Genomic DNA, 144,179 nt, shown 5'->3' on the forward strand with positions numbered 1-144,179 from the left:
ACATCATTGCAGATTGGCTTACCCCAATTGGACTCTCTTGGGGATTTGTGATATCGTACAACGCCACCAATATTGTGCGTGCATTACATGTGGGTAAATTCCAGCACGTCCCATGTTTTGCACATACAATGAATTTGGTGGTGCAGAATTTTTTTTAAAAACGACAGGGACGTGCAAGAGATGCTGTCGGTGGCCCGAAGAATTGCGGGCCACTTTCGGCATTCAGCCACCGCGTGCCGAAGACTGGAGCACCAGCAAACACTCCTGAACCTGCCCCGCCATCAGCTGAAGCAAGAGGTGGTAACGAGGTGGAATTCAACCCTCTATATGCTTCAGAGGATGGAGGAGCAGCAAAAGGCCATTCAAGCCAATACATCTGCCTACGATATAGGCAAAGGAGGGTGAATGCACCTGACTCAAGCGCAGTGGAGAATGATTTCAACGTAGTGCAAGGTTCTGCAACCCTTTGAACTTGCCACACGTGATGTCAGTTCAGACACTGCCAGCCTGAGTCAGGTCATTTCCCTCATCAGGCTTTTGCAGAAGCAGCTGGAGAGATTGAAGGAGGAGCTAAAACGGAGCAAATCCGCTAGGCATGTGGGACTTGTGGATGGAGCCCTTCATTCGCTTAACCAGGATTCACGGGTGGTCAATCTGTTGAAATCAGAGCACTACATTTTGGCCACCGTGCTCGATCCTAGGTTTAAAGCCTACGTTGTATCTCTCTTTACGGCAGACACAAGTCTGCAGATGTTTAAAGACCTGCTGGTGAGACACTTGTAAAGTCAAGCGGAACGTGACCCGCCAACGCTCCTCCTTCATTTTCTACCGCCACTGGAGCTGCCAGGAAAAGGATCAGATTTCCAAAACCACCCGCTGGCGGTGATGCAGGGCAGTCAGGAGCGAAAGCTGACATCAGGTCCAGACTGAAGGACCTGCCAATGATTACTGACATGTCGTCTACTGTCACTGCATATGATTCTGTCACCATTGAAAGAATGGTGGAGGATTATATGAGTGACAGCATCCAAGTAGGCACGTCAGACAGTCCGTACGTATACTGGCAGGAAAAAGAGGCAATTTGGAGGCCCTTGCACAAACTGGCTTTATTTTACCTAAGTTGCCCCCCCTCCAGTGTATACTCTGAAAGAGTGTTTAGTGCAGCCGCTCACCTTGTCAGCGATCGGCGTACGAGGTTACTTCCACAAAATGTGGAGAAGATGATGTTCATCAAAATGAATTATAATCAATTCCTCCGTGGAGACATTTACCAGCAATTGCCTCCAGAAAGTACACAGGGACCTGTGATGGTGGATTCCAGTGGGGACAAATGAATACTCTGTGAGGAGGGTGATGTACACAGTGAAAGGGGTGAGGAATCGGAGGATGATGATGAGGTCGACATCTTGCCTCTGTAGAGCCAGTTTGAGCAAGGAGTGATTGATTGCTTCTTTTTTTGGTGGGGGCCCAAACCAGCCAGTCATTTCAGCCACAGTCATGTGGCAAACCCTGTCGCTGAAATGACGGGTTTGTTAAAGTGTGCATGTCCTGTTTATACAACATAAGGGTGGGTGGGAGGGCCCAAGGACAATTCCATCTTGCACCTCTTTTTTTTATTTATTTTTTTATCTTTGCATCATGTGATGTCTGACACTGCAGTGCCACTCCTACATGGGCCAGGTGTTTGGACCTCGGTGCAAATTTTAGGACTAAAAATAATATTGTGAGGTGTGAGGTGTTCAGAATAGACTGGAAATGAGTGGAAATTATGGTTATTGAGGTTAATAATACTATAGGATCAAAATTACCCCCAAATTATATGATTTAAGCTGTTTTTGAGGGGGTTTTGAAAAAAAACGCCCAATGGGAGGTTTTGCCAAAATGCGTCAGAATCCAAAACACGGCCGCGGAACCGAATCCAAAACCAAAACACAAAACCCGAAAAATTTCCGGTGCACATCTCTAATCATAAGGAAAACCATGCAGAGAGAGGTGCCTTCAAGTACAATTGGTACACTGTGGTAAATATTTTATTGCATAAAGGTAAGTGCTCACCATTGCCAGAGACACTCACATTAAATAGCTATGTATAACAACTGACTCCCAATATTCCACATCTGGTTATTTCTAGTAAACTCCCTAACATCATGCCGACCACACACTACAAATGCAGCGAACTGCTGACATTGACAATCATTAGTGTTATGAGTTGGGTGCTAATGATAATTTTAAAGAGGCTTAATGGGGATCGAGACAAATGCTGATATGGGTTAATGATTTTATGTGTGGTTTTTGATTATTCTAATGGGAGTTAATAATGATGGGTGTTAATCAGTACAAGGGATGTAGGAATTATTATGAGTCAAAATCATGATAGCCAACAATTAATGTCCTCGTTACTGTCATAATCAATGTCTTATTAATCCTGTTTATCTAGTGCGAAAGAGAGAGGGAGTTGGAGGGGGGGGGGGGTGCAGTTACAATTCTGACAGTCGGTATCCCAGTGCATGATATACTGGCGCTAGAATCCCGACACATGACGGAATGCTGAGGCTGGAATCCCGAAAGGGGCCAGGACACGACTCCATAATCCTGACCTTTGGGATCCCGATCATTAAGACAGCTTGATGGGTAAGTAATAATTTGGGATAAGGCGGTTAGGTTTAGGCGACCCCCGGGGGACTTAGGGTTAGGGAGCTAGGGGCAAAAGGTTAGGTTTAGGGTGCTGGGAAAGGGGTTAGGTTTTGGCCCAACCCAAGGGCGATAGTGGTGGGTGGGGTAGGATTAGCCACCTAAAAGGGAGGGTTAGGATAGGGTAGGGGGTGGGTTAGACTACTTACCAACCCTTGTTGGGATTTTGACTATCAGGATGTCGCTCTTGGTCTCCTGACAGGCAGCATCCCGACAGCCGGCATTTCACACCCAACCCGGACAGCCTCCTCTATGTATTCACTCATGAAGCACAATGTATAGTGCCATCTTGTGTTATTTCAGTTGTGTGCTCTCCAGCCTGGCTCAGCTATCATATTACTTTCTGTGGAGTTAGAGAGTATTGAATTAACATGGAGTTTACCATTATGAATGTGTTACGGCCCGCCCGGCGGCCCGTGCTGTATGCAGGTCCCGGTCATTTCCAGGCAACCAGGATGCAATGTCTCTTCCAGGCGCCTGGCCTGATAGTACCCTTTATATACCTTGCTGGCCACTCCTTCTGTGCTGGTTATAGTTTACCCTTGATGTGTAAACTGCTGGTCCCTGTAACCTATATTGGTCATTGTCCTGTGGATACTCTGCCGGAATCCCTGCCTTTTAATGTCCTGTATCCTGCCCTGCCTGCCATTACCCAGGCTTGGTGTGGTGCTCTCCAGCTGCCAACCCTAGCTCCCTGGCTGAGAACTTGCATACCATCTGCACTGTTAAGGCACCTGCCAGACGAAGGTTTATCCAGCTCGTGCCTCATACCTTGGGCAGCCGAGTTCCTCACTCTCTAAAGTTACCCAGTGCTACTCGGGGTCCTCAGTCTATTAGGTGAGCTTCGACTACTGGAGGTATCAAGTCCAGGGGGCCTCCTAAGTACCAGTGCACGCAACAAGCACTAAGGAAACAGCAGGGGGGGTGCTATTAATGAAGACCCTCCTTGAGGGTTCTAGGAGTCTCACCCCAATTGCACTGGAGTTCCCCGCAACACGGAAACATGTTGCATGTCCAAATTGCCTCCAGGAATATCAAGAATCTCCACACTTATCAAGTCTAAGTATCTTCACTCCTATCAAGTCCAAGAACCACAATTCTAGGCAGGTCCAAGAGTCTCGTGTTCAAGCAACTCCGAGGTTCCTAACAGAATGAAGAAGGTGACCTAGATTAATAGTTTTTATAGTTTTATGATTTCACAGAAATGTCCTGCAGATCACAGTCCCCTTTATTATCATTGAGGACTACGATCTGACCCCTGTGTATCAAACTCCATCAAGCAAAGCTTTTCCAAGTTTGGCCCAACTAGTTTACTTACATCATCCTCAGATGGCACAAACAGCTTTAAGCCTGTTGAGGCTATCACATTTTATACTGTGCATATGCACAGCGTCAGATTCCTCAGGGAAGTCTTTTACAAATGTGAAAGTCTGCACTGAAATCCTAGGGAAATAACTTGCTGGGGCAGCAGTTAGCGCTGCCGCAGTCTCTGCAAATTTTCACTAAGTACATAGCAGGAATATTTTCATTGTGATACAGGCCCTGATTATTAATACATAGGCTGTTCATACCTCTAATCCTAATTAGTGTTAGTCATGTGATCATAACACCATTCATTGGCAGTTCTGGTGTATTATAGGCTTCCTATTGTATTTTATTTTCAGATGATAAAATCAATAAAGAATGCATGTATAAAAGCTCCTGGTAATGTGCTTGTTCACTGGTCACAGACGCCCTCTAGGGATCACAAATTTCTCTGCTTGCTTTGCTGTGGCAAGTTGTATGTGCTGACCTATAACAACTAGAGATGTGCACTTGAAATTTTTCGTGTTTTGTGTTTTGGTTTTGGGTTCGGTTCCGCGGCCGTGTTTTGGGTTCGACCGCGTTTTGGCAAAACCTCACCGAATTTTTTTTGTCGGATTCGGGTGTGTTTTGGATTCGGGTGTTTTTTTCAAAAAACACTAAAAAACAGCTTAAATCATAGAATTTGGGGGTCATTTTGATCCCAAAGTATTATTAACCTCAAAAACCATAATTTCCACTCATTTTCAGTCTATTCTGAATACCTCACACCTCACAATATTATTTTTAGTCCTAAAATTTGCACCGAGGTCGCTGGATGACTAAGCTAAGCGACCCTAGTGGCCGACACAAACACCTGGCCCATCTAGGAGTGGCACTGCAGTGTCACGCAGGATGGCCCTTCCAAAAAACACTCCCCAAACAGCACATGACGCAAAGAAAAAAAGAGGCGCAATGAGGTAGCTGTGTGAGTAAGATAAGCGACCCTAGTGGCCGACACAAACACCTGGCCCATCTAGGAGTGGCACTGCAGTGTCACGCAGGATGGCCCTTCCAAAAAACACTCCCCAAACAGCACATGACGCAAAGAAAAAAAGAGGCGCAATGAGGTAGCTGTGTGAGTAAGATAAGCGACCCTAGTGGCTGACACAAACACCTGGCCCATCTAGGAGTGGCACTGTAGTGTCACGCAGGATGGCCCTTCCAAAAAACACTCCCCAAACAGCACATGACGCAAAGAAAAAAAGAGGCGCAATGAGGTAGCTGTGTGAGTAAGATAAGCGACCCTAGTGGCCGACACAAACACCTGGCCCATCTAGGAGTGGCACTGCAGTGTCACGCAGGATGGCCCTTCCAAAAAACACTCCCCAAACAGCACATGACGCAAAGAAAAAAAGAGGCGCAATGAGGTAGCTGTGTGAGTAAGATAAGCGACCCTAGTGGCCGACACAAACACCTGGCCCATCTAGGAGTGGCACTGCAGTGTCACGCAGGATGGCCCTTCCAAAAAACACTCCCCAAACAGCACATGACGCAAAGAAAAAAAGAGGCGCAATGAGGTAGCTGTGTGAGTAAGATAAGCGACCCTAGTGGCCGACACAAACACCTGGCCCATCTAGGAGTGGCACTGCAGTGTCACGCAGGATGGCCCTTCCAAAAAACACTCCCCAAACAGCACATGACGCAAAGAAAAAAAGAGGCGCAATGAGGTAGCTGTGTGAGTAAGATAAGCGACCCTAGTGGCCGACACAAACACCTGGCCCATCTAGGAGTGGCACTGCAGTGTCACGCAGGATGGCCCTTCCAAAAAACACTCCCCAAACAGCACATGACGCAAAGAAAAAAAGAGGCGCAATGAGGTAGCTGTGTGAGTAAGATAAGCGACCCTAGTGGCCGACACAAACACCTGGCCCATCTAGGAGTGGCACTGCAGTGTCACGCAGGATGGCCCTTCCAAAAAACACTCCCCAAACAGCACATGACGCAAAGAAAAAAAGAGGCGCAATGAGGTAGCTGTGTGAGTAAGATAAGCGACCCTAGTGGCCGACACAAACACCTGGCCCATCTAGGAGTGGCACTGCAGTGTCACGCAGGATGGCCCTTCCAAAAAACACTCCCCAAACAGCACATGACGCAAAGAAAAAAAGAGGCGCAATGAGGTAGCTGTGTGAGTAAGATAAGCGACCCTAGTGGCCGACACAAACACCTGGCCCATCTAGGAGTGGCACTGCAGTGTCACGCAGGATGGCCCTTCCAAAAAACACTCCCCAAACAGCACATGACGCAAATAAAAATGAAAGAAAAAAGAGGTGCAAGATGGAATTGTCCTTGGGCCCTCCCACCCACCCTTATGTTGTATAAACAGGACATGCACACTTTAACCAACCCATCATTTCAGTGACAGGGTCTGCCACACGACTGTGACTGAAATGACGGGTTGGTTTGGACCCCCACCGAAAAAGAAGCAATTAATCTCTCCTTGCACAAACTGGCTCTACAGAGGCAAGATGTCCACCTCATCATCATCCTCCGATATATCACCGTGTACATCCCGCTCCTCACAGATTATCAATTCGTCCCCACTGGAATCCACCATCTCAGCTCCCTGTGTACTTTGTGGAGGCAATTGCTGCTGGTCAATGTCTCCACGGAGGAATTGATTATAATTCATTTTAATGAACATCATCTTCTCCACATTTTCTGGAAGTAACCTCGTACGCCGATTGCTGACAAGGTGAGCGGCGGCACTAAACACTCTTTCGGAGTACATACTTGTGGGAGGGCAACTTAGGTAGAATAAAGCCAGTTTGTGCAAGGGCCTCCAAATTGCCTCTTTTTCCTGCCAGTATAAGTACGGACTGTCTGACGTGCCTACTTGGATGCGGTCACTCATATAATCCTCCACCATTCTTTCAATGGGGAGAGAATCATACGCAGTGACAGTAGACGACATGTCCGTAATCGTTGTCAGGTCCTTCAGTCCGGACCAGATGTCAGCATCAGCAGTCGCTCCAGACTGCCCTGCATCACCGCCAGCGGGTGGGCTCGGAATTCGTAGCCTTTTCCTCGCACACCCAGTTGCGGGAGAATGTGAAGGAGGAGATGTTGACAGGTCGCGTTCCGCTTGACTTGACAATTTTGTCACCAGCAGGTCTTTGAACCCCAGCAGACTTGTGTCTGCCGGAAAGAGAGATCCAAGGTAGGTTTTAAATCTAGGATCGAGCACGGTGGCCAAAATGTAGTGCTCTGATTTCAACAGATTGACCACCCGTGAATCCTTGTTAAGCGAATTAAGGGCTCCATCCACAAGTCCCACATGCCTAGCGGAATCGCTCCGTGTTAGCTCCTCCTTCAATGCCTCCAGCTTCTTCTGCAAAATCCTGATGAGGGGAATGACCTGACTCAGGCTGGCAGTGTCTGAACTGACTTCACGTGTGGCAAGTTCAAAAGGTTGCAGAACCTTGCACAACGTTGAAATCATTCTCCACTGCGCTTGAGACAGGTACATTCCACCTCCTATATCGTGCTCAATTGTATAGGCTTGAATGGCCTTTTGCTGCTCCTCCAACCTCTGAAGCATATATAGTGTTGAATTCCACCTCGTTACCACTTCTTGCTTCAGATGATGGCAGGGCAGGTTCAGGCGTTTTTGGTGGTGCTCCAGTCTTCTGTACGTGGTGCCTGTACGCCGAAAGTGTCCCGCAATTCTTCTGGCCACCGACAGCATCTCTTGCACGCCCCTGTCGTTTTTTAAAAAATTCTGCACCACCAAATTCAAGGTATGTGCAAAACATGGGACGTGCTGGAATTTGCCCATATTTAATGCACACACAATATTGCTGGCGTTGTCCGATGCCACAAATCCACAGGAGAGTCCAATTGGGGTAAGCCATTCCGCGATGATCTTCCTCAGTTGCCGTAAGAGGTTTTCAGCTGTGTGCGTATTCTGGAAACCGGTGATACAAAGCGTAGCCTGCCTAGGAAAGAGTTGGCGTTTGCGAGATGCTGCTACTGGTTCCGCCACTGCTGTTCTTGCGGCGGGAGTCCATACATCTACCCAGTGGGCTGTCACAGTCATATAGTCCTGACCCTGCCCTGCTCCACTTGTCCACATGTCCGTGGTTAAGTGGACATTGGGTACAACTGCATTTTTTAGGACACTGGTGAGTCTTTTTCTGACGTCCGTGTACATTCTCGGTATCGCCTGCCTAGAGAAGTGGAACCTAGATGGTATTTGGTAACGGGGGCACACTACCTCAAGAAATTGTCTAGTTCCCTGTGAACTAACGGCGGATACCGGACGCACGTCTAACACCAACATAGTTGTCAAGGCCTCAGTTATCCGCTTTGCAACAGGATGACTGCTGTGATATTTCATCTTCCTCGCAAAGGACTGTTGGACAGTCAATTGCTTGGTGGAAGTAGTAAAAGTGGGCTTACGACTTCCCCTCTGGGATGACCATCGACTCCCAGCAGCAACAACAGCAGCGCCAGCAGCAGTAGGCGTTACACGCAAGGATGCATCGGAGGAATCCCAGGCAGGAGAGGACTCGTCAGAATTGCCAGTGACATGGCCTGCAGGACTATTGGCATTCCTGGGGAAGGAGGAAATTGACACTCAGGGAGTTGGTGGGGTGGTTTGCGTGAGCTTGGTTACAAGAGGAAGGGATTTACTGGTCAGTGGACTGCTTCCGCTGTCGCCCAAAGTTTTTGAACTTGTCACTGACTTATTATGAATGCGCTGCAGGTGACGTATAAGGGAGGATGTTCCGAGGTGGTTAACGTCCTTACCCCTACTTATTACAGCTTGACAAAGGCAACACACGGCTTGACAAATGTTGTCCGCATTTCTGGTGAAATACTTCCACACCGAAGAGCTGATTTTTTTGGTATTTTCACCAGGCATGTCAACGGCCCTATTCCTCCCACGGACAACAGGTGTCTCCCCGGGTGCCTGACTTAAACAAACCACCTCACCATCAGAATCCTCCTTGTCAATTTCCTCCCCAGCGCCAGCAACACCCATATCCTCCTCATCCTGGTGTACTTCAACACTGACATCTTCAATCTGACTATCAGGAACTGGACTGCGGGTGCTCCTTCCAGCACTTGCAGGGGGCGTGCAAATGGTGGAAGGCGCATGCTCTTCACGTCCAGTGTTGGGAAGGTCAGGCATCGCAACCGACACAATTGGACTCTCCTTGTGGATTTGGGATTTCGAAGAACGCACAGTTCTTTGCGGTGCTTTTGCCAGCTTGAGTCTTTTCATTTTTCTAGCGAGAGGCTGAGTGCTTCCATCCTCATGTGAAGCTGAACCACTAGCCATGAACATAGGCCAGGGCCTCAGCCGTTCCTTGCCACTCCGTGTGGTAAATGGCATATTGGCAAGTTTACGCTTCTCCTCCGACAATTTTATTTTAGATTTTGGAGTCCTTTTTTTACTGATATTTGGTGTTTTGGATTTTACATGCTCTGTACTATGACATTGGGCATCGGCCTTGGCAGACGACGTTGCTGGCATTTCATCGTCTCGGCCATGACTAGTGGCAGCAGCTTCAGCACGAGGTGGAAGTGGATCTTGATCTTTCCCTAATTTTGGAACCTCAACATTTTTGTTCTCCATATTTTAATAGGCACAACTAAAAGGCACCTCAGGTAAACAATGGAGATGGATGGATACTAGTATACTTATGGATGGACCAGCGACTGCCGACACAGAGGTAGCTACAGCCGTGGACTACCGTACTGTGTCTGCTGCTAATATAGACTGGATGATAATGAGATGAAATTAATATATATATATATATATATATAATATCACTAGTACTGCAGCCGGACAGGTATATATATTTATTATGTAATGACTGATGACGGACCTGCTGGACACTGTCAGCTCAGCAGCACCGCAGACTGCTACAGTAAGCTACTATAGTAGTATGTATCAAGAAGAAAGAAAAAAAAAAACACGGGTAGGTGGTATACAATTATGGATGGACCAGCGACTGCCGACACAGAGGTAGCTACAGCCGTGGACTACCGTACTGTGTCTGCTGCTAATATAGACTGGATGATAATGAGATGAAATTAATATATATATATATATATATATAATATCACTAGTACTGCAGCCGGACAGGTATATATATTTATTATGTAATGACTGTTGACGGACCTGCTGGACACTGTCAGCTCAGCAGCACCGCAGACTGCTACAGTAAGCTACTATAGTAGTATGTATCAAGAAGAAAGAAAAGAAAAAAAACCACGGGTAGGTGGTATACAATTATGGATGGACCAGCGACTGCCGACACAGAGGTAGCTACAGCCGTGGACTACCGTACTGTGTCTGCTGCTAATATAGACTGGATGATAATGAGATGAAATTAATATATATATATATATTATCACTAGTACTGCAGCCGGACAGGTATATATATTTATTATGTAATGACTGATGACGGACCTGCTGGACACTGTCAGCTCAGCAGCACCGCAGACTGCTACAGTAAGCTACTATAGTAGTATGTATCAAGAATAAAGAAAAAAAAAACCACGGGTAGGTGGTATACAATTATGGATGGACCAGCGACTGCCGACACAGAGGTAGCTACAGCCGTGGACTACCGTACTGTGTCTGCTGCTAATATAGACTGGATGATAATGAGATGAAATTAATATATATATATATAATATCACTATTACTGCAGCCGGACAGGTATATATATTTATTATGTAATGACTGATGACGGACCTGCTGGACACTGTCAGCTCAGCAGCACCGCAGACTGCTACAGTAAGCTACTATAGTAGTATGTATAAAGAAGAAAGAAAAAAAAAAACCACGGGTAGGTGGTATACAATTATGGATGGACCAGCGACTGCCGACACAGAGGTAGCTACAGCCGTGGACTACCGTACTGTGTCTGCTGCTAATATAGACTGGATGATAATGAGATGAAATTAATATATATATATATATAATATCACTATTACTGCAGCCGGACAGGTATATATATTTATTATGTAATGACTGAAGACGGACCTGCTGGACACTGTCAGCTCAGCAGCACCGCAGACTGCTACAGTAAGCTACTATAGTAGTATGTATCAAGAAGAAAGAAAAAAAAACCACGGGTAGGTGGTATACAATTATGGATGGACGAGCGACTGCCGACACAGAGGTAGCTACAGCCGTGGACTACCGTACTGTGTCTGCTGCTAATATAGACTGGATGATAATGAGATGAAATCAATATATATTATATCACACTAGTACTGCAGCCGGACAGGTAGATATATTTATTATGTAATGACTGATGACGGACCTGCTGGACACTGTCAGCTCAGCAGCACCGCAGACTGCTACAGTAAGCTACTATAGTAGTATGTATAAAGAAGAAAGAAAAAAAAAACCCACGGGTAGGTGGTATACAATTATGGATGGACGAGCGACTGCCGACACAGAGGTAGCTACAGCCGTGGACTACCGTACTGTGTCTGCTGCTAATATAGACTGGATGATAATGAGATGAAATCAATATATATTATATCACACTAGTACTGCAGCCGGACAGGTAGATATATTTATTATGTAATGACTGATGACGGACCTGCTGGACACTGTCAGCTCAGCAGCACCGCAGACTGCTACAGTAAGCTACTATAGTAGTATGTATAAAGAAGAAAGAAAAAAAACCACGGGTAGGTGGTATACAATTATGGATGGACGAGCGACTGCCGACACAGAGGTAGCTACTGCCGTGGACTACCGTACTGTGTCTGCTGCTAATATAGACTGGATGATAATGAGATGAAATCAATATATATTATATCACACTAGTACTGCAGCCGGACAGGTAGATATATTTATTATGTAATGACTGATGACGGACCTGCTGGACACTGTCAGCTCAGCAGCACCGCAGACTGCTACAGTAAGCTACTATAGTAGTATGTATAAAGAAGAAAGAAAAAGAAAAAACCACGGGTAGGTGGTATACAATTATGGATGGACGAGCGACTGCCGACACAGAGGTAGCTACAGCCGTGGACTACCGTACTGTGTCTGCTGCTAATATAGACTGGATGATAATGAGATGAAATCAATATATATTATATCACACTAGTACTGCAGCCGGACAGGTAGATATATTTATTATGTAATGACTGATGACGGACCTGCTGGACACTGTCAGCTCAGCAGCACCGCAGACTGCTACAGTAAGCTACTATAGTAGTATGTATAAAGAAGAAAGAAAAAAAAAACCACGGGTAGGTGGTATACAATATTATATATATATTATATACAATTATATATATATATATATATATATATATTAAACTGGTGGTGATTATTAAACTGGTGGCCAGGTCACTGGTCACACTATCAGCAACTTGCAAGTAGTACTCCTAAGCAGACAATCACAATATATATTATACTGGTGGTCAGTGTGGTCACAATGGCAGTGTGGCACTCTGGCAGCAAAAGTGTGCACTGTACGTTATATGTACTCCTGAGTCCTGCTCTCAGACTCTAACTGCTCCCCACTGTCAGTGTCTCCCCCACAAGTCAGATAATACAGTCACACTATCTATCACTTCAGCAAGTAACTAGTCTAGTACTCCTCCTAATGCTCCCCAAAATTACTACTGTGTCTCTCTCTACTGTCTCACTCTCTTCTCTATAAACGGAGAGGACGCCAGCCACGTCCTCTCCCTATGAATCTCAATGCACGTGTGAAAATGGCGGCGACGCGCGGCTCCTTATATAGAATCCGAGTCTCGCGATAGAATCCGAGCCTCGCGAGAATCCGACAGCGGGATGATGACGTTCGGGCGCGCTCGGGTTAACCGAGCAAGGCGGGAAGATCCGAGTCGCTCGGACCCGTGTAAAAAAAAATGAAGTTCGGGCGGGTTCGGATTCCGAGGAACCGAACCCGCTCATCTCTAATAACAACCATTACCTGTACAAACACTAAGGGATCATCATTGTAAGGAAGTGCAGCACGTCTATCCGTAAACTGCTTATACATACTGGGGGTAATTCTGAGTTGATCGCAGCAGGAACTTTGTTAGCAGTTGGGCAAAACCATGTGCACTGCAGGGGGGGCAGATATAACATGTGCAGAGAGAGCTGGATTTGGGTGGGGTGTGTTCAATCTGCAATCTAAATTGCAGTGTAAAAATAAAGCAGCCAGTATTTACCCTGCCCAGAAACAAAATAACCCACTCAAATCTAACTCTCTCTGCACATGTTATATCTGCCTCCCCTGCAGTGCACATGGTTTTGCCCAACTGCTAACAAAATTCCTGCTGCGATCAACTCAGAATTACCCCCATTACTCCTTACTGTACAATGAACTACAAGGGTTTTTAAAGACCAGAAGCCCAGCACCAGACCCAACTTGCTACATGAGCAGTCATTCCCACAATGCACCTGCACACTTAGGAGGTAATTTGCCAAACACAGTTTTTGTGCTGGTCATTACAATACAACTTTTATATCAAAGATACAGGGCAGGATGTAATGGCTTGCAAGACGACCGGAGCTCCGAGACTTCGGCCGAACTCTTAGTTTTTTTAAAGCAGTAAACGCTTACAAGGCAAAACCTGGTTGGTTTTGCCTTGTAAACATTTGCTGCTTTAAAAAAACGTACAAGGGGGGGTCATATCGACCCATTCAAACGCAGCGGTTCTTCGCTGCGGTGCAAATGGGTTGGAACTGCGGCTGCGTGTCGCCCGCATTGCACACGTGCGACGCTGCCCAGCAACGGCAGTCGCCGGGCAACGACGCCAGGACCGAAGGAATCAATCGCATGTTCGATCGCAAGAAGATTGACAGCGGGAAGGAGGATCGGGGCATCTACTCACCGTTTCCCGGGCGTAGTAAGGCAAACGCAGGCATATCTAGGCGTTTGGAGGGCAGATGTCTGACGTCACAGCCGGGACCTTCATCGCTGCATCCGTCGCACTGGGTATATGCTGCAACAATACCCTTCCCTGATGCACATCTGTACGTCTGAATATACAAGGACTGATATGCCCACTTTCAGTGTCTACTGACAATGCTGTCATGCCTTTAATTTACTTCTGATTTTATTGATTTTTCATTCTACAAACCCCTTTTTTTAACCTTATATGTTTCAAAGTACAGGGAGGAGGAGCACACACTACATACAGCACAGTACAGGGAGGAGGTGCACACACTACATACAGCACAGTACAGGGAGGAGGAGCACACACTACATACAGCACAGTACAGGGAGGAGGTGCACACACTACATACAGCACAGTACAGGGAGGGAGCACACACAAGTAGTGAAACACAGACACAGGAGACCAGCGGAGCAGAATCAGTCCCAGTGGCCAATCCGCCCCTGATTACATACATAGCCACCATATTACATACATAGCCACCACATTATTACATGAATAGCACCAGATTATACAAATAGCACTGCATTACGTATAGCGTCACATTACACATATAGCACCACATTACACGTATAGCACTACACGTATAGCACTGCATTACACAAATAGCACCACATAACATGAATAGCACAACATTACAGGTATAGCACCGCACTACACGTATATCACCGCATTATACGACTAGCACCACATTACATACATAGCCACCGCATTACATACATAGACACCGCATAAATAGGCCCATCATCATGGACAGACATTGGGCAGCTATAGGGCTGAAGGACGTTGCATTAGAGATTGTCCCAGGGCTGGCTGTGAGTGCTGCCTGGTCAGCTGGCATCCTGAGAACAAAGTACATCCTGCTCCTGTCCAGTCCCCAAACCATACACTGTGACCGGGGACGCCCTAACCCTTACACTAACATGATAATGCAAATAATGTAATTAAAAATAACCTCTCTGCCAGGTCCCCTTCAGTGCTCAGTCGCCGCTCTGGTCAGTTCAGTGAGAGTGCAGGAGCTGGGGTGGCAGCGGGTGTAGTGAACCCGGCTCCAACCATTGCTTTGCTGCTGCTCCTGGGCCGGGCTCGTTGAAGAGACCTTTGGCCAGGGCCAGGGAGAGGATGCTGCAGGGCTGGTTAACTTTCTCAAGGTCCCCCATTGGTAGAACAGCATCACCACTTTTCACGGCTAGCGGCACCTGGAAGTGCCCGCTAGCCTAACTTTTGCATTCCAATGAACCACAAGTACTGGAAGCAGTGTGAGCCAGCTCACAGTGTGAATCGGCCTGGCTGAGGGGGATATGGGACCAGCCCATCGAAATCTGTCATGGTGTCCTGATATGCCAATCACCCCTTGTAGCTGCACTCCCTGCACCTATGGTAGCTACTCCCTTGTATATAACACGTGTAACTGTGACAGGGAAGGTGGACCCTCTCAGCTGTGAGTCCCAAAGCAGCTGCACCTATGGTAGCTACACCCTGCATATAACACATGTAATTGTGACAGGGAAGGTTGCCCCTCTCAGCTCTGCATAGCAGCTGCACTCCCTGCACTTATGGTAGCTACGTCCTTGTATTTAACACATGTAACTGTGACAGGGAAGGTGGCCCCTCTCAGCACTGGGCCCCATAGTAGCTACACCCTGTATATAATACATGTAACTGTGACAGGGAAGGTGGCCCCTCTCAGCTCTGGGCACCTGTAATCCAGACAGGTGTGTGGGCGGAGACTCTGCAGAAGTGAGCTGTGTGTGCAAAGAGCAGGTTGTGAGGAGGTGAGCTCTAGCTGCATAGAGTTTTACATAGGGAGTTTCCCTGCTGGCTTCCCCGGGTGGGATGGATCTCCCCGGGGGAGAGAGCTCCCTGAATATGGACTGCATCCAGAGCACTGAAAGTGCTACGACAGTACACTCTGGAGCCATAGCAATAGGCAGCCAGCCAGTAGCAGAAGTGGCCAGTTGTTCCATTAATGCGGACTCCCCCAAACTGCAGGAGTATGCTCCTCTGAGTGAAGGTGTAACTCAGGGTGGAGTGGCAGCAGCTATTGCCAGCCTGACTGTTAGTGAATCCAGGGGGTCCCGGCCTTTGGATGCTGGGGAGAATGTGCCGGCATCCCCGGGAGATACAGAGGATGAGGACAAGATGGAGACATATGAAAATTACACTATTAAAGAACTGCAGCGTGAAAGCCTGTCTCTGAACAATAAAATTGCAAGTAAAAAGAAGAAACGGAACTCATGCTATAAATGGGAGCGGCCAATTTTGAAAGAAGAGCTTCTTGTGCTAACATCTGCCCTTGAAAGTGTTAAAGCTCAACTGGCAGTGAAGCGGTTACGGGAGAAAAGCAAAGCAAAAGTGACTTACCTGTTGTTTCCTGTGAGTCTGTGGTTAAAGATAATCAAGAAATGGAGGTCTGTCAATCGGACAGACAAAGTTCTGTTGCAGAGGTACCGGTGGCTGCGGAGATTGGGGCTGGGGAGGCGTCTCCCCAAAATTCAGCAGTGATGCAGGCAGGAAAGGGTGCACAGGATACTGAGGTGGCAGGTGCAGCAGTAATTGCTGCTGAACTTGCTGGGCCGACGCCCCTGCTGTGTGAACCTTCTACTGCTGGTGCAGCAGCTGAAAGTGAAGGTCTGGAAGTGGAGCGTTCTGACTTCCAGCTAAGGATGGATATTATTGGTGCGGAAATCTTGTTGGCGGCAAGGGCGGAAAAGAGCACTGAGGCAGGCACCTCTGGGGCGGCTTTGGGTGCAGGTAGGTGTTTGGCACCGAATGGCAAACCAGGGGTTAATGCCCAAGAAGTGCAATCTCTTTCTTCCACAGGTACAAAACAGCAACACCAGCGAACAGCACAAGGAATGCCAATTTTTCTTAAGAATAAACTGTCATCTGGTGAACAACAGATCATTGAGACTGTATATGGACAGATGCTGGTGCCGGAAAGAGCTCAAGTGGCAGCTCAGTTATTGCATAAGGAACAAGTAAGATTGAATCAGGGTTCTGGGGAAGGTAATGCAATATCTGTGCCATTGAATGATGTCAATTAGCAGCCAGTCCCAGGTACTATTTCCTATGCTAACATGGTTAATGCTAAGCCAGGTATAAGCGCTAATATTTTTTCCAAACAAATGTGGGATCAGGTCAGGTGGGGAAGAGGAGAAATTTAATTCAATTTAAATGGCTGGGAAAAGGTGAATCACCTTCCAAAGAAGTTTTCCTGCAAATGATCTTTAGTTTGGGGTTCCATGCAACTGACCTATACGCCTGTATCCATCCAGTAAAAACTGCAGATTTCGATCTGAGTTTTATTTCATATCAGGGGCTTCAAGCTTTTGGATAAAATGGCAGGCGTATAGGTCATCTAAGCCATATGATGCATATAAGGCAGTGCTGGTTACAAAACAGGATAAGGTGAAGGTGAATATTTTGGTGAGGAATGAATCCATTCCTGTGCAAGATATTAAATACTGGCTAACAAGGTTTTGTGATGTGGAATCAGATTTGATAAAGGTTGGCTTTACCATGGGAGTGTGGGGAGGAGCGTGGGCTGCAATGGTCAAATTAAGGAATACAGACAGGGCATTTCCTTCTGCCTATATTGGTAGAGATCGTATACGATGTTTTTACCAGGGGCAACCAAGAACATGTTTCCATTGTGGGGACTTTCGCCACTTAAGTAGTGATTGTACTGTGAACAAATGTACTTTATGTTGTAAACTGGGACATACTTCTAAGGAATGTAATAATGTTACGTGTAATCTGTGCGGGGAGGAGGGACACCCCTACAGCAGATGCCCCTGGGCAGAACACAATATGGAGGAGGATGTGCCAACTGGGGGAAAGAAAGATGGTCAGAATCAGGCATTTCAGTGGGTAGCAGGTAAGGAAGCAGCAGGTCAGGAGGGAAATCAGAAGACTGTGAATAAGGAGGTAACATCTGTTGTGGTAGTGGAAAATCCTACAGTAGTGGATAAAAATGATTCCTTTCAAGAAGTAAAGTAAAGTAGTAAGAAAAAGAGAAAGGGGGAGGAAGCACAAGTGAGTTTAAGTAACCGGTTTGACGTTTTAACTTCAGATGAGGAGAATGAAGGGGAAATTGTTAGAAATGGGGAAGAGCCCATTTTAGTAGCCAAGGTGAACAGACGCAGAGCAAGGAAAGTGGTAGTAAGCCCTAAGGTAGGGGTGGTGCAGGGCAAAAAGAGTAAGGAAAAGAAAAAGAATATTAGAAAGAGTCAGGCAGCGGAAATAGAATCTGATGTGGAAATCCAGGACAGTCTGGAATGGGACCCAGTTGGCACAGAGCTGGTTAAAGAAAGTGTGGAAAGTATGGGGGAAGAAAGTGACCTAAGTGATGTGGAATTAAGTGGTGGTGGGAAAAATTTAGAATCATCTGGGTCAGTAATAGGTCCAAGTATTCCACTGGAAGATAAGGTACTGGGTGATCAGTGCCTTGAAATTAAGTCTGCTTGTGAAACACCAGACCCAGGACCCCCTCCTTGTGAGGACTCTAGGAAAATGGTGGTTAAGAAGGGTAGAGTCACTTCCAAGAAGGTGACTAGTCAGAATGCTGGATCCTCTAGGAGGGTCTCAACAAGGTTTGTAAAGGAAAAGTGAGCAGGGTCCTGCTTCTATAACCCAAAGAAACATGGATCCCCAACCCATACAATGTGCCACCATTAATGTGGCTTCCGTAGTTTCTGATCGAGCTCGTTATATGGCCTTTGATTTTTTCAATATAGTTGAGATTGATTTTTTGTTTTTGCAAGAGACCAGAATTAGTAGGTTGGACATCCTCCACAAGGCGAAAAGGGAGTGGAGGCGTGGGCCTTCCTACTGGTCTCTTGCGGCCGAGCCGTACAGTGGGGTGGCGGTGCTTTTTACTGGTATGGTAACCGTGCACAGGGTTATAGAACTACAGGCAGGTAGATGTATGATTTTAGATGTCAACCTAAGGGGACATGACCTGAGGCTCATTAATATCTATGGGCCACAGTCAAAGTGGGACAGGAAATGTCTCTTCAGGGAGATAAAACTGTTCCTTTTTACGGCTCAGCAGATTGTCTTTGGTGGTGATTTCAACACCATTATTAGGCCAAAAGACAGGGGAGGTTCAAAGACAGCCCTGGGCTATGACTCTAATTTTTTAGTTAGTATGATTAGACAGGCAGGTTTGGTGGATGTGCACGTTCGCCATTCTCCAGACCTCACGGGTTACACTTTCTTTAGTGGTAGTGGTAGTCATAGATCTAGGATAGATAGGTTTTTTGTTAAAGAGACCTCAAAGACTTCCGGTTCCGGCTGCAATGTGAACGGCAGCGTGAGGAGAGAGCTCCGTGCTGCCCGCCAGCTACCGCATCTTTAACAAGGCTATTAGCCTCCAACGACAGCCACAAAAGTCTCCCCACTGCAGCCAAAAGCCGGGACCGCTGTATGAAGCGGTATTTAACGCCGAACATGCCCACCAGAAAGAAGGAGAAGGAAAAAGAGAAGCACCGCACAGAATCCAAAATGGCGCCGGACGCCGGAGCTCTGCTGCACGCTCCGTCCCCTTCTCCTACACCCACCCTGCACAGTCTGTCTGAGGTCCCACCTGCATCAGCCACCCAGGTCAGTGACCCCAAGACTTTACCCTCAGGGGACCAAATCCTATTTACCCCAGCAACACCTGTCACGTATAATGACATGGTGGGGGCTATCCGCATAGCCATGGGTCCTCTGTTACAGGCTCAAACGGCAGATATAAGTAAACAGATAGCACAGCTCTCACACAGAGTGTTACAAACCGAACAACGTACTGGGGAATTATTCCAAGACGTATCTGTGCTTAAGCAGGACATGCAGCATATCACTAAATCACAACACCAGATTTGGAATAAACTGGATGATCTTGAAAATCGATCTTGCAGATCGAATCTCCGTGTAATAGGTCTCCCAGAAACACTTAAAGGCACCGAATTATACACATTTCTGCGAATCACCCTACCCGAGTTACTCGGTATATCCGCTGCCTGCAACGATATGGTGATCGAGCGTGCACACAGACTTGGCGCCCAGAAAACACATGATGGGGCCAGACCACGAGTGGTGCTTTTTAAGTGTCTAAATTTCTTACATAAAGAGGTGATATGGAGGGCATCCCGTAAAACACGCAATATTACATGGAATTCCTATAAGATCCTGTTGTTCCAGGACTATTCAGCAGAACTTTCCAAAGCACGAAAAGCTTTCTCTCCCCTTTGCTCTCATCTCATTCAGCAAAACAGAAAGTTTTCCCTATTGTATCCTGCACGATTACGCATATACTCAGGCACATCCTTTGCTGACTTTCTCTCCGTAGCGGACGCTGAAGCCTTCTTGAAAGAAGAAGAGAATTACGCTGATACGCCTGATGACAATGATGAGAATTGACACGATACCGGTTGTTTACAGAATATTCCACCTACCTAAACCTGAATGTGCCGGTCATCACTCTCTAGATCACACATTAATACACCCCCCGGACACTTCATTACATATGTGTGCCCACACCGGCACATACATGAGACTTCTGCACTGTAATATGATAGACAATCATATACCTCCAGGCATAGTTTCTGCATACGACCAAATGGCAATACAACACTGCTGCGGGACGATTCCCAGATTACTAACCCGATCTTAATGCTGGCGGGATCGGCGGGGGCACGCTCTGTCCTTGTTCTGATCCTTACATATATACTAGTATACCACGGAAGTCGTGATGTACTCATATTCATGTTTAAAATTGTTGGCTAAATGCCTTGTAAGTACCCCTTTGCTAGTCAGGGGGTTACTTTCCTTTTACTTACAAAGTTATGTTCTTGGTACAGATAATTCTAACTGTACCATATTGTTCCTATTCTCACAACTTTCTTTCCTCCTCTTCTACCCCCCCTCCACTTTCCCAGTTATCCCCCTTCCACACAGAGCAATGCCATTGTATTACTGTACATTTAGAGTATGCCTATTTCTAACCACGTATAATATGAATAATGTCTACAATTAAATTAGGCTCCTGGAATATTGGCGGGATTAACTCGCCGCAGAAAAGGAAGAAAATACTATTGTACCTGAACAAACTGAAACTAGATATTGTATACCTGCAGGAAACACACTTAGTGGCATCTGAAATATTGAAGCTTAATACTTTGAAATGGAAGGTGCTAGCTGCTTCTCCATTTTCCTCTAAAGCCAGAGGAGTGGCGATCTTAGTCAAGAATACAATCCCTATTGAACTCACATCAGTGAAGGAAGACCCTGAAGGTAGATATATTTTATGTAATGTGTTATTGAATCAACGCCCATACCTCCTGTGCAATGTATATGCTCCCAACACCAAAATACCTATTTTTTTACGTAAAATGCTACATATTCTCACACCACTACATGACACACCTCTCATTCTGGGTGGCGACTTCAACATGATCACTTCTCCTCAACTAGATAAACAAGCCACAGGCACTGGGGGCACCTCCCTACCCAAAAAAGGTATATCATGGTTTACACAATCCCTACATCTTTTAGACACCTGGAGGTCATTTAACCCCATAGAAAAAGATTATACGTGTCTCTCTGCAGCACATGGAACATTGTCTCGAATAGACTATGTTTTTATTTCTGAGCACCTACTGCCCCGCACCCGCAGGGTCATGATAGAGCCCATTGCACTGTCTGACCACGCGGTAGTTTGGATGGAACTACACATGCATACTGAGAAAAGTTCCTTCCGATCTTGGAGATTCCCATCCTCGCTATCCCACTCCCTTACCTTTAAGAATAAACTTGAATCAACCTGGGACTCATTTTGCGACACCAATGCCGAAACCCTCACAGACTCACCTCAGATGTTTTGGCAAGCCTCAAAAACAGTCCTTAGAGGCGAGATTATCTCATATACTTCCCAAACATACAAATCCCTAAACTATGAATACTTACAGGCACAGTCTACTTTGACAGACTCATTCCAATCCTACAAATCTGACCCAACTCCGAATAACAGAACCCTATACCACTCAGCCAAACGAGAATTCGATAGTTTACTTCTTAAAATGGAGTCTAGATATTCCTTTAAAAAAGATGCTAGATTCCACCGGTTTGGAAACAAATCCGGCAAATTACTCTCACACCTTCTACAAGGCCAACGAACACCGAAATTGATACACCCCCTCAAGACTCCTGGAGGGTCACTCACCTCAACTAATGCCCAAATTGCCCAGATCATGCACCAATATTACAACACCTTATACTCCAAACCAACCACACCCTCTTCCTCAACCCAGACCAAAAGCTTTTGGAATGATTTACCCATTCCACAACTTGACCCCAACTTAGGAACCGCACTAACGGCGGCTGTAACTGAGACGGAGGTCTCCCAGACCATAGCTCACCTGAAACCCGGGAAGGCCCCAGGCCCAGATGGTCTTTCCTCTGAATTCTACAAAATATTAGCACCTAAATTGACGCCATTACTAACGAAGGTTTTCAATAATATTCTCTCCACAGGACAATTACCCCTATACTTTAACTCTGCCACAATTACCATCCTACCCAAACCGGGCAGAGACCTGTCGGACCCTGGCTCTTACCGCCCAATCTCCCTGCTTAACCTAGATTACAAAATGTTGACAAAAATACTTGCAGAAAGACTCAAACTAGTACTGCCTTCAATCATTCATGGAGACCAGACTGGTTTTATCATGGGCCGCACCTCCACGGTGAACATTAGAAAGGTCTTATCGGCAATTATTACTTCCCAGTGTGCCATGCCCGATGTTCCCGCAGCTATACTATCTTTAGATGCGGAGAAAGCTTTTGATATGGTACACTGGGATCACTTATTTGACACAATGTCTAGATTTGGACTTCCTCCCCGTTTTATAGACTACATAAGAATCCTATATAATAACCCTGATTCGAGAATCCTCTGCAATGGTTTTATGTCACAACCTTTTCGTATCCAACGGGGTACCCGCCAGGGCTGCCCGCTATCCCCACTCCAATTCGCATTGGCATTAGAACCACTAGCCATATAAATCAGACAATCCCCCCAATACCATGGCATTAAAGTGGGTGATCTTGACCTCCGTCTCTCATTATTTGCCGATGACATGTTGCTACTAATGTCCCACCCAGATTTAACACTGCCAACAGTTTTTGACCTAATCAATGCTTTTGGTACTTTCTCTGGATATTCCATAAATATACATAAATCAGAATTACTCCCACTGAACGGCCCACCAACTTATTTAGATACACACGGCCCGTATAATACCATTAAAATAGCTACTAAAGCTATAAAATATCTAGGGGTACAAATACCCATACACCTCCGAGATCTGTATAATCTGAATTTCACTCCGGTTATCAAGGCTATCTCCAAGAAACTGGATAACTGGACATCTCTCCCACTCTCAGTATTGGGTAGAAATGCATTGATCAAGTCGGTACTCTTTCCCCAATTGTCATACCTAATACAATTGCTCCCCCTACGCATGTCAAAATCAGACATACAATTGGTAGAATCCCTGTTCAGTAAATTCCTTTGGAAAGGAGGCAAACCTAGAATAGCAAGTAAATTCTTGCAGCTACCACGTGAGGGAGGGGGTGTCGGTTTTCCGGACATATCTCTCTTTTCTCAATCGGTTCACTTTAGATATGTACTAGACTGGTTCTATGAACGCAGTGTGTTCACCTGGTTTGAATTAGACTGTGCTCTTTTCGCCCCATACTCTCCTTGCGCTTTGCTACACACACCCAGCTCCATGATCCCAGACAAAATACGTTTCCATGTGCTGTTCAGAGACATTTACCTGTCTTGGGGTGCAATTAACAGGAAATTATCTAGAAACCCAATGTATTCTCATTTTCTACCTCTGTGGGGTAATCCACTCTTCTTACCAGGCATGGAGGATGCAATCTTCCACCGCCTACAATTAAAAGGCATAAAGAAAATTGCAGACGTATTTGACCCAGGTGGAACTCTATTACCATTTCTCTCTTTACAAGAGAGATTTGGTTTACATGCCTCACACTTCTATGCTTACCTCCAAATGCGACACTACATTAACTCGTTGGCCCCAGCGATGAGTGACACCACCTTGTCCGACCCTCTCTTTCCATTGCTGAATATATCACGCTCCCGCCCATACAAAACCAGATACCTATACAAAGACTTACTCAATACCACACGCGACAAATTACAAAACAAAATTGCAACTTCTTGGTGTAGATTTATTCCAAGCATTACAAATTCGGAATACATATTCCAACATTATGATAAAACATTACAAATACTGAAGACATCCTCTTTACAAGAGATTCATGTTAAAACTGTGTACAGGGCATATATCTCCCAGGCACAGAGACGACATTTCGTAGAGGAAGAGACTGGAAGTTGTATGAAATGCTTTCACTCTTCGGCAACCTTTTTCCACAACTTCTGGGAATGTGGTATCATTAAAAAGTTCTGGAATAAAATAGTGCAATATATTAACAATAATCTTGGAATAAAGGCTACACTACATCCACAGGCATTACTACTGACAAACTTCTCGGTATGGGACTTAGACATATCCCAAACACACCTTCACCCATTCCTAACTATGCTAGTAACCATTGCAAAAAAGGTTATTCTCCAGAAGTGGATATCTAAACACACCCCAACTCTGTCAGCAGTACACACTATACTCCTCAAGGTTTTATATATAGAACGTTTTTCTACTATAGCTGACTCAGAAGGAGGTGTGAAAAAATTCTACAAACGGTGGAGCCCCTATATTAATACTCTTTCACATGCAGCTCAAGAACAGATCTTTTCCAGATTTGATTCCACTGATTGGTACTTACATCGGAAAGAGCAAATGACACCTTGACTATATACTCTGATGAGTTATGATGTTGGAGTACTGTATCCGGCGGTTGATCTTGATCTGTATCAATAAGAAAATTGCTAATCTCATATATCCAAATATAGATTTATGCCACTATATCCCTCCCCCATTAAAATGTCTTCCATGCATATTGATATCAACTACACTAGAATATACGAGCCCAGTGATCATATATCTAGGCATTGACCACTCCTACCCCACCTCTCCCTCTCCCCTTTCTCCCCCTCTTCTCTTCTCTTACTCTGTTTTCTCTGTTATGTTAAATTTAGAGGTCAACCCTAAGATTGTATGGACTTACATCTTACACAATAAGTTCATGGGTCCTCCATAAGATAACTATATGTTCCAATTATGTCACATTTTCTGACCCAATTATACCTACCCATGATTGACCATGTTGGTCCATAATTTGTCTACTGCAAATGTTTGTTACTTCATTTATGAAAACTCAATAAACATTATTTGAAAAAAAAAAAAAAAAAGAGAGACCTCAAAAACTTTGCCTCCAGAGGTAAAGCCAGTAGAGTTCTCTGATCACGTTTTTCTCTCTGTCATTTTGAATGCTTCAGTAGCTGCTCAGAAGGGGCGGGGCCTATGGCGGTTGATTTCTGAGCTCCTAAAGGATGAAAAGATTAGACAATCCCTTAGAGACTTCTTTCAATCTCAGGAAACACTTTTGGAGGCTGGATGGAGTAGATCTGAGTGGTGGGAAGAAATTAAAAAGAGAATTCGGAGATTCTTCAAGAGATTGGTAGCAATAAAGAACTTGATAAAGCAAAATATCTACCAGAGTTTGAGAAGGAAATTAGATTTCTTGATTTCTGAGTGTGGAGATAGTGGGGAAATCTCCCGAGTGAAGGCTCAGATGAAGGAATATCAGTATAACCGGCTGGATTCTTTGATTTTGGAAAGGGATTTTGGCAAATACCACTCGCCTGATCCTTACCAGAATTGTGGAAGATCAGTTGAGATGAAGGAGGTGAGGGGTCTTTATGACAAACAGGGTGTTCTTCATGAGGATAAGGAAGGCATCTTGGGAGTCATTAGATCTTATTACTCCGATCTTTTGTCTGAACAGCCACTTATCAGAGAAAGGATGGAAACATTTCTGAGGGAGATGCCTGGACTTTCTAATCCAGATGCCTCGATTGAAACCTTGGGTAGGAATGTGACGGCAGAGGAAGTTAAGATGGCAATCGACAAGTTAAATTGTAAGAAATCCTCAGGCCCAGATGGTTTAACATCTGAGTTTTATAAAGTATTTGCAGACCTCTTAATTCCTCGCCTAGTAGAAGTATATAATGAGTGCCTGGGTGAGGGAACCCTCCCTCCTTCTATGAGGATATCTGCCCTCATATTACTGTCCAAGGGGAAAGATCCATCTCGTATTGAGAACTGGCGCCCCATTGCCCTTCTCAATACAGATAAGAAGATTTTGGCAAAGGTACTTTTCAACAGGTTGTCAGAATTTTCAGAACAACTGCTTTCCCCATCTCAGCATTGTATGGTGAAGGGCCGAAGCACATTTAGTGCTGTCCTTGGTGTCCGGGAAGCCAAAGAGCGGTGCCGTGCTGAGAAATGGGGAAAATACTTGCAGGCATTGGATCAGTCTAAAGCTTTTGACCGAGTAAATCATGAGTACCTATGGGCTCTACTTGAAAGGTATGGTTTTCCAGTAAGGGTGGTGGATTGGCTCAGAATAATATACAGTCAGGCCGAGAGCTTCCCGCTTGTTAATGGTTGGGTGGGTCCTACTTTTGATGTGAGCTCTGGAGTCCGTCAGGGTTGTCCCCTGAGCCCCCTCCTGTATGTATTCGCGATTGACCCCTTCATAAGAAGGGTAGAGAACGGTACGGTGGGAGAGGTGCAGCTGAGCCCAGAGTTCCCTTTTAAAGTGGTGGCTTACGCAGATGTTGTCACAGTGGTTCTGTCATCAGTGGCAGAGGCACATGACGTTGAAGAGCTCATCTGTGAATACTCTGTAGCCTCGTGCTCTAGGGTAAACCAGGAGAAGTGTGAAGCTTTTTGGATGGGGGAAGAAGGGAAAGAATTTTCCCTTCTGGACAGCTTCCCCCGGGCCATTCCTCAGATAAAGATTCTAGGTATTTGTTTTGACCATGGTGATTATGAAACTCTAAATTGGGTGAGGTGTCTGGAGAATGCTGCCAAGAAAGTGGAGTGCTGGAAGAGATGTAAATTCTCTTTCAGGGAAAGGGTGGACTTGTGCAAAACTTACCTGATCCCATTATTTTTATATGTCAGCTATGTGTGCTTTTTGCCTCAGTCTTTATGGGTCAGATTGAACTCCTTGTTTTTCCTTTTATTTTGGGGAAACAGGATGAATCTAATCAAGAGAGGTATTACTTACAAGTCGAGGAAAAATGGAGGGGCTGGCATGATCAACCCTGTAGTCTTTTTTGTTACAACCTTTTTAAAACTTAACCTTGGGAGTTTATTGTTAGAAACTCCTCCTCGATGGGTAAGTGGATTTGAGGTCTGGGTGTCCCCCTTCCTCAAACTTTGGTTAGGTGGTGGCCAAGTGAAGAATCCTCAAATTCGGAAAGGGTATCTTCCGATCTACGTTGTCCAGAGCTTGAAGGTGACAAAGCGTTGGGGTCTGGAAGTGGGTGAAGTCAAGAGCCTTTCCAGGAAGGAGTTGGGGGAGAGGATTTTGTGAACCCATTTTCATGTTCCACTGTCACTAAGGGATTGCCCAAGTGGTGTCGCTTCTGCTGGATTAGCTCTCATAAATTCAGAGAGGATACCGTTGAAGTTTAGAGACATTGCTTGGCTTTCTTTCCATGGGAAGCTTTACGTAAAGGGGAACATGATGTGGAGAAATGCCAATGATCGTGGTTGTCCACGGGAGGAATGTCTAGGGGAGGTGGAGACAATGGACCATTTCTTGATCAAGTGCCCCTTTAATGTAACAGTTTACAAGAGAGTTTCAGGAGCTTTGGGTATCCCGTGTCTTTCGGGGCTTAGTTACGCAGAGTGGGCTTATGGAGCATTCAAAAGATATGGTGTATTTAATTTGACCACAATTTATTTAGTCAGTTTAGCAGTTAGATATCACACTTGGATGGCACGGTGTCAGATTTCCCTAAGAAATAAAATCCTTCCTTGTGAAGTGGTGGTGGATTCAATTCTGCACGAGGTGGAGCAGATGATGGTTCTAGACAGGGAAAGGGTGGATGCTGTCAGGTGGTCCAATTGGTGGGGCCACCTGAAACCCCCTTGAGTGGGTGGCCGAAATCCTTTTTCAAAGTCTAGCTGGTACTTTTTCTATCCTTCCACATTCCGTAGATTTTTGTGATTATGATTATTTTAAGGAACAGGTTTTGCATAGGTCTAAAAAGCTTTGCTCAGTTTTCCTTTACAAAATGTGTAAATAGGATAATAATATGAAGTTGTGGGGTGGTGGTGGTGGTGTTGTTGTTGGGTTTTTTTTTGTACTTATTTCTTTACTTTGATGATATGTCTTGGTATATTGCGGATTGCATGTAGTTTATGTTGTATTATGTATCATGATGTGATATATTATTTATATATTTATTAATTTATTTAATTTATTGTATTATATTGTATTATATTGTATTATATTGTAAATATTGTAATATAAGTTGCAAGTTCAATAAATGGGAGCATTCCCTCTCAGCTCTGGGTCCCATAGCATCTGCACTCCCTGCACCTATGGTAGCTACACCCTGTATATAACACATGGAACTGTGACAGGGAAGGTGGCCCCTCTCGGCTCTGGGACCCATAGCAGCTGCACTCCCTGCACCTATGGTAGCTACGCCCTTGGCGAGCCCACATGGGTCTCTGTTGCACTCGTACCCCCACTGGCAATCTGGCGGCCAGGATCCCGGCATCAGGATGCTGACCGCTGGGATCCCAACCGCCGGTTACACGATCTCAACGCATGATAGAGCATATGGTACTTGACTATTCTCCCGCAATGTCTTGGAGACTCCAGGATAACAGGCACCAAGGTATAGGCATATCTTCAGTAACGCCTCAGTTCCACATGCTGATGCCCACTTCCCGTGTGAAGTGACCAGTCCAGGCGAGCTGATGACGATATTGCTGCTGAATCTCATCATCATGGCCCCTTCCCCCGCTTTACAATTATGTAATCGTGGCTTTATATGCTGTGCCTTGATGATGCGATTCTGCTGTCATGCCCCTGCACTGCCCACATGGTTGCGTCATACCCCTCCCAACTGGCAGCGAAGAACTTGGTAAGTGTGTGATATCTGGGCCCTGTAGCTCACCAGCAAAAAAGTATCTATTTTTTAACCATTTCATCACCCCCACATCCACTGCATACAATGGGGTCTATGGTGGTCATTCCGAGTTGATCACAGCCAGCAACTTTTAGCGCTGGTGCTATCAACAGTCCACGCCTATGGGGGAGTGTATTTTAGCTGAGCAGGGCTGCGATCGCTTGTGCAGCCCTGCTAAGCTAAAAAAAATTCAAGCAGAAGTAGAGCAGCCTTGTACTTACCCTGTGCGATGGATCCAGCGATGATGGGCCCGGCTTTGACGTCACACCTCCGCCCTCCGTTGTCCTGGACACGCCTGCGTTTTACTCACCACTCCCCGAAAACGCTCTCCAACGGTCTGGATCCGCCCATCCGCGCCTCCTTCCAGTCAATCTTCTTAGCTGTCGCCGCTTCCGTCGGTAGCCGCGACGTGACCCGGCGACCCCTGTCACCGGGCAACGTCGCGCGCGCGCACTGCACCCGCTGCGCATGCGCATTCCACACCCGTTCGCACCGCAGTGAAAAAACGCTGCGTGCGAATGGGTCGGAATGACCCCCTATGTACTAAGCCGTGGATGGAGATAAAGTACCAGCCTGTCAGCTCCTGTCATTTTTCCAACCCAGCCTATAATATGACAGTTAGCAGCTGATTGGCTGGTACTTATCTCTGTCCACTTTATCTCTCTCCAAGGCTTTGTAAATAGACTCCAGTATTTGTAACGAACCCCAGTGCTTTAGCCTACCAAACACCCACCACCACCACCAACTGTGCAACTAAACACTGTAAAGCATGAGAGGACATGGGCTGTAATCCGATGTCTCCACTGTACAGCTGGCCACACGCAGGCCCATCCCGCCTCTGGAGCTGCTGCCCAGGATTATTCATCAATTTGACCTCACACTTGGATGGCCAAACCTGACATGGACCAGTAAAACAGCCCCATGGGGTTTCTGGAGGTTCTATGGGACCAATTCAGACCTGATCGCTCGCTAGCTGTTTTTTGCGGTCCTGCGTTTACATAGTCACGCCCACTGGGGAGTGTATTTTAGCTGTGCAAGTGTGCGATCGCATGTGCAGCCAAGCGGTACAAAAAGATTTTGTGCAGTTTCGGAGTAGCCCAGGACTTACTCAGCTGCTGCGATCACCTCAACCTGTCCGGGACCGGTATTCACGTCAGACACCCGCCCTGCAAACGCTTGGGAACGCCTGCGTTTTTCCAACCACTCCCAGAAAACGGTCAGTTGACACCCACAAATGGCTTCTTCCTGTCAATCTCCTTGCGATCGCCCATGCGAATGGATTCTTTGCACAAACCCATTGCAGATCAACGAACCGCTTTGTACCTGTGCGACGTGCCAGCACATTGCAGTGCATACGTATGCGCAGTTCTGACCTGATGGCAGCGCTGCAAAAAACGCTAGCAAGCGATCAGGTCTGAATTAGTGCCTATAAACACTGTGTTATGGTGGTCATTCCGAGTTGTTCACTCTGTAATTTTCTTCGCATCGCAGCGATTTTCCGCTAATTGCGCATGCGCAATGTTCGCACTGCAACTGCGCCAAGTAAATTTGCTAAGACGTTTGGTATTTTACTCACGGCATTACAAGGTTTTTTCTTCGTTCTGGTGATCGTAATGTGATTGACAGGAAGTGGGTGTTTCTGGGCGGAAACTGGCCATTTTATGGGTGTGTGTGAAAAAACGTTGCCGTTTCTTGGAAAAACGCGGGAGTGGCTGGAGAAACGGGGGAGTATCTGGGTGAACGCTGGGTGTGTTTGTGACATCAAACCAGGAACGAAACTGACTGAACTGATCGCAGTGGCAGAGTAAGTGTCGAGCTACTCAGAAACTGCTTAGAAATTTCTATTCGCAATTTTGAGAATCTTTCGTTCGCAATTTTGCTAAGCTAAGATTCACTCCCAGTAGGCGGCGGCTTAGCGTGTGCAATGCTGCTAAAAGCAGCTTGCGAGCTGTCAAAGTTGGAAAAATATCATGCTACACGTTGCCATGTATTCACCTCATGCGCTTGCCCGCTGCACGTGCACATTCTCTCCCGTGCGTGCGGATACTCGCAGCTGCGTGATGGCGCCTCCTCGGCCATGCGCTCGAGCGCGTGGTATGTGCATTTTCGGTAGAGTTTGTGTGCGTCTAGCGGGCGACTCAATCGTTAAATAATAAAACCAAATAGTATGTTTTATAGATAATGTTCCCCTTAATAATGACTGTAAGTTTGTTTAATGTAACTGGTCGCTGGACAGAGAAATTCCTCTTTGCATGATACGAAGGGTCAGACAGGGTTTGAGCAGTGGTGTTTGGTACCTAACTAAAGAACATTTTATTAGAAACAATCCGGTGCTGGTTAGGTAAAGATTAATCGCTCCTGCGTATAGTTATGTCTATTAGTAGTTTCTGGATATTTACTATATTTGCGGTTCATTATCTATGCGGCGGGAATTCTGAGATTCCCTCCCACCTGAGCAGTTTGATATAGTCACAGCCCACCTGTTCAAACTAACCTATGACCTTTTGTTATGATGCGAGGAGACATTCCTGTGTCCAATGAACAATGAGATTGTAGGTCCCTTTGTAGTATACTGTACGCAGTGTATATAAGGACAGCCAGCCTGGCCAACTCAGTCTTCTCTCCACAAACGGTTTTCATCTTGACTAACTCGGAGCTGGTACCAGGACTGCGCTGCGATCATTCCCCAGTGTGTGTAAGTTATTCTCTGTGACCATTCTAAATCTCTGACTGTATTTGCCATATTCTCTCTCTCCGTTATTGTATAAGATTGTGACACTATTGTATATTTAAGTGTAGTTATTCTGCTTAGATATTGATGTTAGCCTGTAGTGTATTAACTGTTAACTGTTTTTTTTAACTTTTACATAGCTAGATATTGTTAGTAAAGGTGTTGGAACCTTAGCAAGGTATTGTGTGTTTATTACATTGCTGAGAGTATTCAGAGCGTCTCAATCGCTCAAGAGGCTTTCATACAATAGAGGTTAAATAGCATTGCATTGTGCTCACATTACAAAACCAAGGTTTACAGTATAGGCTCAGCCTTTCATTGAGTTGCATACAAGGTTTACTGAGTGTCATCCCGTGAGCGTCTGCGCCGCTCGTGTTCCCTTCGTGGTCACGAGCGTACGCTACGCTAGTAGCGTAGCATTACGGTATTCGGCCGCCTATAGCGTGCTCGTCACCAAGCGTTAAGCTGTGAGCGAGCGTGTCGCATGTGCGTCTCGACCACGGATAAGCGTCTGCTACGCTAAGTGCGTACCCTTACGGTACCCCATACGCCAATTGCGTACTGAGTCTCTTACCCATTTTATAGTGAATGTTATAAGATAAATAGTTAGCTTTATCAATTGGCGGCTCGTCCGTCCTCCACATATCCGCACTAGCGAACACAGACTTTATCTGTCAGCAAGGGCGGGAAGGCAGTATCCCTTCGTATCGGGATACAGTAGTGCTGGCTAGATAAGCGTCTGTTTCGCTACGCTGTAGGAGTGCTGGTGGAATCCGGAACCGGAAGGTAAGAACAGTACGCTATTGTCTTTTAAAACTGTTTATTTCTGTTTTGCGTACGCACACACGCACGCACGCACGCACACACCTGTATTTCTTTTTCCATTTGTGTATTTTCACACCTCACTTTCCTGTTTGCCATTTCACAATTGATAACGTGCTGAGAAAGATTTGTTGCTATTGGTAGTTAAAAGTAATATTAATACGTTAAGGAGTAATTTGTAAAACACACGCACGGCTTGCCTAAGATACAAGGAAGTTCTGTGTGGTGTTCAGTAAATGATTACAGTTAAAGATCATCTACATTGATATAAACGTGTTAATTGTATTTCTGTGGATATACCTGGCTTGCGTACATGTGTCTCTAACAAAGGGCGGGACTAGCGTACGCGACGCAAGGGCCGACGCACGGAGCGTATATTACGCAACGGAGCATCTGGGTACGCCCACGTGATACAAATCACACGATAGTATTGTTTTAGTTAGGCACTAAGGAGGCAACGCGATAATAGCGCAAATCAATCTCAGTGTCCAAAATTTTAAGCTAATAGATCCTTCTCTAGTTGCAACTCCTCGGGATTAGCCTGCGATACTGAATGAAAGGGATTTCTGCGCAGAAACGAAAGTAAAGAGTATATGAGGTGAAAGAGTGTGTATATATATATATAAGTTTCTAAATTTTGGGGTTGAACCACAGGAAATCATCGAGTTCTCGTGAGGTACATACGTGTAAGTGACGGCACGGTGGCTTGGGAGGCATCCCTTGTTAAACATTTAAAATAAGAGCATTAGAGTATAGCAGACCAGGAGGTCTACTGTAGCACAGACCAGGAGGTCCAGACAGACCAGGAGGTCTAGGTACAGCAGACTAGGAAGTCCGCTATAGATAAAGAGATAAAGAAGCACAACACCAGGAAGGGTTGGTGCGGTACCCATATAGGCCATTAAGCTCTGGCTGAAGGAATTTGCAGCCACAATTTTCGATTCCACTGGTCGCTCCGCACATAAGATTAGTTGCTTATGTGCAGAACGATTGTACCGCACGTAATTGTGTGCATTAGTTAGTAACTTGACCCAGTACCATTTGCGTACGCTGGAGGGGTCATAAACGCTATTTGTACATTCTAACGTGATTTGTGTAATTTTTTTATTTTAAGGGAGTTTCGCTGGTCACTCGGGAATTCTCTAACAACCAATAGTTACTGGGGAAGGGTTAAGTGCTCTTCGGATCACACCCACATGTTCCAGTAAATAGAGGTTCAGGTCGCAGGGGCCCTAGGTTGAGTACGCCAGCGCTAAGGCAGTGTGTGGGCGTATTGGTCGACGTGGGCGAGTGAGTGGAGGTACTCGGTAAACTTCCGCCGCCGGCCTACCCCGGACATCTTGGTTTTTGTAAGGGTTCGCTGAAGACCCTGATTTGAAGGTCAGAGGTAGTGAAAGCAACACCTGCAAAGATGGGGGCCAGTTGTTCAGGTAGGGGGCGATCAACCTCTGTTCGGGTTGACTTAGTAAACCGACCAATCGGGTCGGCAAGGTATGTCATGTGTGAGAAATACGGTTCACACACAGAGGTTTTGTGTGATAAATGGGAAAGAATGACTGTGCATGATGGGGAAAAGTTCCCACGGGTAGGCAGTTTTAGTCCCGAGGTGTTACAAAATCTAAGGAGAAGGATATGTCTCATTAAATCTGCAAAGAGACGGATCAAACATTATGATTATTTACAGTTATGGCAACAGGAAGGTGAAATACAAAGAGGATTGGCTCAAGCGGCTGGATCTAACCCTATCAGGAAACTGATAGCCACCGCTCCCCCACCACCATACATAACGGGAGAGAAGGTGGTTACAGAGAATGACACACTGGTGAATGATAAACATGCACTTAGTAACTGTATAAATGTTAAGAATAATGTAACCAAGATTGTTGATGCTAATATTAACCCATGCAAGCTGTACCCTGTTTTAAACTTTCCCCAGGATTGTGACCAAGAGGATGAGCCAACAACAATATCGGCACTCTCTCTAGCAGCCACCATAGCAGAAACAACAGTGGGCACGTCCCAACCAGTAAGAGCAGTATCAAAGGCCCCTAGTGGAGGGACAGGTGAGGTCGTATCAACTGGTAAGTACGGCACTATACACTATGCTGAAACCATTACACCACATGTTGTAGAATCTACTCAGAATGATGTTATTGAACTTAATCCCGTTAGGGTAATTGCAGTGCCAAATGGGAAAACTGACACTTCAGGACTCACTCCTGTCAGACACATCGCCATGCACTGCCCCTTTTCCCGAATGGAATTAAGATCAATGGTGTCTGAATTCCCTGATCCTAGGAAAGATCTAGTTGCAAGCCAGAAATACATTAAAGAGCTAGGAAATACTGTGGAACCCAATAACAAAGACTGGCAGATATTGCTGAGGGCATGTTTACCCTCCAATGTCGACTCAGCGAGATTTATAGCTGACTGTAAATTAGATGAAGAGGTACCCCTTACGGACGTGTACAACCAAGATAATGTAAAGAGAATAAATTTACAGTTAAAAGAGTATTTTCCAGCTGTTGCCAAATGGAACAAAATTTTCTCCATCAAACAAAAAGAGGGAGAAACAGCTGCTGATTATTTTCATCGGGCACTACAGGAAATGGCTAAGTATACAGGCATAGAAGACATTAAGACAAATGTGAATCATAGAGAAGTAGCAGTATCTTTGTTAATGGATGGTTTAAAGGAAGTATTGAGGACGAGGGTACAGACCACCCAACCATGTTGGCGAGGTCTGTCGGTGGCTACTTTGAGAGAGGCCGCTATTGATCATGATCGGAATATCACCAGACGCAGGGAGTCACAAAGTGATAAGTTAATGGCCGTAAGTATACAGGCCCTGACCACAAGGCCACCTCAGTATAAGTCTCCGACCCCTGTGGGTAAGTCAAATGTGGTAACTTGTTATTACTGTCATAAAGAGGGACATTTTGCACGAGACTGTAGATCGAAAAATGCACAAAAATCATATCAACCCCCTAGACAACGACATGACACACGAAATTGGGATCAAGGACCGCAGAGACGGAGTTATGAGCCACACGCAGGGGAAACAAAAAGGTATCCCCCAAAAAGAGACTGGCAAGTCACTGATAGTTCCCATTTACCCCCTTCATAGGTAATAGCTGCCAGCGCAATGCAGGGAGGTCACCACGCACCATAGTGGTGGGGTCACACCTGTAATCTGCAGTCAGTAAAATTAATTGCGAGCCTTGGAAGTGAACCCGAGGTCACAATTGATGTAGCTGGTAAATCTCTAAATTTCCTTGCAGATACGGGGGCGGCCAAGTCAGTGATAAATTCGACCGTGGGCATGAGAACCACTGGTAAAACAATTCCAGCCATGGGAGTAACAGGAGTAGTACAGCACTACCCTTTAAGCAAACCTGCAGAGATTACGATAGGGCCTTTGCATACCAAGCATTCTTTTCTGCTGGTTGCATCGGCTCCGACTAATCTCCTAGGGAGAGATTTACTGTGCAAAATGGGATGCGTCATATACTGTTCTCCTGAAGGTGTGTTCTTGGACATACCCGAAAACCACGCTCAGGAAGCGCAGGATATGCTAGACTCCCCAACAAGATTAATGTCACACACTGTTGTTGTAAATAGGTGTCCGTCCAAGGTAGAGGAAATGATTTCCCAGATACCGGAATCACTTTGGACCAAGGGTGGACAAGAAACTGGATTAATGGCAAACGTAGCCCCAGAAGTTGTACAAGTAAAAGATGGTAGGATAGCTCCAAAAATCCCACAATACCCTCTGAAGCCAGAGGTGGAGTTAGGAGTTTACCCTGTAATAGAGCGCTTGCTACAACAGGGCATTCTGGTAAGAACGTCCAGCACTGCCAATAGTCCCATCTTCCCTGTTAAAAAGAGTGGGGGGAGGGGTTACAGATTAGTGCAGGATCTAAGAGGGATCAACAAAATAGTTGAGAGTCAATTCCCTGTAGTGCCAAATCCAGCTGTCATCCTTATGCAAATCCCTCCCACTGCCAAATTTTTCACTGTGATTGACCTCTGCTCCGCTTTCTTCTCGGTACCTCTGCACCCTGACAGTCAATACTTATTCGCATTCACATACAGAGGAGTTCAGTACACTTGGACTCGATTACCACAAGGTTTCATAGACAGTCCAAGTATTTTCTCACAGGCCCTGCATGATTGTTTACAGTCTTTCCAACCAGAGAGTGGATCAATATTGATACAGTATGTGGATGATTTACTGCTGTGTTCAGATTCACTGGAAGCGTCCCTGAGAGATACGAAACAACTCCTATTTCATCTTTCAAACACAGGACACAAGGTTTCCAAGGACAAGTTACAGTTATGCCAAACCCGTGTGAAGTATTTGGAACACTGTCTAACACAAGGACTGAGACACCTTACCGCTGATAGAATTCAAGCAATTCGTGACATGACCCTGCCACAAACCCAGCAACAGATTAGAAAATTTTTAGGAATGTGTGGGTATTGCAGTAACTGGATCCCAGGTTTTTCCATACTAGCCCTACCTTTGCAGGAGATGGTCTCATCAAGCAAACCTGATAGGATTTCGCACACAGACGAATCTGAGATGGCATTTGAGAGACTTAAACAGTGCCTAACGCAAGCACCGGCATTAGGTATGCCTGACTATGGGAAACCCTTTGAGCTGTACGGAACAGAGAGTGCTGGGTGCGCAGCAGGTGTCTTAACCCAGAAGCATGGTGATGCCAGCAGGCCGGTAGTCTACTATAGCACTCAGCTAGACACGGTAGCGCGATCCCTCCCCACATGCTTGCGAAGCGTTGCAGCAATAGCATTGCTAGTCACAAAAAGCAAAGATGTAGTGCTAGGACACAACCTCACAATTCATACACCACATGCAGTGTCAGCCTTACTGAATTCGGCCCAAACCAGATAGGTCTCATCAGCGCGGTTTACAAGATGGGAATTGGCATTGATGGCCCCCGTAAACATCACCATAAGGAGATGCAGCGCATTAAATCCTGCAACGTATCTCCCAGGTGTGCCTGGACAGGCACAAAGGGTGGAGGATGAGAGTGATGGTGAAGGAGGATTTAATACAGGGGATGACACGCATGATTGTATGGAATATTTGACCCAAAATTTCACGGCAAGGCCTGACATCAGTGACAACCCACTGGAAGATGTAGATTTTACTTTCTACACTGACGGTAGTTGTCACAGACAGACGGACTCGGGAGACTTGCGTACTGGATACGCAGTCGTAGATGACCAAGGTACCATAGAAGCGGAACCGCTAGGCCCACCACACTCAGCACAAGTTGCTGAATTGGTTGCCCTAACCAGAGCATGTGAATTGGCAAAGGGCAAATCAGCCAATATTTACACAGATTCTAGGTACGCCTTCGGAGTAGTCCATGATTTCGGGGCCCTATGGCGCCTCAGAAATTTCATGACGGCAGTTGGCACACCCGTAGCGCATGCAGCCCACATCAAAAGACTTCTAACAGCGATACAGGAACCCGACAGAGTGGCTGTTATCAAGTGTAAAGCTCACACATATAGCCAAGACCCGGTATCACTTGGTAACAGCCGAGCAGACGAAGCTGCTAAATCAGCAGCTAGTAACCCCATACAAACAGACAGTACACAACTGATGGTATTTAATACTGTAAACACACAGAAATTGTGTGAAATGCAAAATTTGTGTTCCCCACAGGAAAAGGCAGTTTGGAGGTCAAAAGGAGATGGCCAGGAGTCCTCAGGACTCTGGACAGATGGACAGGGTAAGCCAGTGGCACCCAGAGCATACCTTCCAAGTCTAGCGGAAGCGGCACATGGGCTGACTCATCTAGGCAAAGAAGGAATGTGTAAGTTGGTAAGAGCTTATTGGTGCGCCCCAGGATTTTCTTCCCATGCGGGTAAAAGAGCGATGACATGTCTCACCTGCTTGAGGAAGAATATCGGAAAGGCAATACCGACAGAGCCATCTCATATCCCTCCGACAGATGGCCCTTTTCAGGTAATACAAATTGATTTCATACAATTGCCACCTTGTAGAAATTTAAAATATGTATTGGTCTGTATTGATGTGTTCTCCAATTGGGTTGAAGCATTTCCCGCGGCCACAAATACCGCTGTATTTACTGCAAAGAAAATTGTGCAGGAATTTGTGTGTAGGTATGGTATCCCTAGAATCATTGAAAGTGATAGGGGTACCCATTTTACAGGTGAAGTCTTTCAAACAATGTGTAAGTTGATGGGAATTAATAGTAAGCTGCACACTCCGTACCGCCCCCAGGCGAGTGCGAAGGTGGAAAGAGTAAACAGCACTATTAAAAATAAATTGAGCAAGGTAATGACTGAAACAGGACTGTTATGGCCTGAAGCTTTGCCAATTGTATTATACAGCATCAGAACCACTCCCAGGTCCCCTCTTAATCTGTCTCCTTTTGAAATTCTGTTTGGTCGACAACCCCATGTTATGATTAACCCCCAGGATGATTTGAAATGTAACAATGAAGTAACCGTAAAGTACTTGGTTAAGATGAGTAAGCAATTGAGGAATCAGAATGATAATCTAAAGTTGGTGGTTCCTGATCTACCAGACAGTAATTGTCATGACATTGAACCTGGGGATTATGTAATGATACGGAATTTTCTACGCTCAGGTTGCCTTATTGACAGATGGGAAGGACCATATCAAGTCTTATTGACCAGCACAACAGCATTGAAGGTTGCCGAGAGGGAGACTTGGGTCCATTCGTCTCATTGTAAAAAGGTTGCTGATCCAGAGAAGTCCCGTGATAAAGAACAGACGGTAGAGGTTGTATCACTAGAGTGTCTGTTCCGGGAGGATTGAGACGACACCTGAGCGCTGAGAATAATAAGACCGGAAGCTTGTCGAGCCAGATTTCTTTTTCCCATTTGTTATTTTCTCCAGTTCCCACCACCCTCCTATTTCCTTTCCCCTTTCTTATTTTTCTCCTTTTACTCCTCTAAGATGGACTTGCCCCAAGAGACTGTGATCCGGATTTTCCTGTTGACCATGATGTTGACCAGAGCAGTTTGTTTCGGTGAGAGTACCATGGAGGTCGAGAAAGGATCGGGAATGGGTTCTGATGACCAGGATGCAGGCGTAAATTTCCAAGAGCAACATAATCTCTGAGTAAAGGCGCGTATCAGAAAATGATCTGGTAACATTGACAATAGAAGGAATTGTGAAGGATTGTTAGCTGAAGAGAACTGCATCTGTAGGCATTGTGACAATATAGTTGAGGATGGGTGCATCAAGAAATGTCAGTCCAGTTTTAATGTCCACATGGACCGGCATCCATTGAGTGACTATCACTCCTTAGTGGGTAAAGTGTTAAACCAGACAGACTGTTGGGTATACTCTCAAGTACCTCAAGGTCATAGCAAATCAGGACTAGTACCATTCCCTTTAACTGTAGGAGAGGTACTTGAGCTAAGTGGTGGGAGGCAGGTGGACAAGAGGTTTAATATCTCTAGTCCTCCTAGTTTGAAGCTCCACCAATATCATGTGGATAGGTCCTTAGTGTGCTTTAACATTTCCAATCCCCGAAAGCCGGAAAATTGGGAAGTGTCATGGAGTAATCAAACCATGACCTTTTCATACAGACCCGACAGAATGCCCATAGACACAGAACTTATACGCCAGATAGCCGACCATGGAAAATATTTCCGGTATAGGTACACTCTAGGAAGTAGGACCATGCGAGTTGGAGAAGTATCACCAGGATACTGTGCACATATCGTACAACCTGATACGTGTACTAAACAGATGGGAGAATTAGGGTTAGGAGATTTCACATGGAAAATTTGTAACATGATAATGTCATACTCTGTCCCATATGTTCTCCCCGATGATGCATATTTCATATGCGGGAGGAAGGCGTATAAGCGGCTTGCCCCAAACTCAGAGGGACTGTGTTATATTGGAAAAGTACTGCCTGAAGTAATGACTGTAACCCATAACAAAATGAAAGATATTCACCGCAGTGCCCAAGCTCCTTATACTCACACTCATTACGAGCACGTCGTTAAACGGCACCTGATAGAGAGGACAGAGCATTCAGCCTCTGATCTGATCCATGAATCCACCGGGATTCAATTCCTACTCGCGTTAGATATCACTCGTACCGCCAGAGGAGTGATAAATTATAAATATATATCTGCGCTTTGCAAATTTATTAGACAATATCACCGAAATGTATGACGACACATTCAGGTACACTGGGAAAGAGTTACAAGCCTACAAAACAGAACTGGTTCAGCGTAGGATGATTCTCAATTACCTCACAGCTGTGACAGGCGGGTATTGTGTTACCCTAGCAACTCAATATGGAATAAAGTGCTGCACGTACATTACAAACAGCACGGAGGACCCAGCCGAGGTCATAGACCAAAAGATGGATGACATATTACAATTAAAGTGGGAGTTTCGAAGGAAACACAATCTCACACTCGCTGCTGTGGGTAATGAGCTGACCAGTTGGGTGTCATGGTTGAACCCACGAAATTGGTTCTCGGGCTTAGGAGAATGGGCCCAAAGTATTATTATGGATGTAGGGACATTTCTTTTGTGTATTCTGGGAGTCGTCATATTGGTTGGCCTGATATTTAGATGCGTTCGGGTTTTAACGAAGAGTAAAAGTAATACCAGGGTGATGAGTCTAGGGAGCGAGGACACTGTACTAACAACAACTAATTTGATTTATGACCCAACGATAGAGACAATGTTGTGATGAAAATGTGATTCCACGGTCCGTTTCTTTCACCCGTTTCTCCTTTGTTTTCCTCCAAGGTACAAAGACATCCGCTTGGAAGAAGAATTTGACAACCTCTTTTATACAGACCATTGATGAACTATGCTACAAGCCCCAATTTCCCTAGTAACTTTAACTTTTACGATAGCCCAATACTTTAGAGACTGTAACTTTATGGACAATGGAACAACTTTTGCTCGTTATTTATAGCAAAAGCACCGAGAGACATCAGACAACATGTACATCAAGACAAGACTTCAGACAAGACCTCAATCATCAAATGCATATTAAACTCACATAGTTTACGACTGCATTTATAATAATTGCTTCTTATCTTCACCTCTACAACCTTCAGGTAATGACACACATAGTCGATAGGGAATATAGATACAGATATCAGCACTCACATATCCCCCCATTCATGTATCATCAACTAAATGTGCTCCCCCATTTGTTGCAACCAAAAGCCGAAAAGAGCTCGGTAAAGTTTGACAGCCCATCCACAGACCCGTAATACGGGATAAGAAGGATTCAAATGTATACTTCGCAATACCTCGAAGCTTGATCTAAAACACGTACGGCACGATGATACATGACCCCTCAAACATGGATTCATACACACATGCTTCTACTATTTCACTAGGTCATACCTTTTTCCGACCTGCTCCTCTCCTCCCTTTACCCAATCATAAAATGGTATTTACATTATGACATATATTTTTCCTTTTTTGAACTGTTTTAGGAAGTGGCAGTTATTGATGACTGCCAAAGGGTGGACTGTCAAAGTCGGAAAAATATCATGCTACACGTTGCCATATATTCACCTCATGCGCTTGCCCGCTGCACGTGCACATTCTGTCCCATGTGTGCGGATACTCGCAGCTGCGTGATGGCGCCTCCTCGGCCATGCGCTCGAGCGCGTGGTATGTGCATTTACGGTAGAGATTGTGTGCGTCTAGCGGGCGACTCAATCGTTAAATAATAAAACCAAATAGTATGTTTTATAGATAATGTTCCCCTTAATAATGACTGTAAGTTTGTTTAATGTAACTGGTCGCTGGACAGAGAAATTCCTCTTTGCATGATACAAAGGGTCAGACAGGGTTTGAGCACTGGTGTTTGGTACCTAACTAAAGAACATTTTATTAGAAACAATCCGGTGCTGGTTAGGTAAAGATTAATCGCTCCTGCGTATAGTTATGTCTATTAGTAGTTTCTGGACATTTACTATATTTGCGGTTCATTATCCATGCGGCGGGAATTCTGAGATTCCCTCCCACCTGAGCAGTTTGATATAGTCACAGCCCACCTGTTCAAACTAACCTATGACCTTTTGTTATGATGCGAGGAGACATTCCTGTGTCCAATGAACAATGAGATTGTAGGTCCCTTTGTAGTATACTGTACGCAGTGTATATAAGGACAGCCAGCCTGGCCAACTCAGTCTTCTCTCCACAAACGGTTTTCATCTTGACTAACTCGGAGCTGGTACCAGGACTGCGCTGCGATCATTCCCCAGTGTGTGTAAGTTATTCTCTGTGACCATTCTAAATCTCTGACTGTATTTGCCATATTCTCTCTCTCCGTTATTGTATAAGATTGTGACACTATTGTATATTTAAGTGTAGTTATTCTGCTTAGATATTGATGTTAGCCTGTAGTGTATGAACTGTTAACTGTTTTTTTAACTTTTACATAGCTAGATATTGTTAGTAAAGGTGTTGGAACCTTAGCAAGGTATTGTGTGTTTATTACATTGCTGAGAGTATTCAGAGCGTCTCAATCGCTCAAGAGGCTTTCATACAATAGAGGTTAAATAGCATTGCATTGTGCTCACATTACAAAACCAAGGTTTACAGTATAGGCTCAGCCTTTCATTGAGTTGCATACAAGGTTTACTGAGTGTCATCCCGTGAGCGTCTGCGCCGCTCGTGTTCCCTTCGTGGTCACGAGCGTACGCTACGCTAGTAGCGTAGCATTACGGTAGTCGGCCGCCTATAGCGTGCTCGTCGCCAAGCGTTAAGCTGTGAGCGAGCGTGTCGCATGTGCGTCTCGACCACGGATAAGCATCTGCTACGCTAAGTGCGTACCCTTACGGTACCCCATACGCCAATTGCGTACTGAGTCTCTTACCCATTTTATAGTGAATGTTATAAGATAAATAGTTAGCTTTATCAGAGCGAACAACTCGGAATGAGGGCCTATGTGCACATTAAGTGGTATAAATAAAAATGTATGGAACATGAATTAAAAACAAATCATCACATTATAATGAAGTCCAGTAAACATGACACGATGGGAGTTGTAGTGCAATAAAGTCCTCCTAGAAAGATCCGCACATGACATTCCACCATGCACTGGGCTCAACCACCAAGCATCCCTGGAACTTGTTATAAAATGTTGCCAAGTATGACAGTCAAATATCAAAGTAAACTCTAAGTGTATCTACTATATAAAAGCGAAAATCCGTCCTTCTGTCTTTCTATATAAATCCACAGTTTACAAGCGACGATCGTTAAATTTTACATACAATTAAAACACGGTGGAGGCAACCAAAACAATTAGAAATCCCTAGCACCCCTGGGGGGGCAGACAGCAGCACAGAGTATATCAGGAGACAGCATAACTCCGGAATTGCTGGAGCAATGTACTCAAAACTTGGTACACATATGCCTTACAATCTGTGAACAAACACTGTGGGAGGAAGACACCCTTAGCACCCCTAAGGGGTGGGACAGCAGCACAGAGTATGTCAGCAGACAGCATAACTGTGGAAGGCCTGGAGCAATTTACACCAAACTTGGTACACATCTGACTTACAATCTGCAAACAAACTCTGTGGGGGTTAGACACCCCTAGGGGTAGGACAGCAGCACATAGTATGTCAGGAGATATCATATGCCTGGACCAATTTACAACAAACTTGGGCCCTCATTCCGAGTTGTTCGCTCGCAAGCTGCTTTTAGCAGCATTGCACACGCTAAGCCGCTGCCTACTGGGAGTGAATCTTAGCTTAGCAAAATTGCGAACTAAAGATTCTCAAAATTGCAAATAGAAATTTCTAAGCAGTTTCTGAGTAGCTCGACACTTACTCTGCCACTGCGATCAGTTCAGTCAGTTTCGTTCCTGGTTTGACGTCACAAACACACCCAGCGTTCACCCAGATACTCCCCCGTTTCTCCAGCCACTCCCGCGTTTTTCCAAGAAACTGCAGCGTTTTTTCACACACACCCATAAAACGGCCAGTTTCCGCCCAGAAACACCCACTTCCTGTCAATCACACAACGATCACAAGAACGAAGAAAAAACCTCGTAATGCCGTGAGTAAAATACCAAACTTCTTAGCAAATTTACTTGGCGCAGTCGCAGTGCGAACATTGCGCATGCGCAGTTTGCGGAAAATCGCTGCGATGCGATGAAAAAGAACGAGCAAATAACTCGGAATGAGGGCCTTGGTTCACATATGACTTGCAAGCTGGGAACAAACACTGTGGGGGTAAGACACCCCTAGCACCCCTAGGGATGAGGCAGAAGCACAGAGTTTCTCTTACGTCCTAGAGGATGCTGGGGTCCACATTAGTACCATGGGGTATAGACGGGTCCACTAGGAGCCATTGGCACTTTAAGAGTTTGAGAGTGTGGGCTGGCTCCTCCCTCTATGCCCCTCCTACCAGGCTCAGTTTACAAGATGTGCCCTGAGGAGCCGGTCACAGCTAGGGGAGCTCTACAGAGCTTCTTTAGTAAAAGTTTATTTTAGAGTTTATAATTTTACAGGGACTCTGTGTCTTATGCTGCAGAGGATATGTCCTCTCAGGATGATCCCATTCCATGTAATCAGGATTGCACTGTTTTAGCACAGATACCAGCAAGGGAGCCTGAATGGTTATCCTCTATCAATGATTTCTCAGATTTCTACTAGGGTTGCACAGAATGAATCTGCAACTCAGGTTTTACAGAATTCTATGGCAGTTTGGTCCGGTTCTGTTACCTCAAGGCCCCCCTCAGGAGGTTCCCATAAACGTGCTCTTGCACAGATTATGCAGGATGACACGGATACCGACTCTGACACGGCAGACGGTGATGGGGATGTGCTTAGGGGGGCCGCATCTCTTGCTAAAGGGGTGCAGTTGATGATAGAGGTTATAAGGGATGTGTTGAAGATTGCAGATACAACACCGGAGCAGATTGAGGAGGCTTACTTCACTGACAATAAGAAAGCCTCGCTAACCTTCCCTGCGTCCAAAGAATGAAATGCTATATTTGAGAAAGCATAGGAAAACCCGGAGAAAAAATTCCAGATCCCTAGAAGGGTTCTGGTAGCTTTTCCCTTCCCTGAGGAGGATAGGAAAAAATGGGAAAACCCACCCATAGTGGACGCGTCTGTATCCAGACTCTCAAAAAAGGTGGTTTTACCTGTTCCAGGATCTACCGCCTTAAAGGAGCTGGCTGATCGCAAAATTGATACTACGCTCAAATCCATATACACAGCGTCAGGGGCGATACTACGGCCTACTATTGCCTGTGCATGGATTTCCAAAGCTATAGTAAAGTGGTCAGGCACGTTACTTGAGGAATTGGATACTATGGATAAAAGTGATGTAGAATTGTTTTTACGTAACATTCAGGATTCTGCAGGATTTATGGTGGAATCCATGAAGGACTCGGGTTCAATGGCTGCAGGAATTTCTTCCATGTCTGTCTGAGCTCGTCGAGGACTTTGGCTGCGCCAGTGGTCTGCCGACGCGGAATCCAGGAGAGGTGTGGAGACCCTATCCTACACAGGTCAGGCTCTCTTTGGGGAAGCGTTGGATACGTGGATCTCCACGGCTACAGCTGGTAAGTCACCTTTTCTTCCCTCAGCTGCACCTGCTGCGAAGAAACCTTTTCCTTCAGCGGCATCACAGTCCTTTCGTGTTAATAAAACAAGAAAGGCCAAACCGTCCAACAGCTTCTTTAGAGGAGGTCGGCCAAAATCCAAGAAACCTGCTTCTGGTACACCAAAGTCCTCAGTATGATGGTGGACAGCGCGGCCTGGAGGTAAGGCCGGTGGGGGCGAGACTCAGACATTTCAGTCACGTCTGGGTGTCATCCGGCCTGGATCCCTGGGTACTAGATATTGTGTCCCAGGGGTACCGGCTGGAATTTCAAGATCTCCCTCCTCACCGGTTCTTCAAATCAGGCTTGCCAGCTTTGCCGGCGGACAGGGCTACCCTACAGGGTGCCATCCAGAAGTTGGTGGAGGCACAGGTTATCGTACCACCTCCTCCCCAGATGCAAAACCTTTTTGTGGTACCGAAACCGGATGGATCGGTCAGGCCCATTCTGAATTTAAAATCACTAAACCCCTTTCTGAGGGAGTTCAAGTTCAAAATGGAGTCTCTAAGGGCAGTGATATTAGGTCTGGAGGAGGGGAATTCCTGGTATCCCTGGATATCAAGGATGCATACCTCCACATTCCGATTTGTCTGCCGCATCAAGCTTATCTTTGATTCGCACTGTAGGACTGTCATTTTCAGTTCCAGGCCCTGCCATTCGGCCTCTCCACAGCACCGAGGGTATCCACCAAGGAGATGGCGGAAATTATGGTTCTCCTCCGCAGACAGGGGGTGAACATAATTCCATATCTGGAAGATCTGCTGGTAAAAGCATCGTCCAAGGAGAAACTGTTACGGTCCATAGCTCTCACGACCCAGCTTCTCAGGGAACATGGTTGGATCCTGACTCTTCCAAAATCAATTTGGAACCAACCAGGAGGTTGTATTTTCTGGGAATGATCCTCAACATGGGATTTCAGAGGGTGTTTCTTCCAGAAGAAAAAGTGTTGGTGATACAAACAATGGTCTGGGATGTCCTGAAACCAACCCAGGTGTTGGTTCATCAGTGCATTCGCCTTCTGGGGAAGATGGTGGCCTCTTACGAGGCTCTGCAGTACGGGAGGTTTCACGCTCGGTCCTTCCAGCTGGATATCCTGGACAAGTGGTCGGGATCCCATCTACACATGCACCAGAGAATACACCTGTCGCCAAAGGCAAGAATTTCACTCCTCTGGTGGCTGCAATTACCTCACCTTCTGGAGGGCCGCAGGTTCGGGATTCAGGACTCGATCCTTCTAACCACGGATGCAAGTCTCTGGGCTGGGGCGCAGTCACTCAAGGAGAAACCTTCCAAGGAAGGCGGTCAAGTCCAGTGGCGGATCCAGGGGGGGGCTCTCGGGCCCGTGCCCCCCTGTCGTTTGTGGCCTCCGTCGTCGTCCCCCCGGTGCCGCACAGGGAGATGACGGGTGCCCGCTGAGATTGTGTTACCAGCGGGCGCCCGTCTCCCTGCACAGCGGTAGCCGGAGGCCGGAGCTCAGTACTGAGCTCCGGCTTCCGACGCTGTCACTGTGCGGCGTGCGCTATGGGAGAGACATCAGTCATGATGTCTCTCTCATAGTGCTGAGGAGAGGACGCCAAGAGAGGAGGAGGACTGCAGGGATCTGGAAGCGGGAACGGGGCTTGGTAAGTATGTTGTGTTTTGTCTTCTTCAGTGCAGCGGGGGCATCTACTGGGGGCAAACTATTGGGGGGACATTACTACTGGGGGCATCAACAAGGGGCATTACTACTGTGGGCATTATTACTGGGGGAGCATCTACTGGGGGCATTACTACTGGGGGCATCAACAAGGGACATTACTACTGGGTGGGGGGGCATTACTACTGGGGGCATTATTACTGGGGGAGCATCTACTGATGGCATTACTACTGGGGGCATCAACAAGGGGCATTACTACTGGGGGGGGCATTATTACTAGGGGAGCATCTACTGGGGACATTACTACTGGGGGCATCAACAATGGACATTACTACTGGGTGGGGGGGCTTTACTACTGGGGGCATTATTACTGGGGGAGCATCTACTGGGGGCATTACTACTGGGGGGCATGAACAAGGGGCATTACTACTAGGGGCATCAACAAGGGACATTACTACTGGGTGGGGGGCATTACTACTGGGGGCATTATTACTGGGAGAGCATCTACTGGGGGCATTACTACTGGGGGGCATCAACAAGGGGCATTACTACTGGGGACATCAAAAAGGGACATTACTACTGTGTGGGGGGGCATTACTACTGGGGGCATTATTACTGGGGGAGCATCTATTGGGGGCAACCTCCTATGGGGCATTACTACTGGGAGCAAACTACTGGAGGACATTATTACTGGGGGCAAACTACTGGGGGACATTATTACTGGGGGCATCTATTGGGGGCAAACTACTGGGGGACATTAATACTGGGGGCCAACTACAAATGGGCTACTGGGGGCATACTACAGGAGGGCATTACTACTGGCGGCTTAACTACAGGGGCATTACTACTTGGGGGCTAAACTACAGAGGGGCATAACTACAGGGGCCAAACTACTGGGGGATAACTACAGGGGCCAAACTACTGGGGGCAGTACTACTGGGGGCTAAACTACAAGGGGGGCATAACTACAGGGGCTAAACTACAATGGGGCAAACTACAGGGGGGCATTACTACTGGTGGCTAAACTACAAGCAGGCAAACTACTGGGGGCATTACCACTGGGAGGCTAAACTAAAGGGGCGGGGGTAAACTACTGGGGTCATAACTGCAGGGGCATTACCACTGGGGGCATAGCTACTAGGGCGCCAAATGACTGGGGGCATTACTACAGGCAACATTACTACTGGGGGCAATACGAGCATTGCATAAGGGGCACCACTACTATTAGGTCTATATAAGGGGCACTACCAGTACAGTGGACATTGCATAATGAGCGCTACAACTGTGGGCATTGTATAAGAAGCGCCACCTCACATGCACCGAAGCCGCACACAAATGTACTTGCCCCTTCCATGGTGCCCCCCCTATCATTTTCTTCTGGATCCGCCCCTGGTCAAGTCTGGAAGCCAGCCTGCCGATAAACATTCTGGAACTAAGAGCCGTCTACAACAGTCTTCTCCAAGCGGCCCATCTTCTGAGAAATCGGGCCATTCATGTGCAGTCGGACAATGTAACGACAGTGGCTTACATAAACTGACAGGGCGGAATGAAGAGCAGAGTTGCAATGTCAGAGGTGACAAAAATCATCCTCTGGGCAGAAAAACGCGCGTTCATTCAGGGAGTAGACAACTGGGAAGTGGACTTCCTCAGCAGACACGATCTCTATCCAGGGGAGTGGGGTCTTCATCCAGAGGTGTCCGGAGCAATCCTCATTGCTCCGGACTGGCCAAGAAGGGCTTGGTACGTGGATCTTCTGTATCTACTGCTAGAAGAGCCGAGGCATCTTCCTCTTCGGGAGGACCTGCTGCAGCAGGGGCCGTTTGCCTATCAAGATTTACCACGGCTACGTTTGACGGTATGGAGGTTGAACGCCAGATACTAGCTCGGAAGGAAATTCCGAACAAGGTTATTCCTACCCTGATACAAGCTAGGAAAGGTATAATGTCAAAACATTACCATCATATTTGGAAAAAAGATGTATCTTGGTGTGAGTCCGAGAAGTTTCCTGCGTTGGAGTTTCAACTGGGACATTTTCTCCTCTTCCTGCAAACAGGTATGGATATGGGCCTCAGGTTAGGATCCATAAAGGTCCAAATTTCGGCCCTATCCATTTTCTTCCAGAAACAGTTGGCTGCCCTCCCTGAGGTTCAGGCTTTTTTGAAGGGAGTTCTGCACATCCAACCTCCATTTGTACCGCCTATGGCGCCTTGGGATCTTAACGTGGTGTTGCAGTTCCTCCAGTCGGACTGGTTTGAGCCTCTACAGGAGGCTGAGGTCAAGTTTCTCTCGTGGAAGGCTGTCACTTTGTTGGCCTTAGCTTCTGCTAGACGTGTGTCGGAGTTGGGGGCTTTGTCATGTAAAAGCCCATACTTGATCTTCCATGATGACAGAGCTGAGCTTCGGACATGTCAGCAGTTACCTCCGAAGGTTGTGTCGGCATTTCGTATCAATCAACCTTTTGTGGTGCCAGTTGCGACTGACTCCTCAATTTCATCAAAGTCCTTAGATGTTGTGAGGGCTCTAAAAATCTATGTGAGGAGGACTGCTCGTCCCAGAAAATAGGACTATCTATTTGTCCTCTATTATCCCAAGAAAATTGGGTGTCCTGCTTCTAAGCAGACGATCTCTCGCTGGATCAGCTTCACTATCCAGCATGTATATTCTACGGCAGGCTTGCCGTGTCCTACGTCTGTTAAGGCCCACTCTACTCGTAAGGTGGGTTCTTCCTGGGCAGCTGCCCGGGGTGTCTCGGCCTTACAACTCTGCCAAGCAGCTACTTGGTCGGGGTCGAACACGTTCACAATGTTCTACAAGTTCGATACTTTGGCCTCTGAGGACCTAAAGTTTGGTCAACCAGTTCTGCAGGAGCCTCCGCGCTCTCCCTCCCGTTCTGGGAGCTTTGGTACATCCCCATGGTACTAATGTGGACCCCAGCATCCTCTAGGACGTAAGAGAAAATAGGATTTTAATTACCTACCCATAAATCCTTTTCTCGTAGTCCGTAGAGGATGCTGGGCGCCCGCCCAGCGCTTTGTGATCCTGCAGTGGTTATTTCGTTCAGTACTGCTTAGTTCTAGGTTAAGTACTGTTTTGTTACTTGGTAAGTAATCTTGTTCAGCCGTTGTTGATGTTTCAAGCTAGTTAGCTTGGTTTACCTTGTATGTGAGCTGGTGTGAATCTCGCCACTATGTTTGTAAAATCCTTCTCTCGAAGATGTCCGTCTCCTCGGGCAGTTTCTAGACTGAGTCTGGTTGGAGGGGCATAGAGGGAGGAGGCAGAACACACTCTCAAACTCTTAAAGTGCAAACGGCTCCTAGTGGACCCATCTATACCCCATGGTACTAATGTGGACCCCAGCATCCTCTACGGACTATGAGAAAAGGATTTACCGGTAGGTAATTAAAATCCTATTTTTTCAGCAGTCAGCATAACTCTGGAATGCCTAGAGCAATTTACACCAAACTTGCTACACATATGACTTACACTCTGGGAACAAACACTGTGAGGGTAACACACCACTAGAGCCCCTAGGGGTGGGCCAGCAGCACACACTATATCAGGACATGCATGATATGTCAGTGATGACAGGGCTGCATGTGACAGGGCCAGTGACATGATGTGAGGAGGGGAATGGAGGTAGCAGGAAGCCACAGACTGAGAGTTGTATAGTGGGAAGAGCAGGGTCCCTTGGGGGACCAAAAAGGGGTCCGGCCACTACACAAAGTGCATCAGGGAAGCAAGATAAGCCTATATACTAGATCTCCAATCAACATAAATTAACAAACTATCATTCTAATTTACCATCCTCATCCCGTACCAAAGCATGGGTATTCAGCTATCTACAATGTTATTTATACTGTGTGTTTAATATTTACATTTATTTTTTTAAACAGACATTCTTAAAATCCGGGGCAACGCCGGGTACTCCAGCTAGTATATACTAAATCATCTGTCACAGTAGCAATATTCTGAGCATATTGGAAGTCTTGCAACAGAACATTTATAGATGGAGTTTAAGATCATACATGTTAACATTCAACAATATGCTATGTCGGCATGCCCTCTTATGGAGTCTATGTAAGTCATTAGCAAAACCAAATGCTCCATCTACATACAGTACAGCGCAGACACAAGGTCGTCATGCAATAAGTGATATGCCAGCCAGACTCTTATATTTAAGTTTAATTTTGATGCTTGATCCAAATAATATATCACTAACAATGACATTACTTTGAAGTGAAGGAAAGATGATTAGGATGGTCACCTGTAACACACATGCAATGTTTCTGTGACATGGAAAAACAATGGAAGAAATGTTATGGAGTCACCTTCATTGTTGTCCTAGTTGATAGTAGAGATGAGCGCCTGAAATTTTTCGGGTTTTGTGTTTTGGTTTTGGGTTCGGTTCCGCGGCCGTGTTTTGGGTTCGAACGCGTTTTGGCAAAACCTCACCGAATTATTTTTGTCGGATTCGGGTGTGTTTTGGATTCGGGTGTTTTTTTCCAAAAACACTAAAAAACAGCTTAAATCATAGAATTTGGGGGTCATTTTGATCCCAAAGTATTATTAACCTCAAAAACCATAATTTACACTCATTTTCAGTCTATTCTGAATACCTCACACCTCACAATATTATTTTTAGTCCTAAAATTTGCACCGAGGTCGCTGTGTGAGTAAGATAAGCGACCCTAGTGGCCGACACAAACACCGGGCCCATCTAGGAGTGGCACTGCAGTGTCACGCAGGATGTCCCTTCCAAAAAACCCTCCCCAAACAGCACATGACGCAAAGAAAAAAAGAGGCGCAATGAGGTAGCTGTGTGAGTAAGATTAGCGACCCTAGTGGCCGACACAAACACCGGGCCCATCTAGGAGTGGCATTTTTGTTCTCCATATTTTAATAGGCACAACTAAAAGGCACCTCAGGTAAACAATGGAGATGGATGGATTGGATACTAGTATACAATTATGGACGGGCTGCCGAGTGCCGACACAGAGGTAGCCACAGCCGTGAACTACCGCACTGTACTGTGTCTGCTGCTAATATATAGACTGGTTGATAAAGAGATAGTATACTCGTAACTAGTATGTATGTATAAAGAAAGAAAAAAAAACCACGGTTAGGTGGTATATACAATTATGGACGGGCTGCCGAGTGCCGACACAGAGGTAGCCACAGCCGTGAACTACCGCACTGTACTGTGTCTGCTGCTAATATATAGACTGGTTGATAAAGAGATAGTATACTCGTAACTAGTATGTATGTATAAAGAAAGAAAAAAAAACCACGGTTAGGTCACTGGTATATACAATTATGGACGGGCTGCCGAGTGCCGACACAGAGGTAGCCACAGCCGTGAACTACCGCACTGTACTGTGTCTGCTGCTAATATATAGACTGGTTGATAAAGAGATAGTATACTCGTAACTAGTATGTATGTATAAAGAAAGAAAAAAAAACCACGGTTAGGTCACTGGTATATACAATTATGGACGGGCTGCCGAGTGCCGACACAGAGGTAGCCACAGCCGTGAACTACCGCACTGTACTGTGTCTGCTGCTAATATATAGACTGGTTGATAAAGAGATAGTATACTCGTAACTAGTATGTATGTATAAAGAAAGAAAAAAAAACCACGGTTAGGTCACTGGTATATACAATTATGGACGGGCTGCCGAGTGCCGACACAGAGGTAGCCACAGCCGTGAACTACCGCACTGTACTGTGTCTGCTGCTAATATATAGACTGGTTGATAAAGAGATAGTATACTCGTAACTAGTATGACTATGTATGTATAAAGAAAGGAAAAAAAACCACGGTTAGGTCACTGGTATATACAATTATGGACGGGCTGCGGAGTGCCGACACAGAGGTAGCCACAGCCGTGAACTACCGCACTGTACTGTGTCTGCTGCTAATATATAGACTGGTTGATAAAGAGATAGTATACTCGTAACTAGTATGTATGTATAAAGAAAGAAAAAAAAACCACGGTTAGGTCACTGGTATATACAACTATGGACGGGCTGCCGAGTGCCGACACAGAGGTAGCCACAGCCGTGAACTACCGCACTGTACTGTGTCTGCTGCTAATATATAGACTGGTTGATAAAGAGATAGTATACTCGTAACTAGTATGTATGTATAAAGAAAGAAAAAAAAACCACGGTTAGGTCACTGGTATATACAATTATGGACGGGCTGCCGAGTGCCGACACAGAGGTAGCCACAGCCGTGAACTACCGCACTGTACTGTGTCTGCTGCTAATATATAGGCCCTCATTCCGAGTTGTTCGCTCGGTATTTTTCATCGCATCGCAGTGAAAATCCGCTTAGTACGCATGCGCAATGTTCGCACTGCGACTGCGCCAAGTAACTTTACTATGAAGAAAGTATTTTTACTCACGGCTTTTTCTTCGCTCCGGCGATCGTAATGTGATTGACAGGAAATGGGTGTTACTGGGCGGAAACACGGCGTTTCAGGGGCGTGTGGCTGAAAACGCTACCGTTTCCGGAAAAAACGCAGGAGTGGCCGGGGAAACGGTGGGAGTGCCTGGGCGAACGCTGGGTGTGTTTGTGACGTCAACCAGGAACGACAAGCACTGAAATGATCGCACAGGCAGAGTAAGTCTGGAGCTACTCTGAAACTGCTAACTCGTTTGTAATCGCAATATTGCGCGTACGTCGGTCGCAATTTTAAGAAGCTAAGATTCACTCCCAGTAGGCGGCGGCTTAGCGTGTGTAACTCTGCTACATTCGCCTTGCGAGCGAACAACTCGGAATGAGGGCCATAGACTGGTTGATAAAGAGATAGTATACTCGTAACTAGTATGTATGTATAAAGAAAGAAAAAAAAACCACGGTTAGGTCACTGGTATATACAATTATGGACGGGCTGCCGAGTGCCGACACAGAGGTAGCCACAGCCGTGAACTACCGCACTGTACTGTGTCTGCTGCTAATATATAGACTGGTTGATAAAGAGATAGTATACTCGTAACTAGTATGACTATGTATGTATAAAGAAAGAAAAAAAAACCACGGTTAGGTCACTGGTATATACAATTATGGACGGGCTGCGGAGTGCCGACACAGAGGTAGCCACAGCCGTGAACTACCGCACTGTACTGTGTCTGCTGCTAATATATAGACTGGTTGATAAAGAGATAGTATACTCGTAACTAGTATGTATGTATAAAGAAAGAAAAAAAAACCACGGTTAGGTCACTGGTATATACAATTATGGACGGGCTGCCGAGTGCCGACACAGAGGTAGCCACAGCCGTGAACTACCGCACTGTACTGTGTCTGCTGCTAATATATAGACTGGTTGATAAAGAGATAGTATACTCGTAACTAGTATGTATGTATAAAGAAAGAAAAAAAAACCACGGTTAGGTCACTGGTATATACAATTATGGACGGGCTGCCGAGTGCCGACACAGAGGTAGCCACAGCCGTGAACTACCGCACTGTACACTGGTTGATAAAGAGATAGTAGTATACTCGTAACAACTAGTATGACGACGGTATAAAGAATGAAAAAAAAACCACGGTTAGGTGGTATATAATACAATTATGGTTGGACGGACTGCCTGCCGAGTGCCGACACAGAGGTAGCCACAGCCGTGAACTACCGCACTGTACACTGGTTGATAAAGAGATAGTAGTATACTCGTAACAACTAGTATGACGACAGTATAAAGAATGAAAAAAAAACCACGGTTAGGTGGTATATAATACAATTATGGTTGGACGGACTGCCTGCCGAGTGCCGACACAGAGGTAGCCACAGCCGTGAACTACCGCACTGTACACTGGTTGATAAAGAGATAGTAGTATACTCGTAACAACTAGTATGACGACGGTATAAAGAACGAAAAAAAAACCACGGTTAGGTGGTATATATTATAATACAATTATGGATGGACGGACTGCCTGCCGAGTTCCGACACAGAGGTAGCCACAGCCGTGAACTACCGCACTGTACACTGGTTGATAAAGAGATAGTAGTATACTCGTAACAACTAGTATGACGACGGTATAAAGAACGAAAAAAAAACCACGGTTAGGTGGTATATATTATAATACAATTATGGATGGACGGACTGCCTGCCGAGTGCCGACACAGAGGTAGCCACAGCCGTGAACTACCGCACTGTACTGTGTCTGCTGCTAATATAGACTGGTTGATAAAGAGATAGTATACAATACTACTAATATACTGGTGGTCAGGCACTGGTCACCACTAGTCACACTGGCAGTGGCACTCCTGCAGCAAAAGTGTGCACTGTTTAATTTTAATATAATATTATTTATCATGTACTCCTGGCTCCTGCTATAACAACCTGCAGTGCTCCCCAGTCTCCCCCACAATTATAAGCTTTATATACAATACATTGATGTGCAGCACACTGGGCTGAGCAGTGCACACAGACTGAGTCACTGTGTGACTGTGTATCGTTTTTTTCAGGCAGAGAACGGATATATTAAATAAAACAAACAACTGCACTGTCTCTGGTGGTCACTGGTCACTGTGGTCGTCAGTCACTAAACTCTGTCTGCACTCTGTACTCTCTTCTAATCTACAGTATCACAGCAATCTCTCTCTCTCTCTCTCTTCTAAATCTAATCTAAATGGAGAGGACGCCAGCCACGTCCTCTCCCTATCAATCTCAATGCACGTGTGAAAATGGCGGCGACGCGCGGCTCCTTATATAGAATCCGAGTCTCGCGAGAATCCGACAGCGTCATGATGACGTTCGGGCGCGCTCGGGTTAACCGAGCAAGGCGGGAAGATCCGAGTCGCTCGGACCCGTGAAAAAAAAAGTGAAGTTCGTGCGGGTTCGGATTCAAAGAAACCGAACCCGCTCATCTCTAGTTGATAGGATAACCAGAAGAGTAGTTTTGGGTGGAGTGTCATGAGATGAAATGAAAACCAAAAGTGAGGTACCCTCCAGGTTCCGTTCTCAGCAGTCCGGCTGTCGGTACAATGGTGCCATCTGGTGCCACAGGGCACAGCCATGCTCACTGTCCACTCAACCTCTTTCCAACACGTCCAGCGGGTGTGAACAAGTCGAATGGATGTCATTACCTATTTCCTGTGAATGTCACCTTGCGGGCCCGCCTTATAGTTTTATATACGCTGGTATTGAATAATACATTTCTAGTGCGATACAAAAAAGACAACTCTTATTTCTTCTAGTCTTTATACGCTCATGGGTTACACAGGTAACTGTATAATTCGTGAGTTTCCTGGTTTAATGGGATAGTATAGTTAGTATAGCTATCTATCTATCTCTCTCTCTCTCTCTCTCTCTCTCTCTCTCTCTCTCTCTCTATATATATATATATATATATATACACACACACACACACATAACAGAAAATGATTAATTCAGCCTCTTAGATAAAGAGCTTTATTTCCTTATAAAATATAAGCGGTGATTTAGTCTAGAAATTCCTGTCACTTATGTTTTCCCTTTACCTTTATATTTAGGCACTCTGCACAACATTGCCTTTTACTTCATTTTCTACACTAGTCTAATTTTTTTTAAACTAGAAACTCATGTATATCCAGTTGTAATTGATGTAGAAAATGTATATGTAAGATAGCTTTGCTGCTGGTTACTGTGACATCACACCTAGCCTGTGACATCACTAGCCCATGACATCACAATGCTTCTTCCTGTAACATTCTATCTACAGCTGCTGACGTTTCCAGTTTCCATGCAGGAAGACAGGTAGGAGGAGGTGAGTCCTACATAGCAGGGTATGATGGAGAGGGGTAAGGAAGATAGAGTGCAGTATAGTCCGCTGAAAGGCAAGACAAGATAGACAGAACAGGGAATATAGGTACAAGCAGTGGCGTAAGTTCGCCACAGTCGCCCGGAGGCATGATAAATGTTGGTGCCCCCCCTACATACTGTATACATACACACCCTTCATATGTAGCTATCCGGCACTCATGTTGAACAGTAGTAGCGTGCTCAGGTGCCTTTCCAAATAGTAATATAGATACACATACAAAGTGGACGGCACTCCAAGTCAGTCATCACAATAAAATAGACACCAGCATACCTTTATAGCACACCTACAGTACTCCCTCACCCAACAGTGTGTCACAATATAGATGCTTTGGCGCAGTGGTGTGCCGATATACAGTGTATAAATATATATATATATATATATATATATGAACAACACACAAACGCCTCTTTCACTTAAACACTCACACCTCTCACTTACACTCACACCTCTTACTTACACACGCCTCCTTAGCTTAAACACACACATGCCTCCTTCGCTTAAACACACACAATCCTCACTTACACACATGCCTCTCACACACACGCCTCTCACTTACACAAACGCCTCTCACTTACACATGCTTCCTTCACTTAAAATCACACACACGCCTCCTTCATTTATACTCACACACACACACACTTCCTTCACTTAAACACACAAACATGCCTCTTTAACTTACACACACACACACACACACACACACACATGCCTCTCTCACACATACACACACACACACACACATCTCCCTTACACGTACACATGCCTCTTTCACTTAAAAACACACACAAAAACAAACACATGCTTCCTTCACTTACACACACACACACACACACCTCGCTTAAACATGCACACATAAAACACAGTGCTGCCAACATTCATTAAAGACCCCCCAGCACCCCTCCCCTTTCTAACTACACACACCCCGACAGTGCAGCTTGAGGCAAGTGCTGCCAGTGCCTACCTGCTGCTATCAGCCCAACGGAAGAACAGAGAGCATCGCTTGGCCAGCTCATCTGGAAGGGCCTGGCAGGAGCTGCGTTCTGGAGCTCCCCCTAGCTGTAGCCACAGCCAGCTCTCTGTATATACTAGGACAGGGGTGGCCAACCAGTCAGATGCAAAGAGCCAGAAAAGATCTGTAGTCAAGGCAAGAGCCAGTATCATGCGCGCGCCGAAGGCACGTGTGCAAAAATGGGGGCATGGTCTAGTGTTCACAAAGCCACACACCATTTTGTGCGCACACCTTTCGTTATGACGTTTGTAGGAGTATGACCTTGTGTCATAACTCCGTTTTTAGTCATGTTGTACAGTACCAAATACATATAATGCCCGGGTGAGGTATGGTATGCCGGCGGCCGGGCTCCAGGCGACCAGCATACCGGCGCCGGAAGCCCGACCGCCGGCATACCAACAGCGTGGCGAGCGCAAATGAGCCCCTTGCGGGCTCGCTACGCGTGCCATGCTATTTATTCTCCCTCCAGGGGGGTCGTGGACCCCCACGAGGGAGAAAAACTGTCGGTATGCCGGCTGTCGGGATTCCAGCGCCGGTATACTGTGCGCCGGGATCCCGACAGTTGGCAACCTGAAGACCACCCATAATGCCCCTGTACAGTGCCACATACATATAAAAATGTCAAAAAATGGGTGCCTCCACACTGCCAGAAACATATGTCCCCACAGTGCCAGATACATATATGCCCCACAGTGCCAGATACATATATGCCTCACAGTGCCAGATACATATATGCCTCACAGTGCCAGATACACATGACCCCCCAGTGCCAGATATACATGTCCCCCCAGTGCCAGATATGCCCCCAGTGCCAGATATATATGTCCCCACAGTGCCAGCTATGCCCCTAGTGCCAGATATATATGTCCCCAAAGTGCCAGCTATGCCCCTAATGCAGTGTCCCTACAGTGCCAGATATGCCCCAGTGCCAGATATACATGTCCCCACACAGTGCCAGCTCTGCCCCCAGTGCCAAATATACGTTTCCCCCCAGTGCCAGCTATGCCCCTGTGCTAGATATGCCTCCAGTGCCAGATATATATGCCCCCACAGTGCCAGCTATGCCCCTAGAGCCAGATATATATGTCCCCAAAGTGCCAGCTATGCCCCCAGTGCCAGATATGCCCCCAGTGCCAGATATATATGTCCCCACAGTACCAGCTATGCCCCCAATGCCAGTGTTCCCAGTGCCAGATATGCCCCCCAGTGCCAGATATATATGTCCCCACAGTGCCAGCTATGCCCCCAATGCCAGTGTCCCCACAGTGCCAGATATGCCACCCAGTGCCAGATATATATGTCCCCACAGTGCCAGCTATGCCCCCAATGCCAGTGTCCCCACAGTGCCAGATATGACCCCCAGTGCCAGGTATACATGTCCCCACAGTGCCAGCAATGCCCCCAGTGCCAGATATACATGCCCCCCCATCCCTTGTGCTGCTCACCGCGCTGCTGCTGCTGTCTGTGAGGGGAGGAGAGCGCAGCGTGCACCTCTCCTGCCCCTCACTCTCCGGCGGCTGTGTCCCTCTTCAATTATGCGCCGGTCCATGAGCCAATCAAAGCTCGCGGACCGGCAGCCTTAGCTGCCGGTCCGCGAGCTCTGATTGGCTCACGGACCGGCGCTGAATTGAAGCGCGCCGCCGCCGGAGAGTGAGGGGCAGGGGAGGCGCACGCTGCGCTCTCCTCCCCTCACAGACAGCAGCAGCAGCGCGGTGAGTGGCAGTGGGAGACAGTGGAGGAGATGTGCCCCCTTGAGGCCAGGAGCCCGGCGGCAGCCGACTCCACTGCCTCCCAGAGTTCCGCCCCTGGGTACAAGGACACATAATTAGGAGAAGCGCAGGAAGGAACGACATATTTAGGAATACAAATGTAGCGTTACAGGAATAAAGAGGGCAGTATGGAGGATAAGCACACATACAGGGGATGCAGATAACCTGGGTCTCTATGAGGCAGGATCGTGGCTTTGGCATGAGAAAGTTAATAAAATAGAAAAATGGGATATTGATAACTTTGAAAGTATCTTGTTTGGTTTAAGGAAAATTAGGAAACTGGTTGGCTCATGGACGTTTTATTGTACTTAAACTAGTACTATGCTTAATGATAGTCCTTTGTGTTTTTTTAGATCATTTGGCAAAAAGATTTGCAGAGTGTCGGGTGACCGGCAAAGAGATCTGCAAAGTGTCAGTTGAAGACGACAGGAGGGGTCGCAGATGTAGCAACGACGGGAGTATAACATGCAGGAGGTAAGTTACCATACTCTCTCTGCACATGTTACATCTGCCCCACCTGCAGTGCACATGGTTTTGTCCATTAGAGAACAAATTTGCTGCTGCAATCAGGTCTGAATTAGACCCAGTGTATGATACTAACATGGTCCTAGCACTAGGGAAGATAAAACCTGGAGCAGATAACTTGAGTCTCTATGAGAAAGGATCTTGGGTTTTGGATAAAAAGTCAATAAAATAGATAAATTGCAAATGAAAATGAAAGTACGTAACAAAATGTAGTAGTATAATTATACACATAGGCCCTCATTCCGAGTTGTTCGCTCGCTAGCTGCTCTTAGCAGCATTGCACACGCTAAGCCGCCGCCCTCTGGGAGTGTATCTTAGCTTAGCAGAATTGCGAACGAAAGATTAGCAGAATTGCGAATAGAAATTTCTTAGCAGTTTCTGAGTAGCTCGGGGCTTACTCCTACATTGCGATCAGTTCAGTCAGTTTCGTTCCTGGTTTGACGTCACAAACACACCCAGCGTTCGCCCAGACACTCCCCCGTTTCTTCAGACACTCCCGCGTTTTTCCCAGAAACGCCAGCGTTTTTTCGCACACTCCCAGAAAACGGCCAGTTTCCGCCCAGAAACACCCACTTCCTGTCAATTAAACTACGATCACCAGAACGATGAAAAATCCTTGTTATGCCGTGAGTAAAATACCTAACTTTTGTGTAAAATAACTAAGCGCATGCGCTCTGCGAACCTTGTGCATGCGCAGTAAGCGACTAATCGCAGTATAGCGAAAATCGGCAACGAGCGAACAACTTGGAATGACCCCCATAGAGGGTAATTCTGAGTTGATCGCAGCCTCAAGTTTGTTAGCAATTGGGCAAAACCATGTGCACTGCAGGGGAGGCAGATATAACATGTGCAGAGAGAGTTAGATTTGTGTGGGGTGTGTTCAATCTGCAATCTAAATTGCAGTATAAAAATAAAGCAGCCAGTATTTACCCTGCACAGAAACAAAATACCCCACCCAAATCTAACTCTCTCTGCACATGTTATATCTGCCTCCCCTGCAGTGCACATGGGGGGGTCATTCCGAGTTGTTCGCTCTGCAAATTTTTTCGCATCGCAGCGATTTTCCACTTAGTGCGCATGCGCAATGTCCGCAGTGCGACTGCGCCAAGTAAATTTGCTATGCAGTTAGGAATTTTACTCACGGCATTACAAGGTTTTTTCTTTGTTCTGGTGATCGTAATGTGATTGACAGGAAGTGGGTGTTTCTGGGCGGAAACTGGCCGTTTTATGGGTGTGTGCGAAAAAATGCTACCGTTTCTGGGAAAAACGCGGGAGTGGCTGGAGAAACGGAGGAGTGTCTGGGCGAACGCTGGGTGTGTTTGTGACGTCAAACCAGGAACGACAAGCACTGAACTGATCGCAGATGCCGAGTAAGTCTGGAGCTACTCAGAAACTGCTAAGAGAGGTGTAATCGCAATATTGCGAATACGTCGTTCGCAATTTTAAGAAGCTAAGATTCACTCCCAGTAGGCGGCGGCTTAGCGTGAGTAAATCTGCTAAAAGCAGCTTGCGAGCGATCAACTCGGAATGAGGGCCATGGTTTGGCCCAACCGCTAACAAAGTTCCTGCGGCGATCGACTCAGAATTACCCCCATAGTATGTCTGGCCAGGAAATTCTGGTTATTTAGATCATCATTTGGCAAAGTTCTGGCAAAGAGATTTGCAGAGTGTCGGGTGACCGGCAAAGAGATCTGCAAAGCGTCAGTTGAAGATGACGGGAGGAGTCGCAGAGGAATTAGTGACTGGAGAATATCATGCAGGAGGTAAGTTACCATACTTGTATAATTGTGCGTGTGGTGGGGGGTATTGAGGGCACAGTACAAAACATAGGGTCTATGGTGGGGGAGAGCGGACAATACAAAACATGCAGAAGGGGGCAACTTGGTATTGCACATACAGACGGTGTGGAGGCACAATACAAAAATATAGAAATTGTGGCGTTCTCTATAGGACATATAGAGGAAGGACATACACTTTTGGGGGTTGCGACATGTAGAACATACTGTAATACAGAAAAACAGGAAGGGTGGGGAGAGCATGATACAGAACATACAGATCGGGGGAAGAACAATACAGATCAAGGGAGATAGTGAAATGGCTGACATTTACAGTATATCAATGAACTGGGGGCAGGTGTACAACATACTTGCCTACTTTTAAAAACCAGTTTCAGGGAGATTCCAGGTGGTAGCAGAATGGCACACAGTTGCAGAGGCGTGTCATGCTCTGCCCAAAGGGTGTGTCTAGCTCCGCCTGTGGGCGTATTTATTGCGACTCAGGGGTGTGTCCTGCAGTGGCAGGTGAAAGCTATAGTACTAAAAGCAGCAATAAAGAAAAAAAAAGAGTAATAATAATAATATAGGTGTGCTATATATTAATGTACTGTGTACATTTGTTAGAAGAGACGGACAAACAGAAAATCTATGTACACTGGTTCGGGGGTGTAGTATGTCTGACCGCCGTCGCTGCGCTCACCACGCTACGGGCTCGGTGGCGACATGCGGTCGCCACGGGTTCTATTCCTACTCTATAGGTGTCGTGGACACCCACGAGTGGAAATAGTCCCTGTTGGTTGGCATGCCGACCATCGGGATAGTGAGGGGGTGGGATGTCGGTGGAGGTCATGTGACTGTTGGTCTCCCGACCGCCGGTCACATGAATACCACCCCTGGTGCGGGACTGTGTTTGTATACACACATTCATAACATATGTATATATATTTGTCCCAGGTCTGGCACTCCAGGCTCCATAAGTTACTTTGCCAGTGCCTTTTCAAAATGAATAATAAACTTGTGTAAACAGGCGCGGCACTCAGGCTTAGCGGGAGATTGCAGGGAGCGTGCATACGCATGCTCTTGCTTCCCCATATCCATGAATGCGACAGCCGGCAGCAGCAGACTGTGGGAGGCAGTGATGCGTATGTGAGATACGCTGCTTCCCACAGCCAAGATATACAGGGACACATCCCTTCATGCAGCTTAATCCTAACCCCGCCCCCTTCTTCCTCACAGCCTAACCCCGCCCCCTCCTTCCCCGCAGCCCATCCCTAACCCTGCCCCCTCCTTCCCCACAGCCTAACCCTCCCCACAGCCTAACCCTAATCCTCCCTGGGAGTGCCTAAACCTAAACCCCCTCCTCCCCTGCGGTCTAACACTAACAGTGTCTGCACACTTACCTTCGGGATGCGGGTGCGGGATTCCTGCATCGGCATTTTGTTTGTCTTCTGCCTGTGTGTCGGGATTCTGGTGCCGGGAGTCTAAATGTCCGTATCCCGACTGCATCCTGAGGGGGGGTGCCTCTCCAGCAAAGTGCCTCCCTGTATTGTTGCCCTTGCAGGGGACCTGGGTGGATTTCAGACTTAACACAAGTCATTTTAATTAGTGATGTGCACCGGAAATTTTTCGGGTTTTGTGTTTTGGTTTTGGGTTCGGTTCCGCGGCCGTGTTTTGGGTTCGACCGCGTTTTGGCAAAACTTTACCGAATTTTTTTTGTCGGATTCGGGTGTGTTTTGGATTCGGGTGTTTTTTTTAAAAAAACCCTAAAAAACAGCTTAAATCATAGAATTTGGGGGTCATTTTGATCCCAAAGTATTATTAACCTCAAAAACCATAATTTACACTCATTTTCAGTCTATTCTGAATACCTCACACCTCACAATATTATTTTTAGTCCTAAAATTTGCACCTAGGTCGCTGGATGACTAAGCTAAGCGACCCTAGTGGCCGACACAAACACCGGGCCCATCTAGGAGTGGCACTGCAGTGTCACGCAGGATGTCCCTTCCAAAAAACCCTCCCCAAACAGCACATGACGCAAAGAAAAAAAGAGGCGCAATGAGGTAGCTGTGTGAGTAAGATAAGCGACCCTAGTGGCCGACACAAACACCGGGCCCATCTAGGAGTGTCACTGCAGTGTCACGCAGGATGTCCCTTCCAAAAAACCCTCCCCAAACAGCACATGACGCAAAGAAAAAAAGAGGCGCAATGAGGTAGCTGTGTGAGTAAGATAAGCGACCCTAGTGGCCGACACAAACACCGGGCCCATCTAGGAGTGGCACTGCAGTGTCACGCAGGATGTCCCTTCCAAAAAACCCTCCCCAAACAGCACATGACGCAAAGAAAAAAAGAGGCGCAATGAGGTAGCTGTGTGAGTAAGATAAGCGACCCTAGTGGCCGACACAAACACCGGGCCCATCTAGGAGTGGCACTGCAGTGTCACGCAGGATGTCCCTTCCAAAAAACCCTCCCCAAACAGCACATGACGCAAAGAAAAAAGAGGCGCAATGAGGTAGCTGTGTGAGTAAGATAAGCGACCCTAGTGGCCGACACAAACACCGGGCCCATCTAGGAGTGTCACTGCAGTGTCACGCAGGATGTCCCTTCCAAAAAACCCTCCCCAAACAGCACATGACGCAAAGAAAAAAAGAGGCGCAATGAGGTAGCTGTGTGAGTAAGATAAGCGACCCTAGTGGCCGACACAAACACCGGGCCCATCTAGGAGTGGCACTGCAGTGTCACGCAGGATGTCCCTTCCAAAAAACCCTCCCCAAACAGCACATGATGCAAAGAAAAAAAGAGGCGCAATGAGGTAGCTGTGTGAGTAAGATAAGCGACCCCAGTGGCCGACACAAACACCGGGCCCATCTAGGAGTGGCACTGCAGTGTCACGCAGGATGTCCCTTCCAAAAAACCCTCCCCAAACAGCACATGACGCAAAGAAAAAAAGAGGCGCAATGAGGTAGCTGTGTGAGTAAGATAAGCGACCCCAGTGGCCGACACAAACACCGGGCCCATCTAGGAGTGTCACTGCAGTGTCACGCAGGATGTCCCTTCCAAAAAACCCTCCCCAAACAGCACATGACGCAAAGAAAAAAAGAGGCGCAATGAGGTAGCTGTGTGAGTAAGATAAGCGACCCTAGTGGCCGACACAAACACCGGGCCCATCTAGGAGTGGCACTGCAGTGTCACGCAGGATGTCCCTTCCAAAAAACCCTCCCCAAACAGCACATGACGCAAAGAAAAAAAGAGGCGCAATGAGGTAGCTGTGTGAGTAAGATAAGCGACCCTAGTGGCCGACACAAACACCGGGCCCATCTAGGAGTGGCACTGCAGTGTCACGCAGGATGTCCCTTCCAAAAAACCCTCCCCAAACAGCACATGACGCAAAGAAAAAAAGAGGCGCAATGAGGTAGCTGTGTGAGTAAGATAAGCAACCCTAGTGGCCGACACAAACACCGGGCCCATCTAGGAGTGGCACTGCAGTGTCACGCAGGATGGCCCTTCCAAAAAACATTCCACAAACAGCACATGACGCAAAGAAAAATTAAAGAAAAAAGAGGTGCAAGATGGAATTGTCCTTGGGCCCTCCCACCCACCCTTATGTTGTATAAACAGGACATGCACACTTTAACCAACCCATCATTTCAGTGACAGGGTCTGCCACACGACTGTGACTGAAATGACGGGTTGGTTTGGACCCCCACCAAAAAAGAAGCAATTAATCTCTCCTTGCACAAACTGGCTCTACAGAGGCAAGATGTCCACCTCATCATTATCCTCCGATATATCACCGTGTACATCCCCCTCCTCACAGATTATCAATTCGTCCCCACTGGAATCCACCATCTCAGCTCCCTGTGTACTTTGTGGAGGCAATTGCTGCTGGTCAGTGTCTCCACGGAGGAATTGATTATAATTCATTTTAATGAACATCATCTTCTCCACATTTTCTGGATGTAACCTCGTACGCCGATTGCTGACAAGGTGAGCGGCGGCACTAAACACTCTTTCGGAGTACACACTTGTGGGAGGGCAACTTAGGTAGAATAAAGCCAGTTTGTGCAAGGGCCTCCAAATTGCCTCTTTTTCCTGCCAGTATAAGTACGGACTGTGTGACGTGCCTACTTGGATGCGGTCACTCATATAATCCTCCACCATTCTTTCAATGGTGAGAGAATCATATGCAGTGACAGTAGACGACATGTCCGTAATCGTTGTCAGGTCCTTCAGTCCGGACCAGATGTCAGCATCAGCAGTCGCTCCAGACTGCCCTGCATCACCGCCAGCGGGTGGGCTCGGAATTCTGAGCCTTTTCCTCGCACCCCCAGTTGCGGGAGAATGTGAAGGAGGAGATGTTGACAGGTCGCGTTCCGCTTGACTTGACAATTTTCTCACCAGCAGGTCTTTCAACCCCAGCAGACTTGTGTCTGCCGGAAAGAGAGATCCAAGGTAGGCTTTAAATCTAGGATCGAGCACGGTGGCCAAAATGTAGTGCTCTGATTTCAACAGATTGACCACCCGTGAATCCTTGTTAAGCGAATTAAGGGCTCCATCCACAAGTCCCACATGCCTAGCGGAATCGCTCCGTGTTAGCTCCTCCTTCAATGTCTCCAGCTTCTTCTGCAAAAGCCCGATGAGGGGAATGACCTGACTCAGGCTTGCAGTGTCTGAACTGACTTCACGTGTGGCAAGTTCAAAGGGCATCAGAACCTTGCACAACGTTGAAATCATTCTCCACTGCACTTGAGACAGGTGCATTCCACCTCCTATATCGTGCTCAATTGTATAGGCTTGAATGGCCTTTTGCTGCTCCTCCAACCTCTGAAGCATATAGAGGGTTGAATTCCACCTCGTTACCACTTCTTGCTTCAGATGATGGCAGGGCAGGTTCAGTAGTTTTTGGTGGTGCTCCAGTCTTCTGTACGTGGTGCCTGTACGCCGAAAGTGTCCCGCAATTCTTCTGGCCACCGACAGCATCTCTTGCACGCCCCTGTCGTTTTTTAAAAAATTCTGCACCACCAAATTCAAGGTATGTGCAAAACATGGGACGTGCTGGATTTGCCCATATTTAATGCACACACAATATTGCTGGCGTTGTCCGATGCCACAAATCCACAGGAGAGTCCAATTGGGGTAAGCCATTCCGCGATGATCTTCGTCAGTTGCCGTAAGAGGTTTTCAGCTGTGTGCGTATTCTGGAAAGCGGTGATACAAAGCGTAGCCTGCCTAGGAAAGAGTTGGCGTTTGCGAGATGCTGCTACTGGTGCCGCCGCTGCTGTTCTTGCGGCGGGAGTCCATACATCTACCCAGTGGGCTGTCACAGTCATATAGTCCTGACCCTGCCCTGCTCCACTTGTCCACATGTCCGTGGTTAAGTGGACATTGGGTACAGCTGCATTTTTTAGGACACTGGTGAGTCTTTTTCTGAGGTCTGTGTACATTTTCGGTATCGCCTGCCTAGAGAAGTGGAACCTAGATGGTATTTGGTAACGGGGGCACACTACCTCAAGAAATTGTCTAGTTCCCTGTGAACTAACGGCGGATACCGGACGCACGTCTAACACCAACATAGTTGTCAAGGCCTCAGTTATCCGCTTTGCAGCAGGATGACTGCTGTGATATTTCATCTTCCTCGCAAAGGACTGTTGGACAGTCAATTGCTTACTGGAAGTAGTACAAGTGGTCTTCCGACTTCCCCTCTGGGATGACCATCGACTCCCAGCAGCAACAACAGCAGCGCCAGCAGCAGTAGGCGTTACACGCAAGGATGCATCGGAGGAATCCCAGGCAGGAGAGGACTCGTCAGAATTGCCAGTGACATGGCCTGCAGGACTATTGGCATTCCTGGGGAAGGAGGAAATTGACACTGAGGGAGTTGGTGGGGTGGTTTGCGTGAGCTTGGTTACAAGAGGAAGGGATTTACTGGTCAGTGGACTGCTTCCGCTGTCACCCAAAGTTTTTGAACTTGTCACTGACTTATTATGAATGCGCTGCAGGTGACGTATAAGGGAGGATGTTCCGAGGTGGTTAACGTCCTTACCCCTACTTATTACAGCTTGACAAAGGCAACACACGGCTTGACACCTGTTGTCCGCATTTCTGTTGAAATACCTCCACACTAAAGAGCTGATTTTTTTGGTATTTTCACCAGGCATGTCAACGGCCATATTCCTCCCACGGACAACAGGTGTCTCCCCGGGTGTCTGACTTAAACAAACCACCTCACCATCAGAATCCTCCTGGTCAATTTCCTCCCCAGCGCCAGCAACACCCATATCCTCCTCATCCTGGTGTACTTCAACACTGACATCTTCAATCTGACTATCAGGAACTGGACTGCGGGTGCTCCTTCCAGCACTTGCAGGGGGCGTGCAAATGGTGGAAGGCGCATGCTCTTCACGTCCAGTGTTGGGAAGGTCAGGCATCGCAACCGACACAATTGGACTCTCCTTGTGGATTTGGGATTTCGAAGAACGCACAGTTCTTTGCGGTGCTTTTGCCAGCTTGAGTCTTTTCAGTTTTCTAGCGAGAGGCTGAGTGCTTCCATCCTCATGTGAAGCTGTACCACTAGCCATGAACATAGGCCAGGGCCTCAGCCGTTCCTTGCCACTCCGTGTGGTAAATGGCATATTGGCAAGTTTACGCTTCTCCTCCGACAATTTTATTTTAGGTTTTGGAGTCCTTTTTTTACTGATATTTGGTGTTTTGGATTTGACATGCTCTGTACTATGACATTGGGCATCGGCCTTGGCAGACGACGTTGCTGGCATTTCATCGTCTCGGCCATGACTAGTGGCAGCAGCTTCAGCACGAGGTGGAAGTGGATCTTGATCTTTCCCTAATTTTGGAACCTCAACATTTTTGTTCTCCATATTTTAATAGGCACAACTAAAAGGCACCTCAGGTAAACAATGGAGATGGATGGATACTAGTATACTTATGGATGGACTGCCGAGTGCCGACACAGAGGTAGCTACAGCCGTGGACTACCGTACTGTGTCTGCTGCTAATATAGACTGGATGATAATGAGATGAAATCAATATATATATGTATGTATATATAATATCACTAGTACTGCAGCCGGACAGGTAGATAATATATTTATTAGGTAATGATGACTGATGACGGACCTGCTGGACACTGTCAGCTCAGCAGCACCGCAGACTGCTACAGTAAGCTACTATACTATAGTAGTATGTACAAAGAAGAAAGAAAAAAAAAAACACGGGTAGGTGGTATACAATTATGGATGGACTGCCGAGTGCCGACACAGAGGTAGCTACAGCCATGGACTAACGTACTGTGTCTGCTGCTAATATAGACTGGATGATTGATAATGAGATGAAATCAATATATATATGTATGTATATATAATATCACTAGTACTGCAGCCGGACAGGTAGATAATATATTTATTAGGTAATGATGACTGATGACGGACCTGCTGGACACTGTCAGCTCAGCAGCACCGCAGACTGCTACAGTAAGCTACTATACTATAGTAGTATGTACAAAGAAGAAAGAAAAAAAAAAAACACGGGTAGGTGGTATACAATTATGGATGGACTGCCGAGTGCCGACACAGAGGTAGCTACAGCCGTGGACTAACGTACTGTGTCTGCTGCTAATATAGACTGGATGATTGATAATGAGATGAAATCAATATATATATGTATGTATATATAATATCACTAGTACTGCAGCCGGACAGGTAGATAATATATTTATTAGGTAATGATGACTGATGACGGACCAGCTGGACACTGTCAGCTCAGCAGCACCGCAGACTGCTACAGTAAGCTACTATACTATAGTAGTATGTACAAAGAAGAAAGAAAAAAAAAAACCACGGGTAGGTGGTATACAATTATGGATGGACTGCCGAGTGCCGACACAGAGGTAGCTACAGCCGTGGACTAACGTACTGTGTCTGCTGCTAATATAGACTGGATGATTGATAATGAGATGAAATCAATATATATATGTATGTATATATAATATCACTAGTACTGCAGCCGGACAGGTAGATAATATATTTATTAGGTAATGATGACTGATGACGGACCTGCTGGACACTGTCAGCTCAGCAGCACCGCAGACTGCTACAGTAAGCTACTATACTATAGTAGTATGTACAAAGAAGAAAGAAAGAAAAAAAACCACGGGTAGGTGGTAGACAATTATGGATGGACTGCCGAGTGCCGACACAGAGGTAGCTACAGCCGTGGACTCACGTACTGTGTCTGCTGCTAATATAGACTGGATGATTGATAATGAGATGAAATCAATATATATATGTATGTATATATAATATCACTAGTACTGCAGCCGGACAGGTAGATAATATATTTATTAGGTAATGATGACTGATGACGGACCTGCTGGACACTGTCAGCTCAGCAGCACCGCAGACTGCTACAGTAAGCTACTATACTATAGTAGTATGTACAAAGAAGAAAGAAAAAAAAAAACCACGGGTAGGTGGTATACAATTATGGATGGACTGCCGAGTGCCGACACAGAGGTAGCTACAGCCGTGGACTAACGTACTGTGTCTGCTGCTAATATAGACTGGATGATTGATAATGAGATGAAATCAATATATATATGTATGTATATATAATATCACTAGTACTGCAGCCGGACAGGTAGATAATATGTTTATTAGGTAATGATGACTGATGACGGACCTGCTGGACACTGTCAGCTCAGCAGCACCGCAGACTGCTACAGTAAGCTACTATACTATAGTATTATGTACAAAGAAGAAAGAAAAAAAAAACCACGGGTAGGTGGTATACAATTATGGATGGACTGCCGAGTGCCGACACAGAGGTAGCTACAGCCGTGGACTAACGTACTGTGTCTGCTGCTAATATAGACTGGATGATTGATAATGAGATGAAATCAATATATATATGTATGTATATATAATATCACTAGTACTGCAGCCGGACAGGTAGATAATATATTTATTAGGTAATGATGACTGATGACGGACCTGCTGGACACTGTCAGCTCAGCAGCACCGCAGACTGCTACAGTAAGCTACTATACTCTATAGTAGTATGTACAAAGAAGAAAGAAAAGAAAAAAACCATGGGTAGGTGGTATACAATTATGGATGGACTGCCGAGTGCCGACACAGAGGTAGCTACAGCCGTGGACTAACGTACTGTGTCTGCTGCTAATATAGACTGGATGATTGATAATGAGATGAAATCAATATATATATATGTATGTATATATAATATCACTAGTACTGCAGCCAGACAGGTAGATAATATATTTATTAGGTAATGATGACTGATGACGGACCTGCTGGACACTATCAGCTCAGCAGCACCGCAGACTGCTACAGTAAGCTACTATACTATAGTAGTATGTACAAAGAAGAAAGAAAAAAAAAAAACACGGGTAGGTGGTATACAATTATGGATGGACTGCCGAGTGCCGACACAGAGGTAGCTACAGCCGTGGACTAACGTACTGTGTCTGCTGCTAATATAGACTGGATGATTGATAATGAGATGAAATCAATATATATATGTATGTATATATAATATCACTAGTACTGCAGCCGGACAGGTAGATAATATATTTATTAGGTAATGATGACTGATGACGGACCTGCTGGACACTGTCAGCTCAGCAGCACCGCAGACTGCTACAGTAAGCTACTATACTATAGTAGTATGTACAATAGAAGAAAGAAAAGAAAAAAAACACGGGTAGGTGGTATACAATTATGGATGGACTGCCGAGTGCCGACACAGAGGTAGCTACAGCCGTGGACTAACGTACTGTGTCTGCTGCTAATATAGAGTCTAGACTGGATGATAAATTATTGATAATGAGATTAAATCAATATAATATCACTAGTACTGCAGCCGGACAGGTACTATATATATTTATTATGTAATGACTGATGACGGACCTGCTGGACACTGTCAGGTCAGCAGCACCGCAGACTGCTACAGTAAGCTACTATAGTAGTATGTATAAAGAAGAATGAAAAAAAAAAAACCACGGGTAGGTGGTATACAATATTATATATATATATATATATATTATATACAATTATATATATATATATATATATACATATATTAAACTGGTGGTGATTGATTATTAAACTGGTGGTCAGGTCACGTTGCAACTTGCAACTAGTACTCCGAGTCCTAAGCAGACAATCACAAAATATATTATTATACTGGTGGTCAGTGTGGTCACAACAATGGCAGTGTGGCACTGACTCTGGCAGCAAAAGTGTGCACTGTACGTTATATGTACTCCTGAGTCCTGCTCTCAGACTCTAACTGCTCCCCACTGTCAGTGTCTCCCCCACAAGTCAGATAATTAATACAATACACAGTCACACTATCTAATCTATATCACTTCAGCAAGTAGTATAGTAGTATAGTAGTACTCCTCCTAATAGTAATAATGCTCCCCAAAATACTGTGTCTCTCTCGTCTCTACTGTGTCTCTCTCTTCTCTAAACGGAGAGGACGCCAGCCACGTCCTCTCCCTATGACTCTCAATGCACGTGTGAAAATGGCGGCGACGCGCGGCTCCTTATATAGAATCCGAGTCTCGCGAGAATCCGACAGCGGGATGATGACGTTCGGGCGCGCTCGGGTTAACCGAGCAAGGCGGGAAGATCCGAGTCGCTCGGACCCGTGAAGAAAAAACTGAAGTTCGGGCGGGTTCGGATTCAGAGGAACCGAACCCGCTCATCACTAATTTTAATGTCAAAATACTAGAGATGAGCGCCGGAAATTTTTCGGGTTTTGTGTTTTGGTTTTGGGTTCGGTTCCGCGGCCGTGTTTTGGGTTCGACCGCGTTTTGGCAAAACCTCACCGAATTTTTTTTGTCGGATTCGGGTGTGTTTTGGATTCGGGTGTTTTTTTCCAAAAAACCTAAAAAACAGCTTAAATCATAGAATTTGGCGGTCATTTTGATCCCAAAGTATTATTAACCTCAAAAACCATAATTTCCACTCATTTTCAGTCTATTCTGAATACCTCACACCTCACAATATTATTTTTAGTCCTAAAATTTGCACCGAGGTCGCTGTGTGAGTAAGATAAGCGACCCTAGTGGCCGACACAAACACCGGGCCCATCTAGGAGTGGCACTGCAGTGTCACGCAGGATGGCCCTTCCAAAAAACCCTCCCCAAACAGCACATGACGCAAAGAAAAAAAGAGGCGCAATGAGGTAGCTGTGTGAGTAAGATTAGCGACCCTAGTGGCCGACACAAACACCGGGCCCATCTAGGAGTGGCACTGCAGTGTCACGCAGGATGTCCCTTCCAAAAAACCCTCCCCAAACAGCACATGACGCAAAGAAAAAAAGAGGCGCAATGAGGTAGCTGTGTGAGTAAGATAAGCGACCCTAGTGGCCGACACAAACACCGGGCCCATCTAGGAGTGGCACTGCAGTGTCACGCAGGATGTCCCTTCCAAAAAACCCTCCCCAAACAGCACATGACGCAAAGAAAAAAAGAGGCGCAATGAGGTAGCTGACTGTGTGAGTAAGATAAGCGACCCTAGTGGCCGACACAAACACCGGGCCCATCTAGGAGTGGCACTGCAGTGTCACGCAGGATGTCCCTTCCAAAAAACCCTCCCCAAACAGCACATGACGCAAAGAAAAAAAGAGGCGCAATGAGGTAGCTGACTGTGTGAGTAAGATAAGCGACCCTAGTGGCCGACACAAACACCGGGCCCATCTAGGAGTGGCACTGCAGTGTCACGCAGGATGTCCCTTCCAAAAAACCCTCCCCAAACAGCACATGACGCAAAGAAAAAGAAAAGAAAAAAGAGGTGCAAGATGGAATTGTCCTTGGGCCCTCCCACCCACCCTTATGTTGTATAAACAGGACATGCACACTTTAACCAACCCATCATTTCAGTGACAGGGTCTGCCACACGACTGTGACTGATATGACGGGTTGGTTTGGACCCCCACCAAAAAAGAAGCAATTAATCTCTCCTTGCACAAACTGGCTCTACAGAGGCAAGATGTCCACCTCATCATCATCCTCCGATATATCACCGTGTACATCCCCCTCCTCACAGATTATCAATTCGTCCCCACTGGAATCCACCATCTCAGCTCCCTGTGTACTTTGTGGAGGCAATTGCTGCTGGTCAATGTCTCCACGGAGGAATTGATTATAATTCATTTTAATGAACATCATCTTCTCCACATTTTCTGGATGTAACCTCGTACGCCGATTGCTGACAAGGTGAGCGGCGGCACTAAACACTCTTTCGGAGTACACACTTGTGGGAGGGCAACTTAGGTAGAATAAAGCCAGTTTGTGCAAGGGCCTCCAAATTGCCTCTTTTTCCTGCCAGTATAAGTACGGACTGTGTGACGTGCCTACTTGGATGCGGTCACTCATATAATCCTCCACCATTCTTTCAATGGTGAGAGAATCATATGCAGTGACAGTAGACGACATGTCCGTAATCGTTGTCAGGTCCTTCAGTCCGGACCAGATGTCAGCATCAGCAGTCGCTCCAGACTGCCCTGCATCACCGCCAGCGGGTGGGCTCGGAATTCTGAGCCTTTTCCTCGCACCCCCAGTTGCGGGAGAATGTGAAGGAGGAGATGTTGTTGACAGGTCGCGTTCCGCTTGACTTGACAATTTACTCACCAGCAGGTGTTTGAACCCCAGCAGACTTGTGTCTGCCGGAAAGAGAGATCCAAGGTAGGCTTTAAATCTAGGATCGAGCACGGTGGCCAAAATGTAGTGCTCTGATTTCAACAGATTGACCACCCGTGAATCCTTGTTAAGCGAATTAAGGGCTCCATCCACAAGTCCCACATGCCTAGCGGAATCGCTCCGTGTTAGCTCCTCCTTCAATGTCTCCAGCTTCTTCTGCAAAAGCCTGATGAGGGGAATGACCTGACTCAGGCTGGCAGTGTCTGAACTGACTTCACGTGTGGCAAGTTCAAAGGGCATCAGAACCTTGCACAACGTTGAAATCATTCTCCACTGCGCTTGAGACAGGTGCATCCCACCTCCTATATCGTGCTCAATTGTATAGGCTTGAATGGCCTTTTGCTGCTCCTCCAACCTCTGAAGCATATACAGGGTTGAATTCCACCTCGTTACCACTTCTTGCTTCAGATGATGGCAGGGCAGGTTCAGTAGTTTTTGGTGGTGCTCCAGTTTTCTGTACGTGGTGCCTGTACGCCGAAAGTGTCCCGCAATTCTTCTGGCCACCGACAGCATCTCTTGCACGCCCCTGTCGTTTTTTAAAAAATTCTGCACCACCAAATTCAAGGTATGTGCAAAACATGGGACGTGCTGGAATTGGCCCAGATTTAATGCACACACAATATTGCTGGCGTTGTCCGATGCCACAAATCCACAGGAGAGTCCAATTGGGGTAAGCCATTCCGCGATGATCTTCCTCAGTTGCCGTAAGAGGTTTTCAGCTGTGTGCGTATTCTGGAAACCGGTGATACAAAGCGTAGCCTGCCTAGGAAAGAGTTGGCGTTTGCGAGATGCTGCTACTGGTGCCGCCGCTGCTGTTCTTGCGGCGGGAGTCCATACATCTACCCAGTGGGCTGTCACAGTCATATAGTCCTGACCCTGCCCTGCTCCACTTGTCCACATGTCCGTGGTTAAGTGGACATTGGGTACAGCTGCATTTTTTAGGACACTGGTGACTCTTTTTCTGAGGTCTGTGTACATTTTCGGTATCGCCTGCCTAGAGAAATGGAACCTAGATGGTATTTGGTACCGGGGACACAGTACCTCCAACAAGTCTCTAGTTGGCTCTGCAGTAATGATGGATACCGGAACCACGTTTCTCACCACCCAGGATGTCAAGGCCTCAGTTATCCGCTTTGCAGTAGGATGACTGCTGTGATATTTCATCTTCCTCGCAAAGGACTGTTGGACAGTCAATTGCTTGGTGGAAGTAGTAAAAGTGGTCTTACGACTTCCCCTCTGGGATGACCATCGACTCCCAGCAGCAACAACAGCAGCGCCAGCAGCAGTAGGCGTTACACGCAAGGATGCATCGGAGGAATCCCAGGCAGGAGAGGACTCGTCAGAATTGCCAGTGACATGGCCTGCAGGACTATTGGCATTCCTGGGGAAGGAGGAAATTGACACTGAGGGAGTTGGTGGGGTGGTTTGCGTGAGCTTGGTTACAAGAGGAAGGGATTTACTGGTTAGTGGACTGCTTCCGCTGTCGGCCCAAGTTTTTGAACTTGTCACTGACTTATTATGAATGCGCTGCAGGTGACGTATAAGGGAGGATGTTCCGAGGTGGTTAACGTCCTTACCCCTACTTATTACAGCTTGACAAAGGGAACACACGGCTTGACACCTGTTGTCCGCATTTCTGGTGAAATACTTCAACACCGAAGAGCTGATTTTTTTGGTATTTTCACCAGGCATGTCAACGGCCATATTCCTACCACGGACAACAGGTGTCTCCCCGGGTGCCTGACTTAAACAAACCACCTCACCATCAGAATCCTCCTGGTCAATTTCCTCCCCAGCGCCAGCAACACCCATATCCTCCTCATCCTGGTGTACTTCAACACTGACATCTTCAATCTGACTATCAGGAACTGGACTGCGGGTGCTCCTTCCATCACTTGCAGGGGGCGTGCAAATGGTGGAAGGCGCATGCTCTTCACGTCCAGTGTTGGGAAGGTCAGGCATCGCAACCGACACAATTGGAGTCGGACTCTCCTTGTGGATTTGGGATTTCGAAGAACGCACAGTTCTTTGCGGTGCTACTGCTTTTGCCAGCTTTAGTCTTTTCATTTTTCTAGCGAGAGGCTGAGTGCTTCCATCCTCATGTGAAGCTGAACCACTAGCCATGAACATAGGCCAGGGCCTCAGCCGTTCCTTGCCACTCCGTGTGGTAAATGGCATATTGGCAAGTTTACGCTTCTCCTCCGACAATTTTATTTTAGGTTTTGGAGTCCTTTTTTTACTGATATTTGGTGTTTTGGATTTGACATGCTCTGTACTATGACATTGGGCATCGGCCTTGGCAGACGACGTTGCTGGCATTTCATCGTCTCGGCCATGACTAGTGGCAGCAGCTTCAGCACGAGGTGGAAGTGGATCTTGATCTTTCCCTAATTTTGGAACCTCAACATTTTTGTTCTCCATATTTTAATAGGCACAACTAAAAGGCACCTCAGGTAAACAATGGAGATGGATGGATTGGATACTAGTATACAATTATGGACGGACTGCCGAGTGCCGACACAGAGGTAACCACAGCCGTGAACTACCGCACTGTACTGTGTCTGCTGCTAATATAGACTGGTTGATAAAGAGATAGTATACTCGTAACTAGTATGTATGTATAAAGAAAGAAAAAAAAACCACGGTTAGGTGGTATATACAATTATGGACGGGCTGCCGAGTGCCGACACAGAGGTAGCCACAGCCGTGAACTACCGCACTGTACTGTGTCTGCTGCTAATATAGACTGGTTGATAAAGAGATAGTATACTCGTAACTAGTATGTATGTATAAAGAAAGAAAAAAAAACCACGGTTAGGTGGTATATACATTTATGGACGGGCTGCCGAGTGCCGACACAGAGGTAGCCACAGCCGTGAACTACCGCACTGTACTGTGTCTGCTGCTAATATAGACTGGTTGATAAAGAGATAGTATACTCGTAACTAGTATGTATGTATAAAGAAAGAAAAAAAAACCACGGTTAGGTGGTATATACAATTATGGACGGGCTGCCGAGTGCCGACACAGAGGTAGCCACAGCCGTGAACTACCGCACTGTACTGTGTCTGCTGCTAATATATAGACTGGTTGATAAAGAGATAGTATACTCGTAACTAGTATGTATGTATAAAGAAAGAAAAAAAAACCACGGTTAGGTGGTATATACAATTATGGACGGGCTGCCGAGTGCCGACACAGAGGTAGCCACAGCCGTGAACTACCGCACTGTACTGTGTCTGCTGCTAATATATAGACTGGTTGATAAAGAGATAGTATACTCGTAACTAGTATGTATGTATAAAGAAAGAAAAAAAAACCACGGTTAGGTGGTATATACAATTATGGACGGGCTGCCGAGTGCCGACACAGAGGTAGCCACAGCCGTGAACTACCGCACTGTACTGTGTCTGCTGCTAATATAGACTGGTTGATAAAGAGATAGTATACTCGTAACTAGTATGTATGTATAAAGAAAGAAAAAAAAACCTCGGTTAGGTGGTATATACAATTATGGACGGGCTGCCGAGTGCCGACACAGAGGTAGCCACAGCCGTGAACTACCGCACTGTACTGTGTCTGCTGCTAATATAGACTGGTTGATAAAGAGATAGTATACTCGTAACTAGTATGTATGTATAAAGAAAGAAAAAAAAACCACGGTTAGGTGGTATATACAATTATGGACGGGCTGCCGAGTGCCGACACAGAGGTAGCCACAGCCGTGAACTACCGCACTGTACTGTGTCTGCTGCTAATATATAGACTGGTTGATAAAGAGATAGTATACTCGTAACTAGTATGTATGTATAAAGAAAGAAAAAAAAACCACGGTTAGGTGGTATATACAATTATGGACGGGCTGCCGAGTGCCGACACAGAGGTAGCCACAGCCGTGAACTACCGCACTGTACTGTGTCTGCTGCTAATATAGACTGGTTGATAAAGAGATAGTATACTCGTAACTAGTATGTATGTATAAAGAAAGAAAAAAAAACCACGGTTAGGTGGTATATACAATTATGGACGGGCTGCCGAGTGCCGACACAGAGGTAGCCACAGCCGTGAACTACCGCACTGTACTGTGTCTGCTGCTAATATAGACTGGTTGATAAAGAGATAGTATACTCGTAACTAGTATGTATGTATAAAGAAAGAAAAAAAAACCACGGTTAGGTGGTATATACAATTATGGACGGGCTGCCGAGTGCCGACACAGAGGTAGCCACAGCCGTGAACTACCGCACTGTACTGTGTCTGCTGCTAATATAGACTGGTTGATAAAGAGATAGTATACTCGTAACTAGTATGACTATAAAGAAAGAAAGAAAAACCACGGTTAGGTGGTATATACAATTATGGACGGGCTGCCGAGTGCCGACACAGAGGTAGCCACAGCCGTGAACTACCGCACTGTACTGTGTCTGCTGCTAATATAGACTGGTTGATAAAGAGATAGTATACTACTAATATTATATATACTGGTGGTCAGGTCACTGGTCACTAGTCACACTGGCAGTGGCACTCCTGCAGCAAAAGTGTGCACTGTTTAATTTTAATATAATATTATGTACTCCTGGCTCCTGCTATAACCTATAACTGGCACTGCAGTGCTCCCCAGTCTCCCCCACAATTATAAGCTGTGTGAGCTGAGCACAGTCAGATATATATATTCATTGATGCAGCACACTGGGCTGAGCAGTGCACACAGATATGGTATGTGACTGAGTCACTGTGTGTATCGTTTTTTTCAGGCAGAGAACGGATATATTAAATAAAACAAACAACTGCACTGTCTGGTGGTCACTGTGGTCGTCAGTCACTAAACTCTGCACTCTCTTCTACAGTATCACAGCCTCAGGTCAATCTCTCTCTCTCTCTCTCAACCCTAATCTAAATGGAGAGGAAGCCAGCCACGTCCTCTCCCTAACAATCTCAATGCACGTGTGAAAATGGCGGCGACGCGCGGCTCCTTATATAGAATCCGAGTCTCGCGAGAATCTGACAGCGTCATGATGACGTTCGGGCGCGCTCGGGTTAACCGAGCAAGGCGGGAGGATCCGAGTCTGCTCGGACTCGTGAAAAAAACATGAAGTTCGTGCGGGTTCGGATTCAGAGAAACCGAACCCGCTCATCTCTACAAAATACTGATCCCATACACTGTCAATGTGCTATTCACTGGACTTGTCATATTGGTGGCTGTGCTGTGGAAATGGGGACAACACTGAACTCTTACCTATAGCAGCTCTGTGTTGGATCCTCATAGTTGGTGGTGGAGGGAAGTAATCGCGGGCCGTGGTAGGGGCGGAGCCTGTGAGAGGGGCGGGGCCTCGACTTCCAGATGGTACAGCAGCGGTAAAAAAATCAAGTAAAAAAAATATTTAATGTCTGAGGGGAAGAGGGGGGTCGCAGGCAGGGCCTCGGCTGTGGGTTGGCTGCCACTGCTGTACCCTGTCTCTGAGGGGGGAAGGTAGGGAGATCGGCACTGAAGGGTATTGATACAGCTGTCTGCAACAGCTGATCGTTGCCGAGCAGGGAGAGCACCTCACAACACAGCGTCTCCCTGCATTGCTAACCCCGCCCCCCCCCCCCCCCCCTCAGCCCTCGGCTCACACAGATCCAGTCTCTGCCTGCAGCTCCTGTCCCTGATGACGGCTGCAGTACAGAGCCTCCGCCTCCGCTCAGTCACAGCTACCCACAATGACGGCACGGACTTCTCCCGTGCAGGTCCCGCCCCTGGAATTTCTGGACTCGCGCATGCGCAGTCCAGATTCTCACAGGGAACCATAAAAACCGGGAGTCGTAGCAAGGTTTGCGGGGCAGCGGGAGGCTCAAGGAAAAAACGGGAGCCTCCCGCTGAATGCGGGAGGGTAGGCAAGTCTGGTGTACAAAGCCTGGGAGAGTGATAAAGTGGAGAGAGATAAACTAACAACCGATCAGCTCCTAGTTGTCATTTTTCAAACACAGCCTGTAGCATGGCAGTTAGGAGCTGATTGGCTGGTAATTTACCTCTCTCCACTTTATCACTCTGCAGGGCTTAATATGTCCCCCCCATAGAATAACCAAATGATGAAATGGTACAGAATGGTATAAATTATGTGAATTGGAGCTGTAACAAGTGACTGTTTCCCTATCTTTACATATAATAAAGGTGATATAGGCCCTCATTCCGAGTTGTTCGCTCGGTATTTTTCATCGCATCGCAGTGAAAATCCGCCTAGTACGCATGCGCAATGTTCGCACTGCGACTGCGCCAAGTAACTTTACTATGAAGAAAGTATTTTTACTCACGGCTTTTTCTTCGCTCCGGCGATCGTAATGTGATTGACAGGAAATGGGTGTTACTGGGCGGAAACACGGCGTTTCAGGGGCGTGTGGCTGAAAACGCTACCGTTTCCGGGAAAAACGCAGGAGTGGCCGGAGAAACGGTGGGAGTGCCTGGACGAACGCTGGGTGTGTTTGTGACGTCAACCAGGAACGACAAGCACTGAAAAGATCGCACAGGCAGAGTAAGTCTGGAGCTACTCTGAAACTGCTAAGTAGTTAGTAATCGCAATATTGCGAATACATCGGTCGCAATTTTAAGAAGCTAAGATTCACTCCCAGTAGGCGGCGGCTTAGCGTGTGTAACTCTGCTAAATTCGCCTTGCGACCGATCAACTCGGAATGAGGGCCCTAGTCTTTTCCCTAGAGTCCTTCTCCTTACCACTCAGGGGGCCTGATTCAGATGCGGACGCAGAGCTGTTGTTGCACCAAGTGGCTCAATGCTTTTTCACTGTGCATGCGTGTAAGCTGCACTGCGCACGAAATGAAATCAAGCTCACATAGAGGATCCCATCGCAAAGTGATTGACAGGAGTCAGCTTTTGAGGTGGTAACGGGGGTGGCTAACTGTATACAGGCGTCAGGTCCGTTCAAACGCCGTTCCATGTGCGTACATAAATTACCCATTGTGACCTGTGTTGCTGCTGGAGAGCCCCCTGTGTCTAGGAGACTTGCTCAGCCTACGATTGCTCAGACTCAAGATGCAATTGTGAACAGCAAGATTGCAGCAGCAATCGCTTCAACAACCAATACTGAATCAGGCCCACAATTACACCATTATATTTTACTATTTTATCACATTTAACAACTAAGGGGTCAGTTTAATTAGGTGCGAGTTTGTCTTACAACAGCCGCACTTTCCGGTAACCCCATAGGCTGAATCTGGCTATGAAGGGTGTGAGTTTGGATGCTGTTGAAACCAGTAGCGGATCTTGCCACAGGCAAGCATGACTTTTGCCCGGGGTACCGCCTTCAGGAGGGCGCTGGCGCCATCCGGAGGGTGCCGCACCATGGCAAGATCCGCCACTGTGCCCCCGCAGTGCCCCCCGCTGTGCCCCTGCTGTGCCCCTGCTGTGAAGGGAACCAGACGCTACGTGGCTAGTTTCCCTTCGTGGAGAGGACCTTTACTGTGCGGTGCGTGAAGACATCATCGCGCACTGCACAGCATTGTGGCACAGATGCTAGGGGTCATAATTGACCTCTAGTGTCTATGCATCCGAGGAGAGGAGCGGCACCGGCGGAGGTCTGCAGCAGTCTGGAATCAGGAGCAGGGATGTAAGTATACTTTTTTTTTTCCTTTTCTTTCAGCGGCGCTACAAATGGGGGCGTAACTGACCACGCCCCGTATTAAGCCACACCCCTAACATTTTTGCCCGGGGCACCACAAGGGCAAGAACCGGCCCTAGTTGAAACGTTGCAGCAATGGTAACTCGTACCTAATTGGATTGACCCCTAAATGTTAGCAATTTATAGCTTTTATTATTTACTGGTCAAATTTCTTTTCTGAAGGTACCCACTAATTACTATAAGAGAGAACTTATCCCCCCAATGTGTGTATTGTATAAAAACAATGGGCCCTTTGGGATAATTGTCCTTATTTTAGGTATTTCCATGTCCTCAGTAGTTAGAGTAACATATTTACATAGAGAGATTTTTCTCTCTACACAACCACAGCACTGTTTGCAGTTTGTCTCTCTTCTTGTTCATCCACTAACAATGATTTTTCATCTCTTTCTCTTCGTCTACACGCAGTGGGTGATCCCTGAATCGCTGCCCTGGGAGGAGAGCTACGGACACATGCTCCAAATGTTGGAACATATGCATTACCTATTAGGAGATGCGGTAAAGATGCTGGCTGTCGGGTTTACGGCATTCAGAATACGGACAATGGGATCGCGACACTCTTCAGAATCCCGACGTTGGAATTCCGAATGGGCAAGGATACCGATGCCCGTATCCCCACGATCATAGGTTTAGGGCTGGGCAAGGGGGGTTAGGTTGAGGGGGAGGGGGGGTTGGGCTGCGGGGGAGGGAGGGTTAGGTTTACGTGTCAGGCGGGGGTTAGGTTTAGGCTTCAGGCAGGGGGTTAGGGTTAGGCTGCAGGTGGGGGGAGGTTAGGGTTAGGCTGCGGATAGGGTAGGTTAGGCACCTCTGGGGGAGGTTAGGCTGCGTGGGAGGGAGGGTTAGATTTAGGCAACAGATGGGAGGGTTAGGTCTATGCGTTAGGCGGAGGGGTTAAGTTTAGGCTGCGGGTGGAGGGAGCTTAGGGTTAGGCACCCCCTGTGGAGGTTAGGCTGCTGGGGAGGGAGGGTTAGGTTTAGGCGGGGGGATTAGGTTTAGGCATCAGGCAGGGGGGTTAAGTTTAGGCGGTGGGTGGGGGGAGGTTAGGGTTAGGCTGCGGGTAGGGTGGGTTAGGCACCTCTGGGGGAGGTTAGGCTGCGTGGGAGGGAGGTTCAGGTTTAGGCATCAGGCGGGCAGTTAGGTTTAGGCTTCAGGCGCTGGGTTAGGTTAAGGCTGCATGTGAGGGGAGGTTCGCGTTAGGCTGCAGGTAGGGTGGGTTAGGGTTAGGCACTCACGGGAGTGGTTAGGCTGCGAGGGAGAGAGGGGTAGGTTTAGGCAGCAGGGATGGAGGGGAGGTGGTTAGGCTGCGGGAGAGGGAGGGTTAGGTTTAGGCAGCAGGGACGGAGGTTAGGATTAGGCACCTCCGCAGGAGGGTTAGGCACAAAGGGGGAAGGTTAGGGTTAGACTGCGGACAGGCAGCGTTAGGGGGGTGGGGAGAGGGTTAGGCATCAGGCGGAGGGGTTAGGGTTAGGCTTCGGGTGGAGGGAGGATAGGGTTAGGCTGTGGGTGGGGTGGGTTAGGGACCCTGGGGGTGGTTAGGTTATGGGGGAGGGAGGGTTAGGTTTACGCATCAGGTGGAGAGATTAGGTTTAGGCATCAGGCGGGGGGGTTAGGATTAGGCTGTCGGTGGGGGGAGGTTAGGGTTAGGCAGCGGGTAGGGTTTGTTAGGGTTAGGCACCCCCAGGGGTGGTTAGGCTGCAGGGAAGGGAAGGTTAGGTTTAGGCATCAGGTGGGGGTTAGGTTTAGGAATCAGAGGGGGGGGGGTTTGGATTAGGCAGCAGGTGGGGGGAGGATAGGGTTAGGCTGCGGGTGGGGGGATGTTAGGGTTAGGCTGTGGGTAGGGTGAGTTAGGCACCCCCGGGAGTGGTTAGGCTGCGGGAGAGGGAGGGTTAGGTTTAGGCAGCAGGGACAGAGGTTAGGATTAGGCACCTCCACGAGAGGGTTAGGAACAAGGGGGGAGGTTAGGGTTAGACTGCGGACAGGCAGGGTTAGGGGGGTGGGGAGAGGGGAGAACACCCCTTACTCACCACTGTCGGTCTTTTCTGTACTGGGATCCCGGCATCGGTATCCCTTGCTCTGGGATATCATACTGATCCCTCTATTAGTACATTAGTACACCTCTTAATGCCCAGAGGGCAGGGCGATCCTGAGGCCATGGTTCCCCAGAGGTTTCCCCCCAAGGGGGTTTTCCTCTCCTGAGTGCTGAAGGATGACTCTTTGTGAGTCCAGAGGTGTAGCTTTTATGCCATAATGAGTACCAATCTCATGCCCATCCCTGCAATGTATAAGAAGTAAAATAATTGCTAATGCAATCACTTTACTTCTGGGTTTAGACTAGAGATGAGCGGGTTCGGTTCCTCGGAATCCGAACCCGCCCGAACTTCATGTTTTTTTTCACGGGTCCGAGCGACTCGGATCTTCCCGCCTTGCTCGGTTAACCCGAGCGCGCCCGAACGTCATCATGACGCTGTCGGATTCTCGCGAGACTCGGATTCTATATAAGGAGCCGCGCGTCGCCGCCATTTTCACACGTGCATTGAGATTGATAGGGAGAGGACGTGGCTGGCGTCCTCTCCATTTAGATTAGAAGAGAGAGAGTGAGATTGATTTGAGACAGAGACACTTGATTTACTGGAGCTTAGGAGTACTGTAGAGAGTGCAGAGTTTAGTAGTGACTGACCACAGTGACCACCAGACAGTGCAGTTTTATTTAATATAATCCGTTCTCTGCCTGAAAAAAACGATACACAGTGACTCAGTCACATACCATATCTGTGTGCACTGCTCAGCCCAGTGTGCTGCATCATCTATGTATATATCTGACTGTGCTCACACAGCTTATAATTGTGGGGGAGACTGGGGAGCAGTGCCAGTTATAGGTTATAGCAGGAGCCAGGAGTACATATTATTAAAATTAAACAGTGCACACTTTTGCTGCAGGAGTGCCACTGCCAGTGTGACTGACCAGTGACCTGACCACACTGACCACCAGTATAGTTAGTAGTATACTATATTGTGATTGCCTGAAAAAGTTAAACACTCGTCGTGTGACTTGTGTGGTGTTTTTTTTTTATTCTATAAAAAACTCATTCTGCTGACAGACAGTGTCCAGCAGGTCCGTCATTATATAATATATACCTGTCCGGCTGCAGTAGTGATATATATATATTTTTTATATCATTATTTATCATCCAGTCGCAGCAGACACAGTACGGTAGTTCACGGCTGTAGCTACCTCTGTGTCGGCACTCGGCAGTCCATCCATAATTGTATACCACCTACCCGTGGTTTTTTTTTCTTTCTTCTTTATACATACATACTACATCTCTTTATCAACCAGTCTATATTAGCAGCAGACACAGTACAGTAGTCCACGGCTGTAGCTACCTCTGTGTCGGCACTCGGCAGTCCATCCATAATTGTATACCACCTACCCGTGGTTTTTTTTCTTTCTTCTTTATACATACATACTACATCTCTTTATCAACCAGTCTATATTAGCAGCAGACACAGTACAGTACGGTAGTCCACGGCTGTAGCTACCTCTGTGTCGGCACTCGGCAGTCCGTCCATAATTGTATACCACCTACCCGTGGTTTTTTTTTCTTTCTTCTTTATACATACATACTACATCTCTTTATCAACCAGTCTATATTAGCAGCAGACACAGTACAGTAGTCCACGGCTGTAGCTACCTCTGTGTCGGCACTCGGCAGTCCATCCATAATTGTATACCACCTACCCGTGGTTTTTTTTTCTTTCTTCTTTATACATACATACTACATCTCTTTATCAACCAGTCTATATTAGCAGCAGACACAGTACAGTACGGTAGTCCACGGCTGTAGCTACCTCTGTGTCGGCACTCGGCAGTCCGTCCATAATTGTATACCACCTACCCGTGGTTTTTTTTTCTTTCTTCTTTATACATACATACTACATCTCTTTATCAACCAGTCTATATTAGCAGCAGACACAGTACAGTAGTCCACGGCTGTAGCTACCTCTGTGTCGGCACTCGGCAGTCCATCCATAATTGTATACCACCTACCCGTGGTTTTTTTTTCTTTCTTCTTTATACATACATACTACATCTCTTTATCAACCAGTCTATATTAGCAGCAGACACAGTACAGTACGGTAGTCCACGGCTGTAGCTACCTCTGTGTCGGCACTCGGCAGTCCGTCCATAATTGTATACCACCTACCCGTGGTTTTTTTTACTTTCTTCTTTATACATACATACTACATCTCTTTATCAACCAGTCTATATTAGCAGCAGACACAGTACAGTAGTCCACGGCTGTAGCTACCTCTGTGTCGGCACTCGGCAGTCCATCCATAATTGTATACCACCTACCCGTGGTTTTTTTTTTCTTTCTTCTTTATACATACTACATCTCATTATCAACCAGTCTATATTAGCAGCAGACACAGTACGGTAGTCCACGGCTGTAGCTACCTCTGTGTCGGCACTCGGCAGTCCATCCATAATTGTATACCACCTACCCGTGGTTTTTTTTCTTTCTTCTTTATACATACTACATCTCATTATCATCCAGTCTATATTAGCAGCAGACACAGTACAGTACGGTAGTCCACGGCTGTAGCTACCTCTGTGTCGGCACTCGGCAGTCCGTCCATAATTGTATACCACCTACCCGTGGTTTTTTTTTTCTTTCTTCTTTATACATACTACATCTCATTATCAACCAGTCTATATTAGCAGCAGACACAGTACGGTAGTCCACGGCTGTAGCTACCTCTGTGTCGGCACTCGGCAGTCCATCCGTAATTGTATACCACCTACCCGTGGTTTTTTTTTCTTTCTTCTTTATACATACATACTACATCTCTTTATCAACCAGTCTATATTAGCAGCAGACACAGTACAGTAGTCCACGGCTGTAGCTACCTCTGTGTCAGCACTCGGCAGTCCATCCATAATTGTATACCACCTACCCGTGGTTTTTTTTTTCTTTCTTCTTTATACATACATACTACATCTCATTATCATCCAGTCTATATTAGCAGCAGACACAGTACAGTACAATAGTCCACGGCTGTAGCTACCTCTGTGTCGGCACTCGGCAGTCCATCCATAATTGTATACTAGTATCCATCCATCTCCATTGTTTACCTGAGGTGCCTTTTAGTTGTGCCTATTAAAATATGGAGAACAAAAATGTTGAGGTTCCAAAATTAGGGAAAGATCAAGATCCACTTCCACCTCGTGCTGAAGCTGCTGCCACTAGTCATGGCCGAGACGATGAAATGCCAGCAACGTCGTCTGCCAAGGCCGATGCCCAATGTCATAGTACAGAGCATGTCAAATCCAAAACACCAAATATCAGTAAAAAAAGGACTCCAAAACCTAAAATAAAATTGTCGGAGGAGAAGCGTAAACTTGCCAATATGCCATTTACCACACGGAGTGGCAAGGAACGGCTGAGGCCCTGGCCTATGTTCATGGCTAGTGGTTCAGCTTCACATGAGGATGGAAGCACTCAGCCTCTCGCTAGAAAACTGAAAAGACTCAAGCTGGCAAAAGCACCGCAAAGAACTGTGCGTTCTTCGAAATCCCAAATCCACAAGGAGAGTCCAATTGTGTCGGTTGCGATGCCTGACCTTCCCAACACTGGACGTGAAGAGCATGCGCCTTCCACCATTTGCACGCCCCCTGCAAGTGCTGGAAGGAGCACCCGCAGTCCAGTTCCTGATAGTCAGATTGAAGATGTCAGTGTTGAAGTACACCAGGATGAGGAGGATATGGGTGTTGCTGGCGCTGGGGAGGAAATTGACCAGGAGGATTCTGATGGTGAGGTGGTTTGTTTAAGTCAGGCACCCGGGGAGACACCTGTTGTCCGTGGGAGGAATATGGCCGTTGACATGCCTGGTGAAAATACCAAAAAAATCAGCTCTTCGGTGTGGAAGTATTTCACCAGAAATGCGGACAACATTTGTCAAGCCGTGTGTTCCCTTTGTCAAGCTGTAATAAGTAGGGGTAAGGACGTTAACCACCTCGGAACATCCTCCCTTATACGTCACCTGCAGCGCATTCATAATAAGTCAGTTACAAGTTCAAAAACTTTGGGCGACAGCGGAAGCAGTCCACTGACCAGTAAATCCCTTCCTCTTGTAACCAAGCTCACGCAAACCACCCCACCAACTCCCTCAGTGTCAATTTCCTCCTTCCCCAGGAATGCCAATAGTCCTGCAGGCCATGTCACTGGCAATTCTGACGAGTCCTCTCCTGCCTGGGATTCCTCCGATGCATCCTTGCGTGTAACGCCTACTGCTGCTGGCGCTGCTGTTGTTGCTGCTGGGAGTCGATGGTCATCCCAGAGGGGAAGTCGTAAGCCCACTTGTACTACTTCCAGTAAGCAATTGACTGTCCAACAGTCCTTTGCGAGGAAGATGAAATATCACAGCAGTCATCCTGCTGCAAAGCGGATAACTGAGGCCTTGACAACTATGTTGGTGTTAGACGTGCGTCCGGTATCCGCCGTTAGTTCACAGGGAACTAGACAATTTATTGAGGCAGTGTGCCCCCGTTACCAAATACCATCTAGGTTCCACTTCTGTAGGCAGGCGATACCGAGAATGTACACGGACGTCAGAAAAAGACTCACCAGTGTCCTAAAAAATGCAGTTGTACCCAATGTCCACTTAACCACGGACATGTGGACAAGTGGAGCAGGGCAGGGTCAGGACTATATGACTGTGACAGCCCACTGGGTAGATGTATGGACTCCCGCCGCAAGAACAGCAGCGGCGGCACCAGTAGCAGCATCTCGCAAACGCCAACTCTTTCCTAGGCAGGCTACGCTTTGTATCACCGCTTTCCAGAATACGCACACAGCTAAAAACCTCTTACGGCAACTGAGGAAGATCATCGCAGAATGGCTTACCCCAATTGGACTCTCCTGTGGATTTGTGGCATCGGACAACGCCAGCAATATTGTGTGTGCATTAAATATGGGCAAATTCCAGCACGTCCCATGTTTTGCACATACCTTGAATTTGGTGGTGCAGAATTTTTTTAAAAACGACAGGGGCGTGCAAGAGATGCTGTCGGTGGCCAGAAGAATTGCGGGACACTTTCGGTGTACAGGCACCACGTACAGAAGACTGGAGCACCACCAAAAACTACTGAACCTGCCCTGCCATCATCTGAAGCAAGAAGTGGTAACGAGGTGGAATTCAACCCTCTATATGCTTCAGAGGTTGGAGGAGCAGCAAAAGGCCATTCAAGCCTATACAATTGAGCACGATATAGGAGGTGGAATGCACCTGTCTCAAGTGCAGTGGAGAATGATTTCAACGTTGTGCAAGGTTCTGATGCCCTTTGAACTTGCCACACGTGAAGTCAGTTCAGACACTGCCAGCCTGAGTCAGGTCATTCCCCTCATCAGGCTTTTGCAGAAGAAGCTGGAGACATTGAAGGAGGAGCTAACACGGAGCGATTCCGCTAGGCATGTGGGACTTGTGGATGGAGCCCTTAATTCGCTTAACAAGGATTCACGGGTGGTCAATCTGTTGAAATCAGAGCACTACATTTTGGCCACCGTGCTCGATCCTAGATTTAAAACCTACCTTGGATCTCTCTTTCCGGCAGACACAAGTCTGCTGGGGTTGAAAGACCTGCTGGTGAGAAAATTGTCAAGTCAAGCGGAACGCGACCTGTCAACATCTCCTCCTTCACATTCTCCCGCAACTGGGGGTGCGAGGAAAAGGCTCAGAATTCCGAGCCCACCCGCTGGCGGTGATGCAGGGCAGTCTGGAGCGACTGCTGATGCTGACATCTGGTCCGGACTGAAGGACCTGACAACGATTACGGACATGTCGTCTACTGTCACTGCATATGATTCTCTCAACATTGAAAGAATGGTGGAGGATTATATGAGTGACCGCATCCAAGTAGGCACGTCACACAGTCCGTACTTATACTGGCAGGAAAAAGAGGCAATTTGGAGGCCCTTGCACAAACTGGCTTTATTCTACCTAAGTTGCCCTCCCACAAGTGTGTACTCCGAAAGAGTGTTTAGTGCCGCCGCTCACCTTGTCAGCAATCGGCGTACGAGGTTACATCCAGAAAATGTGGAGAAGATGATGTTCATTAAAATGAATTATAATCAATTCCTCCGCGGAGACATTGACCAGCAGCAATTGCCTCCACAAAGTACACAGGGAGCTGAGATGGTGGATTCCAGTGGGGACGAATTGATAATCTGTGAGGAGGGGGATGTACACGGTGATATATCGGAGGATGATGATGAGGTGGACATCTTGCCTCTGTAGAGCCAGTTTGTGCAAGGAGAGATTAATTGCTTCTTTTTTGGGGGGGGTCCAAACCAACCCGTCATATCAGTCACAGTCGTGTGGCAGACCCTGTCACTGAAATGATGGGTTGGTTAAAGTGTGCATGTCCTGTTTATACAACATAAGGGTGGGTGGGAGGGCCCAAGGACAATTCCATCTTGCACCTCTTTTTTCTTTTATTTTTCTTTGCGTCATGTGCTGTTTGGGGAGGGTTTTTTGGAAGGGCCATCCTGCGTGACACTGCAGTGCCACTCCTAGATGGGCCCGGTGTTTGTGTCGGCCACTAGGGTCGCTTATCTTACTCACACAGTCAGCTACCTCATTGCGCCTCTTTTTTTCTTTGCGTCATGTGCTGTTTGGGGAGGGTTTTTTGGAAGGGCCATCCTGCGTGACACTGCAGTGCCACTCCTAGATGGGCCCGGTGTTTGTGTCGGCCACTAGGGTCGCTTATCTTACTCACACAGTCAGCTACCTCATTGCGCCTCTTTTTTTCTTTGCGTCATGTGCTGTTTGGGGAGGGTTTTTTGGAAGGGACATCCTGCGTGACACTGCAGTGCCACTCCTAGATGGGCCCGGTGTTTGTGTCGGCCACTAGGGTCGCTTATCTTACTCACACAGTCAGCTACCTCATTGCGCCTCTTTTTTTCTTTGCGTCATGTGCTGTTTGGGGAGGGTTTTTTGGAAGGGACATCCTGCGTGACACTGCAGTGCCACTCCTAGATGGGCCCGGTGTTTGTGTCGGCCACTAGGGTCGCTTATCTTACTCACACAGTCAGCTACCTCATTGCGCCTCTTTTTTTCTTTGCGTCATGTGCTGTTTGGGGAGGGTTTTTTGGAAGGGACATCCTGCGTGACACTGCAGTGCCACTCCTAGATGGGCCCGGTGTTTGTGTCGGCCACTAGGGTCGCTTATCTTACTCACACAGCTACCTCATTGCGCCTCTTTTTTTCTTTGCGTCATGTGCTGTTTGGGGAGGGTTTTTTGGAAGGGACATCCTGCGTGACACTGCAGTGCCACTCCTAGATGGGCCCGGTGTTTGTGTCGGCCACTAGGGTCGCTTATCTTACTCACACAGCGACCTCGGTGCAAATTTTAGGACTAAAAATAATATTGTGAGGTGTGAGGTATTCAGAATAGACTGAAAATGAGTGTAAATTATGGTTTTTGAGGTTAATAATACTTTGGGATCAAAATGACCCCCAAATTCTATGATTTAAGCTGTTTTTTAGTGTTTTTTGTAAAAAACACCCGAATCCAAAACACACCCGAATCCGACAAAAAAAATTCGGTGAGGTTTTGCCAAAACGCGGTCGAACCCAAAACACGGCCGCGGAACCGAACCCAAAACCAAAACACAAAACCCGAAAAATTTCCGGCGCTCATCTCTAGTTTAGACCCCGGCTGCGCTAGTTCACATGTGCAATTGTCAGACTGCATATGTGAGAGCAGACAGTAATGCAGAGGGACCCCAAGGATCCTTCTACTGGGAATTATTGCATAATGTAGCCCACTGGCTACAAAAGCCATTTAGAAATGGCATTAGCTGCCGCGCCAAGCTCAGAAATGCTTTGCATTCTGGAGCTTGGTGAGTTTCACAGTTTACCATCTGCCGTAGAAACTTTTGGTGGCTGCTTTTGTGTTCAAAATAGGAGGAACGCAATAGATATCTCAAATATCCATTGCAGTCCCCAATACATACATTCAGGGGCTGGTTAATATTTGTGGGCAGCCCCCAAAACTGACTGTTTTTGGAGATGTCTCGCAAATATTATTTATTAAATATTCCACTTAATAAACTTTTTATATTTTAACATAAACTAAAAAATGTTTTATGTATTCATTGACTGAGTCTCCCACCTTTACTGAATGCTAATTTCACAGGGTCCGCAAATTATTACTGATATGATTGTTACTCTACTGTCCTGCTGGTGCTCCTGACCTGCTGTATAGCAGCCAGACATATATTTTATATACAGCACTCTTGGGGAGATGTATCAAGCCGTGGAGAGAGATAAGGTGCAGATGTCCAAACCACCCAATCATCTTCTGTCACTTATCTAGCACAGTACATGAAATAATACCTGTAGTTAGAAGCTTCATTTGATTTGGGAAAATACTCAACTTTATCTCTCTCCACGGCTTGATACATCTGCCGGACAATATCATGTCTTCCTTTCACTTAATTAACAAGTTAAATTAATTAATTGTCTTGGAAACAGGGTAAGAAATTCACAGTATAAGATAATGTTATAAAGGCTTGTCAATACCTCCTGGTACATTTACATTGATTTATCATTCACATTTCTTCCATGCCAGACAGGGATTGGGAACGTAAAAGTGGCCCTGGAAATATATGAAAAGCTGTCTCATGTAGGTTGGAGTAAGTCAGCTATAAGGGGGGCCCAACACAAATTGGGCTTAAGCAAACTGTTAGCATTACCCACAGTGGTAGTAAGCAAGGCTAATGCAGCATGGTAGGCAGTCACAGCACCAGCAGTAGGATCGTGTCACAGGAGGTGGAGATCACACTAGTAGGTGGGGCATTGCACTGGTAGGCAGTCACAGCACCAGCAGGAGGATCATGTCACAGGAGGTGGAGATCACACCAGTAGGTGGGGCATTGCACTGGTAGGCAGTCACAGCACCAGCAGGAGGATCATGTCACAGGAGGTGGAGATCACACCAGTAGGTGGGGCATTGCACTGGTAGGCAGTCACAGCACCAGCAGGAGGATCGTGTCACAGGAGGTGGAGATCACACCAGTAGGTGAGGCATTGCACTGGTAGGTAGTCACAGCACCAGCAGGAGGATCGTGTCACAGGAGGTGGAGATCACACCAGTGGGTGAGGCATTGCACTGGTAGGCAGTCACAGCACCAGCAGTAGGATCGTGTCACAGGAGGTGGAGATCACACTAGTAGGTGAGGCATTGCACTGGTAGGCAGTCACATCACCTGCAAGAGGATCGTGTCACAGGAGGTGGAGATCACACCAGTGGGTGAGGCATTGCACTGGTAGGCAGTCACATCACCTGCAAGAGAATCATGTCACAGGAGGTGGAGATCACATCAGTAGCTGAGGCATTGTACTGGTAGGCAGTCACAGCACCAGCAGGAGGATCCTGCCGCAGGAGGTGGAGATCACACCAGTAGGTGAGGCATTGCACTTGTAGGCAGTCACAGCACCAACAGGATGATCTTGTCAAAGGAGGTGGAGATCACACCAGTAGGTGGGGCATTGCACTGGTAGGCAGTCACAGCACCAACAGGAGGATCGTGTCAAAGGAGGTGGAGATCACACCAGTAGGTGAGGCATTACACTGGTAGGCAGTCACAGCACCAGCAGGAGGATCCTGCCGCAGGAGGTGGAGATCACACCAGTAGGTGAGGCATTGCACTTGTAGGCAGTCACAGCACCAACAGGATGATCTTGTCAAAGGAGGTGGAGATCACACCAGTAGGTGGGGCATTGCACTGGTAGGCAGTCACAGCACCAGCAGGAGGATCGTGTCACAGGAGGTGGAGATCACACCAGTAGGTGAGGCATTGCACTGGTAGGTAGTCACAGCACCAGCAGGAGGATCGTGTCACAGGAGGTGGAGATCACACCAGTGGGTGAGGCATTGCACTGGTAGGCAGTCACAGCACCAGCAGGAGGATCGTGTCACAGGAGGTGGAGATCACAACAGTAGGTGAGGCATTGTACTGGTAGGCAGTCACAGCACCAGCAGGAGGATCTTGTCACAGGAGGTGGAGATCACACCAGTAGCTGAGGTATTGCACTGGTAGGTAGTCACAGCACCAGCAGGAGGATCTTGTCACAGGAGGTGGAGATCACACCAGTAGGTGGGGCATTGCACTGGTAGGCAGTCACAGCACCAGCAGGAGGATCTTGTCACAGGAGGTGGAGATCACACCAGTAGGTGAGGCATTACACTGGTACGCAATAACAACAGCACCAGCAGGAGGATTGTGTTGTGTCACAGAAGGTGGAGATCACACCAGTGGCTGAGGCATTGCACTGGTAGGCAGTTACAGCACCAGCAGGAGGATCGTGTCATAAGAGGTGGAGATCATGTCAAAGGAGGTGGAGATCACACCAGTAGGTGAGGCATTGCACTGGTAGGCAGTCACAGCACCAGCAGGAGGATCGTGTCATAAGAGGTGGAGATCATGTCAAAGAAGGTGGAGATCACACCAGTAGGTGAGGCATTGCACTGGTAGGCAGTCACAGCACCAGCAGGAGGATCGTGTCACAGAAGGTGGCGATCACAACAGTAGGTGAGGCATTGCACTGGTAGGTAGTCACAGCACCAGCAGGAGGATCTTGTCACAGGAGGTGGAGATCACACCAGTAGGTGAGGCATTGCACTGGTAGGCAGTCACAGCACCAACAGGAGGATCGTGTCAAAGGAGGTGGAGATCACACCAGTAGGTGAGGCATTACACTGGTAGGCAGTCACAGCACCAACAGGAGGATCGTGTCACAGGAGGTGGAGATCACACCAGTAGGTGAGGCACTGCACTGGTAGGCAGTCACAGCACCAGCAGGAGGCAGAGGCGTAACTCTGGGAGGCAACGGAGTCATCTGCCGCCGGGCTCCTGCACTGACGGGGAGCACCTCTCCTCCCATTTGGTGACACCATTGAATTAAGTTAATCGATAGCTGCCGCTATCTCTTCAGTGGCCGATTTCCTCACTGGTCCCTGCACCTTACAAATTAGTTACACACTTTTTATTATACTGTAGATACACATTTTACAAGTGTCATACCCAGGATTGGAAACCACAACCTATTACACTGGAAGCAGGCACCTCAGTGATGGAGCTATTTGATCCTGTATAGGAAATATGATAATTCTAACTATATGAAGTTACTGCTCTGACAATTACACGTAACTTGATATAGTTAGAATTCTCATGCTTCCTGTACAGGAGCAAATAGCTCCATCAGTATAGTTTCTGCTGTCAGTGTAACAGGTCATGGGTTACACATACATACATATATTTATCTAAATATGGGGGGCCACCAATTTTTAGCTTGCCTCCGGGCAACTGGTACGAACTTACGCCACTGGCAGGAGGATCCCTTCACAGGAGGTGGAGATCACACCAGTAGGTGGGGCATTGCACTGGTACACAGTAACAACAGCACCAGCAGTAGGATTGTGTTGTGTCACAGAAGGTGGAGATCACACCAGTAGCTGAGTCATTGCACTGGTAGGCAGTCACAGCACCAGCAGGAGGATCGTGTCATAGGAGGTGGAGATCACACCAGTGGGTGAGGTATTGCACTGGTAGGCAGTCACAGCACCAGCAAGAGGATCGTGTCACAGGAGGTGGAGATCACACCAGTAACTGAGTCATTGCACTGGTAGGCAGTCACAGCACCAGCAGGAGGATCGTGTCACAGGAGGTGGAGATCACACCAGTAGGTGAGGCATTATACTGGTGGGCAGTCACAGTACCTATGGTAGCTACACCCCTATATATAACACATGTAACTGTGACAGGGAAGGTGGACTCTCTCAGCTCTGGGCCCCATAGTAGCTGCCAGGGGCGGATTGGGATTGAACACCAGCCCGGGAAATTTATAGAAGCAGCCCTAATGAGGGCAGAGTCTGTTGAGAGGGAGAGGCCTTTTAAGAGGGCGGGGTCACTCCTCAGAGGTCCTGATTCTGAGATAGACACAGTTGGTGCCACCTTTGCTTTATGTTATGCTAATGTTTACCTGTGACTGTGGCCCTCATTCTGAGTTGTTCGCTCGCTAGCTACTTTTAGCAGCCGTGCAAACGCATTGTCGCCACCCACGGGGGACTGTATTTTCGCTTGGCAAGTGTGCGATCGCATATGCAGCTGAGCGACATGAACACATTTTGTGCAAAACAAGACCAGACTTGTAGTTACTTATCCTGTGCAATGATTCTAGCGACGGAGGTCCCGGAATTGACGTCAGACACCCGCCCTGCAAACGCGTGGACATGCCTACACTTTCCCAAACACTCCCAGAAAAAGGTCAGTTGCCACCCACAAATGCCCTCTTCCTGTCAATCTCCTTGCGATCGACTGTGCGAATGGATTCGTCGCTAAATGCATTGCACAACAACGATGCTCTTTGTACCCGTAAGACGCGCGTGCGCATTGCGGCACATACGCATGCGCAGTTTTGCCATTTTTTTTACCTGATCGCAGCGCTGCGAAAATCGGCAGCGAGCGATCAACTCGGAATGACCCCCTTTATGCATATGTTGAAACAATACCCTTCCCTGATGTACGTCTGAATATACAAGGACTGATATGCCCACTTTCAGTGTCTACTGACACTGCAGTCATGCCTTTAATATACTTCTGATTTTATTAATTTTTCATTCTACAAACCCCTTTTTTTAACCTTATATGTTTCAAAGTACAGGGAGGAGGAGCACACACTACATACAGCACAGTGCAAGGAGGAGGAGCACACACTACATACAGCACAGTACAGGGAGGGAGCACACACAAGTAGTGAAACACAGACACAGGGAACCAGCGCAGCAGAATCTGTCCCAGTGGCCAATCCGCCCCTGATTACATACATAGCCACCATATTACATACATAGCCACCACATTATTACAGGAATAGCACCAGATTATACAAATACAGTAGCACTGCATTACACGTATAGCACCACATTACACATATAGCACCACATTACACGTATAGCACTACACGTATAGCACTGCATTACACAAATAGCACCACATAACACGGATAGCACAACATTACAGGTATAGCACCGCACTACATGTATAGCAGCGCATTATAGGACTAGCACCACATTACATACATAGCCACCGCATTACATACGTAGCCACCGCATTACATACGTAGACACCGCATAAATAGGCCCATCATTATGGACAGACATTGGGCAGCTATAGGGCTGAAGGACATTGCATTAGAGATTGTCCCAGGGCTGGCTGTGAGTGCTGCCTGGTCATCTGGCATCCTGAGAACAAGGTACATCCTGCTCCTGTCCAGTCCCCAAACCATACACTGTGACCGGGGACGCCCTAACCCTTACACTAACATGATAATGCAAATAATGTAATTAAAAATAACCTCTCTGCCGGGTCCCCTTCAGTGCTCAGTCGCCGCTCTGGTCAGTTCAGTGAGAGTGCAGGAGCTGGGGTGGCAGAGGGTGTAGTGAACCCGGCTCTGACCATCGCTCTGCTGCTGCTCCTGGGCCGGGCTCGTTGAAGAGACCTTTGGCCGGGGCCAGGGAGAGGATGCTGCTGGGCAGGTTAACTTCCTCAGGGTCCCCCATTGGTAGAACAGCTTCACCACTTTTCACAACTAGCGGCACCTGGAAGTGCCCGCTAGCCTAACTTCCGGATTGCATTCCAATGAACCACAAGTACTGGAAGCAGTGTGAGCCAGCCCAGCCTGAGTGTGAATCGGCTTGGCTGAGGGGGATATGGGACCAGCCCATCAAAATCTGTAATGGTGTCCTGGTGGGCCAATCCGCCCCTGGTAGCCAAGGCTGCCATCAGAAACTGTGGGGCCCGGGACTGACGAAATAGGCAGCCCCCCCCCCCCCATAAAAAATGGTGGGTGGAGCTACAGTGGGCATAGGGCATCAATTAGTGTGTAAAACAATTTTTTCTTTTAATTTTTTAAAGTTTGGGATATGGGTGTGGGGAATCCATAATAAATACACTGCTCAAAAAAATAAAGGGAACACTTAAACAACACAATGTAACTCCAAGTCAATCACACTTCTGTGAAATCAAACTGTCCACTTAGGAAGCAACACTGATTGACAATCAATTTCACATGCTGTTGTGCAAATGGAATAGACAACAGGTGGAAATTATAGGCAATTAGCAAGACACTCCCAATAAAGGAGTTGTTCTGCAGGTGGTGACCACAGACCACTTCTCAGCTCCTATGCTTTCTGGCTGATGTTTTGGTCACTTTTGAAAGCTGGCGGTGCTTTCATTCTAGTGGTAGCATGAGACGGAGTCTACAAGCCACACAAGTGGCTCAGGTAGTGCAGCTCATCCAGGATGGCACATCAATGCGAGCTGTGGCAAGAAGGTTTGCTGTGTCTGTCAGCGTAGTGTCCAGAGCATGGAGGCGCTACCAGGAGATGGGCCAGTACATCAGGAGACGTGGAGGAGGCCGTAGGAGGGCAACAACCCAGCAGCAGGACCGCTACCTCCGCCTTTGTGCAAGTAGGAACAGGAGGAGCACTGCCAGAGCCCTGCAAAATGACCTCCAGCAAGCCACAAATGTGCATGTGTCTACTCAAACGATCAGAAACAGACTCCATGAGGGTGGTATGAGGGCCCGACGTCCACAGGTGGGGGTTGTGCTTACAGCCCAACACCGTGCAGGACGTTTGGCATTTGCCAGAGAACACCAAGATTGGCAAATTCGCCACTGGAGCCCTGTGCTCTTCACAGATGAAAGCAGGTTCTTACTGAGCACATGTGACAAATGTGACAGAGTCTGGAGATGCCAAGGAGAACGTTCTGCTGCCTGCAACATCCTCCAGCATGACCGGTTTGGCAGTGGGTCAGTAATGGTGTGGGGTGGCATTTCTTTGGGGGGCCATACAGCCCTCCATGTGCTCGCCAGAGGTAGCCTGACTGCCATTAGGTACCGAGATGAGATCCTCAGACCCCTTGTGAGACCATATGCTGGTGCAGTTGGCCCTGGGTTTCTCCTAATGCAAGACAATGCTAGACCACTGCTATTAGGTACCGAGATGAGATCCTCAGACCCCTTGTGAGACCACATGCTGGTGCAGTTGGCCCTGGGTTCCTCCTAATGCAAGACAATGCTAGACCTCATGTGGCTGGAGTGTGTCAGCAGTTCCTGCAAGACGAAGGCATTGATGCTATGGACTGGCCCGCCCGTTCCCCAGACCTGAATCCAATTGAGCACATCTGGGACATCATGTCTCGCTCCATCCACCAACGCCACGTTGCACCACAGACTGTCAAGGAGTTGGTGGATGCTTTAGTCCAGGTCTGGGAGGAGATCCTTCAGGAGACCATCCGCCACCTCATCAGGAGCATGCCCAGGTGTTGTAGGGAGGTCATACAGGCACGTGGAGGCCACACACACTACTGATCCTCATTTTGACTTGTTTTAAGCACATTACATCAAAGTTGGATCAGCCTGTAGTGTGTTTTACCACTTTAATTTTGAGTGTGACTCCAGACCTCCATGGCTTAATAAATTTGATTTCCATTGATAATTTTTGTGTGATTTTGTTCTCAGCACATTCAACTATGTAAAGAACAAAGTATTTAATAAGAATATTTCATTCATTCAGATCTAGGATGTGTTATTTTAGTGTTCCCTTTATTTTTTTGAGCAGTGTATATAGCGATGGGGAAGGGCAAGAGGAAAAGTGGTTTGTGAAGGGCACAGGGAAAAGGTGGGTGGCGGGGCAATATATGAGAGATCAGTGATGTATGGATATGGGAGGACTAAAACTGGAAGGTCATGGGACAGGGAAGACAGGGCCAAAGGGAGATGCAGGGACGGGAGGTCTGGACCTATTGGGAGCACACGGATGGTAGACATGGTGCGGGGTGGCACAGGGTAGGGAAGGACGGACCTTAAGAAGGCGTGCAGGGCAGGGAAGGCTGTACCTTGGTTGGGGGGGCACAAGAATGAGAAGGCTGGACCTTAATGGGAGACACAGAACAGGGATGGCTGGGCCTTAATAGAGGGGCACAGGGCAAAGAATGCTGGCTTTTAATGGGGGGGGGCACAAGGCAGAGGAGGCTGGACCTTGGATGAGGGCACAGGGCAGAGAAGGCTGGCCTTTAATGGGGGGGGGGCACAGGGCAGGGGAGGCTGGACCTTGGATGAGGGCACAGGGCAGAGAAAGCTGGCTCTTAATGGGGGGTACAGGGCAAGGCAGGCTGAACTTGGGGCGGAGGGCACATTAAATAGAAGTCTGGACTTTAGTGGGGAAGGCACAGGGCAAAGAATGCTGGCCTCATGGCGTACCTTAGATATGAAGATGGATTGTTGATGGATAATGGTGGGAGGCGGCCACCATTGCTGCTGCTCCCGCTGCTTCCTAGGGCTTCCTTTCCAACGTAGGCAGGTGGTCCCTCCCTGCAGCACTTTATGGTCCGGCAGCCTGCCAAGCATGAAGACAGCACTGCTGTGGCGGCATTTTGAATGTCACTTGGCAGGCTGCCGGACCACAATCTGCTAGCAGAGATAGGGACATTCAAAATGCCGCCGCAGCAGCGCTGTCTTCACGCTGCTGGTCCACAGTCTGCTCTCGGGCCCCCCTGTCTATCCGGGCCCGGGACACCAGTACCCGCAGTACCCCCTTGATGGCGGCCCTGCTGGTAGCTGCACTCCCTGCACCTATGGTAGCTACACCCTTGTATATAACACATGTAACTGTGGCCCCTCTCAGCTGTGGGTCCCAAAGCAGCTGCACCTATGGTAGCTATACCCTGTATCTAACACATGTAACTGACAGGGAAGGTGGCCCCTCTCAGCTGTGGGTCCCAAAGCAGCTGCACCTATGGTAGCTACACCCTGCATATAACACATGTAATTGTGACACGGAAGGTTGCCCCTCTCAGCTCTGCATAGCAGCTGCACTCCCGGCACTTATGGTAGCTACGTCCTTGTATATAACACATGTAACTGTGACAGGGAAGGTGGCCCCTCTCAGCACTGGGCCCCATAGCAGCTGTGTAATAGTACCCCTGTGTGAGAGTGGAGTCGTACCTGCTTTCTCCAGACGACGCGTGCGGCTTTGGGACCTCTCACGACTTCTTCCTCAGGAGCCTGTGGCAGAAGGATAATCACCCCAAGGAGGACCCCACCGATAAGGAAATGCAAACGGATGGTGACAACATGTTTATTTAAATTCGGGGAAAGAAAAGTCACCGTTTAATTGTATTCAAATGCCGGCTAATAAATCAACTCTATCCCAAAAGACACCTTGCGGAACATCACATATCATTTGTATAATAGGCATAAGTGTTATCACATATCATTTGCTTAATAGGCATAAGTGTTATCACATATCATTTGCTTAATAGGCATAAGTGGTATCACATATCATTTGCTTAGTAGTTAGTAGGCATAAGTGGTATCACATATCATTTGCTTAATAGTCATAAGGGGTATCACCACCTCACCATCAGTGTTCTGCGGAACATTAATACTGAAGACTGTCAGTTAGAAATAGCTTAGCTCAGGGATAATCAAACAGTATGCTAAAACACCGCTAGATGGCGCTGTGGGCGCAGTAACGGCAGTCTCGGGCCTGATACACAATCCAGAGAAGTTCAAAAAGTGAAACCAGTGTTACCTTAGAGTGCTGGGCAACAGTCTGATTTAGGGCACAATAAATGACTCCGGTGGAATAATTATCTCAATCTTTTGGGAATAGTTGTGGAGAATTGCTTTAGGATGCTCAGCTCACTGCAGCTGGGGTTTAGTGTAACCTAGTATGCAGTTACTGTCTGGGGTCCCAGAGGCAAAATGGACACTGTCAACAGACACACATCAGGATGTGGGTGAGACGGTGGGGTGTCAATTCAGGGGACCACCTCCACTAAAGTCCCTAGGTGGCAGAGGGTGCCTAATGGAGTTGGGTGAGGGCACCTTTCACTAGGAGGCTTTGGCTCTTTGGCAGGTGTTTATATACACTGCTCAAAAAAATAAAGGGAACACTAAAATAACACATCCTAGATCTGAATGAATGAAATATTCTTATTTAATACTTTGTTCTTTACATAGTTGAATGTGCTGACAACAAAATCACACAAAAATTATCAATGGAAATCAAATTTATTAACCCATGGAGGTCTGGATTTGGAGTCTCACTCAAAATTAAAGTGGAAAAACACACTACAGGCTGATCCAACTTTGATGTAATGTCCTTAAAACAAGTCAAAATGAGGCTCAGTAGTGTGTGTGGCCTCCATGTGCCTGTATGACCTCACTACAACGCCTGGGCATGCTCCTGATGAGGTGGCGGATGGTCTCCTGAAGGATCTCCTCCCAGACCTGGACTAAAGCATCCGCCAACTCCTGGACAGTCTGTGGTGCAATGTGGCGGTGGTGGATGGAGCGAGACATGATGTCCCAGATGTGCTCAATTGGATTCAGGTCTGGGGAACGGGCGGGCCAGTCCATAGCATCAATGCCTTCGTCTTGTAGGAACTGCTGACACACTCCAGCCACATGAGGTCTAGCATTGTCTTGCATTAGGAGGAACCCAGGGCCAACCGCACCAGCATATGGTCTCACAAGGGGTCTGAGGATCTCATCTCGGTACCTAATGGCAGTCAGACTACCTCTGGCGAACAAACGGAGGGCTGTGCGGCTCCCCAAAGAAATGCCACCCCACACCATTACTGACCCACTGCCAAACCGGTCATGCTGGAGGATGTTGCAGGCAGAAGAACATTCTCCTTGGCGTCTCCAGACTCTGTCATGTCTGTCACATGTGCTCAGTGAGAACCTGCTTTCCTCTGTGAAGAGCACAGGGCGCCAGTGGCGAATTTGCCAATCTTGGTGTTCTCTGGCAAATGCCAAACGTCCTGTACGGTGTTGGGCTGTAAGCACAACCCCCACCTGTGGACGTCGGGCCCTCATACCACCCTCATGGAGTCTGTTTCTGATCGTTTGAGTAGACACATGCACATTTGTGGTTTGCTGGAGGTCATTTTGCAGGGCTCTGGCAGTGCTCCTCCTGTTCCTCCTTGCACAAAGGCGGAGGTAGTGGTCCTGCTGCTGGGTTGTTGCCCTCCTACGGCCTCCTCCACATCTCCTGATGTACTGGCCTGTCTCCTGGTAGCGCCTCCATGCTCTGGACACTACACTGACAGATACAGCAAACCTTCTTGCCACAGCTCGCATTGATGTTCCATCCTGGATGAGCTGCACTACTTGAAGCACTTGTGTGGGTTGTAGGGAGGTCATACAATTAGTGGAGGCCACACACACTACTGAGACTCATTTTGACTTGTTTTAAGGACATTACATCAAAGTTGGATCAGCCTGTAGTGTGTTTTTCCACTTTAATTTTGAGTGTGACTCCAAATCCAGACCTACATGGGTTAATAAATTTGATTTCCATTGATAATTTTTGTGTGATTTTGTTGTCAGCACATTCAACTATGTAAATAACAAAGTATTTAATAAGAATATTTCATTAATTCAGATCTAGGATGTGTTATTTTAGTGATCCCTTTATTTTTTTGAGCAGTGTATATAGATGACGCTCTGGGGAGCAGGGGGTTTAGAGGGTACCTGGCTCCTTTGAGTCTGCTGTGGCAGTGATGGCGCTGCTGCGGCTGCTGGGCTCCCCCAGGTACTGCTACGGCAGGCGGTACGGCTCCCGGTGACTGGGGTAGCCGCTGCTCTCCCCTGCTCTGCTCCCAGCCAGCTTAACAGTGTGCGGCCAGCGGCTCTGCTCCGGCGGCTGGTCTCTCCTCCCGGCGGCTGTGCGCTCCCCTTTCTCACAGCTGCGGCTCTCTCCAGCGGCTGACAGGCGGGGAGATGACCATCGGCATCGGGTCCCGGCTCCCTATAGTGCGATCACTCTCCTCCCGTCCAGCAACCAGCGGCAGCACGCCCCATCAATGCACTCTGTTATGATGCCAGGGCTCGGGCTCAGACAGCAGCATGGCGCTCTCTCTCTTCTTACACCCCGATCAGTTCACACGCTGTGGCGGTACTCAGCTATCCTCTCTCCGCTGCGCGGCAACTCTTCTTCTTATAACAGGGCCTCCTCCTTTTCTTCCTGCGCCCCATGCAGCCAATCACACAGGATTCCAGGGCTTCCTGCTTTCTGGCATCCGGCGGGCGGGCATGGGTCCTAGTGCCCCAGATGTTACAGGCACCAGGGAAGGGATTTTAACCCTAACCGTGCCTCTCATTCAAAGGTCTCTCAGGCAGCGCTGGCTGCCACTATGGCTGCAGCAATATGCAGCCCAGTGCCGTTTCTAGGGGCGGGCGAGCCGTGCAACCGCACGGGGCGCCCGCCGCGGCACTTTGTTAATCCTTATCGCCTCTCCCGAGCGCTCCTGCTCAGGGGGCGGAGTTTCGCGAAATGACGCGTTGCGTCGTGACGTCACGACGCAAACGCGTCATTCCGCAAAGCCCCGCCCCCCGAGCAGGAGCGCTCGGGAAAGGCGACAAGGAGAACGAGAAGCAAGAAGGAGGAGGCGGCCGGCGCGAGGGACGTGAGGCGGCGGGACCGAAGAGCGGGAAGACGTAAGTATTCTCTCTCTCTCCCCCCCCTCTCCCCCTTCCTTCTCCTCAGCTTGAAACCTGCCTGCCGCTGCCGCACTGAGTAAAATGGGGGCACCTGCCTATGGGGATACCTGCCTGTCACACTGTGTAATATGGGGGCACCTGCCTATGGGGATACCTGCCTGCCACACTGTGTAATATGGGGGCACCTGCCTATGGGGACACCTGCCTGCCACACTGTGTAATATGGGGGCACCTGCCTGCGTACTGTGTAATATGGGGGCACCTGCCTGCGTACTGTGTAATATGGGGGCACCTGCCTGCGTACTGTGTAATATGGGGGCACCTGCCTGCGTACTGTGTAATATGGGGGCACCTGCCTGCGTACTGTGTAATATGGGGGCACCTGCCTGCGTACTGTGTAATATGGGGGCACCTGCCTGCGTACTGTGTAAAATGGGGGCACCTGCCTGCGTACTGTGTAAAATGGGGATACCTGCCTGCGTACTGTGTAAAATGGGGATACCAGCCTTCCGCGCTGTGTAAAATGGGGACACCTGCCTGCCGCGCTGTGTAAAATGGGGACACCTGCCTGCCGCGCTGTGTAAAATGGGGACACCTGCCTGCCGCGCTGTGTAATATGGGGACACTTGCCTGTTGTAATGTGTAAAAAGGGGACTTTTTTATTTTTATTTTTCCCCCACTGTGGTGGGTGTGATGATATCAGATGAGGCCATGCCCACATTAATGAGACCACGCCCATTTTAATCAGGCCACACACCCTTGTCGGGAGCGCGCGCGCCTACGGCGCGCGCATGCTTTTTCTTTTTATGGCTATATGGGGGGGGGCACAATTTTTTTTTTTTTTTTTTAGAGCAATGGGGGGGGGGGGGGGGGGGGGGGGGGCGCATTTTGAAAACTCGCACTGGGAGACAAATTGTCTAGAAACGGCCCTGATGCAGCCAGGGTACCCAACATGGGTATCACAGCTGCACTCCCTGCACCTATGGTAGCTACACCCTGTATATAACACATGTAACTGTGACAGGGAAGGTGGCCTCTCTCAGCCCTGGGTTCTATAGCATCTGCACTCCCTGCACCTATGGTAGCTACTAGTGATGAGCGGGTTCGGTTTCTCGGAAACCGAATTCCCCCCCCCCGAACTTCACCCTTTTTACACGGGTCCGAGGCAGGTTCGAACCTTCCCGCCTTGCTCGGCTAACCCGAGCGCGCCCCGAACGTCATCATCCCGCTGTCGGATTCTCGCGAGATTCGGATTCTATATAAGCAGCCGCGCGTCGCCGCCATTTTCACTCGTGCATTGGAGATGATAGGGAGAGGACGTGGCTGGCGTCCTCTCCGTTTATTGTTGAAGTTGATTGGTTTATTGCTTAATTGTGGGGAGGACTGGGGAGCAGCTGTTAGGAGGAGTACAGTGCAGAGTTTTGCTGATAAGTGACCACCAGTTTTTATCCGTTCTCTGCCTGAAAAAAACGCTCCATACCATATCTGTGCTCAGTGTGCTGCATAATATATCTGTGCTGAGTGCTCACACTGCTTAATTGTGGGGACTGGGGAGCAGCATATAGCAGGAGTACAGTGCAAAGTTTTGCTGACAGTGACCACCAGTATACGTTGTCTGCCTGAAAAACACTCCATATCTGTGCTCAGTGTGCTGCTTTATTGTGGGGACTGGGGACCACCAGTATAATTAATATTATATAGGAGGAGTACAGTGCAGAGTGCACTGCTGTACCTACCTCTGTGTCGTCATCCATTAAGTATACTATCCATCTACATTCTATACCTGTGGTGCATTTTAGTTTTGCAGTTTGCTTACACAGTGACCACCAGTATACTATATATAGCAGTACGGTAGGCCACTGCTGTACCTACCTCTGTGTCGTCATCCATTAAGTATACTATCCATCTACATTCTATACCTGTGGTGCATTTTAGTTTTGCAGTTTGCTGACACAGTGACCACCAGTATACTATATATAGCAGTACGGTAGGCCACTGCTGTACCTACCTCTGTGTCATCATCCATTAAGTATACTATCCATCTACATTCTATACCTGTGGTGAATTTTAGTTTTGCAGTTTGCTGACACAGTGACCACCAGTATACTATATATAGCAGTACGGTAGGCCACTGCTGTACCTACCTCTGTGTCGTCATCCATTAAGTATACTATCCATCTACATTCTATACCTGTGGTGCATTTTAGTTTTGCAGTTTGCTGACACAGTGACCACCAGTATACTATATATAGCAGTACGGTAGGCCACTGCTGTACCTACCTCTGTGTCGTCATCCATTAAGTATACTATCCATCTACATTCTATACCTGTGGTGCTTTTTAGTTTTGCAGTTTGCTGACACAGTGACCACCAGTATACTATATATAGCAGTACGGTAGGCCACTGCTGTACCTACCTCTGTGTCGTCATCCATTAAGTATACTATCCATCTACATTCTATACCTGTGGTGCATTTTAGTTTTGCAGTTTGCTGACACAGTGACCACCAGTATACTATATATAGCAGTACGGTAGGCCACTGCTGTACCTACCTCTGTGTCGTCATCCATTAAGTATACTATCCATCTACATTCTATACCTGTGGTGCATTTTAGTTTTGCAGTTTGCTGACACAGTGACCACCAGTATACTATATATAGCAGTACGGTAGGCCACTGCTGTACCTACCTCTGTGTCGTCAAGTATACTATCCATCCATACCTGTGGTGCATTTCAGTTGTGCGCAGTAAATATAGTAGTAGGCCATTGCTATTGATACTGGCATATAATTCCACACATTAAAAAATGGAGAACAAAAATGTGGAGGTTAAAAATAAAATAGGGAAAGATCAAGATCCACTTCCACCTCGTGCTGAAGCTGCTGCCCCTAGTCATGGCCGAGACGATGAAATGCCATCAACGTCGTCTGCCAAGGCCGATGCCCAATGTCATAGTAGAGAGCATGTAAAATCCAAAAAACAAAAGTTCAGTAAAATGACCCAAAAATCAAAATTAAAATCGTCTGAGGAGAAGCGTAAACTTGCCAATATGCCATTTACGACACGGAGTGGCAAGGAACGGCTGAGGCCCTGGCCTATGTTCATGGCTAGTGGTTCAGCTTCACATGAGGATGGAAGCACTCATCCTCTCGCTAGAAAAATGAAAAGACTTAAGCTGGCAAAAGCACAGCAAAGAACTGTGCGTTCTTCTAAATCACAAATCCCCAAGGAGAGTCCAATTGTGTTGGTTGCGATGCCTGACCTTCCCAACACTGGACGGGAAGAGCTTGTGCCTTCCACCATTTGCACGCCCCCTGCAAGTGCTGGAAGGAGCACCCGCAGTCCAGTTCCTGATAGTCAAATTGAAGATGTCACTGTTGAAGTACACCAGGATGAGGATATGGGTGTTGCTGGCGCTGGGGAGGAAATTGACAAGGAGGATTCTGATGGTGAGGTGGTTTGTTTAAGTCAGGCACCCGGGGAGACACCTGTTGTCCGTGGGACGAATATGGCCATTGACATGCCTGGTCAAAATACAAAAAAAATCAGCTCTTCGGTGTGGAATTATTTCAACACAAATGCGGACAACAGGTGTCAAGCCGTGTGTTGCCTTTGTCAAGCTGTAATAATTAGGGGTAAGGACGTTAACCACCTCGGAACATCCTCCCTTATACGTCACCTGCAGCGCATTCATCATAAGTCAGTGACAAGTTCAAAAACTTTGGGTGACAGCAGAAGCAGTCCACTGACCACTAAATCCCTTCCTCTTGTAACCAAGCTCCTGCAAACCACACCACCAACTCCCTCAGTGTCAATTTCCTCCTTACCCAGGAAAGCCAATAGTCCTGCAGGCCATGTCACTGTCAAGTCTGACGAGTCCTCTCCTGCCTGGGATTCCTCCGATGCATCCTTGAGTGTAACGCCTACTGCTGCTGGCGCTGCTGTTGTTGCTGCTGGGAGTCGATCGTCATTCCAGAGGGGAAGTCGGAAGACCACTTGTACTACTTCCAGTAAGCAATTGACTGTCCAACAGTCCTTTGCGAGGAAGATGAAATATCACAGCAGTCATCCTGCTGCAAAGCAGATAACTCAGGCCTTGGCATCCTGGGCGGTGAGAAACATGGTTCTGGTATCCATCGTTAATTCAGAGGCAACTATAGACTTGATTGAGGTACTGTGTCCCCGGTACCAAATACCATCTAGGTTCCATTTCTCTAGGCAGGCGATACCGAAAATGTACACAGACCTCAGAAAAAGACTCACCAGTGTCCTAAAAAATGCAGTTGTACCCAATGTCCACTTAACCACGGACATGTGGACAAGTGGAGCAGGGCAGACTCAGGACTATATGACTGTGACAGCCCACTGGGTAGATGTATTGCCTCCCGCAGCAAGAACAGCAGCGGCGGCACCAGTAGCAGCATCTCGCAAACGCCAACTCGTTCCTAGGCAGGCTACGCTTTGTATCACCGCTTTCCAGAATAGGCACACAGCTGACAACCTCTTACGGCAACTGAGGAAGATCATCGCAGAATGGCTTACCCCAATTGGACTCTCCTGGGGATTTGTGACATCGGACAACTCCAGCAATATTGTGCGTGCATTACATCTGGGCAAATTCCAGCACGTCCCATGTTTTGCACATACATTGAATTTGGTGGTGCAGAATTATTTAAAAAAACGACAGGGGCGTGCAAGAGATGCTGTCGGTGGCCCGAAGAATTGCGGGCCACTTTCGGCATTCAGACACCGCGTACAGAAGACTGGAGCACCACCAAACATTCCTGAACCTACCCTGCCATCATCTGAAGCAAGAGGTGGTAACGAGGTGGAATTCAGCCCTCTATATGCTTCAGAGGATGGAGGAGCAGCAAAAGGCCATTCAAGCCTATACATCTGCCCACGATATAGGCAAAGGAGGGGGAATGCACCTGACTCAAGCGTAGTGGAGAATGATTTCAACGTTGTGCAAGGTTCTGCAACCCTTTGAACTTGCCACACGTGAAGTCAGTTCAGACACTGCCAGCCTGAGTCAGGTCATTCCCCTCATCAGGCTTTTGCAGAAGAAGCTGGAGACATTGAAGGAGGAGCTAAAACAGAGCGATTCCGCTAGGCATGTGGGACTTGTGGATGGAGTCCTTAATTCGCTTAACCAGGATTCACGGGTGGTCAATCTGTTGAAATCAGAGCACTACATTTTGGCCACCGTGCTCGATCCTAGATTTAAAACCTACGTTGTATCTCTCTTTCCGGCAGACACAAGTCTGTAGAGGTTCAAAGACCTGCTGGTGAGAAAATTGTCAAGTCAAGCGGAATGTGACCCGTCAACAGCTCCTCCTTCACATTCTCCCGCAACTGGGGGTGCGAGGAAAAGGCTCAGAATTCCGAGCCCACCCGCTGTCGTCTACTGTCACTGCATATGATTCTCTCACCATTGAAAGAATGGTGGAGGATTATATGAGTGACCGCATCCAAGTAGGCACGTCAGACAGTCCGTACGTATACTGGCAGGAAAAAGAGGCAATTTGGAGGCCCTTGCACAAACTGGCTTTATTCTACCTAAGTTGCCCTCCCTCCAGTGTGTACTCCGAAAGAGTGTTTAGTGCCGCCGCTCACCTTGTCAGCAATCGGCGTACGAGGTTACTTCCAGAAAATGTGGAGAAGATGATGTTCATCAAAATGAATTATAATCAATTCCTCCGTGGAGACATTCACCAGCAGCAATTGCCTCCAGAAAGTACACGGGGACCTGAGATGGTGGATTCCAGTGGGGAGGAATTAATAATCTGTGAGGAGGGGGATGTACACAGTGAAACGGGTGAGGAATCGGAGGATGATGATGAGGTGGACATCTTGCCTCTGTAGAGCCAGTTTGTGCAAGGAGAGATTGATTGCTTCTTTTTTGGTGGGGGCCCAAACCAACCAGTTATTTCAGTCACAGTCGTGTGGCAGACCCTGTCGCTGAAATGATGGGTTCGTTAAAGTGTGCATCTCCTGTTTATACAACATAAGGGTGGGTGGGAGGGCCCAAGGATAATTCCATCTTGCACCTCTTTTTTCTTTCATTTTTCTTTGCATCATGTGCTGTTTGGGGACTATTTTTTTGAAGTGCCATCCTGCCTGACACTGCAGTGCCACTCCTAGATGGGTGTTATGCACACCAGTGCCAGCAGGAATGTACTGGTGTCTGAATGGAGAGGGATGCAACACAAATGAACTCACAGACAGACTGGGGAATATGACATTACATACACAGAAGGTGATAGGGTAACAAAATAAACACAAAGTGAACAGAGAAGCCCAAAGGCTAAGAAACTGGGTGTCTCCCTAGTATTAGGAATGCTCAGATGGAAAGAAGCGAGATGTTGTGATTTAATACGTAGAGAACCCGAAATGCTGTTGCTAAGGGCAACAGCAAAACCCTAAAGGGTTACCAACGGGTGTGGCAGTAAACTGCTTGGTCAGAGATGGAATAATAGACACAAGGAGAGTCTCCACAATCCTAGTCTTCACTTGCAGTGCACTGGTTCAGCTTACTGCCACTAAACTGACACCTGAACACCTGCACAGTGAGAAAGGATTTTGGCAGGCAAGTCTGAGAATACAGCCGCAAACTTGCTAGGTTCACAGAGTAGCAAAAGAACTCCAGCAGGTTAAACGACTGACTCCAGTCTTACTGCTAGGTCTGGATTGGCAGAGTGTAATACCAAATCCCAAGGCCTATTTGCAGTAAGCAACAAACAAATACAAAGTTTACACAGTACTAGCTAGCTTTCAGGAACTGACTAACCAACAAAGATTCAGCAGCATCTGCCTAACCTGAGAAGAGGGTTTATATAGCAGGTGCTGTCCACGCCCCACTCAGACCTCACAGACTGTGAGCACAAAAACCAGCACCGGATCCCCTGCCGTGCACAGAGCCTGTAACCACTGCACAGCAAAAGACCCGAACCGGAGTATCAGCTACGCTCAGGTTACTCCGCTAGCACTTGTCTCCCGGTTGCCATGACGACGTGGCAGCACAGAGCAGGAGACCCTAACAGTACCCCCCCTCTGACGAGAGGTCAAAGAACCCCTACCACCGGGTTTATCGGGGAACTGCGAGAAGAAAGAGCGTAACAGTCTGGGGGCATGAAGATTAGTGATGAGCACCGGAAATTTTTCGGGTTTTGTGTTTTGGTTTTGGGTTCGGTTCCGCGGCCGTGTTTTGGGTTCGAACGCGTTTTGGCAAAACCTCACCGAATTTTTTTTGTCGGATTCGGGTGTGTTTTGGATTCGTTTTTTTTTTCTTCAAAAAACCCTAAAAAACAGCTTAAATCATAGAATTTGGGGGTCATTTTGATCCCAAAGTATTATTAACCTCAATAACCATTATTTCCACTCATTTTCAGTCTATTCTGAACACCTCACACCTCACAATATTATTTTTAGTCCTAAAATTTGCACCGAGGTCGCTGGATGACTAAGCTCAGCGACCCAAGTGGCCGACACAAACACCTGGCCCATCTAGGAGTGGCACTGCAGTTTCACGAAGGATGGCCCTTCCAAAAAACACTCCCCAAACAGCACATGACGCAAAGAAAAAAAGAGGCGCAATGAGGTAGCTGTGTGAGTAAGATAAGCGACCCAAGTGGCCGACACAAACACCTGGCCCATCTAGGAGTGGCACGGCAGTGTCACGCAGGATGTCCCTTCCAAAAAACACCCCCCAAACAGCACATGACGCAAAGAAAAATGAAAGAAAAAAGAGGTGCAAGATGGAATTGTCCTTGGGCCCTCCCACCCACCCTTATGTTGTATAAACAGGACATGCACACTTTAACCAACCCATCATTTCAGTGACAGGGTCTGCCACACGACTGTGACTGAAATGAAGGGTTGGTTTGGACCCCCACCAAAAAAGAAGCAATTAATCTCTCCTTGCACAAACTGGCTCTACAGAGGCAAGATGTCCACCTCATCATCATCCTCCGATATATCACCGTGTACATCCCCCTCCTCACAGATTATCAATTCGTCCCCACTGGAATCCACCATCTCAGCTCCCTGTGTACTTTGTGGAGGCAATTGCTGCTGGTCAATGTCTCCACGGAGGAATTGATTATAATTCATTTTAATGAACATCATCTTCTCCACATTTTCTGGATGTAACCTCGTACGCCGATTGCTGACAAGGTGAGCGGCGGCACTAAACACTCTTTCGGAGTACACACTTGTGGGAGGGCAACTTAGGTAGAATAAAGCCAGTTTGTGCAAGGGCCTCCAAATTGCCTCTTTTTCCTGCCAGTATAAGTACGGACTGTCTGACGTGCCTACTTGGTGTTATGATACCAGTACGTCTGACCAGAGGTGATCTTATGACGGAGGTCAGAGTACTGGAATGGAATGCTGGTTACGGGAGCAGGAAAGCCTAGTAACCCCTGGCGCCCTAACTCCGTTGTCTCGCCCGTGTTATCAGAAATCCCCTGCGAGACTATGGTTGCTTGAGCCCATGGCAGCCGCGTTTGAAGGGCGGATTATGTCTGCCCAACTCCGATGCCCCCTCAGGTCTTAATGGGAGACAAAGGGAAATCCGAGACAGGGTGATAACAAGGGGCCCTCTGACTAAGCAACCAGGCCAGGGGCTACAAGCTAACTAACTTAAACCAGAAGTATGTGCGGACAAACCGCCAGGGAAAAGGACAACCAAAAATCCACGAATCCGTTACTCCTATCCAGCACCGCTGGATACCAGAGTGGATTTGTGGGAGCGGAATCCTCCGCAAAAGCTCCGAAACACAATATAACCAAATAATAAATAGTAAGCGGTCAAGCCGCAACACACGGCTACGCCGCGACTCACGAACACCACAGGATGTTAAAGGTGCTCGGTCAGGACTCCAGGAAAAGATGACAACTTCCGAGTATTGGACCACTGAGGACAGGAACGACCGGATAGACAGGACTGGAAAACTCTCTGCAACAGACACAGCAAACAGGAAGCTATTACCGGCGTCTGTGAGAAGTCCAGAGAGTGCTTTTAACTGGGAGCTCTCCAATCAGGAGCCAGACAGGGTAATTAACAATCATGCCGTGCAGCTGCATGCTGCACGGCCAGGATACCAATGAGGTGATTAATCTAGACCCAGCAACGGGGAACGCGGTCCGACAGTGGCGTCCCCATTGCTAGGGTCTGAGCGGCTCCGTGCGCCCGGCGTCTAGCGTTGCTAGGGAGCCGGCGGCTGTCCGCATGCGGCGTCCCTAGTTGCTAGGCGCCGGGCCGCACTGACGGGCGGACCCTCGGCGCCTAACAGTACCCCCCCCTTGAGGAGGGGTCAAGGAACCCCTAAGGCCAGGTTTCTGAGGAAATTCTCGAAAAAATGCCTTTTTGAGCCTCGGGGCATGGAGATCCTCATCCAGGACCCAAGACCTTTCTTCTGGACCATAACCTCTCCAATGTACCAAAAAATAAAGCCGACCCCGGGACAACTTGGAATCGAGAACCTTCTCCACCAAGAACTCCTGCTGACCCTGTACATCTATTGGTGATTTCCCCTGAGAGATCTTCCGAGGAAATCTACTGGAAGAAACGTATGGTTTCAACAGGGAGCAATGGAAAGTATTTCCGATCCGGAGAGTTCTTGGTAAACGTAACCGGAAAGCAACTGGATTGATTTTTTTTATAATATGAAATGGTCCAATAAATTTAGGGCCCAATCTGGCTGAGGTTTGTCGAAGTCTAATGTTGCGAGTCGACAACCACACCCTATCTCCAACTTTAAAAGTGCACGGCCGCCGGAGCCTGTCAGAAAATTTTTTCTCCCGAAATGCCGCTTTTCTGAGAGCAAGGTGCACTTTTCTCCAAATGAGTCTGAGATGAGCGGTCAAGGTCAGTGAGGAGACAGAGGAATGTTGAAAAAAGGAATTAGCTCTGGGGTGAAAACCAAAAACTGTAAAAAATGGAGACACATTGGTGGAGGAATGACAGGCATTGTTGTAAGCAAACTCCGCCAACGGAAGAAACTCGGACCAGTCATTTTGGAGTTTGGCCGAGTACAAACGCAAATATTGTTTTAATGATTGATTAACTCGCTCAGTCTGCCCGTTGGATTGGGGATGGTAGCCAGACGTTAAAGACAATTTCATCTTTAAAGAGGCACAAAAAGACTTCCAAAATTGTGCAATGAATTGTGGACCCCGATCAGAAACAATATCAGTGGGTAACCCATGGAGTCTGAAAACATGGCGGAGGAACAAAACTGCCAATCCCTGGGCAGATGGCAATCGGGGAAGAGCAATGAAATGGGCCATCTTGCTAAAACGGTCAACTACCACCCATATGACTCGGCATCCGGCTGACAGAGGGAGGTCCACCACAAAATCCATGGAAATATGAGACCATGGCCTGAGAGGAACATTCAAGGGCATAAGTTGACCGATAGGCAAGGAACGGGGAACTTTATGCTGTGCACAGACCTGACACGAAAAAACAAACTCCTTAATGTCTTTGGAAAGACCAGGCCACCATACTGAGCGGGAGACTAATTCCAAAGTCTTAGCGATCCCCGGATGCCCGGCAACTTTGCTATCATGAAACTCCGTCAAAACAGTTGCTCTCAAAAACTCAGGGACATAAAGACGACCAGCAGGAGTATTTCCAGGAGCTTGATGTTGAAGCTGCTTTAACTGGGTAAATAAATCTTGTGTGAGGCCTGCCCGAATGACTGAAGACGGAAGTATGGGAGTAACAGGACTGTTATCATGAACTGGAAGAAAACTGCGTGACAGGGCATCCGCCTTGGCATTCTTGGAACCTGGCCTGAAGGTGATAATAAACTTGAAACGAGTAAAAAATAAAGCCCAACGAGCTTGCCGGGCATTCAGCCGTTTAGCTGATTCAATGTACTGAAGATTTTTGTGATCAGTCAAAACTGAAATGGTATGTGTTGCTCCCTCAAGCCAATGCCTCCACTCCTCGAAAGCCCATTTAATAGCCAGTAATTCCCGGTTACCAACATCGTAGTTGGATTCAGCAGATGAGAATTTTCTGGACATAAAGGCACAAGGATGTAATTCTAGAGAATCCGGATCCTTCTGAGATAGGATAGCCCCTACTCCAACCTCCGAGGCATCAACCTCAACAATGAAAGGCAATTCTGGGTTGGGATGTCTGAGGACCGGGGCTGAGACAAAGGCTTGTTTCAAGGCCTGAAAAGATAACTCAGCTTCACGTGACCAGTTGGTTGGATCCGCTCCCTTCTTAGTCAGTGCCACAATGGGAGCAACTAGGTCGGAGAAAGAGTGAATAAATCTTCTATAATAATTCGCAAACCCTAAAAAGCGCTGAATTGCTTTTAAGTTGGTGGGTTGCGCCCAACTAAGGATGGCTTGGAGCTTCTTCGGTTCCATACAGAATCCCTGAGGGGAAATAATGTACCCTAAAAAGGATACCTCCGTGACATGAAATTCACACTTCTCCAGCTTGGCATATAGGTGATTTTCACGTAATTTTTTTAGAACCTGACGCACCTGGGTAACGTGTTGTTCAATAGAGTCAGAATATATCAAGATATCGTCTAAATAGACTACTACGAATCTTCCAAGAAAATCACGGAGCACATCGTTAATGAGATCCTGGAAAACTGCCGGAGCGTTAGACAGGCCGAATGGCATAACCAGATACTCATAGTGACCCGACTGAGTACTGAATGCCGTTTTCCACTCATCCCCTGACTTGATTCGGATGAGGTTATATGCTCCTCTCAGGTCAATCTTAGAAAAAAATCACAGCCGAACGTAGCTGATCAAAGAGGACAGAAATCAGCGGCAAAGGGTAAGTATTTTTTACTGAGATTTTATTCAAGGCTCTAAAGTCAATGCAAGGTCTGAGTGATCCATCCTTCTTCTCCACAAAGAAGAAGCCTGCACTTAAAGGGGATTTAGACGGCCTGATAAATCCTTTCCCTAGGCTTTCTTTAACATATTCATTCATGGCCACAGTTTCTGGTCCGGACAATGCATATAACCTTCCCTTAGGCAAAGTGGCACCAGGAATTAGCTCAATAGCACAATCATAAGGCCGATGGGGAGGCAGAATGTCCGCATTGCCCTTGGAAAATACATCAACAAAATCCTGGTATTCCACAGGAATGACAGCAGCTATTCTGATGGGAAGCGTAATACATTCCTTATTACAGATGGTACCCCACTGTGAGATCTCCCCCGACTGCCAATCAATGATGGGATTATGAAAGGCCAGCCAAGGGTGACCCAGAACCACTGGAAATGCTGGGCAATGGGTAAGGAAAAATTCAATTTTTTCGGAATGAAGAGCTCCTACCGAAAATAGTACAGGAGGTGTACAGAGAGAAATAACCCCATTGGACAAGGGACTCCCATCTAAACCATGCATGGTGATACACCTACCCAAGGCTAACTGAGGAATACCTAAGGCCTTGGCCCACGTTAAGTCCATAAAGTTCCCTGCAGCTCCACTGTCAACAAAAGCCGACACCGAGGAACAGAGGCTGCCAAAGGAAACTTTAGCTGGGACTAACAGTGAATTATTTGAGGAGATAAGCTGCAGACCAAAGTGAACCCCCTCACAATTCACTTGGTCGAGGCGTTTCCCGACTTGTTCGGACAATTACGGGCAAAATGTCCCTTACTCCCACAGTACAAACAAAGACCAGAATTTTGCCTTCTGGTTCTTTCTTCAGGAGACAGCTTGGAGAGACCTATCTGCATGGGCTCCTCTATGTCCACAGGAATGGAAAAAACACCAGGAGTAGACCCGACAGATGCTCCTTTTTCAGCCCTCCGCTCTCTGAGACGACGATCAATCTTAATAGAAAGCTCCATGAGTTTATCAAGAGTCTCAGGAGCGGGATACTGAAGGAGACTGTCTTTTATAGACTCAGATAAGCCGAGGCGAAACTGACTGCGCAGGGCTGGGTCATTCCATCCACAGTCGTTCGACCAACGGCGAAACTCCGTACAATAAATCTCTGCGGGATTCTTACCCTGTCTGAGAGCACGCAAATGACTCTCGGCGGATGCCTCTCTATCAGGGTCATCATACAATAGCACTAAAGACCCCAGAAAGGCGTCTACAGACAACAATGCCGGATCGTCAGTTCTTAAACCAAAAGCCCAGGTCTGGGGATCCCCCTGAAGTAAAGAAATAATAATTCCGACCCGCTGAGATTCCGTACCTGAGGAGACTGGTCTTAAACGAAAATAAAGTTTACAAGACTCTTTAAAATTAAAAAACTGCTTTCTATCCCCAGAAAAACGGTCAGGCAAATGCATTTTTGGTTCAGGAACGACCCTCGGGGAAGTCCGTAACAGATCTTCCTGTGACCTCACCCGAAGGGATAGATCCTGAACCATCTGAGTAAGTTCTTGAATCTGACTAACTAGAAGCTGGCCAGGATTTGGCCCTACACCAGTGGGATTCATGAGGCCGACAAATCTTCCAAACTGAAATAAGGAAAAAAATCAAACCCTGTTTAATTTTAAATTTTAGTTGGGCCGGTAATAATGTTATGATACCAGTACGTCTGACCAGAGGTGATCTTATGACGGAGGTCAGAGTACTGGAATGGAATGCTGGTTACGGGAGCAGGAAAGCCTAGTAACCCCTGGCGCCCTAACTCCGTTGTCTCGCCCGTGTTATCAGAAATCCCCTGCGAGACTATGGTTGCTTGAGCCCATGGCAGCCGCGTTTGAAGGGCGGATTATGTCTGCCCAACTCCGATGCCCCCTCAGGTCTTAATGGGAGACAAAGGGAAATCCGAGACAGGGTGATAACAAGGGGCCCTCTGACTAAGCAACCAGGCCAGGGGCTACAAGCTAACTAACTTAAACCAGGAGTATGTGCGGACAAACCGCCAGGGAAAAGGACAACCAAAAATCCACGAATCCGTTACTCCTATCCAGCACCGCTGGATACCAGAGTGGATTTGTGGGAGCGGAATCCTCCGCAAAAGCTCCGAAACACAATATAACCAAATAATAAATAGTAAGCGGTCAAGCCGCAACACACGGCTACGCCGCGACTCACGAACACCACAGGATGTTAAAGGTGCTCGGTCAGGACTCCAGGAAAAGATGACAACTTCCGAGTATTGGACCACTGAGGACAGGAACGACCGGATAGACAGGACTGGAAAACTCTCTGCAACAGACACAGCAAACAGGAAGCTATTACCGGCGTCTGTGAGAAGTCCAGAGAGTGCTTTTAACTGGGAGCTCTCCAATCAGGAGCCAGACAGGGTAATTAACAATCATGCCGTGCAGCTGCATGCTGCACGGCCAGGATACCAATGAGGTGATTAATCTAGACCCAGCAACGGGGAACGCGGTCCGACAGTGGCGTCCCCGTTGCTAGGGTCTGAGCGGCTCCGTGCGCCCGGCGTCTAGCGTTGCTAGGGAGCCGGCGGCTGTCCGCATGCGGCGTCCCTAGTTGCTAGGCGCCGGGCCGCACTGACGGGCGGACCCTCGGCGCCTAACACTTGGATGCGGTCACTCATATAATCCTCCACCATTCTTTCAATGGGGAGAGAATCATATGCAGTGACAGTAGACGACATGTCCGTAATCGTTGTCAGGTCCTTCAGTCCGGACCAGATGTCAGCATCAGCAGTCGCTCCAGACTGCCCTGCATCACCGCCAGCGGGTGGGCTCGGAATTCTGAGCCTTTTCCTCGCACCCCCAGTTGCAGGAGAATGTGAAGGAGGAGATGTTGACAGGTCGCGTTCCGCTTGACTTGACAATTTTGTCACCAGCAGTTCTTTGAACCCCAGCAGACTTGTGTCTGCCGGAAAGAGAGATCCAAGGTAGGTTTTAAATCTAGGATCGAGCACGGTGGCCAAAATGTAGTGCTCTGATTTCAACAGATTGACCACCCGTGAATCCTTGTTAAGCGAATTAAGGGCTCCATCCACAAGTCCCACATGCCTAGCGGAATCGCTCTGTGTTAGCTCCTCCTTCAATGTCTCCAGCTTCTTCTGCAAAAGCCTGATGAGGGGAATGACCTGACTCAGGCTGGCAGTGTCTGAACTGACTTCACGTGTGGCAAGTTCAAAAGGTTGCAAAACCTTGCACAACGTTGAAATCATTCCCCACTGCGCTTGAGACAGGTGCATTCCACCTCCTATATCGTGCTCAGTTGTATAGGCTTGAATGGCCTTTTGCTGCTCCTCCAACCTCTGAAGCATATAGAGGGTTGAATTCCACCTCGTTACCACTTCTTGCTTCAGATGATGGCAGGGCAGGTTCAGGCGTTTTTGGTGGTGCTCCAGTCTTCTGTACGTGGTGCCTGTACGCCGAAAGTGTCCCGCAATTCTTCTGGCCACCGACAGCATCTCTTGCACGCCCCTCTCGTTTTTTAAATAATTCTGCACCACCAAATTCAAGGTATGTGCAAAACATGGGACGTGCTGGAATTTGCCCAGATTTAATGCACACACAATATTGCTGGCGTTGTCCGATGCCACAAATCCACAGGAGAGTCCAATTGGGGTAAGCCATTCTGCGATGATCTTCCTCAGTTGCCGTAAGAGGTTTTTAGCTGTGTGCGTATTCTGGAAAGCGGTGATACAAAGCGTAGCCTGCCTAGGAAAGAGTTGGCGTTTGCGAGATGCTGCTACTGGTGCCGCCGCTGCTGTTCTTGCGGCGGGAGTCCATACATCTACCCAGTGGGCTGTCACAGTCATATAGTCCTGAGCCTGCCCTGCTCCACTTGTCCACATGTCCGTGGTTAAGTGGACATTGGGTACAACTGCATTTTTTAGGACACTGGTGAGTCTTTTTCTGAGGTCTGTGTACATTTTCGGTATCGCCTGCCTAGAGAAATGGAACCTAGATGGCATTTGGTACCGGGGACACAGTACCTCCAACAAGTCTCTAGTTGGCTCTGCAGTAATGATGGATACCGGAACCACGTTTCTCACCGCCCAGGATGCCAAGGCCTCAGTTATCCGCTTTGCAGCAGGATGACTGCTGTGATATTTCATCTTCCTCGCAAAGGACTGTTGGACAGTCAATTGCTTGGTGGAAGTAGTAAAAGTGGTCTTACGAGTACGACTTCCCCTCTGGGATGACCATCGACTCCCAGCAGCAACAACAGCAGCGCCAGCAGCAGTAGGCGTTACACGCAAGGATGCATCGGAGGAATCCCAGGCAGGAGAGGACTCGTCAGAATTGCCAGTGACATGGCCTGCAGGACTATTGGCATTCCTGGGGAAGGAGGAAATTGACACTGAGGGAGTTGGTGGGGTGGTTTGCGTGAGCTTGGTTACAAGAGAAAGGGATTTACTGGTCAGTGGACTGCTTCCGCTGTCGCCCAAAGTTTTTGAACTTGTCACTGACTTATGATGAATGCGCTGCAGGTGACGTATAAGGGAGGATGTTCCGAGGTGGTTAACATCCTTACCCCTACTTATTACAGCTTGACAAAGGCAACACACGGCTTGACAAATGTTGTCCGCATTTCTGTTGAAATACTTCCACACCGAAGAGCTGATTTTTTTGGTATTTTCACCAGGCATGTCAATGGCCCTATTCCTCCCATGGACAACAGGTGTCTCCCCGGGTGCCTGACTTAAACAAACCACCTCACCATCAGAATCCTCCTGGTCAATTTCCTCCCCAGCGCCAGCAACACCCATATCCTCCTCATCCTGGTGTACTTCAACACTGACATCTTCAATCTGACTATCAGGAACTGGACTGCGGGTGCTCCTTCCAGCACTTGCAGGGGGCGTGCAAATGGTGGAAGGCGCATGCTCTTCACGTCCAGTGTTGGGAAGGTCAGGCATCGCAAACGACACAATTGGACTCTCCTTGTGGATTTGTGATTTCAAGAACGCACAGTTCTTTGCTGTGCTTTTGCCAGCTTAAGTCTTTTAATTTTTCTAGCGAGAGGCTGAGTGCTTCCATCCTCATGTGAAGCTGAACCACTAGCCATGAACATAGGCCAGGGCCTCAGCCGTTCCTTGCCACTCCGTGTGGTAAATGGCATATTGGCAAGTTTACGCTTCTCCTCCGACAATTTTATTTTAGATTTTGGAGTCCTTTTTTTACTGATATTTGGTGTTTTGGATTTTACATGCTCTGTACTATGACATTGGGCATCGGCCTTGGCAGACGACGTTGCTGGCATTTCATCGTCTCGGCCATGACTAGTGGCAGCAGCTTCAGCACGAGGTGGAAGTCGATCTTGATCTTTCCCTATTTTTGGAACCTCAACATTTTTGTTCTCCATATTTTAATAGGCACAACTAAAAGGCACCTCAGGTAAACAATGGAGATGGATGGATACTAGTATACTTATGGATGGACGAGCGACTGCCGACACAGAGGTAGCTACAGCCGTGGACTACCGTACTGCGTCTGCTGCTAATATAGACTGGATGATAATGATATAAAAAATATATATATATCACTACTGCAGCCGGACAGGTATATATTATATAATGACGGGCCTGCTGGACACTGTCAGCACTGCAGACTCCTAAAGTAAGCTACTAGTATCAAGAAGATAGAAAAAAAAAAACACAACAGGTAGGTGGTATACAATAATGGATGGACGAGCGACTGCCGACACAGAGGTAGCTACAGCCGTGGACTACCGTACTGCGTCTGCTGCTAATATAGACTGGATGATAATGATATAAAAAAATATATATATATATCACTACTGGAGCCGGACAGGTATATATTATATAATGACGGACCTGCTGGACACTGTCAGCAGCACTGCAGACTCCTAAAGTAAGCTACTAGTAGTATCAAGAAGATAGAAAAAAAAAAAAACACCACAGGTAGGTGGTATACAATTATGGATGGACGAGCGACTGCCGACACAGAGGTAGCTACAGCCGTGGACTACCGTACTGCGTCTGCTGCTAATATAGACTGGATGATAATGATATAAAAAATATATATATATATCACTACTGCAGCCGGACAGGTATATATTATATAATGACGGACCTGCTGGACACTGTCAGCAGCACTGCAGACTCCTAAAGTAAGCTACTAGTAGTATCAAGAAGATAGAAAAAAAAACAAAACACCACAGGTAGGTGGTATACAATTATGGATGGACGAGCGACTGCCGACACAGAGGTAGCTACAGCCGTGGACTACCGTACTGCGTCTGCTGCTAATATAGACTGGATGATAATGATATAAAAAATATATATATATCACTACTGCAGCCGGACAGGTATATATTATAATGACGGACCTGCTGGACACTGTCAGCACTGCAGACTCCTAAAGTAAGCTACTAGTATCAAGAAGATAGAAAGAAAAAAAAAAACACCACAGGTAGGTGGTATACAATTATGGATGGACGAGCGACTGCCGACACAGAGGTAGCTACAGCCGTGGACTACCGTACTGCGTCTGCTGCTAATATAGACTGGATGATAATGATATAAAAAATATATATATATATCACTACTGCAGCCGGACAGGTATATATTATATAATTAATGACGGACCTGCTGGACACTGTCAGCAGAATGCGTTTATAGAATAAAAACACCACACGAGGAGTGTTTAACTTTTTCAGGCAGACAATCACAATATACTGGTGGTCAGACAGTGGTCACTGGTCAGTCACACTGGCAGTGGCACTCTGGCAGCAAAAGTGTGCACTGTTAAATAATATGTACTCCTGCTACTGCTCCCCAGTCTCCCCCACAATTAAGCTGTGTGAGCACTGAGCACTCAGCACAGTCAGATATACATAGATGATGCAGCACACTGAGGCTGAGCACAGATATGGTATACTGTTACTGTGTCACTGTGTATCGTTTTTTTTCAGGCAGAGAACGGATTATATTAAATAATAATATAATAAAACTGCACTGGTGGTCACTGGTCAGTCACTAGTAAACTCTGCACTCTCTGAGTACTCCTAAGCTCCAGTAAATCAAGTGTCTCACTCTCACTCTCTCTCTTCTAATCTAAATGGAGAGGACGCCAGCCACGTCCTCTCCCTATGAATCTCAATGCACGTGTGAAAATGGCGGCGACGCGCGGCTCCTTATATAGAATCCGAGTCTCGCGATAGAATCCGAGCCTCGCGAGAATCCGACAGCGGGATGATGACGTTCGGGCGCGCTCGGGTTAGCCGAGCAAGGCGGGAAGATCCGAGTCTGCCTCGGATCCGTGTAAAAAGGCTGAAGTTCGGGGGGGTTCGAATTCCGAGGAACCGAACCCGCTCATCACTAATGAAGATCACAACTGCGCACCCACGACCGCTCCTCCAGTGCACCAAAAATGACAGCCGACCCCGAACCATCTTGGAGTCAAGAATCCTTTCAACAACAAACTCCCTCTGGCCACGTATCAGAAGAGGGGAAGGTCTTCCACTGGAAGAAGGATTACTAATCGCCCGTTTTAAAAGGGAACAATGAAATGTTTTATTGATACCCAAAGAACGGGGTAGATCTAACTGAAATGCCACCGGATTGATAACCCTAGTGATCTTATAAGGACCGATGAACCGGGGGCCTAACTTATGAGATGGCTGTCTCAACTTCAAATTCTTGGTAGACAACCAGACGAAGTCTCCTAATTTGAAGCTGCAGGGTCTCTTCCGCTTATCAAAAACCCTTTTGGTCACTAATGACACAGACACAAGGGCTTTCTTTACTTTCCTCCAAATACCTCTAAGGACCTAAACCACAGAGGAACCACCAGGCGTGGAGTCCAGGGAGTCAAAAGAATTGGCCTTAGGATGATGCCCATACACACAAAGGAAGGGAGAGATCCCTGTAGCAGAGTGAGCCGCGTTGTTATAGGCAAACTCCGCCATGGACAGATGAGCAACCCAGTCAGTCTGACACTTGGAGACATAACACCTGAGGAACTGCTCCAAGGACTGGTTCACCCTTTCAGTCTGCCCATTAGACTGCGGATGGTAGCCTGACGACAAGCTGACAGAAATCTGGAGATCGGAACAAAATGCCCTCCAGAATTTTGCCACAAACTGAGATCCGCGGTCAGAGACCACATCAAGTGGCAACCCGTGGAGGCGCACAACATGCAGCATAAATAATTCAGACAGGCGTCTGACCGATGGCAGCCCAACCAATGGAACGAGGTGCGCCATCTTCGAAAACCTGTCAACGACAACCCAGATGGCTGTCATCCCCGAGGATTTGGGCAAGTAAACCACAAAATCCATTGAAATGTGGGTCCATGGCTTAGATGGAATAGAGAGTGGATGTAATGGGCCAACAGGAACCCCTCTAGGAGTCTTATTTCGGGCACAGATGTCACATGCCCGAACCCACTGATCCACATCCCTAGCCACCGAGGGCCACCACACCGCCCTAGATAGCAACTCCCGAGTTCTGGCAATACCCGGGTGACCTGCCGACTTCTTGGCATGGAATTCCAGGAACACTCACTGTCTTAACCTAGGAGGCACAAACAAAAGACCTACCGGAAGGTCTGGAGGAGCCTGCTCCTGTGCTCTAAGGACTAATGACAAGAGGTCCTGGGTAATGCCCACTTTAATACATGATGGGGACACAATGGGCTATGGCTCCTCGGTGGTCTCCTGGATTGGAGCAAAACTCCGCGAGAGCGCATCAGCCTTGATGTTTTTTGACCCAGGGCGATATGTTGTCAAAAAATTAAAGCGAGCAAAAAACAAAACCCATCGTGCCTGCCTGGCATTGAGGCGCTTCGCTGACTCTAAATATGCCAAATTCTTATGGTCGGTGAGAATTGAGACCACAAACTTAGCCCCCTCAAGCCAGTGTCTCCACTCCTCGAGTGCATCCTTAATAGCCAACAATTCCCAGTTACCCACGTCATAATTCATCTCGGCAGGCGAAAATTTACGGGAAAAGTAAGCACAGGGATGAAGGCGATTATCAGACACCCCCATCTGAGAGAGCACTGCCCCAATACCCATCTCAGAGGCATCCACCTCCACCACAAAAGGACGCTCTGGATCTGGGTGTCGCAGCACCTTGGCTGAGACAAATGCCCTTTTGAGACGGGCAAAAGCCGCTTTGGCCTCACAAGAGCAGTGAGCAACATCCGCCCCTTTCTTAGTGAGTGCCACCAAGGGCGCCACTATAGACGAAAATCCAGCGATAACTCGTCTATAAAAATTCGCAAAGCCCAGAAAACGCTGAAGCGCCTTCAAACTAGTGGGCTGCACCCAATCCAGGACTGCCTGTACCTTGGAACACTCCATTTGGAAACCTTCTGGAGAGATAATATATCATAGAAATGCGATTTGCTGAACTTCAAATTCGCACTTCTCCAGCTTCGCCCCAAGCCGGTGGTCTCTGAGTTTCTGGAGGACTAAGCGTACATGCTTCCGATGTTCCTCCAGGGAATGGGAGAAGATTAGGATGTCATCTAAGTATACAACTAAGAATCTATCCAAATATTCCCTGAGCACATCGTTCATGAAGTCCTGGAAGACTGCCGGGGCATTACAGAGCCCAAAAGGCATCACCAAATATTCATAGTGCCCTGAGTGGGTATTAAAGGCAGTCTTCCATTCATCCCCCTCTTTTATTCGGATTAGATTGTACGCACCGCGTAGGTCAATCTTAGAAAAAATGGTGGCCGTACGAAGCTGGTCAAACAAGACCGAAATGAGAGGCAGTGGGTATGAGTTTTTAATCGTGATACGGTTCAATTCCCTGAAGTCGATGCAGGGTCGCAACGAACCGTCCTTTTTACCCACGAAGAAGAACCCCGACCCAACTGGAGACTGTGAAGGTCTGATAAATCCCTTAGCCAAGTTCTCCTGAATGTATTCTGCCATAGCCTGAGTCTCAGGACGTGACAGGGAGTACAACCTGCTCTTGGGAAGCTTAGCATTCGGCAACAAATTAATGGCACAGTCATAGGGGCGATGGGGAGGTAGTACCTCTGCAACTCTTTTGGAGAACATGTCCGCAAAATCTGCATAACATTCTGGCAATCCTGGCAAACTTAGCTGCGAAAACCTGACTGGAAGGCTCAAGCAACTCCTGAAACAATCAGTACCCCAACTAAGAATCTCTCCAGAGACCCAGTCAAATTGAGGATTGTGGGCCCTTAACCAGGGTAACCCCAACACCAATGGGGCAAAAGTACAGACAGTCACATAAAAGGACAATTTTTCAGAGTGTGTGGCTCCAATAAACAAAGAAATCTGGCTAGTGCAAGAGGTAATTTTACCCTGGGATAATGGTTCCCCGTTTAACCCACAAATCTCAATTTCCGATGCCAAGGGTACTAAGGGAACAGAGTGTTTCAGGGCGAATTGGCGGTCCATAAAAACCCCGTCGGCCCCACTGTCCACAAAGGCCTCAGTCTTGACAGTTTGACCGAGGATCTTCAAGGTCACTGGAATGATAAAAGTCTTTTTGGGAAATTCTGACTTCTGGCCTGACAGGATATTTCCCATCACCCTCAGGCCCTGAAGTTTTCCGGCTTTTCTGGGCATGATACTACCACATGACCTTTATTCCCACAGTACAAACATAACCCCTGCTGTCTCCTCCGCGTCTTCTCACGCGAGGAGAGGCGGGTAGCCAAAATCTGCATAGGCTCCTCGGAAAATTCCTCAGAGTCTGAGCTTCCCTTGGGAAAGAAGGAAACCTCGGTCTCCCTTTCAAGCCTGCGCTCTCTCAGCCGTCTATCCACCCGAATGGATAACTGCATGAGCTGATCCAAGCTATCAGGCAAGGGATATTGTACCAGTTGGTCTTTTAACTGGTTAGAAAGACCTCTTCGGTACTGGTGTCTCAGGGCTGGGTCATTCCACTGGGTATCATGGGCCAACCTCCGAAACTCCGTACAATAAACCTCAACTGGCCTTCGCCCTTGCTTAAGGATCGAAATCTGAGCCTCGGCTGAGGCCGTCTTGTCAGGGTCATCATACAACATGCCCAGTGCCGTAAAAAAAGCATCAACACTTTTAAGCGACGGACAGTCAGGCTGCAACCCATATGCCCAGACCTGTGGGTCTCCTTGTAGCAAGGAAATCACTATGCCCACCCGCTGAATCTCCGACCCAGAAGACTGAGGCCTAAGCTGGAAATATAGCTTGCAGCTCTCCTTGAAACAAAAGAACTGCGAGCGATCTCCAGAAAAACGATCCGGGAGATTTACTTTCGGCTCCTTAACCCCTGAAGGTACTGCTGCTGCGGGAGCTCCGCCAGCGGCCTGCGAGGTGTGCATTTTAATGGACAAATCATTAAATTGTCGAGTCAGGACCCGAACCTGATCGACCACCTGTTGCAAAGTATTTTGAGGGGTATGCTCCATATTCCCACAAAATTTCAACAGGAGTATTAGGCTGCTGAATATGTTATGCACACCAGTGCCAGCAGGAATGTACTGGTGTCTAAACGGAGAGGGATGCAACACAAATGAACTCACAGACAGACTGGGGAATATGACATTACATACACAGAAGGTGATAGGGTAACAAAATAAACACAAAGTGAACAGAGAAGCCCAAAGGCTAAGAAACTGGGTGTCTCCCTAGTATTAGGAATGCTCAGATGGAAAGAAGCGAGATGTTGTGATTTAATACGTAGAGAACCCGAAATGCTGTTGCTAAGGGCAACAGCAAAACCCTAAAGGGTTACCAACGGGTGTGGCAGTAAACTGCTTGGTCAGAGATGGAATAATAGACACAAGGAGAGTCTCCACAATCCTAGTCTTCACTTGCAGTGCACTGGTTCAGCTTACTGCCACTAAACTGACACCTGAACACCTGCACAGTGAGAAAGGATTTTGGCAGGCAAGTCTGAGAATACAGCCGCAAACTTGCTAGGTTCACAGAGTAGCAAAAGAACCCAGCAGGTTAAACGACTGACTCCAGTCTTACTGCTAGGTCTGGATTGGCAGAGTGTAATACCAAATCCCAAGGCCTATTTGCAGTAAGCAACAAACAAATACAAAGTTTACACAGTACTAGCTAGCTTTCAGGAACTGACTAACCAACAAAGATTCAGCAGCATCTGCCTAACCTGAGAAGAGGGTTTATATAGCAGGGGCTGTCCACGCCCCACTCAGACCTCACAGACTGTGAGCACAAAAACCAGCACCGGATCCCCTGCCGTGCACAGAGCCTGTAACCACTGCACAGCAAAAGACCCGAACCGGAGTATCAGCTACGCTCAGGTTACTCCGCAAGCACTTGTCTCCCGGTTGCCATGACGACATGGCAGCACAGAGCAGGAGACCCTAACAATGGGCCAGGTGTTTGTGTCAGCCACTTGTGTCGCTTAGCTTAGTCACACAGCGACCTTGGTGCGCCTCTTTTTTTCTTTGCATCATGTGCTGTTTGGGGACAATTTTTTTGAAGTGCCATCCTGCCTGACACTGCAGTGCCACTCCTAGATGGGCCAGGTGTTTGTGTCGGCCACATGTGTCGCTTAGCTTAGTCACACAGCGACCTTGGTGCGCCTCTTTTTTTCTTTGCATCATGTGCTGTTTGGGGACAATTTTTTTGAAGTGCCATCCTGCCTGACACTGCAGTGCCACTCCTAGATGGGCCAGGTGTTTGTGTCGGCCACTTGTGTGGCTTAGCTTAGTCACACAGCGACCTTGGTGCACCTCTTTTTTTCTTTGCATCATGTGCTGTTTGGGGACAATTTTTTTGAAGTGCCATCCTGCCTGACACTGCAGTGCCACTCCTAGATGGGCCAGGTGTTTGTGTCGGCCACTTGTGTCGCTTAGCTTAGTCACACAGCGACCTTGGTGCGCCTCTTTTTTTCTTTGCATCATGTGCTGTTTGGGGACAATTTTTTTGAAGTGCCATCCTGCCTGACACTGCAGTGCCACTCCTAGATGGGCCAGGTGTTTGTGTCGGCCACTTGTGTCGCTTAGCTTAGTCACACAGCGACCTTGGTGCGCCTCTTTTTTTCTTTGCATCATGTGCTGTTTGGGGACTATTTTTTTGAAGGGCCATCCTGCCTGACACTGCAGTGCCACTCCTAGATGGGCCAGGTGTTTGTGTCGGCCACTTGTGTCGCTTAGCTTAGCCATCCAGCGACCTCTGTGCAAATTGTAGGACTAAAAATAATATTGTGAGGTGTTCAGAATAGACTGGAAATGAGTGGAAATTATGGTAATTGAGGTTAATATTACTATGGGATCAAAATGACCCCCAAATTCTATGATTTAAGCTGTTTTTTTAGTTTTTTTTTAAAAAAACACCCGAATCCAAAACACACCCGAATCCGACAAAAAATTTTCGGGGAGGTTTTGCCAAAACGCGTCCGAATCCAAAACACGGCCGCGGAACCGAATCCAAAACCAAAACACAAAACCCGAAAAATGTCCGGTGCCCATCACTAGTAGCTACACGTGTCAATGTTACTTTCTGCTGTTCAGTGTGCCATCTATAACATGAAGGCAGCCTACAGCATCTGCTGTCATACATGCCCAGATCATAACACTTGTAGGATTCTTTGTTGTCGCTTGAATGACAAAAACACCAGTTGCACTCAGTTCACTGCTAATGGCTCCAGATGACATCGATCTGTTCCAGACGCAAATTAATTTTATTCTCCTGTCATCAACAGCTGTTGTGCACTTTTTCCGGCCTTTTCCTTCTTTATTTTGTATAGATTGTGTTTCCTGATAGCGTAATCAAAACTTTCATACTCCTGATGTTGTCACATTCCCACCAACTTCTCTCGCAATTGCTGCATACAAAAGACCATTTTCACGTAACACCTCAATCCTGGATCTCTTCCTGGGTGACCAGTCACCACTTTGCCTGGACGACATTGTTGTATTTAATTTTTACACAATCAATAGCACTAAACAACACACACAAACATCCAACCAACCAACCATAATTGCACTTCAGTAACCAATTTTATTCTGCAAAATGAAACAGCCAAATTGACCTTTCCCACCTTTTGAACATGACCTTGCACCTGCTCATAAACGACAGCTGATTGGTCCTCAGAATGACGATTCCGATTGTCTGGTAGTAGCTGTAACTACAATCCGCTTCTTGAATCTCACGCATCTGTGCTTCTTTGTCTGACTGAAAGTAGCATAACTTCCCTTGTACTGCAAATATTTGAGCTCTGTTTATTGTTGAATTCAGCATTAAATTTCCTTTCAATTGATATATGAAGCTTTGCACTGTGTGAAGTGAAACAGTTTTTATAAGCATTCAAAATTGAGAAACATTAAAATTTAAAAAAGTGGCCGCTATTTTGGCCACCACTGTATGTGAGCTCGATACTTGTAGTAAAGCTAAATTGGTATTATATCTCACTGAGTGCGCCCTCTTTTACTTTTACATGATTTGGAGCTACAGCTAATGGTTAAAACTGTGTGAGAGGTGCCTGCACTCGCATCGTTTGGAAAGTGGACTTCATATGCTAAAGAACAGTGGACATTGATAGCGCAACGACATATATATATATATATATATATATATATATATATATATATATATATATATATATTCCCAGAACAGTCCACACTCTGGCCTTATCCACATATGCTGGGGTGACTTCCAGAAACTGATAAATCCTCCAGATCCATCAGTACCAATATACATTCAGTAAATAGGAGCACTCACCAGTCTTCATAATGTTTCTTATTTTTATTGTTAGCAGCAAGACATCTTGATTGATGTCTTGCTGCTAACAATAAAAATAAGAAACATTATGAAGACTGGTGAGTGCTCCTATTTACTGAAAATACCTTAGCTCCCCATGGCCTCAATGAGGGTATAGATGTGGTATCTTTCATTTAGCTTTGCTTTGGTGTAATGGGGAATTAGCCCTTGAGACTAGGAGCATAACTTTTATATATCCATACAACTTGTCTGCTCATTGATCTGCGATTATAATATGCTGCAGACTATTATACAAGAAGAGTGTTGCTATATATGTTGCATATCACCCAGCTAAACAATGTAAATGTGAAGGCACAATGAGTCCCCATACTTACACCTATAATTAGATATTATCCATTTTTTCATCGGGTAGTTATCAGGACCCTCTCCATTTGTTGCTTTCTTCTCACTTTATTTACACTTGATATTATTGTTATTTCATTTTAGAGAATGGCATCCCATAAGGTCTCATTCTGGCTTAGTTAAATAGGTCACATATTTAATTTTACACTTTGATGTTTTAGGGATCATTTGCATTAGGTATTATCCAGCCCTTACCGCAATCTTCTAAGCACGATATCAATATAAAGTTCTTTAAACAATTGTTTATTATTTAGTTTAGTTTTGATACAAATATTCCCCTGACTAATAAAGTAAGACCAGCAAGCATAATCTTTAATTCACTTCCTTATCGTTCACGTTACTTATCACTTGCACCATACTATGGTTGCTAGGTTACAGTGGAGCGCAGTCTGTGTGTGCGTTCCACGTACACCGAACCAGACGCGCTTTGTAAGTATTGAGAGCAGCATTTACATATTCATTTGCTGGCTGGTGCGGCCCCTTGAAGTCACGCGGGTAGTCGGCGCTTCCGGTCACGGAGGCCCCGGTCACGTGACTTCCGGCCTCTGGAGCGCATTGCGGTTTTGCGTTCCATAAGCGCTTCCGGTCACGGAGGCCCTGGTCACGTGACTTCCGGCCCCTGGAGCGCATCACGGTTTTGCGTTCCACAGGTTTTCTTTTAAGTTTATAAACTTCTATTCAAGCTCCATTTTTTCTGTTAACCACTTAAACAGTGTCACACATTTATTTAGTATATATCTCCACATCTTGGGGAATTTCTTTGCAGGTTATAACTACCTTTTGTCTCTCCTTAACATTCTATAATGGAAGGAAGTGATGTCATAGGGTATTAGGTATAAATACCCACTAAGGCTTAGCCCTTTCATTATCACTTTGGACTTTGAGATGACCACTACACTATTTGGCTGTGAGTAATTACTGGACCTTTTTGCCTTCACATAATACTACTGGGAATCTGAATGTCAAATATCCTGTTCCTGTATGCATACCCTGTATATGTTAATTTGGTTAATACATACTTTAGTCATATTTACTGTTAAATATCAAGCACTTGCCCCAATCTTAGCACTTGCTGATATAGTCTGGGAATCTTTATGTCTTAATTTCGCTTCTACTTATTAGTTGTGGGGCCCATGAGCATAACATACGAATGGAACCCCCTTAAACTAAGCATGTAGTTTAGGAATCTATTTAACAACTGAATATTATCTATAAATTATTATAGGTTGACCCACTACTGAGCGGTCTCACCCTCATCAGGGACTGGTTCATAGAGTCAGTGATAGACTTTAAACCACATTGTTTTCGGGTATGTATAAACTTTTGACCCCGGTCTATTTCTCGCAAAGAACGATAAGTTTTCCATTAAGACCTTTGTCCATTTAAGTTCTGGATTGTTTTTCTTAATTTAGGTCACCTATTTGTCCATTTGTTATCTGGACTCTGTGTGACTGGGGGCTTCATAATATTGAACTGCTTTCCCAGTCATTTTGGTACGTATTATCCCCATCCTCCCTCATCTTGTTGTTTTGTTCCTACATTTATCTGAGACCCTAAAATATTTTATACACCACTCCTTCTTCATTTTATCAGGTCCTTTGCCTGCTTTTATATTCAGTGAGCTTTTTACACAATTTTGGGATTATCTGTAAAAAAACATCTGGCACTCGGTATGTATAGCTATGTTAGCTATTATTTGTATAACTGCACACTAATAAAGATTGTGTAGTGACTGTATTCTGTCATTTAGATATTACCCCTGAGGAAGTCCCAGTTAGGGACGAAATGCGTTGTGTTGTGTTCAAGTACTGTATTCCATCTGTATTCTATACTACTAAGGAAGATTTACCACGAATCTCAAGCTTCACTTGAATTTTTCATCTGACAGAAACTGTTTGTATACATTGTCTATACATTCTGTAAAGAGATGTTTATATGCTCACAGATGTTTTATGCTATTGTGGCTTTTATGTATTAAAAACTGAAAGTTGAATCTTTTAAATCTGTTTATTTATGATATACAGTACTATCCATTAGCGCACTTAGACTCTAGTTTGTTGGTTTGATATCTTAGGGCCCCACCTAACAGGGGGTTCGTCTAAGCTGCAGCTCAGTTCCGCTCCACGTAGCGCCTAAGGGTACCCCCTGTTTCTCTATCTATTTTTTCTGTTAGATACCCTATTGGCTGCTGTGGGATGCCAGCACGTCTCGATAGGACCAAAAGGTCCCACAATGTTAGGAACATATTTGAGGATGATGATCAGTTTGTACAATATGAGGAGGATGAGGAGTATTATTTTGGCTATCTCAATACTCTAGAGAAGCTAGCATCCAAGGAAATGAGAAGTTGGTATGACCTAATAACTTTGGAGAAATATCTAGAAGTAGGCCGTATACCGAGAGGCCTTAGAATTGCTAAATCACCAACCTTCGGGGCTGATAATTTGTCATTCATTAAGACATGGACTGCCACCCTTGACGAATGTTCGGCTAAATTAGTTAATTTGATTATTAACGAACGAAAGGTTGAAATGTCCAAACTACAAGAAGATATTAGTAAAATTGAGTCTGTCCTGAATAAGTTCGAAGATAGTGAAGAGTATCAACGAGACATTAAGGACCTCCAGTCCAAAATGGACAATTTAGAAAGGGATATCATCTCGAGAAAGCAAAAGAAGTTTATGAGAGAGATAAGAAAGACTACGCTTCAGGACAGGTCCATAATCTAAATTTGGGTAATAATGGCTCTTACGATAAAAACTATAACTATAGAAAGTTCTCTCAAAGACAGGAAGATCTACCGCCCATGAACCGTTTCCGGCATAAGTCATATCGTGACTACGGTCACGGTTCACAGAATTTGCAGACAAGAAGACAACATGAACAATATTATTCTAAATGGGATCACCAATATCCTAGGAAAAACCGCCCCAGGGATGACAGAGTAAATAGATTCCCTCGAGATAGAATTCCCTCCACCTACGGTAGGAGAGGTGATCAACATTTTGTTTCTGATAGACAAAATGTCTTCTGGTCATCCACTCCTGAATCAAGGGGTAGACGTCATTTTTTAGACGAGAAACAGGAAAGAAGGCCTCCGGCACTACAAAGACATTGGAAGGAAGAATTACATACGAGGTTAGATTCCCCTCAGGGCCAAAAAAGACGTCTCAATGGAAACGAGGAACAAGAGGAGGCAGAAAGGTCCCCCCAAAAAAGGAGAGGTTTTTTAACACAGGAGAGCAAACAGGCATTATCAACAACTCTGAGAAGAAATTATCAGTAGCTGAAACAACAGTATTGAATAAGGGCCTTAAATTTGCCCCTGATAGTCATATGGATAATTTTAATCTATTCATAGATCTTAATAAGTTTATCCGTAACCTTACGGTCCAAAGACATTTCTTGAAAAATCCTACGCCGGCTACTTCACGCCTGCAGAAACCTATTGTGGCCCCTCCCTCTAGGTTCAATCCTATTGAATCCAGAGGCAGCCATCTTGACATATTCTTTAATTCAGTGAAAGATGACTTTCGGAAAATCAAACCCCATAACAATAGATTCTTTAGTAACTTGAATCCTCAAGAGAAACAAGCTTTAAAAACTTTGCGGGCAGAAGAGAACGTTATTATCAAACAGGCCGACAAAGGGGGCACTGTCGTCCTAATGGACAGGCAGTATTATCTAGAAGAGGCTAATAGGATTCTGCTAGATGAGAGTACATATGTATTACTCAAAGAAAATCCCACTGTAGACTTCGGAGTTCAACTTAATGTCCTCCTCAACAGAGGGTTGAAGGAGGGTTTACTGCTAACTGAGGAATTTAATTATCTTATGACTAGGTTTCCTTCTATACCCATCTTCTATCATTTACCGAAGGTCCACAAAGATAGCAATCGCCCCCCAGGAAGACCTATTGTGGCAGGTATCGATTCAGTTACGGCTAACCTCTCCCATTATGTGGATCTGAAATTGCAACCCTTTGTCCTTCTAAATAGATCACATCTTAAAGATTCCACAGCCATCCTGCATAAAATAAAAGATCTCGTCTGGACCACTGAGTACACATGGCTGACCATAGATGTTCAAGCATTATACTCTTCCATTCCACACTCTAAAGGAATAGATGCTGTAAGAGCTACTTTGGAAAGTGGAACTGCTTCTGATCAAAAGGAAATAGATTTTCTTTTGGATTGCATCAGGTTCATCCTCGAACATAATTTTTTTGAGTACAACGGTAATTTCTTCCTCCAAGTACAAGGCACAGCCATGGGGACTAAATTCGCCCCGGCATATGCCAATCTATTTATGAATGACTGGGAAGAAAAACACATCTATGGTTCAGCATTTGAAAGTAACCTTTTGATATACCAATGCTACATTGATGATATAATCATCGTTTGGAAAGGCGGTATAGAAAAAATTGATGAATTTATGTCTTACATCAATTCTAATGACCATAATCTTAAGTTTACCCATAAGAAAGATATAGCCAATATTGAGTATCTAGATCTAGTTCTCAGCGGCAAACCAGGCGAAACTATTACCACTAAAACCTATTTTAAAACAGTGGATGCAAACAGTTACATCCCTTACTCGAGCTGCCACCACCCTACATGGAAAAACGGGGTGCCTTTTTCACAATTTCTGCGAGTAAGGAAGAATTGCAGTAACCCTAGTGACTATTGGGACCAGTCACAGGTAATTTTCGATCGACTTCTACAGAGAGGTTATGACAAAACCTTATTAGAAGGAGCTAGGGAAAAAGCTTTTTCCCGTGCCCGAGATGAACTCCTAGTGGTTAAACCAAAAGCCAAAACTGACTGGAATTCTAGACCATTTATAACACAGTTTAATAAAGAAAACCATTTGATCCGCAAAGTCCTAGATCGCCATTGGGGGATACTGTTGAAAGATCCCATATTGGGACCCCACTTGCCGACCAGGCCTAAGATGGTTTTTCGTAGATCCACCAATCTTAGAAGCATTATAGCCCCGAGTAAACTGACGCAAAAGGCTCCCAAACAGGAAACAATTACTACGTGGCTGAATGATAAACAAGCTTATTGTGCACCATGTAGCCATTGCATCTGTTGCAAGTTTATGGATCGTGTAACCTTCAAACATATACTTGATACAGGAAGACTCTATATGTTAAAACATCCAGTCAACTGCAATTCTGAATATGTGGTGTATAAGATCACTTGTTCTTGTGGAATGCTTTATGTCGGTAAAACAAAACGACAAATCAAAATCTGCATACAGGAACACATGCGAAGCATAAAAAATAAAGTGAAGAATCATAGTGTACCCCGTCATTTTTCCGAAAAACACAATTCCAGTGTTACTCTGTCTAACTTCAAATTCACAGTTCTGGAACATATTAAGGAGCCAGTAAGAGGTGGTAGCAGGGATTTGCTTTTAGCGAAAGGGGAGAGCTTTTGGATCTTTACTCTAAATACCTTAGCTCCCCATGGCCTCAATGAGGGTATAGATGTGGTATCTTTCATTTAGCTTTGCTTTGGTGTAATGGGGAATTAGCCCTTGAGACTAGGAGCATAACTTTTATATATCCATACAACTTGTCTGCTCATTGATCTGCGATTATAATATGCTGCAGACTATTATACAAGAAGAGTGTTGCTATATATGTTGCATATCACCCAGCTAAACAATGTAAATGTGAAGGCACAATGAGTCCCCATACTTACACCTATAATTAGATATTATCCATTTTTTTCATCGGGTAGTTATCAGGACCCTCTCCATTTGTTGCTTTCTTCTCACTTTATTTACACTTGATATCATTGTTATTTAATTTTAGAGAATGGCATCCCATAAGGTCTCATTCTGGCTTAGTTAAATAGGTCACATATTTAATTTTACACTTTGATGTTTTAGGGATCATTTGCATTAGGTATTATCCAGCCCTTACCGCAATCTTCTAAGCACGATATCAATATAAAGTTCTTTAAACAATTGTTTATTATTTAGTTTAGTTTTGATACAAATATTCCCCTGACTAATAAAGTAAGACCAGCAAGCATAATCTTTAATTCACTTCCTTATCGTTTACGTTACTTATCACTTGCACCATACTATGGTTGCTAGGTTACAGTGGAGCGCAGTCTGTGTGTGCGTTCCACATACACCGAACCAGACGCGCTTTGTAAGTATTGAGAGCCGCATTTACATATTCATTTGCTGGCTGGTGCGGCCCCTTGAAGTCACGCGGGTAGTCGGCGCTTCCGGTCACGAAGGCCCCGGTCACGTGACTTCCGGCCTCTGGAGCGCATTGCGGTTTTGCGTTCCATAGGCGCTTCCGGTCACGGAGGCCCTGGTCACGTGACTTCCGGCCCCTGGAGCGCATCGCGGTTTTGCGTTCCACAGGTTTTCTTTTAAGTTTATAAACTTCTATTCAAGCTCCATTTTTTTCTGTTAACCACTTAAACAGTGTCACACATTTATTTAGTATATATCTCCACATCTTGGGGAATTTCTTTGCAGGTTATAACTACCTTTTGTCTCTCCTTAACATTCTATAATGGAAGGAAGTGATGTCATAGGGTATTAGGTATAAATACCCACTAAGGCTTAGTCCTTTCATTATCACTTTGGACTTTGAGATGGCCACTACACTATTTGGCTGTGAGTAATTACTGGACCTTTTTGCCTTCACATAATACTACTGGGAATCTGAATGTCAAATATCCTGTTCCAGTATGCATACCCTGTATATGTTAATTTGGTTAATACATACTTTAGTCATATTTACTGTTAAATATCAAGCACTTGCCCCAATCTTAGCACTTGCTGATATAGTCTGGGAATCTTTATGTCTTAATTTCGCTTCTACTTATTAGTTGTGGGGCCCATGAGCATAACATGCGAATGGAACCCCCTTAAACTAAGCATGTAGTTTAGGAATCTATTTAACAACTGAATATTATCTATAAATTATTATAGGTTGACCCACTACTGAGCGGTCTCACCCTCATCAGGGACTGGTTCATAGAGTCAGTGATAGACTTTAAACCACATTGTTTTCGGGTATGTATAAACTTTTGACCCCGGTCTATTTCTCGCAAAGAACGATAAGTTTTCCATTAAGACCTTTGTCCATTTAAGTTCTGGATTGTTTTTCTTAATTTAGGTCACCTATTTGTCCATTTGTTATCTGGACTCTGTGTGACTGGGGGCTTCATAATATTGAACTGCTTTCCCAGTCATTTTGGTACGTATTATACCCATCCTCCCTCATCTTGTTGTTTTGTTCCTACATTTATCTGAGACCCTAAAATATTTTATACACCACTCCTTCTTCATTTTATCAGGTCCTTTGCCTGCTTTTATATTCAGTGAGCTTTTTACACAATTTTGGGATTATCTGTAAAAAACATCTGGCACTCGGTATGTATAGCTATGTTAGCTATTATTTGTATAACTGCACACTAATAAAGATTGTGTAGTGACTGTATTCTGTCATTTAGATATTACCCCTGAGGAAGTCCCAGTTAGGGACGAAACGCGTTGTGTTGTGTTCAAGTACTGTATTCCATCTGTATTCTATACTACTAAGGAAGATTTACCATGAATCTCAAGCTTCACTTGAATTTTCCATCTGACAGAAACTGTTTGTATACATTGTCTATACATTCTGTAAAGAGATGTTTATATGCTCACAGATGTTTTATGCTATTGTGGCTTTTATGTATTAAAAACTGAAAGTTGAATCTTTTAAATCTGTTTATTTATGATATACAGTACTATCCATTAGCGCACTTAGACTCTAGTTTGTTGGTTTGATATCTTAGGGCCCCACCTAACAGGGGGTTCATCTAAGCTGCAGCTCAGTTCCGCTCCACGTAGCGCCTAAGGGTACCCCCTGTTTCTCTGTATGTATATATATATATATATATATATATATATATCCTATAAAACATATCTGGGGGGGAAACTAAAAATCCAGCGTTTGCCCATGGTCCGCTACCCTCCACTTGAGAGCCTCTGCCTCCCACTCTACTCCCTAAGCTCTTCTCCCCATATGTACCTCTGTCTCCTCCCCTCAAGTGTTTTTGACCCCTCTCAAGCCCATGAATGCTTCTTCCCCCTTCCCCATATGAATTCCTCTGCCTCTCACATGAGACCCCATGTGTACCCCTCCCCTCCTCCACTTCCCATGTGTGCTTCTACCCCTCCTGCTCCCCATGGGTTCCTCTACCAAAGGGTGTAGCTACCATAGGTGCAGGCAGTGCAGCTGCTATGGGGCCCAGAGCTGAGAGGGGCCCACCTTCCCTGTCAAAGTTAAATTTTTCGCTATTGGGTGGTACATAGGGGTCCTTTCAAACTTTTGCCTTGTGGCCTGCAATATATCTAGGTATGCCACTGGACCTGCTCATTGTAGTGTAGTATAAAATGAACAGGAGGGCATTTTAATGTTATATAGTATGAACCGAGGCACTATAATGAGGCACAATATGAACGGGGAGCACTATATATCATAATGTAAATTGGGGGTACTGTGCGGCATAATGTGTACTGGCAGCTCTGAGATGTGACATAGGGTGAACTTAAGCACTACTGCGATTCATAAAAGAAACTAGGGCACTACTATGGGGCATTAGATTAAATAAGGCTCTACTATGGTTCAGATAATGAACTAGGGCACTATTATAGGGCATAAAATTAACAACTGCTGCAGAGAATTGTCTCTCTAGAAGCATTGGGATGGGGGGGCCCGTCAAAATGTTGCTATGGGGCCCACAAAGTTCTGGCTACGCCCCTGCCTCTACCTACCACTCCACACCTCATGTGTACCTCTTCTTCTCTCCACTACCCAGGTTTACCTCTGCCCCTCCTCCACAACCCCCCCTCTCCCTGCCCATGTGTACCCAGAGCCGGAATAAGGCTATGGGGGGCCCGGGTCACTTCTGACAGTGGGGCCCCTAATAAAGAGGCAGGCAGACGAATTATATGAAAAAATATATATAAGTATATATATAGTATAATGTATTATATAATATATAATAGTTTGTCACTGGCTGACTGCATTCAAGGAACACTGGGAGGTGAATGCCACTCGCAGTAGGACAGACAATTGTGTTCTGCTTGGCAGCATGATTGGGTGCAGTGGGAAAGGAAGGCCACAAAGTCAGTCAGGGCCCCGGAGTAACTGTACCCCCTGCACCCGGGTAGTTACGCGTGTGGTATTGAGTTATTGCATTTTTATCGGCACAGGTACGCCCACTGCCATTTGCAAAAAGACTTCTGGTCTTATCCAGTGGACCTAAAAAACATATTACAGGGTGCAATCATTATCTGAGCAATATAATAATTTTCATATAGTGTCCCATATAAAGGCAGTCCTGATGTCTCCTTACTCTCAAGGTTAATGTATGCCTTAAATGAGGATAAAACACATAGTATTTAAGAAGAAATTCAGAAATGTATTTTTTTAAACAGGGTAATTCTAAAATGGTAACAGCAGAAAGGCGGCAGTGCGTCCTGTGCTGACCCATCTCTTTAAACTCGTGATGACATGCATAAGTGGCAGTGGGAAGTAGAGCACTGCCTGGAGTGTCCTAAGTACACTCTGGGCAGCTCCAGAGGCTGTAGTGTGCGTAAACAGGGCATCCGGGTGGCTCTGCAATAGTGCTGCAGGCTGCAGGATGCCGTTCTAGGCCCTATGCAAGCCACATGCAGGTCTGAAAAGAGGTTAGCCTGTAAGGTGATACTCAAACTGTTTACAGTGTGCCTTTATCAGCTCTCCAAACCCCTAATTGTATTTCTGCCTTGTAGAGACAGCTTCTGTGAACAGAAGAGAAGTACACCTGGATGATATAATGCAAACGCTGTTTACAGTGTGCTTTGTAAATTATATTTTGCATATAAAGTTACAAGAGTTGAATTTTTGGTTTACCATTGCTATACTGGTCTTGGAGACACTCAGCAGTTTAACTATATCATTCAAGTTTGTTATCAGCAATAAATTAAATACAAATGTCCCGGAAGTTGGATGCAATGTTGGTGTTCTGTTTTTGTATGTATTCTCATTTAAAATATAATGTTGGATAAAAAGATAAAACTATTATCATCTAACAAGTTTTATGCTTGCGAAATCAGTGGCAAACGCAGGATTTGTAAATGGGGGTTTCCAACTGCTGGATGTTAACTTGCATGTGGCCAGTCCATGAAGAGGGCATATAACTAGCGTAAAGCAGCTATAACATGCTGTATACTGTATGTCATAATTCCGACATATAAAGGGCCAGCGATCATAGTAAGCCATTAGATGTCACAGTAGGGACATCCTCATACCTCCTAACATGACCCTCTCCAGGAGTGACACAATGCTCTGCTTCTGGACTTTCCTCTTAATGTATGATTGCCGTCACCAGTTTTGAACAGGTTAATGGATAAGAAAGGTGTTTCAGCACAGGTGATGACAATCATAAATTAAGAGGGAAGTCCAGGAGCAGAGCATTCTGTCCCTCCTGGAGAAGGTCATGTTGGGAGGTATGCATCCTGTCTGAGCTCAATGCTTTATATCAAATGTGGGCACCAATCCAGAGCATTGGAGCACGGCTGGGGAAGCGGCAGAAGAACCTAGAAACTGCCCTGGACATATATGTACATATAACAGTATTAATAATTAACCCTATAGATGGTCTACAACAAAGCCCCCCTAAAAGTACATGTATTGCAGATCTCCTAGTTGCTGCACACGTGTATTACTGGCTGACACATTTTAAAAGATCCATGGGTTTTGCTAATTATTTTTCTGCTGCGGGGTACACTGGGCTCAACAAGGATTGGACAATGGGGTGTAGAGTAGGATCTTGATCCGAGGCACCAACAGGCTCTAAGCTTTGACTGTTCCCAGAATGCACAGCGCTGCCTCCTCTATAACCCCACCTCCCTGCACAGGAGCTCAGTTTTGTAAGTTGGTGCTGCAGTAAGCAGGCACTGTACAGAGGGGCTGTTCCAGGCAGCCCTAAGAAAAGCTTTTTATGAGGTAAAAAGTGAAGACTTCAAGGGCAGCAGTGGTGGTAAATGTCTTGTGACATTCACTGCTGCAGCTCCAGCTCTCCCCAGCGGCGCTGTACACTCCCGAGCCCTGGTTGCCGGGTACCTACAGCGGAGGCTCCGGTTTTCTTCACGTTAGACACACACGGCTGGGGCTCTCCAGGATCGCGTGGCCGCGCTTCGGGAGGTGGTAAGTGGGTCCCACTTGCGGGACCCGGTCTTTATCGCGATCCGGCATGGTCAGTGGGAGGCGGGCCGCGCGCTGGCGGTGGACACTGTGGATACAGGCGATCCCACTAGATCACCAGGGCATGGGCGCAGGTCAGGTTTTCTCTCTAAAACAA

At 46.8% G+C, this 144,179-nt stretch overlaps 1 long non-coding RNA gene across 1 annotated transcript; it reads right to left on the reverse strand.

The window, feature by feature from the left end:
- Positions 1-24,160: 24,160 nt before the first annotated feature.
- LOC135058034 (uncharacterized) lies at positions 24,161-102,388 on the reverse strand. Its single transcript, XR_010244550.1, has 3 exons — positions 102,328-102,388; positions 24,790-24,872; positions 24,161-24,409 (listed from the first exon to the last, which is right to left on the reverse strand). It is a non-coding gene; the product is annotated as an uncharacterized LOC135058034 (long non-coding RNA).
- Positions 102,389-144,179: the final 41,791 nt, after the last annotated feature.

The sequence above is a fragment of the Pseudophryne corroboree genome, chromosome 3 (genome assembly GCF_028390025.1).
Source record: "Pseudophryne corroboree isolate aPseCor3 chromosome 3, aPseCor3.hap2, whole genome shotgun sequence".
NCBI lineage: Eukaryota > Metazoa > Chordata > Amphibia > Anura > Myobatrachidae > Pseudophryne > Pseudophryne corroboree.